The sequence below is a fragment of the Cavia porcellus genome, unplaced genomic scaffold (genome assembly GCF_034190915.1).
Source record: "Cavia porcellus strain 051 isolate PalLab524CR breed Dunkin Hartley unplaced genomic scaffold, mCavPor4.1 scaffold_1, whole genome shotgun sequence".
Classification (NCBI taxonomy): Eukaryota; Metazoa; Chordata; class Mammalia; order Rodentia; family Caviidae; genus Cavia; species Cavia porcellus.
Window position 1 is genome coordinate 234,868,096 of NW_026947484.1, and position 143,525 is coordinate 235,011,620.

At 40.8% G+C, this 143,525-nt stretch overlaps 1 protein-coding gene and 2 long non-coding RNA genes across 5 annotated transcripts; 1 reads left to right on the plus strand and 2 right to left on the minus strand.

Annotated features, from left to right (window-relative positions):
• Positions 1–4,428: 4,428 nt before the first annotated feature.
• Rab10 (RAB10, member RAS oncogene family) lies at positions 4,429–88,889 on the minus strand. 2 transcript variants are annotated; one of them, XM_063231308.1, is made up of 6 exons: positions 88,262–88,882; positions 36,391–36,451; positions 25,858–25,996; positions 14,682–14,771; positions 13,627–13,728; positions 4,429–6,883 (listed from the first exon to the last, which is right to left on the minus strand). In XM_063231308.1, the coding sequence occupies exons 1-6, from the start codon at positions 88,386–88,388 to the stop codon at positions 6,800–6,802; spliced, it is 603 nt and encodes a 200-aa protein (XP_063087378.1). In that variant the 5' UTR covers positions 88,389–88,882; the 3' UTR covers positions 4,429–6,799. The 2 variants fall into 2 exon arrangements, with proteins under 2 accessions (XP_063087378.1, XP_063087387.1); XM_063231317.1 differs by lacking the exon at positions 13,627–13,728 and having other exon boundaries at positions 88,262–88,889.
• An 18,753-nt stretch (positions 88,890–107,642) lies between these two features.
• LOC106028373 (uncharacterized) lies at positions 107,643–110,415 on the plus strand. The gene is made up of 2 exons (XR_002792008.2): positions 107,643–107,809; positions 107,906–110,415. It is a non-coding gene; the product is annotated as an uncharacterized LOC106028373 (long non-coding RNA).
• LOC134471688 (uncharacterized) lies at positions 107,870–116,168 on the minus strand. Of its 2 annotated transcripts, none has more exons than XR_010041280.1 (3): positions 114,746–116,168; positions 113,976–114,257; positions 107,870–108,002 (listed from the first exon to the last, which is right to left on the minus strand). It is a non-coding gene; the product is annotated as an uncharacterized LOC134471688 (long non-coding RNA). The 2 variants fall into 2 exon arrangements; XR_010041279.1 differs by lacking the exon at positions 107,870–108,002 and adding an exon at positions 113,634–113,790 and having other exon boundaries at positions 114,746–115,874.
• Between the last annotated feature and the right edge of the window lie 27,357 nt (positions 116,169–143,525).

The following is a 143,525-nucleotide window of genomic DNA, read 5'->3' on the forward strand; positions in this document are numbered from 1 at the left end:
AAAAAAAAAAAGACAGTCTCACTAAACTGCACTGGCTGGCTTCAAATTTGCCTCAGCCTCTGGGATAGCTAGGATTACAGGTGCACGCTGCTATGCTGGGTTTCTAAATCTCCTTTTAAGGGCTCACCACTTAATTATATCATCTCAGGGATCAGGTCCCCACACACACTTTGGGAGCCAGTACTGACAGTAGCAATTTCCTATCTTCTTTATCTGGGCTCCACTTAATCAAATTTTGGCCTTTGGATTAGCTCTCTACATTTCCTACCATTCCCCCTTTTCTTTTTTTTAAATAATTTTTTGTTTGCTTTGCTTTTTTGAGATAGGGTCTCATATGCAGATCAGGCTGGCCTTGAACTCACTGCGCAGTCCAGACTGGCTTGGAACTTTTAGTGCTCCTCCTGCCTCAGCCTCCTGAATGTTGGGCTCACAGGTGTGGACCACCACTCGGCGTCTCCCTTCTTTGTGGCTTTACTTTCTCAGAGATTCCCTTGACTTTGATGCTCTAATTCTATAATTATTTACTCAAACTGACAATTTTTGAGTCCTTTTTTCTCATTCTTCCTTTTTAAAATAATATCCTTTATGGATTCAATATATCTCCTATCCAAGAATACTAATCAAAGTGAGTTTGGTTTTTTCTTTTAGTTTTCTGCAGTTTCTTTTCTGCCTTACATTTTTTTTTTTCTGTTTGTTAGCTGTTTTACTCATCTTTGTTAACATATAAAAGCCAAGTATCTGGTCATGTGCAAATACCTGTTAAGCTGGTGTCGGGCATGTGATTTGTGTTTAGTTTTTCTGTGTGCTTGTATGAGCTGGCCTCTCGGTGACTGTCCTTGTGACGGGATTTGGAAGGTGGGTCTCTTCCCTTGGGTCAGTCTCTGGAGGACAGTTTCCTTGTCTTCTGTCCGGGAACTCGCAGAACTCTGCAACTGGGGAAGGGAGGGGAGGAAGGCGCTGAGGAGCCTGGTGTTCTATACACAAATTTTTTCTGCCTGTCACCTTGACTGGCCGCTTCAAGTCTGAGCTCTTAAAGGACCATTATGCACATAAGCTCAAGGAGGGTGGCATTGAGGCCAGTTAGGGGTCCATGATGTCCTGCACAGGCTTCTGTCAACTCTCTCATAGCACACTGAAGAAATGCAGTTTCCAGGAATGGCCACAAGTTGGCGCAGTGACTCTACAGCTCTTTTATAGTTTTTTTCCCTACAGTAGTGACAGTCAACAGTTGAGTTGAAATGACTGAATTAATCCAGCAAGGGGGCCACAGAATCTCAGAACATCTCCACTACACAGGGTCTTGTAGGGCTTTCCATCCACTCCGTAGTGACAAGGAACTGGGGCCCCACAGCAGAGGCTGTTATCCAGTATCTGGTTGTAGTTGGTAGAAACTCCCTGGGTTTGTATTTTGGATTATTTTAGAAACTTGGAATAGGCCAGGTAGAGTGGTGCATGCTTGTAATGCCCATACTCCTGGGGGCTGAGGTAGGAGGACTGCAAGTTTGAGCCCAGCCTAGGCAAGAGGGGAGCAGAGTTGAGGATTTCGCTCAGCACCCTTGGTTTTAATCCTAAACAGTGTGGGGGTGTGTGTGTGTGGGGGGGGGGGCTTCATAATTGAAGTTGCCTTTAAATTGGAATATGAGCCAGGCACAGTAGCATATGCCTGTAGTTTCAGATACTTGGAGATGCTGAACAGATCCCATTAAGCCCAGGAATTCCAGGCCAGCCTGGGCAACAGAGACCCTATCACACACACACACACACACACACACACACAAAGCCATTGACACAGCACCCAGGTTGAGGCAAAAGTATCCCAAGTTAGAGGCTAGTCTGCCAAATTCAGCAAGACCCTGTCTCAATATAAAATAAATAAAAAATAAAGGACTAGGGATGTAGCTCATTGCTTCTTAGATTCATTCCCCAGTACTGAAAAAAATATATAAACTATAAATTAGCGATATATATATATTTTTAATGTGAATGCATATTCAGGCATGGTGAAGCACTCCTGTAAATCCCAGAATTCTTGGGAAGACGGCAGAGGCCATCTCCCTGCTGAGGCAGGAGGCAGCGGGTTGACCTTTGAGGGACACTGCAGCTGGCCCTACTTCATTTATAATGTAAGCAGGAGTCTCCAAGTTCACGTGTGAGAGAGAGAGAGAGAGAGAGACACACACACACAGACAGACTGGGGGTTGAACCCAGGATTCTCAGTGAACTGCATCCTCAATTCTCGGTTTTTTTGAGACAGGTTCTACACCACTGAGTTCCCGAGGTTAGACTCAAACTTGCCTCAGCTTCCCAGGGTGCTCAGATTACAGCAGCGCATCACCTTCCCTGGCCACCAAGCACTTTTTTACATTCTTGTTTGAGACAGGGTCCTGCTGTACAGTCCAGGCCAGCCTTCAACTATGTGGCCCAGGCTGAGCTCTGCCTCCCAAATGCTGGGATTACAAGATTGTGTACCACGCCCAGCTTTCATACCCTAATAAATGTCCTCCACCGATGAAATCAGCCAGAGTTGGTTTTCACGGCTTACAGTGTTACTTTAGCCAAAGGACCGTAAAAGATAGTGGGTCAAGCGGGAAACCAGCCGTGTAGTACCAAACTGGAGTAGGGACAACCTCAGGAGGCCCTGAGCTGCTGCAAGAAAACTCAGCAGGCCGCAGTGGCTGAGGAAAAAGACCCATCAGCTGGGGAGGTCTTTGGGCTGAGCGCTCAGAAAATACAAATCACATGCAGGCTAGAACTTAAACTTGGAAAGATGGTCCTTATCCTGAGAGTCAATCTGTCAGCAATTCTCATTGGTGGTCTCTTCTAGGGCACACTTCAGTGGTGTGAGGATGGGGCTGCAGCAGGAGGGCTCGCAGCCAGTTAGCCACTTGTGCACCAGGTCTCCCTGGAGACAGCCTGTCACCTGACTCACCCCACCATAAAGGGGCCACAGTGGACACTGCAGGCCCTGCACAGTGCACAGGTGGAATGGCCTCTCCTGGGAGTCCCACCATTTCCCAGGCATGATCACCCTGCTCCCTGCACCTCTAGTGTCTAAAGTGAATGACCTCCTATGTTAACACTAAAACCCTCCACCTTAAACACTAACAACCACTCAGCAGCTCATCCAAAGACCAAGTGAGATGCTTTCAGTCTGGATTTTTTTTTTGGGGGGGTGGGTGTCTTTTTATCAGTACCAGGGATTGAACACACATTTGCAAGGCAGGCACTTATGCCACTGAGCTAAACCCCCAGCTCTGAGATAAGGCTTATCACTCTTTGATTTACTTTCCTTACTTTCCTGTTCTAATTACTCGCAACAGGAAGGCATGGCCTCCCTTCGCCGTGGTGCTAGGAATCTGCACCGCTGGGTCCCCACACTACTTTGCTTGCAGTCGTCAGGCTCCTGCACCAGTCATGTATTACAGATTATCTTGTCGGCCAAGAAGGCTGCCACATCCTCAGCAGCCCCCCCATCTCTACCCTACTGTTTTAATCACTGGTGCTCACTGTTTTAAAGTCCACCTGGACCACAGCTCCAGAAAACCAAAACGGGACCTGTGACCAACCACAGGCTTGTTAACGTCCAGCCAAAGGATGGTCTGAGCAAGAATGCATAGGATTACCAAGTGGTGAAAGGTAATGCACATCTTCAAGTGAGAGACTGTGTCTCATGCAGTTTTAGGCAGGCCTTAACTCCCAATGGTCCTCCACCTCCGCCTGGAGTGCTGGATGACAAGGGTGCACTACCACGCCTAGGGAATTACTTTTGCTGAACAGGTCACAAATTCAAGGTCAGAACTTACCTGTTTTTCTCTGCCAATCTCAAAGGTGGAATTACAGGCCTCACCCTAGACACACAACAGACAGGTGGGGTGAGGAAGGGGGACGTGACAATATTAAAAATACTTCAGGTGATTCTCACAAACACGGCAGTCTCCTAAGCGCTGTCCTTCTAGCAGAGATAATCTTACCAACAAATATTTGTCTTTGTTAAATGGTGAGACCTTAAGATAGTTATTAAACCTTTGCCAATGGCCAAAACTGTTGTTATGGTTCCCCCAGCAGTAGGAAATCCTTTACACTTTGAAGAAATCAGCCACTGCCAAAATAAGCACCCACCCTCTGGTCTGGCCAGTCTACTCTACCCTGTACCTCAGCTGCAACCGCCCTGTGGCACATCAGTGTTAGGTGGAGGCGGCTGACTTCTATTTTTATATCAGGTGGCTCTGCTTTAGAGTTCTCGCAATCCTGTTTATTTGTACAGTCCCTTACTAAACACAGTTCTTGAAATTGCCTTGTTGGCCTCCATAGGCTGAAAAAAATTAATTCCTTCTATTTTTAAACTTTTAAAATAAAAATATTGTCTGCTACTATACAATTTTCAGAAGAAATCCAACTCCATGAATAAATGAAAACCAAGCCACACAGTTGGAAATCAAGTTTTGTTTTTATATGAATAGAAGTAGACCATCTAGAAATATTTCCGTTTATTTAAATTGTTAAGGATATATGAAACCGAATTCGTAGCTAGTACCAGAGAATGGACTCAAACTGTTTGGTGTTTAATGAGAACAGCGTCTACATAGGATCCCGAGACTTACAGAAACGGGGCAAAGCCCTACTATTAAGCAAATAAAATTCATGTTTTAAACAGATGATACAAAAATTGATTTATACTCCATTTCCCTTTTTTGATATTTAGAAAGTGCAGATTTAACAAAAGGTAGCCATATCCTTTCTATGTACAATGCCGATTATAATTATGCAAACAAGAAAACTGTCAGTCTGTTACCTAAAAATCCCAGTGTTTAGCTCTCAAACCTTAAGTCACTGAATTGAATAAGGATTAAAGAGGGTTAAAAGTTAAAAAAAGAGATACTGCCATATTCCAGATAAAGGGTAGCAACAAATACATTAACCACAGTAGATTTAACCTAAAACTTAACAAAAAGCTTTCATTTTTTTAGTGGAAAATTAGCAATTATTTGGCAATGCTGCTTTTTACTAGTAAACAATGATAAAGTCAAGTGAAGGAAAGACCTAAGAACAACAACCACCAGTGAGGCATATAAAATTTTTAGGGCACTATCTGAAAAATTCGTGGATTTTCATACCACATATGTCCCTGTGGTGTTTATGTGAGCCAAGAGGTCATTAAAATGTGTGTCACAACACAGAGAGACTTTTCAATGGAAGCTGCTGTCCTAAACTCAGCCTCTGCTCGAAATGAATCATGCTATTCACAATTATTTCAACAAAGGTATCATCTTAGGATGCTAGCAGCATAGCAAACTTAACCTACCCTATCCTAGTGATAAGCAATGAAGCAAAACTAGAAAGACGAAGCGAAGGACAGGGCTAGAAACAGCTAGAGATCTTTCTTGTCCTTCTAAATCCATGGTAATACAAGTTTCCCAAGAGGATGTCAAGATAGTACTTAAAATTAGTAATATTTTGAAGTATCTCTAAATCTTAAGGTAAAGACAACACTGAAAAAGTGTTCTTCAGAGGCCAAATCTCACTACATTTGGCAAACATGTTAACAAAATCCAATCCTCCTTCCTGTTTTGTTTTTAAATTTAAACAGTCTTCACTGGGCTACCTGACTGACAGAGGAGTTGCCAAAATGGAGACTACTCAAATTTAGGGTAAGAGACTTATTCTAGGAAAGTGAAGAGGATACACACCTAATTAGAAAGACAAACCACAATACCCTCCGAACACTAGTGCATGCAATTAGCTCTTCCATTTCATAAACTCGATGGATAGATAGCAAGAGAACAAAGGGAAGAACACAGAGTCAAAACAGAATAAAGGATCAGGGCACAGGTTTTTGGAAGAGAGTAATGAGGGAAGACATCAATTAACTGACGTGGACAGCAGGTAGTTAGAATCTGTCTTTTAGTTTACTTAAGCAAGTTACATCAGTGCTTTATGTTAAACCTGACAAACCTACTAGTTTGCCCCTTTCATTTCTAAATAACTCACACCGCAAGGTGGTGGGAAGGAGAAGCAAATAAAGGGGCATGCAGGAGATGAGCCACGCGGAGAAAGCGGCCACGGAGAACTGGCGGGCGAACAGTCGGAAGTGTCAAGGCCACTGAACACAAGAGTCAGCAAACCAAAGCTATCATGTCTGCATTACGCTTTGTCCTCAGTTAACGACTATGAAAATTACAGCCAAGCAAACCACAAATATTTTAACGGGTTATGTTTGGATGATATGTCTCCTGCACATGCTTCCACCAAAACGAAAAAGGAAAAACCAAGTAAGTTCCTTTCCACATAAGGCACAGGACAAAATTAACCCCATTTACATATTCGAGGCGAAAATGAGTGTTTTCCTGGCTTCTGTTTGTTTCTTTTGCTATCACATCTATAGATTAGAGACTCAAGCACATTATCCATGACAGAAAATTCCACTGTTGTACAAAATAAAATTGTTAATTCTAACTTTTATTCTTATACAATTTGCAGAATAGAATTAAAATGATTGCTATACGTTTTAATGTTGATAAGAACTGGACTATAATACAACTGAAATGCAGTGGTGAGCTGAGCAAGTACATTTAAAATGAGTCACAGACATGATTTCTCTATACATTTTTTTGTTTGAAGAAAAATTATAATAATAAAGTCAGCAAGCAGTCACAGATGAAAGAACAAATAGAATAGGAGGACGGGATAGTTAGGATGAGGAACAAAAGTATCTGTTTAGAGTTAAAAATGGACAGAGTGGTTTATTTGCAGCGAAAAGAGAAACAGGTGGTGGATGGCAACGGATGGAACAGGAGAACGCTCAGCAACATTTGCTCTTCCAGCCCGTGACGCCGCCTCCACTGCTGATATCTACATTTTCACTGTTGGGCTCTTTTACGGGGGTCTGGAATAAACACATAAGCAAAGTAACTCATGAAAAACACATTGCCACTGTAAGTCAAGATTCAACAGCAACATTCTTATTAAGGTCAAAGTACACAAAAGGAGGAGCTACCGTCACCTGAGTTAGGCCTTACCCCACGCAGGCAGACTTGGAAGCCGCTTCTGATCTTCATTTAGCCTGCTTTCTCCAAGCTGTGACGTGTTACACACACTTCCTGGCAGCCCTTACTAAAGCTTCTGAAACCACGTCTGTGCCTAATCTCAGTAGATTTTTTCATCACTTAAGTTTTGACCACTGAATACGCTTAGTATTACCAAAAAACAAAACAAAACAAAAAAACCCCCAAACCATTATCAAGCAAGTTGTAGTATAAAAGCTAATGTAGGGTCCTATCTTTTTTTTTTCCCGTGGCACTGGAGATTGAACTCAAGGCCTTACACATGCAAGGCAAGTGCTCTACCACAAGCCACATTCCCAGCCCTAACTTTATTTTTTAATCCTTATTTTTTATTAGTACATGTTGGCCATACCTGATGATCACAATCATCACAGGAAATTTGTGTCAGTATATAATATACCTTATTTCTTTTTTTTTCTCATTCCCTTTTCTCCCTCTTCCTCCATTTAGAAAATCTCTGCTGCCAATTTTTCCCTTTCCACTCTCGTAATTTAAAATCCTTCCCTTCCCGTCTCTCCTGTTCCTCTTCCTATTTGAACAAGTTTTGTTTTTTTTAATCTTCCTAATGTCTATCTTTCTCCATTTGGCTCCTTATTTATACTGGGTTTCTTACACAAGAGAAAGAATGCAACATTTAAACGTGGGTGTCTGACTTAAGATTACAACTTAAAATCAAGTTCTCCTAAGTAATTAGTCCAAATTATATTAAAGGCTCTTTGGAAATTTATGTAAATTTTGCTGGATTTAAATACTATAATAAATTTAAGGCCTTAAGGGAAATTCTATTTTTAAATTTATAATCTTAATAAGTGAAAATTTGAAATTTAAGCCCAAATTAATGAAAATTATTTCTGTACACAAAAACTGCCCTTTGACATTAAATAAATCTCAAATAGGATTAAAATAATAAAGCGGATGGCCAAGGATAAAACTCAGTGGCAGAAGTGACTGCCTGGTAAGGGCAAGGTCCTGAGTTCAATTCCTACTACAAAAAAGAAAAAAAAAGATTATAGAGATGCATCCGTTTACTTAGAAATATCTCAATTCTATCCTTCATGGCAAAGTAGTACTCCACTGTTATATACAAACATCACATTTACACATATTTTTAATCCATTCACCTGTTATGCCTTGATCCTAGCCCCGAGAACAGTGACTGAGAACAGAAAGCCTGTTTTTCTTGGTTTTGTTTTTTGGGGTTTTTTTTTTTTTTTGGTTGTTGTTGTTTTGTTTTGTCATTTTCATTTTTATCGGTACCAGGGATCGAACTCACGACCGCCTGCTTGCAAGGCAGGTGCTTATGCCGCTGAGCTAAACCCCCAGCCCCTGGTTTTTTTTGTACCAGAAATTTAACTCAGGACCTTGCGCTTGCCAGGTAGGCACTTATGTGCTGAGCTATATCCCTGGCCCTTTGTTTATCTGTTGATGAACATATGATCTGTTTCTAAAATTGAGCTATTATAAATTGTGCTGCTATATCACTGTAGAATGTGTTAACTATTTTGGGAAGATACTAGATGGTCAGATGGATAAAACTAATTTCAGTTTTTCGAGGAGTTTCCATACTGATTTCCACAATGGTTATACCAGTTTATATTTCCACCAACAATGAAGAAGGGATTTATTTGTTATTGATTTCTTGAGGACAGCCATTCTTTCTGGAGTAAGATGGAATTTCAGTGTTGTTCTAATTTGTATTTCTTAAATAACTAGAAAGGGTACTTTAAAGAACTAAAATCTTTTCTTTGTTTATAGTTACTTGCCTTTCTAGGCTAAAGCTTGTATACTGCAATATTGCTTTAAAAAGGCAAACAACTACATTTAAATGAAAAAGAATGAGCAAAATGCAAAATTACATAACGGGAAATAGATATAGAAAAATATCTTCAAGTCAGAATTACTTACTTTACTATTAAAATCGGAAAAATTATGCTATTTCAAATCAGTAGCCCTGCACTATATTATGAAAAAACTCTCTGCATACTAATTTACATGCAGAAAAGTACACAAATCTGACGTGTATAGCCTAATGAGTTTTTAGCATACATACTCTGTGAAATCACCAGATAAGGATGTGGGACATAATACCACCACAAAGGCCTTCCCTGTCCTTTCCAGCGTCTTAAAGCCAAGTCCTGATTTCAACTATCACAGGAAAGCTTTTTCTACCCTTTCCCTTTATATACCCGGAACTCAATTTAACATCTTCGCCATTTGACCTCTTTTACTAAGTATTACTTATGAGATTTATCCAGTACATCATTATAAATGGAATTTAAAAGGCTATGATTTACCCAACAACTTATTCTATCATGAATACAATATAAAGTCTTGGGTGGGCCAAGGGGGGAATTAAAATATTCTAAAAAGTCCAAAGGTCCCAGAGAAGTCCACCTTTACAAACTTCAACTTGCCCCTAGAGCTTGGCCTACTCACTGCCTCATGGTACGGGCTTTTCCTCCTCTTAAATCTTAAGGCAACCTAATTACACACTAAAAAGACCCTTGTGAGCTTTCCTGAACAAGTGATTTTGCTATTAATACAAACCTGAGAAAAATATAATAGTGAAGAGGTAGCTTGGCATCCAGTGAAGAGCAAGAACAGCTGCACAGGAACCTCACTTTCTCTGGGAACTTTCAGGGATGGGTCAGACAAAAGATACATAGATACTGACAACCAGGAAGGCCCCCTACATGTACTGACTCTTAGCACCTTGCTTGTTACTTTTTTTTTTTAATGGTACCGGGGATCGAACTCACGACCGCGCGCTTGCAAGGCAGGCGCTTATGCGGCTGAGCTAAATCCTCAGCCCCCAAGCATTTTGCAATCTATCATTTTACAAGTTAAATGATATCTTTGAAATACATTTCCAAAAAAAAAAAAAAAAAAAAAGACATTTAAAATCTGATTTAAGCTTATTAAATACATTTTTAGGCTGGCTTCTAGCTAGAAAAAGACAAGCCTAACAGGTGGGGAAAGGAATAAAAAAAATATATAGAAAACAATGCAAAGTGATTCTTAGCAAGGTCCTTGATTCAACTGCCTACACCAGGAATAAAAACATGTTACTCATGAAAAGGCAGGGAGAATAAGAATATTTACTTGGGGGCTGGGGATTTAGCTCAGTGGCATAAGCACCGGCCTTGCAAGCAGGCAGTTGTGAGTTCGAGCCTTGGTACTAATAAAAATGACAAAGACCAAAAAAAAAAAAAAAAAAGGAATGTATATTTATATCTACTCATAGCAATAATTAAGACATCCCTTACACTGATCACTATGGGACAGGGACGAGAAAACAACAGCTGCAGCATTAAGGCAGTGACATGCAAAACTTCCTTTTACCTTACTTTTTCCATTGTAAATGTTTGAATCATGAAAGTGAATCACCTAACCAAATAAGTCTAAAAAAGTCTTAAATTCCTTTCACTCTGAAGTTAATTCTTTTTTTTTTTTAATTGGTCTTTTTCCTTTTTATCGGTACCGGGGATCGAACTCACAACTGTCTGGTGCAAAGCAGGCGCTTATGCAGCTGAGCTAAATCCCCAGGCCCATTCTGAAGTTAATTCTAATATGAAACAAGTTTATGTTTAATATCACATTGAAATGTAAGACATATTAAAAAACACACTACAGGGGCTGGGAATTCAGCTCAGTGGCATAAGCACCTGTCGTGCAAGCAAGGCAGTCGTGAGTTCGATCCCCGGTACCAATAAAAATGAAAAAAGACAAAAAACAAAAAACAAAAAACCACACACACTACACTACAGTCTCCTTCGTGGGCCTGCTGACCTGGGGAAGACTTCAGAATGAAACTGTTACTCACTGGCACATCCGTACTTTAATCTCAAAGGAGCCCTGCCTCAATGACTAATAATACTACTTACAAATGACTAATGACACTGTTAAAAAAAAAGGTCAACACTGGAAGATCAAATCATACAGTGTAAGTAGAAAGCAGAAGCTGTACCCAGAGAGGCTGAGACAGGAGAAATGAGTTCAAGGCCAGCCTGGGCTGCACAGTGAGTTCAAGGCCAGTCTGAATTACATAGCAAGGCTGTCTCTTTTTGTTTTGTTTGACAAAAAAACCTAAACAGTAAGGGTTTCATTAACTTTTGTATTGGCTCTTGTGGGTCATATCCTGGCCTGGTCTTTAATTAGACTGTGAGTCTGGCATACTTTTTCATCCTGATTCATCAATCTCTGAATTTTATCTTTACCCCCTTGAGGGTTTTTTTTTTTTTTTTTTTTGGCGGCGGGGGTGGGTGGGGGGGTGGGTGGTGGTGGTGGTGTCCAGGGTCTCACTATTCAGGTCAGGCTGACCTTGAGCTCACTTTGTAGCCCAGGCTGGTCTTGAACACCCAACAATCCTCCTGTCTCAGTCTCCTGAGTGCTGGGATTACAGACGTGCATCACCACGGCAGGCAACTACTTATTAAATAACATTTTTAAATTTTCAAAGTTGATTTTTATAATTAAAAAAATGCAAAAACATTAAAATTTCAAAGCAAAGCTATCTATAAAGGACAGAGTCTGTGAGTGAGTCTGTTCCATGGCTCCTGAGTTATCATTTGTCACTCACTTGACGTACTCTCTATTCAGTTTAGATCCTTCCAGTTTTGTTTGCTGAACATAACCAAAGGTGTGTGTGTTGTGTGCGTGCACACATGCTCCATCAGTATCACACACTTAAAAATGAAGTATTGTGGGGCTGGGGATTTAGCTCAGCGGCATAAGCGCCTGCCTTGTAAGCAGGTGGTCGTGAGTTCGATCCCTGGTACCGATAAAAAGGAAAAAGACCAAAAAAAAAAAAAAAAAAAGAGGTATTGTATCTTACCTTGCTTTTTAATCACTCAATGTACTATAAATATCCTTTGTATTTTTAACTGGGCGAATGCTCCTGCACTGTCTGAAATCCTTTTGACTGACTGTGGTATGGATTGAAACCATATGCTAGGCAAACTTTCTACTGCTGAACTAACTATACTCTCAGTATCCAAAGCAATTTCTGATCTGACACAAACAATCCTCACAGGAAAACATCTCCTGCTTCAGTCACTTCCCAAGCACGATAATCAGGACATTGAGAGACTTGGAAAGGTCCACTGTAGTCCGTCCCCTTGAATAACAGTGACTGATAACTGTCTTTTTCAGTTTGAATATCCAATTGCAGCTAACAAATATCATCATTTCACTCTAGTAAAGTAAGTTCCTTGGTGTAAATGATCCCTGATAGAAAATTTAATTTACTGAATGTAAACATCTAAGCTCAATTTCTTCTAAGTGATCAGTTATTTCTGGATTTTATTTTGAGAGAGGGCCTTAAAGTCATTCATCAAGTTGTCTAGGCTGGACTTAAATTTGCAGTTCTCCTGCCTCAGGTTCTCAAGAGTGCTGGGATTACAGATTGTGTGCCACCACACCGGCTTTACGGGATTAGTATTTTGTACACTGTCACTATTTTAGGTTATATTTTATAAAGATACCGTTACAGTTGTATTTTTTGTTTTGTTTTGTGGTGTTGAAGACTGCAAGTAGTGTATATTTATGCTAAGCACACACTTTAAACCTCTATGCTACACTCTAGGCCAACAGGCTGGATTAAAGAAATTTTTTTTTCAAATATAAAAACAGAAATATTACTAGAAACAATTACATTTTCTCCTACATAGTATTTGTTTATTTTCTGGGATTTGTGTCAGATTTTGTATTTATTTACTTCCATTTAAAAACTAAAATAGACTGAATAAAGAATTCACAACTCAATACTTCCTGTGCATCGTACCTGGTGATTTAAGGAAAAATATAAAAATCTGCCTTCTCAATGTTCTATGTTACTTATACACGCTAACAACGATTAGGACTCACAACTAAAATCTGAGATCAAGTAAGTTCCTCAAAGCCACGTTTTCAGTACTATTTATTTTTTTTACATCACAGCCATTCTGAAGTGACTAGCTACTGAAATGGAAGTGGGTTTATTCCATTCATTCAGTATACAATGCCCTTTACTGCTCTGAGAAGGGACTATAGAAGGACTGAGACTCTGCAGCAACAGTAAGCAGCTAACAGAATGGATGGACTTCTTATTTTATGTTATGCAAGGGAATGCAAAGCATCTGATAAGAGAAGTTGGTCAGTGAGCGAAAAGACTTGATTAAGGGAGTACAGTCCATGGGAAGAGCACTTGCCTAGCAAAGTGAGGGTTTGAGTCTGATGCAGGGGAAGGGGAGAGAGATTGAAAAGCTGGAAAAAGAAATACGGAACTGGGGACTAGAGAGTAACCTAGAGTTTAGAAAACCACTGCTACCATTGCCTAGACCCTTTGGACTGCTAGATGCCTTCTAGAAATCTAGCTAGAAGTTCCTCACTTCACTTCCGAGGATCAGATAATAGCAGTAAGTAATTTTTTAGGAATGCCGCCATTAGCTGGGGATTTAACTCGGCACCATTTAGTATGAGTTCAATCCCCAATATAAAAAAAGGAACACCACTATCCAAAATTCAGTACTTTAGCAATAAAATATTCTCCTGAGGCACTCCACACAAAGTAAAAACAGGAACTTACTTTTCGAAGGATATCTTCAGCTAGTGTGAGAAACGCCTTTTCAATGTTTATATTTGCTTTTGCACTAGTCTCAAAAAATCTAATACCATGCTCCTTTGCAATCTAGAATAGAAGCAAAATGACACAAAATTATCAAATATGAGTTTGCCAACTACAGACTGTAACATCTTAGAGGAAATATTTAAGTTCATTTCAGAAATTCTAAACCAGGATTTTTATTCAAGGGGCAAACTTAAATGAGCACAATGTGAACTGTATCATTTCTATTTGTCATAGGCTTCTGATTACTGTACTAGGTGATGTGTTTCTTTAAAATCCTAAGATAAAAAAAAAAAAAAAAAAAAAGAGCTGAGTGTGATGGTGCAGGTCCACAATCCCAGCACTGGGTAGGTTTGGCAGAAGAATCAAGAGTCCAAGGCTAGGTGGGCAACATAGCAAGTGCAAGGATGGATGGCGCCAAACAGGCAAGACCTTATCTCAACCTAAACATCAGAAGACTCACTAATTTTTAGTGTCCCTCGCAGCACCTTAAATACAACTAAAAATACCACGGCTGCAGATTTGGTTCTTGTGGCCACTGAGACTGAACTGCGCGCTTCACAAGATGAGAAAGCGTGCTCCTAGGTGTGTCTGAGAGGCTCAGTGAGTCCAGCCTTGGGTAGTATGCAAGGTCCCTTGCCCACTGCTCTCTGGTACTGTTGCTAGCCACCAAGACTAAACCCCATGCTTTACCACACCCTTCTGTCATGATGTTTCTGCCTAGAAGCCAGGTGACCATGGACTGAATTTCTGTAAAATGTGCATCAAATTATACCACTCCTCCTTTAAGTTCAGGTGTTTGGTATCATGTCCAATGACAGAAAAGCTTATACAGTGCTCCCAGGTAAATTGGGTTTACTCTAAGAACATTCACTCAAATGGTAAATTATTGTTTCCAACAGGTATTTTAAAAACTACATGACAATGCCAGTATACTCCAGCACTACTATCAAAACAATGGAACAGCAGTAAATCTCAATAAAAAAGCAGTATAAACTTCCAAAGATTTTTATTACCTGTTCTCCTTTTCCTTTAGGTACAACTCTTTTATCATCCATATCACACTTGTTTCCTAGTAACATTCTTTCCACATCTTCATTGGCATGCTAAAATGGAATAAAATTTTATATATTACCATAAATTATAGCTTGATAGTCTCTAAATATGACTTTCTCAATTTCAGGTCATTTCTACAGCTGAAAAGTTTTAAAGCAATTATCCTAAAACTAGGCTCTCCTTAAAAGTCTACCCAAATTTTTGAACTACCCAGCAAGAGATAAAATTCCCAAGTCAAATTCATACCAGATACATTTTATTTCTCCCCTTAGAAGAAAACTGTCTACTTTTAAGATATATGCTGACCAAAAAAAGAAAATATAGGCAACAGGTCTGAAAATGAAATCCCTTATGCATCTCTAAATCCAAAAAGAATCTGACTTTGCATTTTACAGTATGTACTACCCTACAAAAGCTTAAATTAAAAATTTTATAGCTTTCCGTCTCAAATGCTACACTGCTAAATTACCAAGAGATCCACACAGAAAAATCAGTTCAAAACAAATGGCTTCCCATCATAAACCCAATGACATTTTTGGCTGAGTACAAAGATCGATCCTAAAATTCATAAAGGATTTAACAGGTCCCTCTAAATAGCCAAAAAATAGTAACACAGAATAATTTTTAAAATGTATAAAATTTTCTTTTTGGAGATGAGGTCTTGCTATATAGTTTAGGCTGACTTTGAACTCATTACATAGCCTAGGCTGACCTCAAACGTGTGGCAATCCTTTCAGCCTCCAAAGTGCTGAGATTATAGATGTGTGCCACTATGACTGGTTCCAAAATACAGTTAAGTTAAAAAAAAAAAAAAAAAAATTCCAGGGCTGGGGATCCAGCTTAGTGGTTGAACATATGCTTAGTTTGTGGGAGGCCTTGAATCTGATCACCAGCACAAAAATCAAGACAGAAATTCACAACTGCAAATCAAATTATGGTACTGGCATAATGACAGACCAATGGAATAGAAAGACCAGAAAGAAACCCTCCCATATATATGATCAAGAGCTGTTCAGCAAAGATGTTAACATTCAATTAATGAGGAAAAGACAGTCTTTTTTTAACAAATCACACTGAAAAGAACAGTTGTTTGCATTGACAAAAAAATTTTTAAAAAATGGATCCTTACTTTACCCTATGTACAAAACTTTAAATGGCCTAAAACTATAACACTTTTGAAAATAAATGGGGTAAAAAAAAAAAAAGAAAAGAAATGGGGTGAGGGACAGTTGTTCACAACAATGACTTTGACAACAATGAATATGATACCACAAGGAAGGACAGTAAATAAGTAGGTGTGCTGGTGTATGCCTATAGTTTCACTCAGCACATTGGAGGCTGAGGCAGAAGGATGGTGAGCTCAAGGCCAGCCTGGACTATATATATAGCAAGCTCACAGCTAACCTTGACTACAAAGTGAGATCCTGTTTCAGAAGAAGTAAAGCAAATAAAGGGAAATATTTTAAACTTCATTAAACTTTAAAATGCCTGTGTATCAAAGTATACTATCAATAAAGTAAAAAGGCAACCTATGAAATAAAAACATTTGTAAATCATATATAAGGGATTAACATCTACAATATCTAAAGAACTCCTCAAACTCAAGAAAAAAAATTTAAAATGAGCAAACAGACATTTCTACAATGAACAGTAAACACATGAAAAAATGTTCATAATCTTTAGGGAAATGGAAATCAAAATCACAATGAGATACCACTTTATACTTGTAAGGATGGCCATTAAAAAAAGAAGGGAATAAAAGCAGAAAACACTATTAAAAAGAAGCTACATGTTGGCAGGGATGTAGAAAAATTAAAAATCCATGTGAACCATTGATGGGAACATAAAATGGTACAGTAACTAGGAAAGTCTGGCAGTTCCTCAAAAGCTTAAACACAGAATTAGGAAATGACCCAACAGTTCTACTTCTAGGTACATAATGAGAAGAATTTAAAGCAAGGACTCAAATACATGTACATCAATGTTTACTGCAACATTATTCACCACAGGGTGGAAACAAGACAACTGCCCAAAGATAAATGGGTAACAAAACATGATATATACACAAAATATTATTATTCACCCTTAAAAGGAAGGAGATTCTGACATGTTACAATACAGATGAACCTTGAAGACTTCATGGTAAAGGAAGTAAGTCACAAAAGAACAAACTGTATAAGGCACCTACAGAATAGTCAAAAGATTCACAGAGATGGAAAACGAAATGGGAGTTACCAAGGGCTAAGAGAAAGGGGGAAATAAACAGTTACTGTTTAATGGACACTGAGGTTCAGTTTAGGAAGTTGAGAAAGTTCCAGAGAAGGATGGGGTGATAGTTGTAGTAACAGTAGAATGCACTTAATGTCCCTGGACGGCATACCTAAGGGTTCAAATTACATTATAAAACATGCTCATGACCTAAAATAATGTAGTTACGAAGGAGTGTTGGGGCACACTAATTCCAGGTCTTCCGGAGGCTAAGGTAGAAGGATTATAAAGCCTTTGGGAAATTTAGTGTGGCCCTGTTTCAAAATAAAATTCTCCAAAGTACAAGGGCTGGGCTGCGGATTTAGTTCAGTGGCACAGCACGTACTTGCCAAGTGTGAGGTCCTGAGTTCAATTCCCCAGTCCCCAACCACCCAAAAAAAGTGCTAGAGCTATAGCCCAGTGCATGTTAGCCCATCTGCCTAACATGTACAAGGTGCTGGATTTTATAAACACTACCGTGAAAGATACAAACATCTGAGAGACAGCAGAAATGGCAAGGTAAGGGAGGGTACTTTTTATGTGTGAGCATAAGATAAACCAGCTGAACCACAAGCTTAGAAGAGAAATGATACAAAATATTATAAAGACTCCCTGTCTTAAGGATTGTACAGACCTTTTTGAATTTAGGGCCTCCTAATTTATGTTACTAAGACAAAGAGAACTTGGCAAATATTCAATAATTGTTAGCAATATACCAGGTGCTCCTAATACTACTATGAAATGTGCTAAGAGTCAATGAGAAGCATTCTCGACTTGGAATTTATGGGTGGACTTCAGGGGCTTCAAGAATTGTAAGTAAATCCAGGTGTGGTATGGTGGTGTGCATCTGTAATCCCAGAGCTCTGAGTTGAGGCAGCAGGAATACAAGTTCGAATCCAGCCTGGGCAACTCAGAACATAGGTGACACCCTGTCTTCAAAATAAATAAAACAGGGCTAGGGATGTAGCTCGCAGCTCACTACAAGGCCCTGACTTCAGTCCCTAGTGTAGCCAACAAATAAAACTAGCCTGGTAACATTCTAAATTCTGTAAGGAACCCATGACTCCAAAATAAAAAGTACAGAAGCAGAGATTACAAACAGCAGAGTAGACTGCACCACAACAAGACACTGCTCTCCATGACGTGCAATCAAGACACCTGGGTGAAGAGAAAAAAGCAGATTTCTGGGAATCGGAAGCAGCCGACTAGAAACTAGAAACTACAGAGAAGGCAGAGAAACGGAGCACAGAGCGGAGGAAAGGAGGAAGCAGTGTGGAAAGCTCATCCAGCTCCTGGGGAGGGTCGGCAACTCCAGGGACAAAGATTGGACCACAGTGCTAGCCCCCAGAAAAGCCTGTAGTTACTGTGAACTGCAAAAACAGTATGCGTTTTTTCTTTTTTTATCAATTTATTTTTTATTTTAAAGAAGGCAAAATCAAACACAACAAAACAGAAAATAGGACTTAAGAAAGCAATGTAAAAGATATAAATTTCAAAGCTAGAAGACCCAAGCTCTTCATTATCTATCATATCGTCTCTTGCTTTCTTCCAAATAGTTGTCCACGTCTTCGCATACAAAGAATTCATACAACATAGTATAAAACTGATCAACCAGAATGAGGAAGGCATTTTAGTTCTTCAGAACCAGACAATAAGGAAGTCACTAATGGCTGTCGTAGTCTCTCGTTCTCCTCAAAATAGCTGTCATATATATGAACTTTCATGTACATGAAAGTGAGTAAGTTTCATGTATATGAACTTCAGTTCATCAAAACAAAACTGGCTACAGTAACACCATTAATCAGAACAAAGCAAAACAATGATAAAAGTATATGCCTTCAAAGAGATGATAGAAGGAAATCCTATCTGCTACACTGCCTATGGTCAACCTCTTAGGGGATATCCATCCAGATCACTGGCTCCCACTTGCTAAAGTGGCTCCCACGCGCAGGCAGCCATGGGGGGACTAGGGCGTAGGTGGGTTGCTTGGTTTCCAGGCGCTCCAGATCCCAGCATGGCATGGGTCCCAGTAAATGCCCCACTTTTTTTATTCTCAAAGTGACTACTTCCACACAGCAGGCTAGACTTGAAGAAATACAATAAAGAACCTACTATTTTTGACAGGGTTTAATCACAAGCCATTTGCGAAGGAGTTAATTGTTTAAGATTGAACTACAGAATGACTAGTTGTACTTCAGGGTTTCTGGGATCACCCTATCACAGTGACTGGTAGAAGATGACAAGACACAATCTCAGAGAAGACAAGGCCTATACATAGGACCACCTCTCTCACCTCCCCAAGAAGTTTCAGGTCTCAAAAGACATATGGGCCCTGCCATGGTGAGAAACTTAGCCGGCTGTATGTGGACTGCAGAGTGCTGGCATCAAATCCATCTGTTTACTTGAGCCCCCATCCCACTGCCTACATATATGACAAAATACAGTAGTCTCCTTGTTTTCCCAATCTACCAGCACAAGCAAGATGTACCTCAGCTTGGACTGTGGCCACAGGTTGGGGTACAGAAAGAGGGGCCTCCAGAGGCGGAGGGGCAGCATGCCACACAAACTCGCAAGTTGTAAAGCTAGGTGGGGAAAGCCAGATTTTGGGTGCACAGAGGGACACAGAAACTGGGAGCTGCCACAGTGATGGCACACAACTGGCCAACCACACTCAGCAGGAAAGATGAGACAGAATTCAGCACCTACACACAGAAATGTGAATGTAAAGACAAAACAGATCTTAGTCGCACTGACTCACTCTCCCTCCCTGATAGCTAATGCTGCAGACCCTGAAAAGAAACCACACACCGAAAGCACTGAGGGTTACTTTGGACTCATTACTATCTTTCTTCTTGACTAGTTTATTTGGAGTTTGGGGGTGTTCTGTCCTTTTTCCCTTGCCTATTTTTCATTTTTAATATTTGACTGTTTTTTCTTCAGCTATTTATGTCTAGTTGCATCAGTTTTCCTTCCCCCAGCAGGATCCTTTCTGGTGTACTCACCTTCCCTGTTTACTTTTCAAATTGTACTTCTTTCATTCTCCTGACTCCACCTTCTTCTTCTTCTCTAGTATAACCACTAAGCTTATCTTTAGATATTTACTAACTCTATGCTGTTAATGGTGGTATAGTTGTTGCTTTTAGTAAATACTGTGTCAATATTTGGTTTGTCTTTATGTCTATATTATAATTATAGATCTCTTTTCTGTGGTTAAGGACAATGGTAGCTTTTTCTGTTTTTTTTTTTTTTTTTTTGTTGTTGTTGTTGTTGTTGTTGTTGTTTTGTTTTTCTTCCCGGTACTGAGGATCAAACTCACAACCTTGGGCTCACTAGGCAGGCACTTATACCACTGAGCTAAATCTCTGGCCTTCTTTCTGGTTTTTATGGTATGTCAATATGCAGTCTGTCTTTGACTATTACTGTTGCTAAGATATTCCTTGTTTAATGGCCTACTTGTTTAACAACTGTTTGGACTGATCACCCATTTTTTCTTTTTTCTTTTTCTTTTTCTTTTTTAGAGACAGGGTCTCACTGTGTAGTTTAGGCTGGCCTTGAACTCACAGCAATCCTCTTACCTCAGCCTCCCTAATGCTGGGATTGCAGGCATGTACCACCACAACCAGCTTTTTGTTTGTTTGTTTGTTTGTTTATTTAACAGTTCTGTATCTCATTTATAGAACCTCAATATCTTTATACATCTTGTTTTTATACAGTACTGTAAATTTTGCTAAAATAAACAGGATACCAAACAAGAATGGCCAACTCATTAAAAAAAAAAAAAAAAAATCAGTCAAAGAGAAGGTACCAAACAGAAATTCAGATTAAAGATGCTACTGCAAGTGACTAGACACCTCCCCCAAATCAACACCACAAAAATCATACAAACACATGGAAATTAAACTTTATGCTTTTCAACAATGGGTCAGTGAACAAACTGAGAAGATATTAGCCCCTACATTCAGTAATGCTAGACCCTACTGGATGGACACAATGAAAGCAGTCCTAAGAGGGATGTTTGTAAGAGTAAATGCCCACATCAGATAAAGTGAGCCCAAATAATAACCTAATGATGCATCTCAACTACTTAGGAAAATAAGAACAATCTAAATCCAAAGCTGATACAAGTAAGGAAATTATAAATTTTAGAGTAAAAATAATAAATCTGAGACAAAAAAAAAAAAAAAAAAAAGAATCAAAGAATCAGTTCTTCACTGGCATAAAGCAGACAAACCCTTATCCAATCTTACAAAAAAATGGAAAGACTCAAATTAATGCAATTAGGTAAAATCACAATGGATACTACTGAAATCCAGAACATTAGTAGCTACTTTGGAAACATATTCCAATAAATTGGAGGATCTAGAAGAAAACTAGAAAAATTCTCAGACACATATGAATCACCAAAACTGTACCAAGAAGGAACAAACCAGTAACAGGCATCAAAATAGAGGTAGTAATAAAAACTCCACAAAGAATTGCCCTGAACCCAACAGTTTTACTGCTGAATTCTACCACAGCTTCAGGCAAGTTCTAATGCCAATACTCCTCAAGCTCTAATGAAATTCAAAGAAAAGGAAATATTCCCAAACTCATTCTTGGAAGTTAGCAATACCCTGACTTAAAAACCAGAAAAGACCCCCAAATAAAAAAGAGAACCACTCTTTTATGAACACAGATGCAAAAATCGTTAAGATAATACTGGCAAACAATGCAACAAATCATCAAAACGACTATATACCATAACTTAGTAGGCTTTACCCCGGAAAATACGCTAAGTCAATAAATACAACCTATCACAAAAATCACATAACCACCTCAACAGATACAGAAAAGGCTTTGACAAAAACTCAACCTCCATTCATGATTAAAATCAAATACCTGAAAAAACAGATGTAGAACTTTGTCTCAGCCTTTTACAGTAAACCTACTGCTTGTATCATATTAAATGAAGGAAATGCTCAAAGCTTTTCCTCTAAAATCAAGAACAAGACAACGATGTCTATTATTACCAGAAAGAGCAAATGGGCCAAAGAAAAGAGACATGTACAGGAAAGGAAGAAGTCAAATTATCCTTATCTGCAGATGACACAAAAGACTTCCAGAACTAATAAATGGATGCAACAAGGTAGCATGATATAAAGCCAATATATAAAAATCAATAGTGTTCTATACACCAATAATAAACCCACAAAGAAATGAGGAAATAATGCCATTCATAATAGCAACAAGAAAAATTCAGTTCTTAGGAATTAACCTAATAAATGAAGTAAAGGACCTCTGAAATAAAAAACACACTATTTTGAAAAAGGAGATCAAAGAGGACATCAGAAAACAAATATACCCCCTGTTCCCTAATAGGCAGAACCAGTATTTTCAAAATGGACGTAATGTTCAAAATGCAATTCCAATTGATTAGTTACGTTTCTCTTATTGCTGAGACAAATATCTGACACCCAAAGTTAAAGGATGAAAGGTTTATTTAGCTCACAGTTTGTAAAGGTTTCAGGCCATGATTGGCTGGCTCCAAGGCAGAGGGCACATGGCAGAAGGGTGTCACAGAGAAGAAACAGTTCACTGCATGCGGAAGACAGCAAAAGCAACAAGGAACCTAACAGCTTCTTTCTGTCCCTTTTATTCTATCCAGATAACATAGGGCAGGTAAGAGTCACACTTTTAATCCTAGTGTCCTTGAGTTTAGCACTGCACCATGAATTAATCCCAGTGTCAAATACTCTAGACCCAGCCACCTCTGAAAGTCTCACTCACTGCATGAGGCTTTGAGGGGACAATCTAGACACAAACCGTAAACACCAAAATACCAACGAATTCCTCACAGAACTAGAGAAAACAATTCTAAAATTCATATGAAACAAGAGGCAATGCTGGGCAATAAGAACAAAGCATGAGGCACCACAATTCTGTTTCATGTTACGACTCCCAAATTTCATTCCAAAGCTATGGTGACAAAAACAGTCTGATACTGGCACAAAAACAGCCATATGGATAAGTGTAATGAAACAGAAGATGCAGAAACCAACCCAGGCATGTCCAGTTATTTGGTCTCTGACAAAGGGGCCAAAAACACTACGGGGACAGCCCCCTTAGCAAAGGGGGCGGGAAAAGTGGCTACTCATATGTGAAGCTAGACCTCTGTCCCTCACCATGTACAAAACTAAAATGAAAATGAATCAAAGATCTAAATATTAAAACAGGAACAATCTACTGGAAGATAAAAAGTTAAAAACTCTGAACTTACTTTCAAGGACTTTCTGAGAAGAACCCCAACTGCACAAGAAGTAGTATGAAGAAAAATAACAAAAAGCTTCTGTGCAGAAATGGAAACAATCGCCAGAGTGAAGAGACAACCTACACAAAGGGACAAAAAGTTTTCCAGCTACACCTTGAACAAAGGACTAGTATCTGTTTCTATAGAACTCAAGAAAAATCAGACAACACAAAATGAAAGACCTCATCAAAAAATGGGCTGTTGAAACAAATACACAGTTCTCAGAAGTAAAAAATGTTCAACATTTCTGGCCAATAGAGACATGCAAACTAAACACTGAGATTCCACTTTACTCTACAAAGAATAACTATCATCAAGAAAGCAAATAACAAACCCCAGTGAGACTGTTGTAAAAAAGTAACTTTTCTACATTGCTGGGGGGGGGGGGGGGACTAAAAACTACTACTGTACAACCACTATGGAAATTCTCTAGTATGCAGAGTTCTCAAAAAACTAACACTAGAAATTCCATTTAACTCAGTTAGCCCCCTTCTAGGTATCTTCCCAAATAGTTAAAGATATTATTACAGTGACATATGCACGTCTATAGCAGCACAACTCCTAATAGCTAAATCCTGGAAACTGCTGCTACTTCCATCAAGAGATGAATGAAGTGTGGTATTTAAACATAATAGAGTATACTTTGCCATAGAGGAGGATAAATTTGAGTCATTTATAGGGAAATGGATATACCTTGAGATCATCATGTTAAGTGAAATAAATATACAAGTTTAAATATCTCACTGTCTCTCTTATATGAGAAACCCAAAATATAAAGAACAAGATAAAGACAAATCCAGGAAACAGGGAGATAAATTTTTCACAAAAGCAAAGGGGACCAAGAGATGGGAGGATGCGAGTAAGTGGAGGAGACGAGGGATAAGGGATGAAAACAGAATTAAAATGTGTTGTTTACATGTACCAACTACCCACGATAAGTGCAATCATTATGTACTGCACATGTACAGTAATTAAATTATTAAAAATGAAGCACAAATCACTGTACCCGATAAGAATCAGCCACTAACTGAATAAACCATTCCAGTCACTTGAAACAATCTATAGGAGATCCACGCCATGCTGGAGCTTAGGACTCCTGGAAGCCAAGCCAGCATCTCCCCTCCCTGTAAGTGGAGGCAGGGTGGCAGCCTGCAGCCCTTCTAGGGGGAGAACTAGCAGTGTCTCCTGAGATCCACGCCATGTTGGAACTTAGGACTCTGGGAAGCCAAGACAATACCTCCGGGGGGAAAAAAAAAATTCCATGTAAATTATAAGTAAGTTGCAGTACACCAAAATGTAATCCACTATTCTGTGCAATTTATATGAACTTATAAAATCATTTTCAGATTCTAGAAAATAAAAAAAGAATTAATATGATTGATAGTATCAATCTGGGATTATAGGCAACTACACTGAAGAAGACAAGACCCTACGATATACATTCTGGTTCGATAACTGCCAGTTGTTGAAGTTCTATGCTATATACAAAGTTGTGTTTTTATTAATACTGTTATATAATGATATATTCAGTTATACTATGTCTGATGATATAGCCAGTTCTATTGAAGATAACAAGAGACAACACAGGAACTATGGTAGAAGTCCTTACACAATGGTCTTATATGTCTTTTTTGTTTCATGTGTTTATAGGAATATGTTTTGTTCTGTCTTGCTTTGTTTCGCTTCTACCTCTAATATAGAAAGAACAGAAATACATGCTAAGACTCATGCATGTGTAGAATCTATAAACAGTTTATGAGAGCTGATCTTATGACACATGATGAAATGAACAGATACTTTGAGGAAAAAGAGTCACTAAAGAACCCAGTGCTGACTCTGGTGTGTCATAATGTGAAACCCAGCAATAGTATTATTCTCTGTTCAGAGTGATATTAGCCTGCTTGGGTTTTTTTCTTTCTCAACACAATTGAAGATATGGATAACTGCATGTATGTTTAAATGTATAGGATTGATAACCATATTTCTAAGTTTTTATTGAACAGTTGAACAGAACTGTCTGCAGTCTCGATATTTGAATTCTCACTTTACATGTTCCATTTTTGTATCTTGAATAACTATTTGTAAAATGACAATATGTAAGCATCAACCAGTGATTTCTTACTGTTTATTTTTTCTCTGAATGCATGTATTATTTCTAACTATTTTCTGTTTTGTTTAGTCTTTCTTTAAATAAAATTAAAAAAAAAAAAAAGAAACAATCTATGAATGACCTGATCACACTGCAAGTTGCCAGAGACACTAACCTAAAGTGTAGCACAGAAAGACATACTAGAATACACCTCACCTTCTAAAAAATTGTATCTTCAAATACAATAATATGGCACAATCAGTAAGATTTTTAATTATACTAGTATGGAGTATATGTTTCAAAATCTCTACAAACAATATAACATTTCTATAACTTGAAGACTTTAAAATTGCTACTGAAAATTGATTTAGTCACCCAATAAAAATTCACTGGTAGTTTTCTATTTGGAAGCATTTTATAAGACAGTTTTGTAGTTTTGGGGTAATTGCCCAAGATGGGGTTTTAGAAAGACTTTCCAAAATTTAAAAGGATTCAGGTAATTTCTAGATCTTACCTCATCTATGTTTCTAAGCCATTTGCTGATGTTTTCGAAGCTTTTACCATTGGTGATGTCATATACTAGCATGATACCCATTGCTCCTCTGTAGTAGGAGGTTGTGATGGTGTGAAATCGCTCTTGGCCTGCCGTATCCCTGAAATAATAGCCAATAAACACATTAAGCATTTTAATAATATTAGATTTCAAATACAGGACAAAACAGTGAAATAGATTAAAACCCACTATCTACCACAAAGAAAACAAAACAACTACTTATTTAACGTGTGTGTGTGTGTGTGTGTGGTTTGTGTGCAGTACTAGAGCTTATACTCAAGAGCCTTAATACTGATTCCATCCCCAGCCCTTTTCATTTTTGTCTGGGAAAGGAAAATGGCTAAGTTTCCTACGTTGAGCTCAAACTGCCTCAGTCTCTCAGAGTATCGGAATTACAGGTACGAACCAACACACCTGGCTTTACCTAACTCTTTAATTAGTAATTATAGTTCTTCATTTTTCAGTTGAAAGAAATTAATGACCTACTCATACTGAATGAAAATCTGGGAAGGAAAACAATTCAAAATGACCTATTAAGCTTTTGAAATTCCATTTTATTTCATAATTTAGAGACATTCTTCTTCCTGTTTTAGACAATGTATCACTATGTAGCCCAGGCTGAGCTTGAACTCATAATTCTCAAGGCCCAGCCTTCTAAATGTTACAACTACAAGCATGTACCACCATTCCTGGCTACATTTTTAGAATATTTAAGAGCTATAGCTAGATTCATTTGCAAAAAGTTACAAAGCTAACCTCATTTACAAATAAGACAAATATATGTAAATTGTTTTTTTCTTATTTTTTAATCCCATCAAGTCAAAGATTCAACAAACATTTTGCTCCAGTAATTATATTCTCGTTTTTTAAAATAAATATGTTTTCATTTGCATCACCAATTCATTTGCATCACCTCTTATGAATGATTTTACCAGCTTTTAACATGCTTTAGTGTCTTCTTTCTAAAAAAGCAAAAATAAAAATCTCGATTCTCTACATCCCTCCAACACTTTATGTCTCTGTTCCTCTTCCCAGCTAATACTTTTAAACTTTTATTTCAAAGTAACTATACCACACACCTGTAATTTTAGCACTGGAGAAGGTGAGACAAAAGGATTTTGAATTTAAACCAGCCTGGACTACTTAGTGGTGACCCTGTCTCAAAGTCCTCCCCCTCAAAAAGAGAAAGTTCATACAAAACATAAATATTTACAGCAACATTACTCAGAATAGTCCAACATGGAAACAACACAAATGCATCAACTGATTAATAAATAAAAAGTGCATATCCATCCAATGGAATGAGCACACATGAGATCTTGGTTCTGATTCCCAGTACAGTAAGCAGGCAGACAGGCAAAGGTGAACCTTGATAACATTACACTAAGCGAAAGCAGCTCATCACCAACAAGCATGCTATATACTTTCATATAAAACAAATGCTCAGAATAAGAAAGTCTATAAAGACAAAAACATGTTAGTAGTTACCTAGACATAAGAATTGGGAGGAAAGGTGTGAAAGACATGGGATTTTTTTTAAGAGAAAAAAAAAAAAAAACACAGAAAAATCAAAAAGCAATCAAACAAATAAAGAACAATAACAAAAACCAAGTGACCAAAAAAAGAAGAAGAAAAGAAAAGAGCCACAGGATTTCAAAACAAGAATGAAATATGGGACTTCTTTTTAAAGGTGATTAAAATGTTCTAAAAGTTATGATGGTGGTTGTATAATATTGTGAATATCTTAAAACCACTGTGTATTTTAAATAGGTACATTGTATGGCATGTGAATTATGTGTTAACAAATCTAATATAAAACACAGTAAAATGATGGCAGGCTTAAAAATGAACACAGCACTTGGAAGTTTGGACGCAAGAGGATCACCATGAATTCAAATCCAGCTTGAACTACACAGTGAAATCTTGTCCCAAAACACTCCCTAAAAATCAAATGCAACCAAAATAACCCATAAGCACAAAAAACTTCTATTGGCAACTTGTTATAACCAGAGTCAACCCTAAAATCCTTATCTTTACCTTTATGTTGAGGCTTAAAAGGCCTGATAGGATTTATGCTTTTGCCAGCCCCCTGTAATTCTGACTCCTCTTTTCCCTAACCACTTGGAGCCACGTTTCTTCCACGTACCCCAACACACAAACTTGTCCTCCTACTTTTTTTCAAAGAGACAGAGACTGAGAATGAGTGAATGTGAGTATGTGTGTGTGTGTGAGGGAGAGAAACTGAATCCAGGTCTTCCCACGTACCATACGCTCTATACCAGTGAGCTGTACCCTCGGCCCCACGTGACAGTCTCCTGTACAACCGATTCCCACCACCTATATACATGACTGGATGTTACTCATTTTTCACATTTTAAGTGTAATTTGTTCATATATCATCTGTTATGCATCAATTACCCATCAATTCAAAATTCATTGCATTCTATGTGCTAAGTATTATACAAGGACACACAGAGAAGGTGGATCAGTCAGATTCAAGTTTATCCCCAGTTCTTTCAGCTGGGTGGCTTTGAAGGTACTTCATCTCCTTGGACATTTGCTTTGGTTTTCTAATTTATAAACAATTATGAAATTTACTTTCCATAAAGATATGCAAAAATGCTCAAATCTTAATTCCATGTTTTCAAGACATTTTAACAATGTTCTAACTCAAAATCATCTTTGCAGATGTTCTACTATACTAAGAGCTCTCTTACGTTAAAAAGCCCTGGTTTTGCTTGCAGCCTATTTCTATAATAAAGATAAAATAACATTATATTTTAAATTTAGCTAAGAGAAGAAATAGTTGAACTTAAAGTTCTTTCAATTTTCTTAAAAGAATGTCAGCCTTGATATGCTCATTTCATCTCAAAGTATATGGGTCTGCCCTTTAAAAAAAAAAAAGCTTATTCCACAACCCGTTCATTGAGCAAACAGTGTACCATACAGTTAACACTATTCTAAACAGCTAACAGTAACAACAAACTGTTGCCTTCATGGAGTTTACCTTTTAATTGTGGTAGTACAAATAAAATAAGAATATCAGAGAGTGATTAGTTACTACAATGTAACAAGAAGGCAAGAAAAGAAACAGCCATCTTTGAGGAAAAAAAACACGATACTGTCAGGGATGCAGAAGGGCCCATGGGGACAGAGTGACTTCTGTCTTGGAGGCTTCAGCAGCAGTAACTGGGATAGCGTTGCAGCCCGAACCAAGGAATTCATGGAGCCAAAACATCGCTACTATATTTTGGCTATAGCAATAGTCACCCTGAACAACTCTGCCATAATTACCTACTGGTACTATCTACAAAATCTACAGCTGTTTGAAAGCTGTCCTTCTTCCCCACCTCTGGCAAAGAGATGGAGATATCCAAGTTTCCCTAACCAGGAATTCACCAACTATCCTGCAAACACCTACAGTGAGTCTCCACCAGATGGCCTAGGCTCCAGAACTATGGTTACTACAGTGTTTTTATAGAAGAAATGTAATGTGAATTAATTCAGCCTGTTACACTGAAAGACAAAAAACCAGAGGCTGATGTTGGTTATGAAGCAAAGTGTAAGTTTAAACAGGGGAGTGAGGGAAGATCTCACCGTGAAAGTGAAGGAAGCGAACCATGTAAACAGATGGCACAACAGTGTTTCCAGAAAGAGTTCAAAAGGTCCCAAGAGCTAAGAGAGGAACAATAAAGCCAAAGTGACTGCAGAGAGCAAGGGAGGGAGGAAGGGAGGGAGAAGAGCTCAGAGAGATGTGCCTTTGCAACAGCAAATGTAGATGTGGATCTGCCCAGGCCTGAGGCCCTCCACTCCCGCCCCAGCCCACACCCCCCAGGCAGGAACTCCATCCCAGGCTTTGTGAAAAGAAATGTCTTAATCTGGGACACCATGATGAAAATAAGATGGGGCCCAAGTGTGTATGCAGAAAGCTGAGTTAGTAGATATTACCCCTATCTACCAAAAAAAAAAAAAAAAAAAAAAAAAAAAAACCCTCAAGAAATGCTATCTTCCAGAAAATTAAACATTTCGAAGGACAGCTCTCAATTCTAGGTTTGACTCTTAAACCAAGTTAAACTGCTAAGAAACTATACGTGCACATGCATGCACATACACACCTATATTTGCATGTTTACTGTATTTATATCTTCAAACCACAGTTTTTATCTTCCTTAGCTTTAATGTTTTGTGAACTTATTAATACTCACTATGAGAAGTAGCTTTATGAAAACTTATTCTATTTGTAACCATCTGATTTTGCCCTGTCCATTTCTGAAAAGAACAACGTAATTTACTGTGGACAGAAAAGCATCCCCCACTCTTTTCTTGCCTTGGTTGCCAAGAAGCTTATCCCGACATAGAGGTGCAAGCCTTTAATCCCAGCACTTGGGAGGCTGAGGCAACAGAAGCACTGCAAATTCAAGGCCAGTGTGGGCTACATTGTGAGTTCAAGGCCAACCCAAATTATATAGTAAGATCCTGTCTCAAAAACTGAAGGGGGAGTGTGTGTGAGATTATATATATTTGTGTGTAGTTTTTCTCATTTCCAATTTCCTGTTTTGCATTTATTAATTTTATGTATGGCCTTAAAAATACCTTAAATCAGATGTAATTATAAACATTTCCATTAAAGAACAAAGGCCTGTCTCATCACAGTAAGAATAGCTTGTTTCTTGTCTGATCTAGTAAAAAGAAATACTATAAACTAGCTGGGTACCTTGGCACACATCAGTAATCCCAGCTCTTTCAGAAGGCTGAGGTAACAGAATCACAAGTTCGAGGCCAGTTAGACAAATGAAGGGGAGGGGAGGGAGCTAACCTCTAATTCTACCCCTTTAAAGATGGTTAAGTCTCCCACTGACCATGCAGGCTGGAAATGTGTGTGTTTATCTAACACAGTGTGCAGGACCTGCACTTTTAGCAGTGACTAACAGCTATAGTATAGGAGGCATAAGAAATTTTGATTTCCATTTTGTTCTAAGTAATAACTATTTAGAGAGATCTTACAAATGGGTGACACGTCCAGGAGTTAAGACGGCTTTTCTTCTTAATGTCCCACATGTTGGGTCACAGAAACTGCATTCTCTGGCTTCTGTGTGAGTTATTTTTAGTCTGAGTCCTAACAGCACTAGAACAGGCCAGAGAAAACACCAATCTGCTCTGCAGTGCAGAGACTTTAAATTTCATAACTTTTTTTTTTTTGGTAACATAATGAAAGTTATTCTTTATAAATTGAGGTGTCACGCACTGTATACTGTTTTTTTTTTTAAATCGGTACCGGGGATTGAACTCATGACTGCCTGCTTGCAAGGCAAGTGCTTATGCCACTGAGCTAAATCCCCAGCCCCACTGTATACTATCTTAACAGGACCTGCATTTCTTCAAAGAACTAAAATTTCCCTAATCCCAAAATATAGTAAGTTTAAGTTGGTGTGGTGGCATATGCCTCTAATCTTAGCATTCAGGAGACCGAGACAGGATTGCTGGAGGCCACTGGAGGCCAGCCTGGACTACTTAAGTGAGTTCAAGGCCAGCATGTGTTACATAGAGAAACCCTGTCTCAAAAACGAAAACAAAACTAACAACGACCAAAAAATATAGTTGAGTTTAAATTATGTTTATCTTAGATGGGTATGATAGCACATACTTGTAATTCCTGCACTTTGAAAGGCTGAGGCAAAAAGTATCAAAAACTAGAGCTACAGCTGGAAAGCTTAGTGCAACCTTGACTCAAAATAAAAAATAAAGACTGAGATGGACATCAGTGTGAAGGCCCTAGGGTCACCCCCCAGTTCTAAACTACAAATAAGCTTATCTTCACCCAAAAATGATGTTTTTAAAATAAGGCCTGCCTTCTAAGATCTTAAAACAGTGGAGCAGAAACAGGAAATTATATCACAAATTGTGAATGCTAGCAAGGCAGATGGGGAGAAGTGACAGAAAGCAGGGCAGAAAGACAAAGTAATTTACAGTAATTAGGGAGATCCTCTCCACAGAGGTGATTCTTAAGGTGGGAAGTGAAATGTGAACACAAACCACTCATTAAAGTCATTCAGGCAACACATAATTACTGAGGATCTATCTATATTTGCACGGCTCTGTTCTAGATGGGAAAGATATAAGCATAAAATCATAAAACTGACAGATGGCATTCTCACTGTTCAAAACCTTATATTCTAGTATAAGGGAGAAAGTACTATGGTGACTTCACATACTGAAAACTCTTATGACTAGAGCTAAATGTGACAGTGCTGAGGACTGGGTTTCTTTAATCCTCACACAAGGATTCTCTGAAGATAGCAATGAACTGATATCTGAATGACAGAAAACAGCAAGGCAACGATCTGATGAGCATTCTAAGTAGAAAGAAAAGTAAAAAGTTCAAAGGCTCTGAAATGGAAACATGCTTGGCATGCTGAACAGAACAAAGTGGTAAGAGATGGGGAAATGGAAGATGGTAGCCAAGACCTGAAGCCTCTGAAATGGAATGATAATTTTAAACAGTCTAGCCATGGGGGGATAGGAGGGAGAAACCTGAGGGTTGGGAGGGTCTATAAACCATTTACAAAGGTTCCAATTGATCAGTTGGAACTGCAAGCTATATACAAAAGAAAACAGAGTAAGAGAGGTAGGTAAGATCTTTATTGTAAAAGCCACATGGATCCAAAATTTGTCAAAAGGACAATAAATAGAAAGACAACCATGATCAGATTTATATCTGAAACAGGGTTATTCTGATTCTCATATGAAAAAAAAGCACAGCAAGAAAGCAAAGACAGGACAGACTGGAGAGGATACTGAGAGTCTTCATCAACAGCACAAAGAAGTAATGAAGGCACAGACGAGAGCAGTGACCATGACTCTTTTAGAGACAAGGGTCCAAACGCACCTATTTATCCCAAAGCACCAACAGAACAATCAAAGCTGAATACTGAGGTTTCAGTTTAGAGAAAACTCATTCACTCACATGTTTTGTCTTAAAAACAACACACATGCCACAGGTTCACCCCCCTTGGACTAGGGTGCAACAATGGAGATGGAGAATCAACAAGGCCTCCTAATGAACTGGATGTGTAAGGTAAGACAATAGAAGAATCAAAACTGACTGACCAGTGTCTGGCATCTTACATAAGTAGGCAATTAATTTTTCTGCAAAATCAAAGTACTGGTTTAGGGTGACTGTGCTAAATACAATTCACTGCTGGTACGAAGACACAAACATTGCTAACGGCAGACATTCCTGATCCTCAATCCCCAAAACAAACATACTGAAGTAACTTACTATGGTTGTTTTCTTGGCAGGGCTAACTCTATGAAAAATGTACATAGCAAGATAAATTGTGATGCAAACTTTCTACAGATCCAGGATTTGTTGTTTTTTTTTTTTACTTTTTATCGGTACCAGGGACCAAACTCACGACCGCCTGCTTGCAAGGCAGGTGCTTATGCCGCTGAGCTAAATCCCCAGCCCAAGATCCAGGATTTTAAAAGCCACAGCCCTCAGGCCGGGGATATAGCTCAGTGGCACAAGTGCCTGCCTAGCAAGCATGAGGTCATGAGTTCAATCCCTCTGTACCACAAAAAGAAAAACAAACAAAAAGAACCCCCACAGCTCTAGCCAGTCACGGTGGTGCACACCTCTAATGTCAACATTCTGGGAGTATGAGGCAGGAAGATCACAAATCTGAGCCAAACAATCTAATACGTATGCCCTAGGCGGGGTGCCATACACCTACACCCCTATGCAATATAAAGGCTGAGAAATTCCTAGAAAAGACAGCAGAAAAAAAAAAAAAAAAAAGAAGATCATTCAGAGTTAAGAAAAGACAAAGCTTTAGTACAATCTGCAGAAAGTTTCCAAGGCTATGTTCAATTTTCACACCAAAGTAGGAAAGAAAATGTATCTGAGTTAGAAAATACAAAAATTGTTGTGCTTTTTAATATCAACTGGGAGCAAAGTATTAAAGATGAGGACAAAGTTTTGAATTTCAAGGTATGCTAAGTTATACACAATGGGATTTCCCCTGTAAAGGCATTCTTAAATTACCAGGGCTATCTCTCAAATCTCTTGCTTTGAGCTATGTGGCTTTTCTTCTCGGAATGTTACCGTGCAAGTATTTTCACTGAGAAGTTCAATTTAAAGTATTTAAAAATTAAATAATATCAAAATTAGAAATTTTACCATTTCTATGCTATGTTTTGGTTTTACGGGTAATTTTTTACTCTATTTTCTTTCTTTCTTTCTTTTTTTTTTTTTTTTTTTTGGGTACACTGTAAGACTTACTGTTTCCAAAGAGTGTGTTTTAACAAGGCAGATACTTTTTTTTTTTTGGAGTCAAGGTCTCACTATGTAGCCCAGGCTGGCCTGGAACTCACACACAGTGATCCTCGTGCTTCAGTCGCTGAGTACTAGGACTACAGTCATGTGCTTCCATGCCCAGCTGACACTTTAAAAACTAGTGCTGGGCCAGGGGATTGTCGTAAGTGCCTGCCTGGCAAGCTCGAGGTCATGAGTTCAATCCCTGGTACCAAAAACAAACAACAACAACAACAAAACCAGTGCTTGCTGTTTGTTACTGTTTATTTCTAAAAGCTACAAAAAGAAGCTGGGTGTGATGGTGCACCCCTATCATCCCACTACTTGGGAAGCTGAGGGAGGAGGATCTTGAGTTTGAGGACAGCCTCAATTACATAGTGAGCTCAAACCCAGCTGAACTATATAGTGAGGCCTTACTTCAAAAATGAATGAATGATATAGAAAAACTTAAAGAGTAAAACGGAGGAACCGAGCCACGCATGGGGCCACATGCCTGGATTCCCAGAATACTGGGATGCAGGAGGATTGGAAGTTTGAGCCCACTCTGGGTAACAAATGAGATCCTTTCGCAAACAAACAAAATTAAATTTTTTTCTTTTGGTAATTGGAATTGAGCTCAGGACCTTGCACTTGCCAGGCAGCCATTTATGCCACTGAGCTATATCCCCAGCCAAACAAAATTATTTTAAAAGGGCTAGAGATATAGCAGAGGTAGAAGGTCCTGGGTTCAATTCCCATTACTGCCTCCCCAACCTCCAAACAGAAATCCATAAAACTGTAAGAACAAGGGAAAGAAGAGAAAGTCTGTGGAATAAAGTGAAAGGTTCTTGCCCTAGTGTATATTACTGTACAGTGATGGCGGTGGTCTACCGTGGCGGAGGCCAAAGCGGGAGCGCTTACTGCTTCCTCCTACTCCTCCAGCTGTAACTGCATCTCCCCTTCCTGTTTGTGTGCACAGAGAATTCCGATGGGTTCCTCACACCTCATCAATTCTGCCCCACGCGCCACTTCCGATCAGAGGTCACAGAACCCTCTGCCTGTCTGTATCTGATCAAGGAGGCAGTCTCATCACCTGGGTTGTTTGCTCCTTTCCGGGTCCTCAATAAACCTGTTCTTTTTTTACTTTCCACTTCTCTATAGCACCAGAAAACGTTAACAGAAAGAGTGTAGACAGAGGTACAGGACAAATTTAGTAGGGCAAAGGTTTTATATATAATGTAAAACATGTCTGAAAAATTATTTTGTGACATTTGGTTTCTCTCATACAGACAGTTATGCATGTATTATGTATGTGATGCTGTATGTCCTTAAGAAAATTTAACGGCTTCATCCTTATAACATATACAAAACAAGTAATATTCACTAAAAAGTACGCCATTCTAACTTTGAAGTCCATGACTCACATTTGAATGTAAATTCAAATAACTGTATTATACTTCTCCAGGCAAAACTATATAAATTAATTTAAAAAGTATGTCTGTGTCTTTTTCTTTTTTCAGTGCTAGAGGATTGAACTCAGGACTGCCACAAAGCAAAGCAAACATTCTATCTCTAAGCTACATCGTAAGACCATCTTTTCAAAAATAAAGGTTTAAAGGCAGGCACGGTACCACACACCTGTAATCCTAGCACTTGGGAGGCCGAGGCAGGTAGATTGCTGCGAGTTCGAGACTAGCCTGGGCTACAAAGTGAGCTCAAGGCCAGCCTGAATTACATAATGAGATCTTGTCTCAAGAAAGAAACAGGGAGAAGGGGAGAGGGAAGGGAGGTGAGGTTAAACCATATTAAGGAAAATAAATATTTTAGCTTAAGATTCAAAGCAATGCAAGATTGATATTAACCTTTAGATTAGATGTCTGTGAGCAAAGCACAGTGCCAAAGGCTTTATACAGATTTCATGTGATCCTTATACCAACCCTTTGAGATAGGTGGCATCAGCTCCATTCTACATATGGAGATAGAAAAGCCTAACAGTATGTAACTTGCCCATGTTTACAAAGCAAGTGGAAAAATTAACAGCCAGCTCTTATAGAGCAAAACCAATGGCAAGCACATTTCTGCTTCACTGAGGTTCACCTGGTAGCACAAAAGTCTAACAGAATCTAAACAAGTGACAAGGAATAATTTCACTGCCATATGTGCTATTGTTATATAAAATAAAGTGAATTAGCATCACTTACCAAATCTGTAGCTTGATCTTCTTTCCTTGTAATTCAACTGTTTTGATCTTAAAGTCTATTCCTGTAATACAAGGGGAAAAAAAGAGGTAACTTGTAAATGTAGCTTTGTGCTTTACTGAAGTAAATATGCTGATACATTTTAAACTACAAATCTGAGCAAATAGGTCCACAATCTTAAACCCAAGTAATAGAAGACTCAGGATGGTCAGAGAACTAGCCATATAGATAGTTTTCACAAATTAGTAAAGGAAGTAACATATCTGCTATTACAAGTCAGGTGTGGTGGCCCATGCCTGTAATCCCAGCACTCAGTGGCTGGAGCAGGAGGATCCCCACAAATTCAAGGGTAGTTTGAGCTATGTAGTGAGTTCAAAGCTAGCCTGACTACCTAGTGAGACTGTCTCAAAAATAAAACAAAATAATACATAATAAAATATGTACTATTACTATTGGAGATTTTTAATAGTTTATTTATTTATTTTGGTACTCCACTGATCGAACTCATGATCTCACACCTGCCAGGCAGGTGCTGTGCCGCTGAGCTATATCCCTGGCCCTGATAGTTAATTTTTAAATGTAGAAAGAAAAAGTAATAATATACAATATTTGAATAACACTAACCAAGTTGACCTAATTGATATATAAATCTCCACACACTTAGTTTTGTTGCTGTTGTTTGTTCTGCTTAAAGATTGAACTCAGGGCCCTGCAATGCCAAGCAAGCACTCTATGCTACTGAACTTCATCCCAAGTCCCAGACTTACGTGCACACTTAATGGGCACTAAAATAAAACATAAGGGGAATAAATGAAATTTCAACATGAATACTAAAATCATACGGATAGGAGAATGAGAAAAAAATGAGTTCTGGCTGGGGATTTAGCTAAGTGGCACAAGTGCCTGCCTCCCAAGTACAAAGTCCTGAGTTCAATCCCCAGTATGAAAGGAAGGAAGGAAGGAAAGATTTAAAAAAAGAAAATGTAGGAAAAAAACAAGTTATATTATATATAAACACAAATTCTCTATGATGAATGTGATCATTATATGTATCTAAAATGTACCAACAAAATCTTGATTGGAAAAAAATATATTAATTGCATTAATACAACTCTACCAAAATTCATGCACTGTTTCAGAAAGGGAGGAATATGGAAAGAACAAATTAAGTCTCCTAATCTCAATTTTCTTTTAGAAGTAAACTTCCAGCCCATTTTGATACTATGCAACAAATACAAGAGTTGTTTATCAAAGGCTGAATTAATGAGCATGTCATGAATGAAACTAGCTAAGGGATATAAACAGATCTAAGAATAAACCAAGCTTCAAGAGAAAACATGCCAAAAACCTTTAAAAAGGAAAAGGCTTTCTACATGATTCCAACTGATATACTACTAATTAAAACTGTATTTCAAGATTCCATAACTTTTTCCAGTTTTTTTTTAATCCAAACATTTGAAGGTCCATAAAATGAAGGTGAAAGGAAAATAATTTCTCAAAATCCCAGCCCAGAAAGTCATGGATGGAACTGTGAGGAGGAAGATGTGCTTCACGTGAAAGAAAGCTACGCTAGGGATGTCTTTCACCTTGTCCTGACTATGTTTTCCATTATCAAATCAAAAGGTGCCACCTAACCAACATTAAACTTAGTCCATGTCCACGGTCAATAATTTTGTTTCTCTAAGAATTTTCTTAGAGAATCACCCTACAATTACATAATCTTCAAGATTAATCCCTGAAAGCTAACTATACATGTCATCTTTATTTTTTTTTTTTTTTCTCCTCTCACCTCTCAAATCCTTTTCATGAGGCTTTGTTGCTTTTATTAAACACTCCACCACCAAACTGCTCCCGTGGAGATTAAGATCTCCATGTTCCTGTATTTAGCCTGGGGAGGGGAGCACTGCTGGGGATTGAACCCAGATGACCATGCATGACCATGCATGTTATGCTTGCACTCTACCATGGAGCTACACGCAGGCCCCAAATGTTTTTTTGTTTGTTTGTTTGTTTGTTTGAAATCAGTACCAGGGATTGAACTCACGACTGCCTGCTTGCAAGGCAGGCGCTTATGCTGCTGAGGTAAATCACCAACACCCCCCCCCCAATGTTATTCTAAGCCCTTAAATGAGTTGGCCTAATTGGCAGGAATTAAAGGTGCTCCTCATTCCTTCCTGAACTCTGCCCCTAAGCAGTTAGAAGCTGATTTTCAAAATGGACTGTAGGCTTCTCTTATTCTTCCCAAGAACAGAAAGTCTTCACTGTTCAGTTGAACTCACTGTCACATAGTGGTCCTGGGTGGAGGAAAAGGACCCAACCCTGGTGTAGTCTGTAATAAACCTGTAATACAACCATTCTGAGAGGCTCAGCAGGAGGACTGTAAGTCTGGATACAATTAGCTTGGCTGCTAATCCTCCCTTTTTAACAGTTCTTGTATCTGCAACTTGTCTCTTTTTGCAAATTGTAAGACCAACAAGGGTACAGATTTTTATCTATTTATTTCATTTAAATTCTCAGTACCTAGAACAATTGCATTTTATATATATATATATATATATATATATATATATATATCCACTCAAAAATTGTTGAATAAACATAAATGATACTTCTGGAAAAAGTAAAAAGCCCCACCCCACCCCCCCCAAAAAAAAACCCACAGGTAGCTTCACCGTTACAATGTAACTATTTAGAATCAGCTTTTTAGAGCCTTGGATCAAACATTTCAATGCCATGTCAAAACAATTAAGGAAAACCAAAAAAGAAACAGGTAATACAGTTGAAAAACTAACATTTCTCATTTAAACATAGGATGACTTCTTTAGATTTGAGGGGCCAATGTCAAGCTAACTCAGAAAACTGAAAATTAAATAAAGAAAATATGCGAGCTGGGCACAGTTGTGCACGCCAGTAATCCCAGTACTCTAGGAAGCTGAGGCAAGAGCACAATCCAGCTCAGACTAGGCAATTTAGCAAGACCTTGCCTCAAAAGGGGGGATGGGAGGGCCAGAGATATAGCTCAGCAGCATAGTGCCTGCCTGGCAAATGCGAGGTCATGAGTTTAATTTATAGTACCCCCCCCCAAAAAAGGGGGGGAAAGGGGAGTTAGTGTGAAGGCTCTGGGGTTCAATTCCTAGTATCAGGCCCACTCTCCCCGCCCAAAAAAAGAGAAAATAATACATTCAACAGAAAAATAGTGAGCTCCCCCAAATATGATTAAGTCACAAGAAACGGAACATACAGTATATGACATATAACTTTAAGATCAAATCAGAAGGTCTGACATTTAACCCAAGTCTGAGAAAAAACAGAGAAAATGATACAGATAATAGTCAAAGAAATTATACAAGAAAACAGAACCAAATAAATCCGGTTTTGGACCTGAAGACCACTAAGTGCGTAGCACAATGAATAAAAGCCATACTGTAGGGTCAGGGGATTACAGACTGGGGGCGGGGGGTAGAATAGGGGTTTCATTAGGTCTTCTAATCCTGACTAGGAGTTAAACTTTACTAGAGAAATTTCCCTGGGAAGTAGGTCAAGGACAAGGGTAGAGAAAGCCAAAATCAGACAAAGAAAGGCACCAAATAGCCTTGGGACTTGCACCAAGAGACCCAAAAAGGAAAGAGCAGACAAGCAGAGTACAGAGAGTCAAGTGCACAAAGCCAAGCTGAAATGGCCATCCCTCACCTCCTCTAATACAATACACGGGAGACATAAGTGGAGGTTGGGGGAGTTAACTAACTTTAGGGAAAGGTCTTATACAAGCGTACACTTACACCTATGCACAAACATGCAAATACACACAGGCGTGCACACAGACACACGTATTTATTCTAAGAGCACAACAATTACCATATAATTATAGAGTACAATGGATATCTTCATGCCCCCTTAATAACTTTTAAGATAACCATGAATATGGCACCTCTGTGCCAATCAGCTGCCCACCCTGAAAATAAGGCCCTAAAGTAAATAGAAAGAAACTGCACACTAATCACTGAAAAAATGACATTATAGAGAGGTGCTCAGAAGCCAATCTAGTCACGGCAAGTTCCAGCTGGAGGGAAGGGTCCCTGACAACCCCACCTCCATAAAAGCAGCCATGAACATTGTTCTGGAGCCCCTTACCCTAATTCCTTTTTATCAGGGTAACTATATATTTTCTCCACTCCATACACTTCCTCTTCCTCTTTATTTTACAAATAAAGTGCATTCCTTTTCGTTAAACTTTGTTCCTCAAATTTTTTTACTGGGGCTGAGTTTATGATCTCAGTGGGCTGCTCGGACACCACAGCAGCAGTGCTCCTCCCCTAGTTGAGATAATACCAAGAAATATAACAGTGAGATTTCAGAATACCAGGGGAAAAAAGTTACAAAAACTTGCAGAGAAACAAACTGGGCCACATTAAAGGTTTAAAAATGATAATAACTCTCAACATTTGTCTCACTCGCAGGAGACCCTACCTTAAACCACCAGCAAAAGAGGGGAGGAGTACCAACTCTCAACACATCAATAGCAACACTAAAAATCCAGAAAACAAAAGGACAATGTCTTTGTGAGTATTTTCAAACTATAACCAGCCAGTACCAACTGAAAGACATTTCCAGACATAAAGGATCTCAAAATATTTAGCTCCCATTTATTACTCCAAAATGTGGCACTTTGATATGCTGCGCTGGAGAGTTTGAGAATTTAGGTTTCTTTACCCCTCCCTGGTTTCTGAATGCAAGAGGAGAGAGAAGCCTTCTCTAAAGTGCCCTCACAGAACTGAAAGAACTCTTCTCCAAAAGAAATCCAATTGTCTCAAATCCCCCTTCTACAGAAATCATCAAATATCCAAGGAAGGTAAATCAGGAAAACAAACTAAAAGCCTTACACAGCCCAGAAAGACTTTTACTTTTCATCTATTCTTCTAAGAGCAGCTCCTAAAGATAACTGAGAGATTGTCACTTTCTTGTTGAGACACAATGCACAATACCTAAAACTGAAGGTGGAGAGGTTTATTTTAGCTCAGTTTCCTAAGTTTCAGTTTAGGCAGGCTAAATTGCAGAAACGAACGGCTGGGACGGCCTGGGCAGAAGAAAGCTCCAGTCATGGTGTCAGCAGGGAAACGGAAAGCAAAGGGAGGATCCAAAGAAAAGGATCCAGCAAGGGAAACACACACTTTCTTCAAGGTCATGCTCCCATCACCTTTCAAATACAAGAGGCTTTGCGGGGGAGGGAATATCCCAGATCTAAACAGTAACAGGCTTTCTGTGCAAGGAACCACTGTTTATAGTGAGACTGTAACCCATCTTTCCCCTTGTCACCACCTAACCCACAGAGGAACTTAATTGCAAGGCATATTCTTTTCCAAAACTCATTTACTGCCCCCTCTAAAAGTACCTGCAGGCCATCCCCCATTTCACTCTCCCTTATCAAAAGGGTAAGGAAAGCTTCAACCATTTGATCCTTTGCATTTCACCTTTTGTTTGGCTTCTGTGCACAAGTGCATATTAATCTGTATGTCTTTTTTCCTGTTCATCAACTGTATGTTTTAGCAGTCTTTTACAAAAACTTTCAAAGGAAAGTGTGAACTTCCCTACACATACACCCTTTCTAAGATAGCTAGAGGAGATTGCTTTAGCAAACAACAACAACAACAACAAGAAAAGATGTAAAATTTACCAGGGCAGGCCAAATTGGCTTGAACAACATTAAGAAGAAAGTCCCAGAGAGGCCTCCTAGAATTGGGAGTGGCTTGTGAAGGAAAATAATGCTAACAGAATTTACATGACAAACAAGGGTCTGATGATTCAGTCGGGGATAAAGCAGAAAAAGCTGGCTAGCCCTAGGTGAATGTAACAATGAAAGAACCATAAACTATAGCAAAAACAAAAGGTTGTTCAAGAAAGGAAATACAATTATAGCATGCTATTTGGTTTAGCTGTTAATCAAAACATTTGTTATTGCTCTTAAGGTGAAGAGAGAGGTCTTGTCAGGAATGTCTGGTGGTATAAAAAGAAATTCTCAGGTCTGGAGATTTAGCTCAGTGGCATAAGCGCCTGCCTTGCAAGCTCGTGTCATGAGTTCGATCCTTGGTGCTGATTAAAAAAATAAATAAATTCTCATCTTCTATAACAGAATTTCTAAAATGAGATTGTTTTTAAAATGGGTCTTTAAATCTGGGAGGACTGATTTTTTTTTTTTTAAAGTTCTTTATATGTTCTCGATAGTAAACCTTTGTCTGAGGTACACTTCTCCCACGTTGAGGGTTGTTTCTTCACTCTGTTGGTGGTTTCTCTTGGTATGCAAAAGCTTTTTAATAAAATGAGATCCCAGTTTATTTTGTGATAGTTCCTGTGCAATCAGGCTTTGTTCATGAAGTCTTTGCCTACTCCTATGTCTTCAAGAGTTTTACCTACTCTATACTCCATCCAGTAGATTTACTGCTTGTTTTAATATTTAGATCTTTGATTTTTTCTAATTTTACTTTAGTGCGTGGTGAAAGATATGGGTCATTTTAATCTTCAGCCTGTGGAGAGTCACTTTTTCCAGCACCACTTATTAAAGAGAAGCTAGGAAAGTCTACTGCCCTCTAAGATTCTGTCAGGAAAAAAAAAAAAAAAAATCAGACAGGTTCTCCTGCAACACTTACCACTTGCTGGTTACCAAACCAGAATAAGGGGTAATTCAACCAATGATTTTTTTTTTTTTAAGAGGTCCTGCTTATGTAAAAACACATGTAAGGAATTCATACTTTTTGGGGACTCCTGGAACTCAGATCAATCCAATTTTCAGCTGCTCAAGAGAGAAACACTGTCAGTCAATACCTTTAACTTGATTATGTTACACAAACACCATCCAGTGGCAAGAAGAAAAACTGCAACCTCTAAGCACTATAAAGTTTGCAAAGCTTGACTTCTGATGACCATCAAAACATAGCAATTGGGGCTAGGGATTTAGCTTAGCGGCGTAAGCACCTGCCTTGCAAGCAGGCGATATTGAGTTCGATCCCTGGTACAATAAAAATGAAAAAGACAAAAAAAAAAAAAAAAGAGCAATTAACTCCAGCAAAAACAACCTATATAATAAACTCCAGACAATCAAACTTAACAATTTATAACTAAATCAGCATCTACGGCTTTTACCAAGGGAAAAATCAAGTGCTTCTCCCACACCCAAAGAAGAATTAACAATCCCAACACCTACATCTTTAGAATGTCCTTTAGTGTGAAATTTAAGAGACTAAGCTTAGCTCTCTCAGAAACAGTTCAAATTTCAAAATAGTCATTCCACAATACAGACATGTTTCCTTATCTGTATCACATGTGAAAATGCCTAAGTGAACAGGTTCCCTCTAAAGATCCTCTGGTATAGTAACAGCTAAGTAACAGCTGACACCATTCTAAGCTTTCTGCTTGGATTAATTCATTACATGTACTCAACAATCCTACTCCATTTGATGTGCAAGTATTTCCTTAGTTGTCTTTTCTGTAAGCTCTCTTTTCACCGTCTTCATAAGGTCTTTTGATGCTTGAAGGTTTTCAATTTTAAAGCCTAACAGTCTATTCTTCCTTTTGTTATACACCATATTTAATTAACCTTAGTTTTTTAAGGTGGAAGACATTCTTGGGTACTGATAAATTTCTAACAGTACTAAAGTTAAATTTACCTTTTGCTAACCAAAACTAATACATGTAGAGAGGAACAATACAAGCATTTCCAGTAAAACTGAATACTATGTATGTTCCTAAATAACTTATGTTTTATAAAAATCACATATTAAAAGTAATCAGGCTTAGGAGAAAAACCTAAGGTTGAGATATATAAATGTAACACACTGATCATGCACCATTTTGGACAAAAATCTCTCTATTTCTATAATTAAAAGCCTTGTTCTAAAACCTACTCTACTCCAGGCATGGTGGTGCAAACCTATAATCCCAGGCCTCGGGAGGCTGAGGCAGGAGGACTGCTGCATTTGCTAGTTCAAAGCCAGCCTGAACTGCATAGTGAAACACTGTCTCAAAATGACCAAAAATTAAAATTAAATTTAAAAAAAAAAAAACCTATTCTAAGATCAGGGTGGGGGGTTACTTTTGTTTTTTGTGGTTCTTGGAAGCAAAACTGGGACCTTGTCTATACTAAGACTTGACTATACTACGCTTTTATCACTGAGCTATACCCCTAGCCCTACTTGTCTAATAACATAGACACTATAGACTTTTTGAAATAAGCTTATTAGATATACCTAATTTTTATTAGTGATTACTCTAGGTTCCTAATAAACATCTTTAAGTAGCACTGTCTACCATTAAGCAATCTAACACCACTTTTACATTACACAAAAAACTCAGGCTGAGTAGGATAGAACTTAACTGTAATGTCAGGACTCTGGGAGGCTGAGGCAGAAGAATCACAAGTTCAAGTCTAGCCTAAGAAAACTTAGCAACTTAGGGAGACTGTCTCAAAATAAAAAAGCGTTTTGGATGTAGTGTAAAGGCCCTGGGTTCAATCTCCAACATCCTCCGCTACCCCTCCAAAAAAACCTCAGTATATGCTTGTTTCTTCCATTACTGTTTTCCCTGCTATGTTGTGATTCTACATGTTACTCTCAAGCACTATAATGTCTATACATATTAAAATTTGGGCTTTAAACAATCATCTTTAGAGGCCGGGGATTTAGCTCAGTGGCACAAGCACTTACCTGAGTTGGATCCCTGGTACAAAAAAAAAAAAAAAAAAAAAGATCATCTTTAAAATACATTTTAAAAACTGGGAGAAAAAAAGTATTTCTTTTTTCTTTTTTCTTTTTTTTTTTTTTTTTTTTTTTTTTTTTTTTTACTTTTTTATCGGTACTGGGGATCGAGCTCACGACTGCCTGCTTGCAAGGCAGGTGCTTATGCCGCTGAGCTAAATCCCCAGCCCCCAAAAAATATTTCTATTTCCCTATATATTAACTACTTTCTTTCTCCTTCATTCGTTTGTGTAGAACACCTCAATTTCCATCCTGAAATGATGTGTTCTTTTCAGGCTGAAATTTCCTATAATATCTTTACTAACACCAACAAAAAGATTCAGCTTTTGTCTAGAAAATAGCATTTTTTGTAAGATATTTTAATTAGGGTTGAATTCTAAACTGACAAATTTTTCTCTCAGAATTTTAGAAAAGCTGCAAAAAACAGTTCTATAGTTCACATCTCTTGTTCAGTTTCTAATATTAACATATATATATATATACACACAGTACCTTAATCAGATATTGGAACATAGTATTAGTACAATGCAATTAATTAAACTACAAACCTAATTCACAGTTTTAAACTAATGTCTGTTTCAAGATCCAATTCAAGTTTCTACAGTGCTTGTAGTTAGTTTACTGCAATTTAAGATAGTTCTCCATTCTTTCCTTGTCTTTTATAATTTGGATACATTTAAAGAATAGTGGTCAAGTACTCCATATACTTGTCCTCAATTCTGGTTTTGTCTGGTGTCTTCTCATAATTAGATTAAGGTTTTACATGGCAAGGGGAGAGTGCAGGTGTTCACTGGATCTTGCCAGGAACAATTTTTTTTTTTAATCTTTTTCTTTTTTGGAGACAGGGTCTCACTATGCTGTTCAGGCTGGCTTGGACTCACTATATTGCCTAGATTGGTCCTTGAACTCACTGTGATCTTCCTATCTCAATGCTGGGATTACAGAAATGCACCACCAAGCCCAGCCTACCAGCAACATTTAAGAGTAATATCTTCTTAACAGTGATTTTGTATTTCTCACACTTTTCATGCTTATTAATTAAAACTTTTCTTCTGAGAGTTAACCCTTCTACTCCATTCCTTATATTTTTACCGGTATGGATGAACTCTGCAAGTTACAACTCAATACTATCATTATTTAAAGCTCCTTTAGGGTGGAGTTTTAAGTCATCATTTCCTAAGCATGTCTCTGTTTTTTATCTTCACAATATACTCCAGGGATCATCTTAAATTCCTCCTACACCATCTCTAGAATTAACAAGTTCTTCAGGAAACCTTGGTTCCTTTTTACTGAATAGCTGTATTTGGAATCCAAGATCTGGGCATTGTGTGCTCTTGCTAACCAAATGTCATTGTTTCTATGCCTTCTTAGTAGAGAAAAGAGCTAGAAAAATACATTTATGTGTACTAATATGAACATATAACACAGTCCAAAACTATCATATTCATCAATAGGAAACCCGGCTCATTATCAAAAACTTATTCTAATATACAGTTTTAACTTCTAATCCATACCCCTAAGGGAAATCAGATTTGCTAAGTACAATCAAGTTACTTGTATAAAATGCAAAATACTATTTTCCAAAGTTCCTTTGGTTACTACTGTGATAGTTTATCTTGATTGTCAACTTGACTGGCTTGCAAGACACCCAGAAAACTGACAAAGCACACTTCCAGGTGTTTCTGTGAGGGTGCCACATGTCTGCAAGGGTGTTTCCAGGGAAAACTGCACAAAAGTCAGCAAATGGAGGAAAGACCCACCCTGAATGTGAATGGACTCAAATGCAATTAAAAGGTGGAAAAAGACAAAAGCTCACCCATACAAATGAACTGAATTCTTCTTGATAAGGTATATTTTGTCTGTTGTTGTCTGTGCGTATCAGACTCCAGCTTCTTCAGTCTGAATGTGGACTCACAACATGAACTCTCTAGTAGTACCCATATCGTTAGCCTCAAACTGGCTGCTTCACTGGTCCCTCTTATTCTGAGGCTTCCAGCCGGCTTTCTAGCCTGCAGATACCACTGCAGATAATCTAGTCTTTGATCATACAAACTTTTTATAACTATATATGGCTTCTAATGCCTCTATTCCACTAAAGAACTTTTTTTTTGTCTTTTTCCTTTTTATTGGTACCGGGGATCATCACGACTGCCTGCTTGCAAGGCAGGCGCTTATGCTGCTGAGCTAAATCTCCAGGCCCTTCCACTAGAGAACTTTAATACAATTCAGTATTCTTATGTTAATTATCTATGATACAGTTAGAAAATTCAGTTGGCTTACACTGTTTCTGACAATAAAAAGTCAATAGCTGCTCTTATCTCTGTCCCTCTGAATATATTACCATCCCTTCTGTCTGAAACTGAATTCCAGTGCAAGATTCATGCAGAGAAAGATAGAAATCTGAGTACATGCACTATTATATTGTCTGAAAAGTATTATTTTTAATAATATACTCATGATGTTCTCATTTGAAAATTTAAATTTCACTCATGAAATTTAAGTTTTCTTTAATACCTGTATTTGTAATACACATGTTGCATTTAAAATATCATTTTGCATTTTTCTTTTTCCAGTTTGATAAAAATAAAATTACACTTGTATTTCATAAATTATTTTTAAAAATCAAAGCTCTGAAAAAAATAAACAATTGTCAGGCAGTAATGGTGCATGCCTATAACCCCAGCACTTAGAGGCTAACGTAGAAGGATCACTGCAAATTCAAGATCAACCTGGGCTACAAAGTGAGCTCAAGGCCGCCCTGAAATGCATAGCGAGTCCCTGTCTCAGAAAGACAAATAAAGAAATAAATACACACATTTAAAAAAAAAATGAAACAACTGTACTATGTCTGAATTACTTTCAATTTAAAAAAGTATAGTACAAATTGATGCAACTTTATTTCACAAGTCTTATATTTCACTATCATGTATTTCTAGAGGTAGTTTTAAATTTGGCATACAGTTAATTCCTTTTTATATGCTTTTTGACACTCAGTTATTTTGCGCTTTGAAACTTTTGTGCAAAATAACAAAGTAGATTGTCTTCACTAGGCAAAACTTCGGAGGAGCTAGAGTGGCTGAGAGCTTGAACATACATAACATATGCAAGGTCTCAGCTTCCTCCTGCAAAACAAAACAAAACACCAATAAACAAACCTTTTGGGATGTCTTCAAGAAGGATTTTCTAGAACACAGCACTATTTCAGGTCCTTATTACAAGTATAACATGGCAGTAAATCCACTTTAGAAATTAAGAAAAGTAGTATATAAAGTACAGTGAGTGATATAAGAAGGCTCAGTCAAGTGAGCTCAGGCTCTACATTATAGTTGTGTGACACTGGGTTACACAAATGCAAACCTCTCCAAGCTTCTGTTTTCCTCATCTTGGTCGGAATTATAATTTCCTTTTCTAATATATTGCTAAGATTAAATGTGATTAGCTGGGCATGGTGGTACATGCTTGTAATTCCAGCACTCGGAAGGCTAAGGCAGAAGGATCATCACAAATTGAAGGCCAGCCTGAACTATATAGCAAGACCCTGTTTCAATTCCTCCACCCCTGAAAGGTTAAATGTAACCATGTATAGAAAGTCTAAGATACTTCTTGATACATTAAAAACTTTCAATTAAGCTATTAAATTCTCTTGATTCTGTATAGTACTAGTTATTCAATTTCAGCTTTCTCCCAGTTCAGATCTTTGCCACTTGTGAGTCAAAGCATCTACCTTCTTGGGGCTGGGGATTTAGCTCAGCGGCATAAGCGCCTGCCTTGCAAACAGGCAGTCGTGAGTTCGATCCCTGGTACCGGTAAAAAGGAAAAAGACAAAAAAAAAAAAAAAAAAATTTAAAACATCTACCTTCTTTTGGCCTTTATCTTCTACCTCCCAGATCCAGCCCATCTGCATCCCAGGCAGCAACAAGGCTCTCACGTTAACAACTGTTTTCTTAATTTTCTCAGAATTTGCTAAGTTATGTTTGCTTGCCTTTCACTCCCTCTTTTTTTTTTTTTTTTTTTTGGACCAGGAATTGAACCCGGGATTGTTGCATTTGCCAGGAAGATGCTGTGCAGCTGAGCTATATCCCTAGCCCCACCCTCCCTCCACCTTTTAATTACTTGCACAAATTCATATTTTCTAAATCTTAAAAATGAGTTCAGAATGGGGAATACAGCTCAGTGGTACAGTGTTTGCCTAGCACTATAAAGTCCTCAATTTGATCCCCAGTACTACCAAAGAATAACGGAAGTCAAATACTGCCTATGGAGAGCAGGAAGGCGATCACTGAAGGGCTGTGGGTAGAGCTGGTGCCTGGCATTCCTACTTGGAACTAGAAAGAGGGTAAAGGATTTCCTGCTGCTTGCTGGGAACCCAGCTGAGGATAGAGGGCCAGGAGTGCACCACATGGTCTACCTCCGGCCCAAGGAGAGGTGGCCCTTGGAGCCAGTGTACTGCGCAGCTCTCTTCCTGGCCTCCTCCAGAGCTGCCAATGCGGGGCTGTTGACCGACCAAGCAGGCTAGGTGAGACTTTCGGCCTGAGACTTTTTCTCCTGAGGACCCACTAGAGAAGAGGGAATACAGCAGTCAGACTCTCAAGCCCAGAAGTCAGGCCAAGGGTCGCATCTGTGGTCACTTGCCCTTCACTCAGCCCTCTTGGCTATACAAACAGCAACTTCCCCTGCACTCCTTCCATTTCTTTTAAATATGTTACCAAAGCCCCCAGCTGGGTGGCCCTCCTTGCTCATCCATTCCAGACACCAGTCAAAACACAAAATCATTTTATTCCAAAAGATGTACCACATGGAGATAACGCCTATTAAAAGTTAACAGCTCTACTTTAGGCACTAAAAAAATCTGAAGGACAATGGCTTAAGAATGATGTGTGGGCCAGAGATACAGCTCAGCAGCTTAAGTGTCTGCCCGACAAGCACAAAGTCCTAAGCTCCATTCCCAGTATCCACCTCTGCCAAAAAAAAGATGTGTGGGAAAAGGTCTTATAGTAATAAACTGAATACAAGGTTCTCTAATGCTGCACCAATATCCGACCTTCAAGTAATCTCTCTTGGCATCTTTTTCTTCAGCTTTCTAAGACACCTGTAACTCACAGCACCGTGTAGTTGCTCTAAAATTTAGAAACAGCCCTCTCTCTCAATGGCTCCAAATTAAACTATTTCTACTTCAAACGTATGTGGGAGAGGTATCTCTGGCCTTCTCCCAACTCTGTACTATTTTTATTAATATATATCTATGTAGTGTTTACTGTACACCAAACATGTTTCAAACACTGCATAAGCAGTAACATCACTTAATTCTCCCAGTAGCTCTTAGGGTTTTATAGATGATACTAAGGCCTGGTTAAGTAACTTACCCTAGGACTCTGAGTTGGTAAGTGGCAGGACTGCCATTTTAACTCTAGCTTGATTCCAAATCCCCTGCTCTATGGACGCTACCTTTCCCTTTTTTCAATATTTAAAGCAAACAAACAAACAAAAAACCTCTGTAACTTGCAGAAAGAGCAATCAGTGCTAAAGAAGCAGAGAGAGTCACTGCTAATACCACCACAAGCTTTTACTTTACTATAGCTTCCGAAAGTTCCCTTTCCTTCTAGAGGAAATGCTTTCTCTCCGACATTGCTATTGCTTCACACTCAGAACTACACAAACCATTTCTCACACTGTGATAACAAGGAAATCACGAAGACAGCCTATATAAATCACTTACTACAACTCCTAGCACACAGTGAGTCTCAGTGTTAGAACTTACTATTTTTATTATACACAGAAAACAAAGACCCAGAGATAATATTGTTTGTCTATTGAAAAAGGAAAACTTACGGTTGACAAACCTAGTTTTCTTTCTCCAATCCAAGGTTCTATTACCTACACCAACAAAAGTTTACTACAAAGGAAAACAAAGAGTAACAATCCAATTTTTATCCTTTGGGACTACTTTTTAAAGCTAATGATTTATCTAAACACTCTGCCCTTAATCCCTCTACCTCAACTTTTGGCAATTTACTAACCCCTTCTACAGTTTGTACTACAGAATAATCACGAAATCTGAAAACTAATACCAGTAAAGTTTAAAATTAGTATTGCATGAACAAAGGATTAAGAGATTCCTTAAAGGGGGACAGGTACATACCTCAGTAGCATAGCACTTGCCTGACAAGCAGAAGATCATGAGTTTGATTCCAAGTACCAAAAAGGACAAAAAAGGACTCACTTGAAGAAACATATAAGGTTTTCCAGTATATTTTTAATGACACTCTATATTCACACCATAATGCTGAAGTGAGATTATGTCATATTTGGACAAAATTGTTAGAAAAAGAATGTCAATTCTCTCAAGCTTGAATTTTTTTTTAATTACTGAATACTAACAAAGAGCCTAAATGTTGTCAAACTTGTTTCAAAAGCCTTAATTCTTTTCTCATTAAGTTTTCTGTCTTGTATCGTACAATGCTTTGAAAGTATACTTTTCATCTTTCGTAGGCCTCCAATTCCACAATCATTTGCTTCCAATCCCAACTACATAATTTGATTGAAGATGAACAGTTTTTAAAAACAAATTTTTAAAAAAAAAAACAGGATCTCACTGTGTAACCCAGGCTGGCCTCGAATTTGTGATCCTTCCTCAGCCTCCTAAATTCTGGAATCACAGGTGTGTGTCAACATGTCCAATAAACACTTTAAAACCTTTAAAAGTCTTTTTTCCCCCATCTTCATTCTACCATTCATAATCTAAAAACTCCTCCAGCCCCATTGACCTTTTCATTCATTCAGAATACTTGTTTTACTGTCTCATGCATTGGGCATTGTGCTTGCAAACCTGTAATCCTAGCATTTAGGAGGCTGAGGCAGGAGAACGACTCCCAGTGAGTTTGAGACCAGTCTGGGCTACATAGTGAGACGCTGTCTCAAAAAAAAAGCAGCAAAACAAAACTCCTTTAGGCCATCATCTCAGGTTTGTCTTACCATCGATCTCTGAAGCAGTCTTAACATACCTTGTTTTACCCTGCACTCTCCCACCACTTTTTTTTTTTTTTTTGGGGGGGGGGGGGTCAGGTTCTCGCTATGCAGTAGTTCAGGCCAGCCTGGACCTCACTTTGTAGTCCAGGCTGGTCTCGAACCTGTGACAATCCTCCTGTCTCAACCTCCCAAGTGCTTGTTTTACAGGAGTGTGCCAGCAGGCCCAGCTTCTCCCACCATTCCCATTTTCTTGTAACTATACAGTGATACTTTCCTCATGTCCACCTTGTTCAAACTTCTACAACTTTGCCAGTCATTCGTAGCAATCTTATGGCCTGCATAGTCAACCTGATAACTCATTACTCTCAAAAAATACTATACAGTATAACCTCCTTTACATTTTTATCAATTTTTCCATTTAATATCCCTTTATTCAAACCATGGAAAGTCCCCTCAATTCTCTCTTCCCAATCACAACTGAAGGTTCATAATCTCCTGTTGTTTTTAGTTTTCTCCATGACACTCCACCTCTGACAATTCTCTTCTATACTACCTTCTGCTCCACTTACCGCAGTGTAATGTAGCAACCAGGCCATACTGAAACCTACTAAACCAGTTGCCTCTATGAAGCTCTTAGCACACACTCACTCTTCAGGTTTATAGGCTATACTGACAGCTCTGAAAAACTACTCACTACAGTTCCTGAACTCTTTCAAGCTGGGTTCCAGGTAGGTTCCACCTAAGCAAGGTACCAGCAGGAAGTAAAAAAGTAGAAAACTCATCTGATCCTGGAGGTTGCTACAACAGAATCAACAACTATTTTCAGTTCACAGGCAGCAGTGGCAGAAAGCTACCCCAGTGCAACTATTGGGTGATAGTTGCACTGTCTGTGAGTGCGACAGGGTATTGCGGTCTATTGTGCCCAACCTAGCCTTTATTTTATAAACTCAACTGATTCTCCAGCCTCAACTCCCCAAGTAGCTCCCCAAGTAGCTACAGGTGCATATCACCAACCTGGCTGAAAAGCACTTATCCAAGCAGCAGAAGGGATACCTTCAGTAACTCACCAACAGTATAGGCTCAGAGTATCCAGGCCAGGGAGGAAAAAATTTCTTGATCTCCAGATAACCCTTGCTCCTCCAGTCCTTCTATGACCATTTTATTTTATTTTATGACATTTCATTTCATTTTATTTTATTTTTGGTCCTTCTGAGACAAGGTTTGGCTATACAGTTAAGGCTGGCCTTGAATTCACTTTGTAGCCCACATTGGCCTCAAATTTGCAGCAGCCTCCCAAATGCTGGGATTATAGGCATGTACTATCACACCTGGCCTTTTACTACTTTTGAAGTAATTCTTCTATTAAAGTCTTCTCTCCTTTCAAAATAAAAGACTCCACTGCTAAATCAAACAAGTTTTGTTTGATTTAGTTCTTGTGAATGTCCCATTAAACAGAAACCACATTAGGTGCCATACTTTTGCAATTTAATGTTTCAGTTTAACAGCAGGATTATGGGGCTGGGGATTTAGCTCAGTGGCATAAGGGCCTGCCTTGAAAGCACATGATTGTGAAAAAGTACAATTAATGTACTCAATTTGCTGCAATACACTGTATTTTGGCTTAAGCATATGAGGAATAAAGTAATGAAAATCTAGCTGTGTATAGACATGTAGCTGGGAAAGGAAGTATTTTAAGATCCGATTCAGATAATTCTAAATTATTCTTCTTTGATACTACGAAACTCCACAAATAGTAATTTCTTAAAGAATAATTATAATGTAGAACCTGAAGCCCTATGGGTGAATGTTTTATATTAAAACCCATCAACTGGGGCTGGGGATTTAGCTCAGCAGCATAAGCGCCTGCCTTGCAAGCAGGCAGTCGTGAGTTCGATCCCTGGTACCGATAAAAACAAAAAAAAAGACAAAAAAAATTAAAAATAAATAAAATCCATCAACTACTTTGCACTTTGAATCTTTTTATTCATGCACAATTTTGTTAGTCAATTGTCAGTTGGAATTACTGGTTCACTGAATTACAGAGTTCTTCCAAACACTGACGTATTTTATTATGCAATATGAAAGTCGTATTTAGTATAACCATAAACCTCATGAGGAAAATCTTTAAGTATGTACTGGAAAACCATGCAGAGTCAGACACAAGTTTCCCAAATCTCTAATTTTAAAAACATGAATTGTATTACTGGCAACAAATAATGTTACTTCATTCATTTGACAAAGTATATGCCAAATACCCAGGTCTGAACATTCAGTTTGCCAGTTACTCTTTCAAGGATAAGTGGTATTCCATGGAAAGAAGGCCAATTCAAACAATTTTACAAGGGCTTTTCCATGAAATATCCATATTGGCTCATAAAAAAAAATATGCTCAATGGTCATAATTTAATAGTAATTATTTGTTTCATTAGGGGCTGTTTTCGTCCCTGTGCTTAATAATAAACCCACTCAGGGCCTCAAAAATGCTAGGCAACTGCCCTACCATTAAACCAAAACCATAGCCAGAAATCAACCACATTTTTTAATTAACTCATTTTTTCCTGTGTGTCTACAGTGGTAAATATAATGACAACTAGTTCAGCTTGGTGCCACTGCCTAGATTCATGCAAACAACAGCAATTTACTTGCCTTGGCTTCTGCACCACCACTGCCAACTGTCAACACAGTGTGAAAAGGCAAGTAACTTAGAATTATGAAAAGTTCTGATTTTCTAGACAAAAAGACTCACTCAGATGGGAAACACGCCTGAGGGGATTCACATGTAGGGAACCACTGAGAATTTAATGTCATACAAAGCACTGTTTTTTCTTTTTCTTTCTTTTTTTTTTTTTTTTTTTTTTTTTGCCTCTTTTGAGACAGGGTCTCTCTATGCAGTTCAGGCTGGCCTTGAGTTCACTGTGTAACCCAGGCTGGTACTGAACTTGCAACGATCCTGCTTTAGCCTCTCAAGTGCTGGGATTACAGGTGTGCACCACTATGCCTGGCCTAACCAAGGCTTCTATTTTGTATTTAATTTGCTCTTTAAAATCTTTAAAATGCGAAAAAAAAGGGGGGGGGGCTGGAGGTTTAGCTCAGTGGCATAAGCGCCTGCCTTGCAAGCAGGCAGTCGTGAGTTCGATCCCCCGTACCGATAAAAAGGAAAAAGACAAAAAAAAAAATAAAATAAAATAAAAAAATCTTTAAAATGTTTTTCAGACAGATAAGAAAATTTGGGTGAAGCCAAAAATAAACCTAAACATTTCCAATTCCAAAGCATCACTGTATTTCAGAACTGGCTCTGATACATTTGTGTTATTATGAAAGGTGGGTTAGGAGTTCAAAAGTCACTTTATTAAATGACTGGGAAATTTTACACATCTGCTTTCTTTTTCTTATGTGTATTTGCCTCCCCCCCGCCTTTCTTTTAAACAGTATTTTGCTATATAATGAAGTCTGGCCTCAAACTTCCAACTCATTATCTTGCCTGGGCTAACTTTGAAATTCACAGTCCTCTTTCATTGGCTTCCTCAATGCCAAGATTACAAATGTGTACCACCACGTCTGGCATGTTTACACTTTTTTCCCCCTCTGTGGCACCAGGGATTGAATCCAGGGCCTTGTGCATACTAAACAAACACTGTACCACTGGGCTATATTCTCAACCCTTTTTATTTTAAAATCATCTTACTACATTGTCTTGGGTGGCCTCAAACTCTGATTATCATCCCTTATCTCTGAGTAGGTGAGATCACAGGCACTTGTCACCATACCCACATATGTTTAAATAACAGGTCAAATCAGATAAAACTTGACTAAGTCCTACTTTCCTCAAAACACACAATTTCTTAATTTTTTTCCCCATTTCCTATTGAATTCTTAAGGCCACAGCAAACTCTAATTTCAGAGTTTTTGGTTTGTTTTTTGTTTATTGTTGTTGTTTTCTTTTTGAGACAGGGTCTCACTATGCAGTTCAGGCTGACCTTGAGATCACTTTGTAGCCCAGGCTGATCTCAAACTCTTGTTCTTCCTGCCTCAGCCTCCCAAGTACTGGAATTACAGTTGTGCACCACCACACCGGGCTCAGAACTTCTTAAAAAATGTAAAAGCAAGTTTCCTACCCTTCTCCCCTAGTACTGGAGATTAAAAGCTGGGCCTTTATCCTGAGCTATATCCTCAAGTCTGCATTTTTCTCATTCACTCTTTTTTATTCCTTTTTTTTTTTTTTTAATTTTATTTAAGGTGAAAAAGAAAAAAAAAGGCAGAAAAAACGGTACAAGTTATACAGAATTTCGGAAAAAAAAATAAACAGTAGGAAATCACTAATTAATGAATTACATATTGTCATCTTAGAAATATTTGTTCAAGTTACAAAATTAAGCTTATATAGTGGACATTCAAACAGTGAGACCAAGCACTTCTGTTCAATGATCCAACAAAACTCCGTAATATCATTGTCTATCTTATACACTTAAATATACATGCAGTTATATCGTTTAGAGCACTTTCTTTTCCTCTCTTTTGTACAATGACTATTACACATTTTGGGTTTTATTGCTCCCACAGTTCTTATTACTTTTTTTGGAAGAGAGTAAAACCAAATGTGACATAACAGAACAGAGTCAGTCAAATCAAAAGGGTGGACATAATAGATAATGTAAAAACATAATAGAAGGTGATCAACAATGGTTACCATAATGCCTCCCGCTATCTCTAATAGAATTGCCTATATCATCAGTTATAATAAAATTGAACAAAACAGTAAAGAACGAAACCAACAAAACCAAAACATTGAAGACATTACAGGTCTTCAAAAGTAGGTAATAGTCGGGGCTGGGGATTTAGCTCAGCGGCATAAGCGCCTGCCTTGCAAGCAGGCAGTCGTGAGTTCGATCCCTGGTACCGATAAAAACGAAAAAGACAAAAAAAAAAAACAACAACAACAAAAAAAAAGTAGGTAATAGTCAACCAGAATGGGCGTCATAATGAATCCCACTATCTTCACAGCTATTGCCTATACTTTCGAACCTGGTACTATCAAGCAAAACAGAACAGAGGAACATCAGTCAAAACAAGATGGTGAGAGCAATACAGGGCTTCAAATCAAGTTAACAGTAAATCAAAGTGGGTTACTATAATATATCCTACTATTTTTTTATTTTTCCCTTAATTAAAAGAAAAATAAAAAAGTAAATAATAAAATGGAGATTGAGATAAAAGAGGGCATAACAACAAAACAGAGCAGATCAAAACATAACCATTTAAGCAAAATAGTGTTTCACCACAAGATTATCCCGACATAAAAGTAGTTACCATATTGTCTCTTTCCTTGAAATCTTTGAGTATAACTTCGTATACTGTAGCATCAAATATATCAAAACAATGTAAAACCATTCAAGAGAATGAAAGTATTACAGGGTATTTAGAATCAACTAACAGAAAATGAACAATGGTTTCTGTATAATCTCATTGTCTATAAAAGTTTTTGTTTAAATTATCACATATAATAAAATCCAATAAGATACAACATGCTAAGACCAATGGAGACAGAAGAGCAAAAGTTTGATGAGACTTCAAAACAAGATGATACTAAATCAGCATTACCTATTATGACGTCGCTTTCTCCAAAATAACTGTTCCTATCATCCAATCTTCTCTGCTTCATTTCTGTTGAGCTCTTTTTCTGTCATTAGTTGTCAATTTGTCTTCTTCATTTTGTTTTCTGCTCCATTCATTGTGGCCTCTCTGCCACTATTTCTGGATTCTTCGTATTTTTCTTTTTTAGAATATCCTGCAGTATTCTCTGTAGAGTTGAATTGGTGGTTGCATATTCCCCTAGTTCCTCTTTATCCTGGAAGCACCTTGTTTTTCCATCAATTTCCAGGGATAGATGTGCAGGATATATCAATCTTGGCTGGAGATTATTATCTTTCAAAGCTTGAATTATTTCCCCCCACGCTCTTCGTGATTTGATGGTTTGTGCCGAGAAGTCTGCTATAATTCTGATGGGTGTTCTCTTGTAAGTGATCTGTTTGTCTCTGACGGCTTTTAATATTCTGTTCTTATATTGGATTTCTGGTATTTTGATTATTATATGCCTGAGTGTAGCTCTGTTTGGGTTGTAGGTGGCTGGGGTCCTGAATGCTTCACACATCCTAGTATCTTTACCTTTTGCTAATTTAGGAAAATTCTCCTGGATTATTTCTGCAAGTAGCTTTTGTAGTTCATTTGTTTGTGTCCCTACCTCTTCTTTTATGTTCTTAATTCTTACATTATAGATCCTCTTATCATCTTCTAGTCTTTGTATTATTGCTGTTTGTTTCTTTGTTATTTTTAAGAAGTTTTTCATTTCATGCTCCCATATTACAAATCTGGCCTCCAGTTCAGATAATCTATCCTTAGTTTCTTTCAAGCTGTTATGCCAGCTTTCGATATAGTTTTTAATTTCCTGGTAATCTCTTTGAACCTGCTTCACGTATTCTATGCTTTCTCTATTGTCTCCATCAAACAATTCTCCCCTCTTTTTCTGTTCTTCCATTCCACCATCTGTTTTTTCTTGGGTGGTGCTTAGTATTTCTCTAACTATTCTGCTTATGTCTAGCTTCAGGTCATTAATAACTTTATTCCTGAACTCGTCTATGAGGATCTGGAGATAGCGCTTTATGTCTATTGGCGCAGTGTCTGCTATTGCCTGTTTCTCAGGATTGGGGGCTGAGGGGCCTTTCTTGTTGCTCCCTCTTCCCATATTCTTTGTTCCTTATGTATGCAAGCATATACAGGAGGCCCAGCTTCCTTCCCTGTTGGTCACAGTCTGAATTGCGCCCCACTAGGTGTTCCCGCCCACCGCAGCACACCAGGGAGTTACGGGACAGGGCAGCCTATGTGGGCCCGCCCCTCCAGGTCACCTTCAGGCGCTGGGACCTGGGCTGTGCTAGCCTACTGGGTCTCAGCCAGCAGCATCACGTAGGCTAGGCACTGCTCACCAATCCCGCTTAACAGGGGGATATGTGACTGAAGTCACTGTTCCGGCAAGTCTGCCTGGTCCCAGAATGTCCTCTGTTGGAGCCTCCTAGGCCATGGGAGAGTCTCAGTTTCTCTCACTCGCCGCAGGTCAATGCACGGCTCCCAGCCCGTCCCGCTCTCAATTCCGTTCACCGATTCCCGTTCTCAGAGGTTTCGCGCGTCTCTCTCCCTGCCGAGCCGATTCAGATGCAGCTGTGGTGGCAGGAAACCCAAATCATGGCTTCCAATAGCGTGGGCTCCAACTTTCACACTGAGGCTTTATCTGTTCCTGTTATATAGCACCAGGATTGCATTCCCAGGTGGTTTCTCTCAGCCCAGTTCGTTCTTGGGTCAGCAGGGCATATCTCCTCTCTTGCTTAGGATTCCTCACTCCGCACCATTCCTGGATTCTAAGCTGGTCTTTCAGAGAGCCTCCGGAGCTGCTGCTATCTGTCCGCCATGTTCTCCAAGAAGTCTCCTTTTTTTCTTTTTTTAACTTTTTATTTTGAAATAAGGTCTCACCAGTCAAGCAAGCTGCTAAGTTGCTCAGGATACACTCAAATTTGCAATCCTGCCTCAAATTCTCTACTCTTTGTAAAAATTCTAAGTTGCCAAACCCAAAAAAAAGACAAGATAAAGGCAAAAAAGACCCAATCCAGTGGTAAAGTCAAGGATGCCTAACTTCAAATCTGAGAAGCTTAGAGAAGAGAATGTAGCTATATATCCATAATAACTTAATATAATAGACAACACTAAATAAAATCTGAGACTGACATGCACAAAGGACAGCTCCTACAAACCAATACTATTATCATAAAAATAATCTGGGCAATTAGATATGCTTCAAAAAATGTAAATTATGAAAAGTTAAAATCTGGAAACATCCAAGGAACACTACAAACCAGTATTATTCCTGTGACAGCTGAGATTTTCTTCGTCTTCTTCTTCTTTTTAACTACAGAGTCAGAGACACAGCCAATAGTAGCAGGCCGTTGGTGATGCAACTAGCTCGAGCCTGCTACTGTTGATGAGAACACCAGCCTCAATCATAATTCTATAACTAACCTTTTGGACATAAAAATTCTAAAGCATCTTTGGGGCTGAGAATTTAGCTCAGCGGCATACGCGCCTGCCTTGCAAGCAGGCAGTCGTGAGTTCGATCCCTGGTACGGATAAAAACTAAAAAGACAAAAAAAAAAAAAAAAAAAAATTCTAAAGCATCTTAATGATCTTTAGAGGGAAGAGAGACTTCATTAGACACTAAGAGCAATGTCAACTGAAACACAAAATTACAGATACTTACAATGAATCACATTTTTTTCTTCAAGAGACCAGGTTTTACATATTGTCCAAGCTGTTCTCAAATTCCTGGGTTCAAGAGACTCTCTAGTCCCATAGTAGATTGGATTAAAGGAGCCCATCATTGTGCCTGGTTAGCAGTCTTAAATTCACACAATGTGGTAGTATACATCTGTAATCCCAGCACTCAAGAAACTGACGCATGAGAATTACCATGAATTTAAGGTCAACCTCAAAACCACAGCAAGTCATAGTCTCCAAAAAAGGGGAAGGGGGATTAAAAAAAGAGAGAGAGAGAGAGGTCGTGGGAAGATGGCGGATACATAGATAGCAGGGCAGAGAGCCTCTTTGAGAAAAACAAGTCAAGGTGCTAGAATTTAACACCATAGAGAAGACCAGACAAAAGAAGAGGGATTCTCATGACCCAGGAGGAAACTGAGGGAAAAAAAAGAAGGAAGGAGAAATGTAGACAAAAGGCTAGAACCAGATGCACTCTCACTGGAGCCAGTCCCACGCTGTGCTGGGCACACCTTGGAGTCAGATGACTCTCAGTCACACTGAAGTCGCGGTAGTGCCAAAATCGGGTTGGTGAGCCCAAGGCCCCTGGCAGGAGAATGTGGCGCAACGGAGAGCAGAACTAACATGGAGAACTGCATTAACCTAAGAATTGGGTTGCGCAGAGAGGGTGATGGATGACACATTGAAGTTGGGCAGGACAGGCCTGAACCCCAAACCACAGTGGCGTCAGTCAGCTGCCCCTGGCCCAGAGGACTGATGGGATCTGCTTGGGCTGGGTCATGCCCTTGGTCAGGACACAACAGCCAGGGACGACACTGTTCCAAACTTGTGATGTCCGCTCAGCACAGACTAACATACTGAAGGCACTCACTAGCTGACTAGCTCAGAGGAGAGGGGCTAGTCCACATTGTCCCTGCGTGCACCTCACAGATCAACAGCAAACTGGAGAGGGCAGCAATACCCTAGCCAGCATGCTTCAGAAAAACCATAAGCAATGCAGAAAGGGCCTGAGATTTCCACCATACACCTGTTAGAAAGAAACCAAAAACATGACAAGAGAAAGAAACAAGAAAAAGCCTCCAGCCACTGACCCAGGAAAAATAAGTCCAGGAGGGGTAAATACAGAAGAGACTGAGGTATTGTGAGGACTTTGCAAAAAATAAAAATTAAAAAATTAAAAAAACAAAAGAGATTGAGGGTAGCAATCATGCAATATCAGCCACAGCATCAGTGGACATAAAGGAATATCTTCATGACTTATAAACAAACTTAAAACTGAAATTCTAATTTCAAGCAAGATATAAAAAGATTAATAAAAGAAATGCTAAGCACCTCTCAAGAAGACACAGATGGAAGGATGGAGGAACCAAGAAAAAGGAGAGAAACCTTTGATGAAGAATATAAACAAAATCTAGAATACATAAAACAGATCCAAAGAGATTACCAGGAAATTAAAAACTCCATTGAAAGCTGGCAAAATTCCTTGACAGAAACTAAAGTTAGACTTTCAAAACTTGCAGATAGATTTGCAATGTGTGATCATGAAAGAAAAGATCTCTTAAAAATAACAAGGAACCAGGAAGTAAAATACAAAGGCTAGAAGATGACAAGAGGATCTATAACTTAAGAATAAAAAACATGAGCAAAGAAGCAGGTGTAACCACAAATGAATTACAAAGACTATTCACAGAAATAATTAAGGAAAACTTCCCAAGCATAGGAAAAGGAAATGATATCCAAATAAATGAGGCATACAGAACTCCAGCCAGCTACAACCAAGATCTCTAGCCAGACACAACCAAGATACAATAATCAAGATCCCAGAAATTTATCACAAGAACAGAATATTAAAAGCAGTCAGAGAAAAGAAAAAGATCACCTATAAAAGAAAACCCATCAAAGTCACAACAGATTTCTCAACACAAACTATCAAATCAAGAAGGGCCTGGAGCAAAGAATTCAAGCCCTGAAATAAAATAACCTTCAACCCAGACTGATGTACCCGGCAAAACTGTCTCTCAAAATTAATGGAGAAACAAGATGTTTCCATGACAAAGAGGAACTTTTCGGGAGTTCGTGGGAGTGGGAGTTCGTGATCACCAATCCAACCCTACAAAAAAATACTAGAATGAAGGACATTCTAGAGAGAGAACAAAAAAATCACCAGGATTCCAGCAACAGTGGCAGAGAGGCCTCAATCAATAGGGCAGACAGTGTAATGAAGGAGAAAAGTAGACAACCAACAGCAGATCACTATGTTTAGTTTGATTTTGTTCTGTTCCAGTCTGTCTACTCCTACTAGATTTGAGGGCACAGACAGCTATCCCGAAAATAGCAGGATATACTACAGTAACTAGCCTTAATTTCCTATTAACTTAAACTGAAGCCCTGTATTACTTAAACTGTCTTACTATGACCGATCTTATTTGAATCTGGTTTGTTAGATCACTGTTTTGTCTTGACTGATTTTATTCAAATTTGGTATGCTTGATAGTATCAATTTTAAGAGTAGAGGCAACTACTCTAAAGAAGATATTGACAGCTATTTTGAAGAGAACAAGAGCCATTATGGCAACCATTGTTGACTTCCCCATGCCTGGTCTTGAAGACCTAAAATGCCTTCATCATCCTTTTCTGATCAATTTAGTACTGTTTTGTTTGGTATGAATTTACTGTGTGTGACGATATGGACAACTATCTGGAAGAATACAAGAGACAGTATGATAGACAGTTAAGATCTCAGGTGGTCTTGTGTTGAAATTTGTTTCTTAAATTGTTTTCTTATGATCTGTTTTGTTCTATTTTGCCATGTTTAATTTTACCCTCTTTTTTATTAAAAAAAAGGAGAAGGTGCTGGGGATTTGGCTCAGCAGCATAAGTGTCTGCCTTGCAAGTGTGTGTTCCTGAGTTCAATCCCCAGTAACGATAAAAAAGAAAAAGACCCCTCCCCCCCAAAAAAGGAGAAAAAAGTCCTAAATTCAACTGCCATTAAAATGCAAGGAAATGCATCGTTACACTGCAAATTATATGATGTTGTTGTATTTTTTCTCCTGAATAAAAAAGGAGAATATCCCTGGCACCAATCAAAAAATCAAAATCTATATGAACTGACAACAACTAACCTGCTTTTATTACACACAATAAAGAGAATATATACGAAACAACTATTTGCTCTGACTTCTACGCAATAAGCATGAGGTGTTAAAACTTTCTGAGCTGGTTTTAATTAAGCCTCAGCCACATAGTCTGAGAAAATGACTCAGCCCATACATTAACTAGAATTAAGCAATTAACACAATTAAAGTTAAACACATGTTTTTTAAACATGCCAGATTTACAGATAGAAAGGCTCAGAGGTTTAATGACTTGCTCAATTTCAAAAGCAAATTAACTATAATAAGGACAATACAACCTATCAGAACCTATGGGACATAATGAAAGCAGTTCTAAGACAGAAACTTATAGCAGTAAAATACCCTTTATAGGGAAACAGAGCAAGCACAAATAAACAACTTAATAATGAACCTCAGACTTCTAGAAAAAGAGCAGGCTAAGCCAAAAGCTAGCAAGAGGGAGGAAATTATAGAGAACAGGGTAGAAATTAATGCACTGGAGACTAAAAAAAAATACAATGAATCAAGAGTTGGTTCTTTGAAAGATTAAATATAATCAACAAGCCCTTATCCAACATTATCAAAGAAAGAAAAGGCTCAAATCCACGCAATTAGAAACAAAAAGGATGAAATCACAACAGACCCTGCAGAAATTCAGAAAATCATCTATACTTGCTTTGAAAACTTGTGTTCTAATATGGTGGAAAATCAGAAGAAACGGACAGATTTCTAGGTACATATGAATTACCAAAATTGAGTCAAGAAGATATAAAATTCCTAAATAAACTAGTATCAACCAATGAAGTCGAAGATATAATTAAAAACCTACCAACAAAAAAAGCCCAGGCCCTGAGAGATTCACTGCAACAGACCTATCACCACTACTTCTCAAACTCTTTAATGAAACTGAAAGGGAAACAATACTCCCAAATTCATTCCTGGAAGCAAGCATTACAATGATACCAAAACTGGAGAAGAATCCAACTAAGAAAGAGAATTACAGGCCAATCTCCCTATTAAACATAGATGCAAAAATCCTCAATAAGATAGTGGCAAACAGAATGCATCAAATCATCAAGATTATATACCATAACTAAGTGGGATTCACTCCAGGGATGCAGGGATGATTCAGCATGCGTAAATCAATAAATGTAATATACCGTTATTAACAGAGCCAAGGACAAAAATCATGACCATCTTAATAGATGCAGAAAAGGCTTTTGACAAAGTCCAGCACCCATTCATGATTAAAACACTATAGAAAATTGGAACAGACGCTATTTATCTCAATCTGCTAAAAGCCATCTATGACAAATCAACAGCCAACATCATAGGCTGGGGACTTAGCTAGCAGTTCAAGCACTTGCTTGGTAAGCGGAAGGTTGTTGAGTTCAATCCCTGGTACCTGAAAAGAAAAGAAATCACAATAGCCAACATCATATTAAATGGTCAAAAAACTAAAAAGCTTTCATTCTAAAATCAGGAGTAAGACAAGAATGTTCACTATCACCATTCTGTTTAATACAGTTCTGGAAATATTAGCTAGAGGAATTAGACAAGAGAATGAAATAAAAGGAATAAGGAAAGGAAAGAAGTGAAATTATCATTATTTGTGGATGACATGGTTCTCCACATAGAAGACCCCAAAACTCCACCAAAAAAACATCTAGATTTAATGCCAAATTCCATACCATAGCTAAATACAAATTCAACACTCAAAAATCAGTAGTGTTCCTGTACACTATTAACAAACACACTGCGAGAGAAATTAAACAGAAACATCTTTCACAATAGCATCCAAAAAAACCTGAAATATCTAGGAATCAACCTAACAAAGGATGTAAAAGATTTCTACAGTACTCTGTAGTACTCTGAAAAAGAAGATGGAAGGACATAAAAGACCTCTACATTAAAAACTACAGTACCCTAAAAAAGAAGACTGAAGAGGATACCAGAAAATGGGAACACATCCCCAAAAACTACACCAAAAGACTTCTAGCTTTAACAGACAAATTCAGTACCATAGCTGGATACAAAGTCGACACTTAAAAATCAGTATCATTCCTGTATACAAATGAAAAATTTAGAAAGAAATTAGGGAAACACCTTTCACAATAGCATCAAGAAAGTGAAATAAGGGGCTGGGGATTTAGCTCAGCGGCACAAGCGTCTGCCTTGCAAGCAGGCAGTCGTGAGTTAGATCCCTGGTAGCGATAAAAAAGAAAAAGACAAAAAAAAAAAAAAAAAAAAAAACCCAAGAAACTGAAATACCTAGGAATCAATCTAACAAATAAAGCAAAAGATCTTTACATTGAAAACTACAGTACTCTGAAGAAGGAAATTGAAGAAGGTATCAGAAAATTGAAAGATATCCCTTGTTCTTGGTTAGGAAGAACCAATATAGTAAGAATGCCATATTTCCAACAACTGTTATCCAGATTTAATGCCATATTTCCAACAACTGTTATCCAGATTTAATGCAATTCCAATAGCATATCTTAAGAGATATGAGAAAAAAAATCCTAAAATTCATCTGGAATCAGAAGAGACCTAGAATAGTAAAAGTGATCCTGGGCAACAAAGACAAGACAGGGGGCATCACAATCCCGGGCTTGAAATTAAACTATAAAGCTACTGTGCTAAAACCAGTGCAAAAAGACAGACCCAAAGCTCTATCTGGAACAGATTGGAAGACACAGAAACTCCAGAAATACTTTACACCTTATCTTTGACAGAGATGCCAAACACATTCACCGGAAAAGGACAGCCTCTTTAATAAATGATGCTGGGAAAACTGACTTTCCATATGCTAAAAACTAAAACTGGACTTATGTCTCTCACCATGCACTAAAATAAAGTCAAAATTGATCAAAGATCTACAGGGAAAACAAATATTAAATGTGCCGGAAGATAAGAGTAGGTAAAACTCTTGAAGACACTGGTATAAGCAAAAACTTTATTAAAAAAAAACCCTGATCACAAAGGAACTGTTACAAAGAATTAACAGCTGGCATCTCATCTTTTGGGTTTGTTTTTGTTTTTTGTACCCTGGATGGAACTTGCAACCTCAGTTGCCAGGCAGGCACTTAGGCCACTGAGTTAAAGCCCAGGACTTTCATCTTACTTAAAAAAACTTTTGCACAGCAAGAGAAACCACCAACAGAATGAAGAGATAAACCACAGTGGGGGAAAAATGTTTTCCAGCTGTTTCTCAGACAAAGGACTAATATCAAGAACATCTAACTCAAAAGACACCAGACCTCCCAAATTAAAAAGACTCAATGCAAAAATGGGCATCTGAGATGAACATACGCTCTCAGAGGAAGAAATATGGGCAGCAAATAAACACATGAAAAATGTTCAACATCACTGGTCATTCCAGAGATGCAAATTAAAACACTGAGATTCCATCTCACCCTAGAAAGAATGGCTACTGTCAAGAAGTCAATCAATAGCAAATGGTGGAGGGAATGTGGGTGAAAAGGAACTCTTCTTGGCTATTGGTGAGTGTACAAACTGATGTAACCACTGTGGAAATCAATGTGCAGATTCCTGAAAAAAAGATTGGAGGTCCCATTTTACCCAGCTATTCCCTTCTGTGTATCTTTCCAGAAGAATTAAAAACATCATACCACAGTGATAAATGCATACCCATGTTTATAGCAGCACAATTTGTAATATGTAAATCTTGGAAACAATCTAAATGACCATCAACCAAGGAATGGACTTTAGTATATATGCTCACTTCGGCAGCATATATACTAAAAAAAGATACCGTCTTTTTATACGGTAGAGTACTACTCAGCCATAAAGAATAAACGCAAGACTATACTGATAAATGAAATAAACCAGACATATGTGTAAACATTGCATTGTGTCCCTAGCATGAGAAGCCTTCTGATCTTACTCTATGGTTATGTCTGGCCTCAAACTCCAAATCTTTCAGATTCAGCTTCTCAAGTGCCAAGATTACAAGCATGCACTACCATGCCCATCCTTTAAAACTTGAACCTAACTATGGCACATGGAATCCAAAACCTTAGCATGATTACCCACTCTGCAAGCCTGGTCCCTCCTATTTCTTCAACAATGACCACTACTTGCCTCATTCCTCTCAATTTCAACAAAAGTCACTTTTCAACTCATTAAACTCAATACACTTCTTTACTAAGTATCTTTTCATGAGAATTTCCTCTACCTAGAATGTTCTTTGTCATATCCTAACTTTGGAAAAATACTAACATTTTTCTTCTACAAGAGTTCAAATTCTGAGGTTGAGTGCCATGACAAAATGTTTCCACTAAGCTAAAAACAATCATAGTACAAAAATATATGCGGGATGACTGCAAAACACACATCATGCAGGCAAAAAAGCTACAATATTCTACCAACTGAAAGATACGTTTTAGATGTCATATTGTAGAAATACACATAGTAACTAAAATTTGTGATAATGATGGAGGATGAAAATGATCAAAGTGTATTATGTAAGTGAATGAATCTACAAAAATGAAACTCATTAATCTGAATAATAGAGGTGAAACCAAACATTTGTAACCAACCTGATGATTTATATATATATACAACAAATATGTGAATACCATAATTATATAAATGGCAGCATGTGATTTCTCTTTTACGTATTTTGGGAATGTCTGAGCCTTTAAAGAACTATATATACCAGTTTAAGTGTGTTACAGTAATATTTATTTTTATGAGTCTTCTGAATTTAGCTGCATTTTAAAAAATCAATTAGGGAGCAGAGCGTGGTGGCTCATGCCTGTAATCCCAGCACTTGGGAGGCTAAGGCAAGAGGATCATTTCAAGTTCAAGACCAGCCTAGGCTACAAAGTAAGCTCAAGGTCTGCCCAAACTGCATAGAAAGACTGTCTCAAAAAGACCAAGAAAAAAAAATCAATTAGGAGTATTTAATGAAACTTCAATGATACAAAATTTTAAGAAAAACTTATGTTTTAAGTCCTTTGCAAATTAGTTATTAAAGCAATGCAAATAAGTGCCAAAAGAAACTCAGTAACGTCCAATTTATCAACAATAAAGCACAATCAAGAGGACTGCAAAAAGTTCTATTAAATAAAAACATTCCCTAAGGGCCGAGGATTTAGCTCAACGACATAAGAGCCTGCCTGGCAAGGGCCAGGTTGTGTGTTCAATTCCTGGTACAAAACATACATACATACAAACATACATACATACATACAGTCCTACTAGAAAAAAAACAGTCTTCAGAAAATACAAAGGAAACAGCATTAGAAGCACACCTGAAAAGAACATGGACATGTTTTTGATATTCAGTAACTCTTAAGAAGTTCATCTCAGCCTGGGCTACAAAGTAATGTCAAGATCAGCCTGAACTGCATAGTAAGACCCTATCTCAAAAGACCAAAAAAAAAAGTTCATCTCTAGGACTAGGAATTTAGCCCAGCAGCACAATGACTGCTAGCAAACACGAGATCATCAGTTCAAATCCTGAAAAGGAAGGAAGGAAGAAAGAAAGAAAGAAAGAAGCAAGCAAGCAGAAAGAGAATTTAGTTCATCTCTAAGTAACTATTTTTAAAATATTTATTGAATAGACTAAAAAATTATCTATGAAACATTTCAATAAATTATGCAATTCTTTTTAGCACTCTCTTGTATTGTCCAGAGTACTTCAGTTTGGATGATAAATGACACTTTCACTACAGTCATTAGGCATACTCAGTGTTGTTCATGGTCTCCCTAAGACCTAGTACTGTGTCCATGAATTATCAATATGCTTACCTAGCAACTGAATGGCTAGCTCATCCCTTCATCGACTCTCTTGAATTTTACCCAGAATCTTGTTAATTTGTCTATCTTCCATTAACTCTCATGTTAACAACTGGATACATATTTCTTCATCTTCTTAATCTATACATAAGGAAATAAAAAGTAATACACTATTTTTTTCTTGGCAGGACAGAGATTAAATCCAGGGCCTTCCCAGTATGATATACTATGATGCTCTATATGGTTTGACTATTATCTTTTTTTGAAGTCCTGTAAGGTCTCCAGTGTAGGTTTTATTGGTCTCGTTCTGTACTGTTTTGATCAATTCTATTATACCTGATGATATAGGCAACTCAGTTTCAAAGTAGCAAGAGGCACAATGGTAACCACTTTTGATCACCTGGTATTCTATTTTTGCATCATGTACTATGCCCACCCTTCTGTTCTGACTGTTTTGCTTAGTCACGTTTGGTTTTATTCTTCAAAAAAAGTAATAAGAATTATGGGAGTAATAAAAACCAAAAAGTGTTACTGTAAAAAAGAGAGGAAAGGAAGGTGGTCTAAGGGAATAACCGCAGGTATGTTTGAGTGCATAGGATGGAAAACCGTATTACTGAGCTTTTGTTGGATCAGTTTCCAACATAACTTTATATGCTTTAATTTTATAATTTGGACAACTGTTTCTAGGAAGACAATATGTAACCTATTAACTAGTGATTTCTTACTGTATATTTTTTTTCTTGAAATTTTGAATTACTTGTACCCTTTTACTGCTTTGTTTTTTTATGTCCTTTCTTTTTTCTCTTTAAATTAAGAAAAAAAAAAAATCCAGGGCCTTCCCACTGAACCACATCCCTAGCCCTTTTTTAAAAAATTTTTATTATGAGTTAGGGTCTGAGTTACTAAATTGCCCAAGCAAGCCGCACTCAGACCCTTAGGAATGTTGGAATTACACGTGTGCCACCATGCCCAGATAAAATAGTATACTATACTTTAAACAGTAAAAAAATGTCGTATGTCAAATTTGAAGACACTATTCTACTTCAGAATACCTTAGAAAATGCAAATTCCTTCCCCAAACTTTTCAAGGCCTTTCTGCTCTCTCTTCCAATGTATTTCCTGTCATATCTCCCTGTGATGGGGAGAGTGAAGTATCAACCTGATTGGCTTTGAGATCCACCTAAGGGGACTGGTGGAGCACACTTCTGGGTGTGTCTGGTTGGGTGATTGAGGCATGACTTTGGTATAATATATTGCTCCTGTCTGTCCCTTTCCTGATTGCACTGTTACCCTGCTCTGCTTTCCAGCCACCAGGAATGGAGTATCTTTGCCCTGCCTTGCCCTTTTGTCATGCTGGTTCTGCCTTGGAGCCCGCCTGCTGAACATTACATTCCCTAAGCTGTGAACCAAGTTAAGCGTCATGTTTACTGAGTTGTCTCTATCATGTGTTATAGCCCACTCAGGAGAAAGCCAATACACCCAGCTGTAGCCACTGTGTATTCTCTAAAGCTTCACTCACATGAACCAATGACTTGATTCTTAGCACTTTGTTCTACCTAAAATGCCCTCCAGCCCCCTACCTCAATGTCATGCTTTTAAAAACCCCTTCTATGAAGCCTACAGTTTTAGACCCTTTCTCGTTGCTGAGACACAATACTCAACACCCATAATTTAAAAGATTTATTTTAACTCCATTCCTTTCAGTCTATAGCCAGCTGTCTCCAGGGCAATGAGCATGACAGAAAGGCACAGCAAAGAGAAAACAGAGTGAAGGGAGGAGGCGGGAAAGGAGACGAAATTCTAATCAAACTCCCAGGGACCGGCCTCGAACCACACCCCACCTCTTAAATCACAAATCAGTCATACCACCCCATAATCCAATCACCTCCCAGAAACTACTTTATGATCACACAAGACCTGAGGTGGTACAATGTCTATACAAAAACTGTAACAGCTATACTCTCAAAGTTTACCAGTCCTTCCTGTGTGCTTTCCACAGTATCTTCATGTAGTTTACCAAACTGTTATTTGTTTGGGCGTATCACTAAACTGAACTCTCTGAAAAAGAAAAATTTCGCAATATAAACTATCATGCTGTTCATATGTAACATATATTCAGTAAGTATTTACTGATTAACAAAAAACCTTTAGTGCCACGGCCTTAAAAACCCTCTTTATCATAATTCAGGTTTTCTGTTTTAACAATACTTGCAATTATTTACTATGTTTCAGGTTGGTCCTACTTCTTCCATTAGTCCATTTAATACAGTAATTTAATCTAATTCTTTAAATACACACCTGAACAAGATTAGGGTTAGGGGAAACTAGGCAACCCAACTGGGCAGAGTGTGTCGAAGGTTATAACCCATTACTAACAGACTGAGCAAGATGTTCTTTATAAAACAGAGGAAATGAACAGAAAACAAGACCCAAAATGATTATCAGTCTTGTGGCTCCTGAGCACTGTTCACTAATCAGAAAAGTACTATCTTTTAATCCTTCATTTGAATCTGAATCTGAATTTTTCTTTTTTTTTTTGGTCTTTTTCCTTTTCATCGGTACCAGGGATTGAACTCACGACTGCTTGCTTGCAAGGCAGAGAATCTGAATTTTTCACAGGAAAAAAAAAAATCAGTCATTCATTTACATGTGGGCACAATCAATGAAAACATCCGGTTTCTGGTCTTCCGTGTACATCTGGAGAAAGTTTCCTGGAAAGGGCAATTATTTACATGCTGTATCGGCACGTCAATTCAGGTATTCTGGATACTAAAGGACCCTTCTGCTTTATCCTCAGGGCAGAGAGTACTTATTCCCCACTACCTTCAATAAATACACACTCTCGTTGCTGTTTTGCTGAATTCTTTGTTTGGGACACCAAGACCCTGGACCTCTACTTACCATTCTTTAACATACCTACCACTCTAGCTATGACTTCTTAATTTTCTTACTGGATTTTGTTGCATTGTCTACACCTCAAATGATGCTATTCCTTACAGTTTTAAAGACTTTCCTCATTCACTACTCACTGAAGCCATGATAACTTCAAGTATTTTCATTCCTTAGGACTAGATTCTATTCCTTACCTCCCACATATATAGTACATAAATGCCTACTGGACACAATAACCTAGAAATCTTACAGGTACATGTTGTAATTCAAAAACTTGTTATTAAGCTTCTGAAATCTGTTCCTGCTTGCATATTCCCTAAATTAGTGACAACAATTCATCTACAATATAGTAGTACCAGAAATAAAGGACATACCATAAACTGATGAAGATGTGGTTTTCTTTTATACAATGGAGTACTATGCTACAATACAGGATAAACTTAAGACACTTTTACCTAAATGGATGCACCCTGAGATCACACTCTTAAAAGTGACACAAATCAGACATGCGTGTTTAAATACCACATTTTCTCTGGTGTGAGAAATTGAAAGGGTAAACAAGGACCAAAATGTATATAACGCATATTGGGAAATAGCAAGAGCTCCTTCAAATGGGAAGGGGAACAAAGAAGGGGAGGAGAGGAAAGGATAAAAAGGACAAGAGAAAAAGAATAAAAGGGAAAAAACAGAAACAAAACCTATAAACAAGGAAAGGAAGAGGGGTTGAAGGAAAGGGGAGGGAGGGGAATGCAAAAAGAAGCAGCAAGACATATCATATACAGGTACAAATTCCCTATTATGAATGTTATCATTATGTACATCTAAAATATACCAATAAAATTTTAAAAAAAGAAAGAAGTGGCACAGATCTGAACCTAACCAATCACTACCTGAATCTGTAAGATGAAGTACAATTCTCTTGCCAAATCATGTGCAGTCTTTTACAGCTGGCACCATAGTTTCTCAACAGCCTAGACCCAAATGTTGATAAGAGAACTGGTTGAATATATTGCAATACATCAACTAAGGCAAAGGAGCACTATGGCAGTGGGCGAAAAGAAGAGAAAGAGGAGGAGGAAGAAGAGATAGATAAGGATGAGGAGGATGAGAAGCATGAGAAGGAGGAGACAACCATCCACAATGAATATATTCATAATGCACCACAAACATATACTAATAAAATACAAACACTAAAATTTTTGGAATTTTGAACTCTCTCACTACTTATCCAGTCAAAAAAACAAAACAACCTAGGTTTTTAATGACTCATCGGGGAAAAGAATCACAAAACAGCAAAGAAACGGAGCAAAGTTATATTTCCAGAACAAAATCTCAGAAACTATGTCCAGATGGTAAATTAAAAAAAAAAAAAGAAATTTTCCAGGCCTGGTGGTGTACACCTTTAATTCCAGCACTTAGAAAGCTGAGACGGAAAGATTGCCTTGGGTCCAACGCCAGCCTGGACTACAATGAGACCCTGTTTCCAAAAAATAGATAGACAAAACTTTTTTTAAAAATAAAATTAATCTAAACATGACAAAGATCAAGGAAAACAAAAATATGAAAATACTTTTTAGGTATTATCAGATCCCTAAACTTACAATATTAACTAGTAATGTTTTTACAAATTATTAAAAAAATTTTTTTCTGTACTGGGGATTGAATCCATGCCAGGTAGGCATTCTATCAAGGCCCTATATCTGCAGTTCTTTTTATTTCTTGATTTTGAGTCTGGGTCTTCCTACTCACCTAGGATGGCCTCCAAGTTGTGATCCTCCAGCTTGTTTCAAAAGTAGCTGGGATTACATAGGGGCATGCCATCACTAACTTATTCATACGAATATTTTAAAAGGAAACTACTTGTCTAACAGAAAGTTTTCTCAGTAATTACCATTTATGTAAAGTACTTATTATTTAGTAGTATGGCATTAATTCTAAAACTTTAGTTTTGTACCAAGTCATATAGAGGACTCTATTAAACAAAGTTTCTGACTCAGGAGTCGAAAGACAAAGCTGAAAATTTACATTTTCAAGAATCTTTTCAAGTGCTACTGCTAATAGATTCACTATCTTCTTAGTCACTCCATATTTCAAGAACTAATCATTCTTTACCATCTTTATAGAAAATTAACAAACAACAGACTAAATCATACAATGGGTGAGTAAGGCCAAACACAATATTGCTTAAAAGTCGCATATCCACTGAACAGATCACAACAGTCGGAAGAGAAAATGTAACAGACCAACAGTAAAATGAGCCAAGCTGTAATGGTAATCCATGGAGCATTTCAAAATCTACAGCACAATGATCATGATCATGTAACACGAAACAAGTATACCACAATGTTATCTTCAAGAAAATGTGTTTTATGGGAGAGTTAAATCTGCAGCATCACAAAAAATAATACTATTGAGATCAACAAACAATTTAGCCACTCGTGAAATTAAGTTAGCTTTAATGCTTTCTTTACAATTAACGTTTAAGATCCAGCAATCCAGCCAGGTGAGTGGGGCACACTGGTTATTGAAATACTCTTGGGAACCCGAGGTGGGAGAACTGCCAAATTTGAGCCTAACCTGGGCAACTTAGCAAGTCCTTGCCTCAAAATTGAAAAAAATAAAAAAAGGTTGGAAATGTAGCTCAGGGTGTAGGCCCTTCATTTTTTAGTACAAAAAAAAAGTACGTAGTATTGCCAGGTTAACATTGAAACTACTTTTATTCCCTTAGGCACATACCAATCTTTGGCCACAAAGAGCCCCACAAATTACTGTCCACATGCTGCTTAATTTATAATTACCTATGTTAAATAAGGTTTTACTACTTAATATTTCCATTAGAATATTTTATGTATACAGAAACACAAACTGCCAAACTGTATTTGACGTATGATGTAAAAGACCCCTTTTTCCTCTGAAAGAGGCACTTTAGCACATTAGGAGCACAGCTGACTTACAGGAAGCCCATCTTAAAGGTTAGCTGCAAATTATTTTCACTGAGATACTATTTACAGCTCTGACATTCACACATTGTACAGACCCTTTGTATTCACCACTTAATACAGAAAAATTACTTCATTAAATGTATTAATAAAATCCTTTATCTTCTAACTAGCTCAGTCATACTTGAAAAGGTAAGTCACAATCTTACAACATGAACATCAGTATTACATTAGTTTGTCAAGGCTCATAATTTGTTTGAATTATATTTACCCTAAGGCCTCACTTTTCAACTAATACATGCAAGTTTATTTTTCAATCCTAAGAAACCACTCTTATCTTATAATAAATCATTAATACATCTTATTGAAATATTGAGCCACACAAATTAAACTTTATTATACTTAAAGCACCAAAATTTAGAGGAGTGGTGTTTTATTTTTACTTTATGGTACTGGGGACCAGGCCTCTGTAATGAACTACATCCCGAGTCCTTTTATTTTTTTATTTTGAGACAGGATCTTGCATGTCACTAAAGTGTCCAGGCTGGGTTTGAACTTTCAATCCTCATGATGGCCTTCCAGAGTCAGGATCACAAGTGTAGGCTACCATACCACACGAATATAGTCATTTCTTATTATGTCGACAAAATGTATCACACTTACTTTCTCTTTTTATTGAAGGGGGGTACACAGTAGTGAGACAGGGTCTCAAAATATAGTTCAGGCTGGATTTGAACTCACAGTTAGCCTCCTGAACACTGGAATTACAGGCACATGTCACCACACTCAGCAAACGTTCTTACTTTTACAGAGACTACCGAAAATAAAAGAACTTCTTGCCAGGCATAATGGTGCATATCAGAAATCCCATCACTTGGAGGGCTGAGGCAGGAGGCTCATCTTGAGTTTGAGATCAGCCTGGGCTACATAGTGAGTTCAAAGGTAGCCTAAACTACAATAGCAAGACACTGTCTTAAAAAAAAAAATTCTCACTGATGTAATCATAAATTTACAAAACTTTATGAGACAGCTGTGCAATCTTAATCCTCATTTTAGTTTATGTGTCTCCATAAATTTCTGTATGATATCATTTTCATGGGTTAGACCATATTAGCTAAATAAACAAAAGTCTGCTAACTTTCAATTATTTTGAGCTTAAAAGATTCAAAGTTAAGGTCAGCAAGGCTCCCAGAAGGTACAACAGCGGCTTTAAATTAGGGAGTTTGTGAAAATACAATTTGTATATACTATATTGCAGTCAGAAATAAATAGAAGCTTAAGCTTTAGATAAATATAATATTAATAAATTGGCTGTTTAAAATTCTACATCTTAAAAAAGAAAAAGTTCCACATCTTTATTAAGTATAGCCACTATAACTATGTAAGAAAACAAAATAGGAAAAAGTTATCTTAAAACACACTAAGTTTGCATTTTCTGTAACACAAAATGTTTTTAAAAAGCAAACAAGAGTACCAAGAATCAGATTCTAATTTTATTTATTTATTTATTTGGTCTTTTCCCTTTTTATCGGTACCAGGGATAGAACTCACAACTGCCTGCTTGCAAGGCAGACGCTTATGCCGTTGAGCTAAATCCCCAGCCCCCAGATTCTAACTTTAAATACTGAGAGAACAGTGGTATTTTGATAAACTTTATAGAATTCACCTTTAGACTTACTCTCCACAAGAGGCTGAAACCAAGCCTGAACTGCTCACCACTGTATTCCCTAGTGTTTAGTAGAGGGTGCCTAACACATTGCAAAAATCTCAATTTTTTTTTTCAGTAAGTGACAAATTCAAGAGATCACAGTTTAATTTCCTAGTGTATTAGAAAAAGACTGTCACCTCAAAATAGAGCTCTTTAATCTATTTTGCATCAGACACTCCATTCCATAAAAAATCTGAGATACAAAAGTAAATTTACCAAAATGTTGACAATGGTAAACCTACAGGAAAATCTGAGGAGATTCATTGTAACTAACATCTTAACCTTTATGTAGGTTTGAATCTTTTCAAAGGAAAAAGTTTTAAAAACTTGTAACTCATGCCAACAGTTAACAGTTGAGATGATTTTTATATTTTACTTCCAAAGCACTCTTCCTCATTTATTATGCTGAATATGTATCTCAAAACAAAAATATCTTTTTTTTTTTTTTTGTCTTTTTTCTTTTTATCGGTACTAGGGATCGAACCCACGACTGCCTGCTTGCAAGGCAGGTGCTTATGCCACTGAGCTAAATCCCCAGCCCCCAAAAATATATTTCTTAAAATACAGAAAGATATGACTAAACTTTCAAAAATTCACACCCATTAGTGTCTAAGGAAGGGAAAACATTTTTGCTACACTAAGAATACATAAAGAAAGAATAACTCAGTATTCTTTTATAAGCACAAATATTTACTGGGTCTCAAATCAATAAAAATCAAGAGCTGGAGTTCCTTCAATGACAACTGCTAAAATATGTATAATTACTATAATCTGGACAGATTATGAATTTACTGACTCTTGTTACATATCCTATATGATAGTACACCAATAACATAAGATTGATAATTAAAGAGTAGGATTTAGCGTAGGGGCACAAGTGCCCGCTTGACAAGCAAAAGGTCATGAGTTCAATCCCCAGTACCCAAAAACAAACAAACAAACAAACAAACAGTAAGTCATACTTTGCACCCAAAAACAAAAACAAATAAAAAAGCTAATCTCAAGAGTCAGTCAAGAATTATTCATCTAAATTAAAAATCTCTCCTTAAATGTCACTATTATGGAAGGCAATGGAAAAAACTTGAATACTTTGATTATCCTACATGACAAAAATCTTGTTTTTTGAGGGCAGACTGGATATTTACAAAGTCAGAAGCAAAAAGTCCATCCTTAATTCTACTGAACACTATATGAGTTTTAAAATCGAGTCAAAAATCCAGCAGACCAAATTCAAACTCAGCCTGGACAATGTGTCCTGACACAAAATTAAAGATAAAAATGATCAAGGATGCAGCTCAATGTCAAGACCCTAGGGGTTCAATCCTAGTACCGTAACAAACAAACAAACAAAATCAGAGTAAAAAAATTATCTCAAATTCCAATTGAGATAACAGAGAAAGAGCTTGGCTATACACTTAACAATAAAAAAAAAAAATACAAATAAGTTCTACCTTCATTTCTAGGAGTAGACTTTGCAACTTTAAACAAGAAATATGAAAACTAAGAAGTTTATGATGCCAGGTCACACTGAAGAAGACATTAAGTTGAAACAAGCCAATTCAGATCTCAGAATCCTGGAAGGGTTTTGCAACAGGAGATTATCAAATACCAGTCACAAAGGTAAGTGCGTGATTAAAAGTCTGTGTAAGGACTACCTAAGACACAGTCTGCAATCTCACAAAGCCAGGTATCACCATCCCACTCTCAAGGCCAAGCAACTTTATCTTTCAGACTCTGAATATATAAACAACAGGCTCAATAGTGTGGAGATGGAACTAAAATTATGCAGACTTTAAAAAAAAGACATTAAATACAATGAAACTCAAGCTAACCTCAACCCTATCCACCCAAACGCCTTTTATGTGCTCAGATCAAAAACAAAGGCCACCAGACTTACATGCTCTTGCCGCACTCCAGGCAGGTGATCTGAGGGTCTTTCCTCCAGAGAAAATGCATTATTCTGGAAAGAAGGCCTACAAACGCTAAGGCTTGAGGGGAGGGGCAACCAACCATGCAGCACAGCCAATCCTATGAAAAGCTCTGCCAATGATTACAGAGCTTGCTCAGCATGAAATCATCCATAATTTAAGAAGAGCCTCAAAATTACAGTTTAGAACCAGGGAGGAAAATGGTAAGGATCTTAAAACCTGAAGGAAAGAGAAATCAAAGAAAAAGAAGACAAACTACCTTCCAAGAAAGGAAGATATTCAATAACAAATGCTGGAGGAGCTGAGGGAAAAAAGGAACCCTCCCCTCCACTGTTTGTGGGAATGCAGGCTGGTGGAACTACTATGAAAATAGGTGTGGAGATTCCTCAAAAAACTGGATTGGAGATCCCATTCAAACCAGTTATTCCCCTTCTGGGTATCTTCCCAAAAGAATTTAAAACATCATACTACAGTGATATATGTGCATTCTTGTTTACAGCAGCACATTTTATAATAGCCAGATCTTGGAAACAACCTAAATGCCCACTGATTGAAGGATGAATAAAAAAAGATTTGGTATTTTTTTTTAAAAGTTTAATACAATTCAGCCATAAAGAATAAGTGGAACACTTTTATAGGTAAATGGATGCACCCTGAAAATATACTCAGCAAATTAAGACACACATGTAAACGTAGTTTCATTAATGTGACAAACTGAAAGAACAAAACATGTACATGTGCATGTATATTAAAAAAATAATTAAGCAATATACTACTGATTTCTCTAGGTTCACTGAAGATAAAGATTAGCATTGGTATTGTTTAGACAATTGAAGGCAGATGTCTCATGCTTTAGGTGAATTATTTGGAGATGCAATGTATATATCATTGTTACCCCTGACATGCTTTGAAAAAATAAAGTGGATTTGAAAAACATACATACATAAATAAATAAATAAATAAATAAATGAATGAAATATTGTATGGATGAGGGACAGATTTTTTTTCTCCTTTTTTTGCAGTGCTGAGCATGGAATCCATACTTCACACAAGCTAGGCCAAGTGCTCTACACACTAAAGTATATGACCAATCCATGAACAGAATTTAAGGTATAAACTTTAAGGGACAGACAAGAAAATAAGAAATTTCAAAATGACAACTGAAATAAAAGCTTCAACAAAAATAAAGCTGAGAAACTTTTCTAGGAGATAGAACAAGATGACAAAATTAGAAAACAGAAAATAAGACAATCAATTCAGAAAGTTTAACCTCCAGTTAAAAAGAAAATAAAAAAGTGCCCAGTGTGATGACAGATGCTTTGTAATTCCCACACTCAAGAGGTTGAGGCAGTAGATTTCCAAGTTAAGAGGCTAGCCTGGGCAATTTAGGAAGACTCCAGCTCAAATTTAAAAAAAAACAACAACATCTGCTGATAGTTTAGTATATTCTTTAGTCCTGGCGGTCAATCTCCTGTACCACAACAAAAGAATAAAAGGAAAGCACAGCATAAACTATGGTAAAAAGTGAATCACTAAGTTAATTTTCATTCATATAGAGTACAGATTTTCTGTATTTTTCAAAACATTTGCATCATCTGATTAACCATAAGACTGAAGTGAGGGAAAGCTTACATTTTTCAAGTAGTACTAGAGCAATCAGAAACCTCTTCCATAAGCATTGAGTAAAGCTTAACCTAAATGCCACACCATACAAGAACTCAATGAAGACAGATTTATATGTAAAACAAAATACTATGAAATACTTAGTAAAAAATACATGAAAATCTTCTTCTCTTCTTCTTTTTTTTTTTTTTAACCAGGAACTGAACTCACAATCTCACACTTATCAAGCAGGCACTTGTGCCACTAAGCTAAATCCTGGGCCCTATGAAAATCTTTGACATGTAGTGTACGGAACTTTTTTTTTTTTTTTTAAGCAGAACTCTTTACCCACCAAAAACTTGGTCCATAAAAACAAACTCCTGGGGCTGGAGGTTTAGCTCAGCGGCATAAGCGCCTGCCTTGGAAGCAGGCAGTCGTGAGTTCGATCCCTGGTACCGATAAAAAGGAAAAAGACAAAAAAAAAAACAAAAAACTCCTTGGAGCTGGAGTTTTAGCTCACCAGGCATAAGTGCCTGCCTTGCAAGCGCGTGGTCATGAGTTCAATCCCTAGTACAGATTTTTTTTAAAAATCCTTGCCAGGCATATAGTGGCTCACAACTGTAATCCCAGCACTTTAGGAGGATAAACCCAAAAGATCACAAGTTTGAACTCCAGTCAGGGCAATCTGACAACTCAGTGAGGCTCTGTTTTTGTTGTTGCTGTTGTTTGTTTTTGTTTTAAACAACAACAACAAAAAAGTGCTGAGGTTACAGCTTAGTGTAAAGGTCCTGAGTTCAATTCCTGATACCAATCTCCCAAAAAAGCTAGAGACCAAAAACAAAAAAAGAATCCAAAACCATGACCCATAAACAGGACTTCATTAAAACTTAAAACTGTCATTCTGTGAGGCACACGTGAAGAAAATGGAAAGACAAGTTATAAACTGAATATGGTGGTGCAAACTTGTAATCTCCAGCAATCTGGGAAGCTACCGAGGACTGCAAATTCAAGATCAGACTGGGCAGTTGAGTATAACTTGCCTCAAAATTTTTAAAAAATGTTTTAATTATAAAGGCCAGACAAGTAGCTCAGTGAGAAGGCCCTGGATTCAACCCCCAGTACCACAAAGGTCAAGGAAAAGTATAAACAAAACATTTGCAAACTACATATGAAACACCAGAATTTTCAATGTGTTAAAAAAAAAAAAAAAAAAAAACCCGGGGCTGGGGATTTAGCTCAGCGGCATAAAGCGCCTGCCTTGCAAGCAGGCAGTCATGAGTTCGATCCCTGGTACCAATAAAAAAGAAAAAGACAAAAAAAAATTTTTTAAAAAAACCCTCAAGACTCAATAGTTTAAAAAACACAATTAAAAAAACGGGCAAACGGCTGATCCGATGGCAGTGGGTTATCAGAACTTATTGACATTAGTGTCACTAAAGTTGGTATACCACCCCCCCACTGCTAAATTTGACTGGCTTAAAAAAAAAAAAAAATGGGCAAACATGAACAGCCATTTCACCCAGCAGGGTATACAGGAAGCAAGCAAGTATATAAAAAAAGTTAAGTCTGGTCATCAGGGAAATGCAAATTAAAAGTTCCGGCTGGGGATGTAGCTCTATGGTAGCAGGGGATCTTTATGATGAATAAGGCCCTAGGATCAACCCCCAGCCCTAAAAAAATACATAAAACAAAAACCACAGCAATTATCTCAAAAGCCCATACTCTATTTTCTCTGTATTTCTTTAACAAATCTTTCCATGAGTCTCTAAAACATACACACAGTGAGATTATCGCTACACATTTAACAAAAGACAAAATATCTAAAAAAAAACAAATTAACAGCAGCACCAAATGTTGCTAAGAATGTAGAGAAATTGGATCACTCAAATTTTACTGATAGTAGTGTAAAATATTTAAGATACTCCAGAGACAGTTTGGCAGTTTTCTATAAAACTAAATCCACAATTACTGTGTAACATGGAAATTGTACTCTTGGGCATTTATTCTACCTAGACAAAACCTTTGGTAACACAAGACTACACAAATACTCATGTAACAAATTTATAACTGACAAATTAAAAACAAGTCAGGCACATGGATCACAAGTTCTAAGTCCAGCCTGGCAACTTAGTGAGACACTGTCTCAAATAAAAAGGGGGGCTGGTGTTTCTACTGGGAAGGCTGTGGTTTCCATCCCCAGTGCTAACAAAATTTAAAAAAAAAAATTAAAGATACTTGTTTATTTGTTTTTTGCACTACTGGAGATTAAAGCGTTCCCAGTGAGCTGCACCTCTAGGATTCTATTTTCTTTTTAGATATAGTCTCAGTAAGGTGCCTAGACTGGGCTCAAACCTGCGCTACTCCTGCCTCAGTCTCCTAGTATGCCAGTTTTGACTTCTTTTTAATTTTTTATCAAAACATTAATTTTTAAAAGAATTATACAGTTAAAAAAGACCATACAGGAAGATCTCTTGTGCACTTTGTCCAGTTTCTTTCACTGGTAATATTTTGGTAAAATTACAGTATGTCACAAGCATGATACTGTATTGGTATCTAATACAAGTCATTGGTCTTATAAAAACTTCCCCAGTTTGTTGGTACTGCACTCATTTGAGTGTTATTAGTCAAAACTGTATCATCTTAATGAATTTCTAGATATCTACTTAGAACAAGGAAAGGTTTATTGTGGCCCATGGTTTCAGTCAACCACTGACCCTGCTGTTTTAGGAGACACATTAGGTCATGGCAGGAGCCCTTGCGGCAGGAAGGGGTTCCAATGTCCCCATATTGCAAACATCAGTTGCTATTTTTATCAAAAATACTATTTTTCATCTCTAGAAAGAAAAACAAGCAATCTATTTAGGCTTGCTATCCAAAGTATATGACACTGTCTTCAAAGAAAATTCTCTCGTTTCTGATCTCCCCTCAAGAACAATTAGTGTATACCTTGGGAGGTGGGATGAAACACTTCTCTATAATGCCAGCCCTCAGGAAGCTGAGGAAAGAGAACTACCACTAATTTAAGGCCAGCCTAAACTACATAGCAAGACCCTGTCTCAAAAAAACAAACAAACAAAAAAAAAAAACTGAAAAAGGATTAGCAGATTTGCTTTGGTATTTTGGGGACAGAGCTCATTATGTAGTTTAGGTTGGCCTTGAACTCGCAGTGTAACCCAGGATGGCCTGGAATGCATGGCAGTTCCAGTCTCAGCTACCCAGCTGCTGAGATTACAAGCGCCAGGTTTCTCCAGAATTTTATTCCCGGGCTGGGGATTTAGCTCAGCGGCATAAGCGCCTGCCTTGCAAGCAGGCAGTCGTGAGTTCGATCCCCGGCACCGATAAAAAGGAAAAAGACAAAAAAAAAAAAAAAAAAAAAAACAAAACAGAATTTTATTCCCATCACTTGTTCAAATTCTTCCTCCTCCCACCAGCACTGGGGATTGAACCCAGGGCCTTTTGCACTGAACTGCATCAGTAACTTTTTTGTTTGTTTTGTTTAAAATTTTGAGAGAGTCTTGCCAAACTGTCTACCTTTCAATCTTCCTGCCTCCTGGAGTGCTAGGATTACAAGAATGTGTCACCATGCCCCACATTAGCATCAAATTCTTTTTCTTGGAACTCAAATTTAAAGGTATTCCATTAATCCTCAATTATTCATCTACTTGAAGGAACCTACTCCATAACTGACTTATCAACCTTACAGATTCACATGTTGTCTTAACATCAACATCCTTAGTAGCTTCTTTAACTCCATCTTTATGACTAATCTTCATGAAGTTTTATCATGTACATCTCTTTAGCTAATCACACAATATATGCTTGATAATAGTCTGTTTTTCGTAAATCAACACTCAACAAACCTCCACTTCCATAATCATCACAGCTGTGTGGACAGCACTGCCTGGGCAATCTCATACTGAAACAGACAGTTGAATCTCTATCATTCTTTCCCTTCTACAAACCAAACAAGACTGTCTATAGTTCCTCTGCCACATTTTGTTACTTCATTATACACTGTAATCCTGAAAAAGAACATAATTATTGCTAAAATCAACTCTGCTCTATCATGCTTTAAATTTGCAAAGCACAGATACAGTAATCCAAATATCCCTGATACTTGATCTGAGAGGTACAGGTTCCCTACTCTTAACATATCCCTCTTCAAAAAAAGCAACTCCACTTTACAAACTAAAACCAATGAATATGTGAACTAGCTTATCATCTCTTTTTTTCTTTTGATTTTCTGAGAAACAGCCTTGCCATTAAGTAAGTCCATTAACTCACAACAATCCTACCTCAGCCTCTAAATGCTAGGATTACAGGTGTGAAGCACCACACCCACTGGTATGATTTGTTTTTTAAACAATGAAATTCTCAAAAGGAGTAGGCATGATTCCTTTACTAGTTAACCATACTACCTTTTGGAAGTTCCTTCATCTCTGAAATTTATTGTAGTATTCATTCCATCACTAACATTCTGTGATTCTAACATTCCAAGGAGATCTGAAGATCTGAAGCAGGAAGATCTCAAATTCGAACCCAGCCTGGGCAACTTAGTGAGACCCTATCTCAAAAAAATAAAAAGGGCTGGAGATAGTACCTTGCCAAGAATGGGTAAGACCTTGAGTTCAAGTCACAGTACATCAAGGAACAAGCATAAGAAAAAAAGGAGGTAAAGAGGAAAACATTAAAATAAACTAGCCCCAACTTAAAAACTGAATTGAGGAGCATGAACATCCTATCTGCCTGACTGCATTCCTTATAATCATGCACTTACTAAATGCAGGAACTCTGCATCTCTGACCTTGTGTAACTTATATTCTAGTGTCCATGATTCACTGAGACTGGTTGAGTGTCGAACCCATCAGTAATGTGCTTTTGCAACTGTCTGCAATAAATCTGACCATAAATATCTTATCCTAGTATCGATGAGTGAGAATTTAAAGTATACCGAAAAACTTAGATACAGTTTTCCTCCTGAGCACCAGAAGCAACAAATAGCTATAAAAATTCTTTCTTCAAAAAATCAATATAAACTAAAGAAACCAACAAGAAATTTAAAGGATCATGCCTAAATAATGAGAACCTACCTTCTTATTTTAATACTGGTCCTTCTGGTCACCTGTAAAATAAGCACTTGTACACAAACTTTGGATGTGTGGCAAAAGGCACAATTGTGTGACAGAGCACATGCTCAGTATGGGCCCTAAATTCAATCCCCAGCGCCAAAATAAAATAAGCAGTAACAATTAAATGACAACTTATCATCATTTATATTTAGAAAATGCTGTTAAGTTTAAAAAACAAACAAACAAAAAACCCAGGGCTGTTAGTATAGCTCAATGGCAGGGCATCTGTCTGTATGCCAGGCCTAGAGTTCTTTCCCAAATATCCCTCACCAATACACTCACAAAAATCTTTCAACTGATATATGTTCAAGCCAATCACGTTGACATTCTCCTGTTCCATCATTCAAAAGGCTGAGATAGGAAGACCATGAGTTCAAAGCCAATCTAGACTATTATAGTAGGATTTGTCTCAAAAAAAAAAAAAGTTGAAGCTTATGTATTTGGCTCACATATCCTTCAGAAAGCACTGGTTTAAGATAATATCAATAGTACACTTCTAAATCTGTGAACAGAATATATAAACATGTTTGAACTGGACTCGGAATTTTATTTATCTTACTCAGCTCAGACTAGTCAGCATGTTATAATCAAAATATGGAACATTTTTATACCAAAATATGTAAATGTCAGAGACTACAGTGAAATTGTTTAACAAAGTACCAATTAAAAATTTGGGTGACCACTGTGCGCAGAAGGCATTCCATCTGTAAAATAACATACTCTGTTGCAATTGAGTAGTAGAAAGGTCACATATTCCTATGTGGCTAATACTTCCTCGAAGTGTCTGGCACCGTGTTAAGAGCTTTATTCTCACTGACCCATAAAATCCTCACAACTACCATGTGTAGTACAGACTATTATTAATACTATTTTTAAAAGAAGCTGGAGCAGAAAGAAATTAAGTAAGTCACACAGATAGTTGACCTGTGGAACCAGGATTCCAACCCAACAGGCTTGGTCCAAAACTACCCCTTTTTCCCAGGCAAAAGGATTACAAAAACTGCCACATCTCACAAAATGGGTTTTGGGTATGTGCCCTTTACAAAAAGAATGGTGTACACAGAATTAATGCTTTGTTTCCTATTCTCTATCCCACCCTTCTTGACGGTAGGTTAAAATTAACATTAAATTCTCCCTCTCAGAGGAAGGCAGTAGGTATCCCACCCTTTTGGTCTAAAGCCGGTTTCATCTGCGACAGTTCACTTTAGTCGTCATGACCACGCAAGACTACTGAGTCTCCCCCCAATTCAGACGAGGCCTCCCCGCCTTAATCTTCATTCTAAGCCTTTTCCACACTATTGTGATTGTCCTCACCAGAATGCTCAAGGGGTCTATTGTATCCACCATTTATCCTCAGTGCCTAGCATCAGATGCTCAATAAATATTTGCTGACCGATCTAACTACTTGACCCATCCAGCCAAAGACAGCTAAAAGTGAAATGCTGTATTAAAAGCAAAATTAGTGCTAGAAAGTGCCACCCCACAAGGTGGAGAGTAAGTTCTAAGTTTCACGAAAATTATGACAGTCTAAAAGAAACGAGTATACTCAGGGAATGGTTATGATGATCCTCCCCAACAACACAGCAAGTAAAAGAAAAACTATTTAAAGCAATCATTTATCCAATTTAATTTCATCCATAGTTTGTTTTATGAGAATAAACTGCTGATAATGTCATTAAAGTCCAAACCAACGATTTCAGTAATGCTATAAACTGGCTGAAATCCTTTTTATTTTGACAAGTCCCAGGATTTGAAGTCTGCAGGTGTTTTTCTAAACAGTCTCATTATAAAATTAAGCTGCATTTAAAACGAGTTTTACTGCCCTCCCCCAATGCTGGAGCTGTCCTTAAAAAGTCAACAGGAGAAGAAAAAAGTGGGTTTTACAATTACTTTAATACAATTAATGCTAGCGCCAGAATCAAAAGGAACTTTTTTAGAGTCTTCCTTTTTCGTTTCCTAAGCGACAAAATGATAAAAAATGTCAATCGTTACTGTGTTTCTTCCACACCAAGTAATTTTGAAACGTGGCACAAGCACATTAACAGGTTCTTAGGGATATGACCCGCGGAATACTCTGCTGTAAATTCTAACGCCAAGTAAAATAAGGGAAAACCTGACTTCATTCCGTCAGGCTAAGGACAGAAACTGATCATCTTCCTCAGATTACTGTTTCTGTTGATGTCTTGAAAAGCACAGTGAGCAAACACGCCCGTAGATTCCCACTCCAAGCACGAAGAGCCTCCGATTGTTCCACACATCAATGGATTAGTCAACGCGGACAATTCGCTTTTCCCCTCTAATGTGCTTAATTATTATTCACACAAATCTTCAAGTTTACTGTTATGCGCAAACTGATTCTTCTCTTTGCCCTCAAATATAAACGCAGACCTTTTCCACGTACCTAGTACTGCTTCAATCACAACCACAAAAATATGCCCCTTGGAAATATCATACATCTTAGTAACTCTATGCAAATATGGAAAAAGCCAGTCAAGTTGCGTAAAGAAACAGAATTTTGGAATGTTATTAATGCTGCATATTTTGTGCCTACAGCGGGCACTTTAGAATGAAGAGCTGAAAGTAAAGGCCGGGTGAAAAGGGAAAGACCCCGCCCCAGTGTACTCGATGCCCATTGAAACAGTAACTTGGATCTGTCGTTTGGAATCTGAATCACTGAAACAAAGGCGTAAATTACGGGAAGCAAGATGTCTGGAGGGGAAAAAAAAACGGCTTGCAGCTACAGGGACAGTACATCACCCTCCCACCAGTCTTACCTATGGTGGAAATGAAGGTGGTATTGAAGGCATCATCAGAAAAGCGAAAAAGGACGCAGGTCTTCCCCACTCCCGAGTCCCCGATCAGGAGCAGCTTGAAAAGCAGGTCGTACGTCTTCTTCGCCATTGGGAGGAGCGGCTCAGGCTCTGGCCGCCGGCGGCCCCAAGGGATCGGTCCCTCGCACTACGGCCAACTCCTCACCCGGGCGTTCTCGGGCCGGAGGACCGGGGAAGCGTGGGAAAAAGGAGGGTTCGAGAGGGCGCGGGCGACCTACAAATAGCCTTGTCGAGGAAGCCCAGACAGTGGCAGCCCCTGGTGCCTCCGAGGACGGCGACGGCGGATCCGCAGCCTCTCCCAGCCGCTCCGCCCGGTTCCGGGGAGTCGGTCGGGACAAAATGGCCTCCCCTCCCCCTCAGGGCTGCTCGGCCGGGACGCTCCCACGGGCGAGCAAGCAGGTTCTGCTGTCAAGAGAGAGCGGCGGGCGCGAGGACAGCCTCTACCGAGCAGAAACTCCGCGTCAGGACGCGGCGAGGGCGGCGAAGGAGAACCGCGAGGCGGCGAGCCCAGCTACATAGCCCCAGGAAGCCGAGCCACCCGGGCCAAAGCCACCTTTTTCCCGTGCCCTCTCACGCCGGCGTGCGCGCTGCCTGAGACGCACGCAAGGACGTACGCCCGCCCTTCCCTCGCGCCCTCGCCCTGCGGCCCGCCTCCGCGCACGCGCGCAGGGAAGCAAGGGGGGGGCATGCGTGGTCGGAGAAAGGAGCAAGGCCCTAGTCTGAGACCGGATCGCGAGGGCCGAGGGGTGGGGCCGGAGAGGGCGAGGCCGCAGGCGCGCTCCCTGTGGCTGCCTGATAGGGTGCGCGACGCTGCGTGCACGCCCCGCGGGAGGTGCGGCCCAGTGCCTGCGCAGGCGCAGTGCCGCGGCTCGACCGCGGTTTTTCCCTTGATTTCTGGGGCAGCTGTGCGGACTGTGAGGGAATTTCTGTGCTCCGGGTTTGCCGGGGATGTGACGCTGAGGCTCTTGGCGCAGCGACGGGTGTAGGTGGTCATGTGTTGGTATGTAAGTGTGGCTCGCAGATGCGAGAAAAGCAGCGCACTGAAGCGTTTAGTAATAACCTTTGTTCATAAACGAAAATCCTAGCAGAGTGCCCTTCCTGGTGAATCAGCCGTGACTGGGGAAAACAGCGCCCCATCCGGGCTTCTTTAAGGAGGAAGAACTGGCGTTTGAGAGAGCAAGAATTCGGAATGGAAAAACTGACCACGCTGCCCTGGTTGGGATGATGTAATCGGCCTTCCGGGGCGAGAAGGGACGAACTGACGGGCACTTGAGTGCAAACTGACCTCCTGCACATGGAAGTTTGGCTGCTGTGCCCTGCACGAGGAACCCGGACCTTTGTGGTCCTTGAGGAGCCCGGAGTGCTGAGAGCTCCTTACAGAGGAAGTAGGGCCTGCCTGTGCCCTAAGTCGATCATCTGTTCGAAAATCTAGTGGTGCAACCTGCCCAAACCCGTCCCAGCATCACTCCTGCATGTTGTTTGTTACGCACTTTCTTCTCCCAGTTACACCTCCCTTTCCTCTTCTATCATTCTGTTCCTGAAATATTCATACTCTTGACCTATCTTCTGTCCTCGTGCGCCAATCGCTCCTGCCCATCGTGATGGAGTAGTTGAGCGAGTGAACCAAGTCAGTCTTTGAAAACCGTAGAACTAGAAATTGAGGAACAGGGATGAAGAGAGACGAGAATACTGTTTTTTTTACACACAACCCCTCCATCACCAGAACGTGTATTTGATACGTAGTTAAAATGAGTCTTTGAGGCAGTTCCGGTCATCATGTTTCAGTCTCATGTTCTTTAAAGACTTGTCTTACCTTCTTTCCTAAGCTTTCCAAAAGTTTCCTTACTTAAGATGTTCTTTTCCTCTAATATACCTCCTTCTATTGGATTCTCTGGTTACTGTTCTTAGGCTTAATGCTTAAAACTTAACTACCCTCTAAGGGTAAAATCAATTCTAAAATCAATTCTTAACTACCCTCTAAGGGTAAAATTAGCTGTGCAAATCATACAGAGAGCAATGGCCAATTCTTCATAGATTTGTCAACTGAGAGTTTTTTGTTTTGGTACTGGGCATCATCGAACTCATGACCTGGTGATTGTGAGGCAGGCAATCTTAACCTTGAGTGTCTCAAGAAAATCTTAAGTGTTTGCTTGATTGTTCCAGAACAAATTCAATTAGCATAAGCACCAATGTTGTAAAGTATCTTGAAAGTAGTATGTATATGATAGTAAAAGCTAGGCGTGGTGGCTCACGCCTATAATCCCAGCACTCGGGAGGCTGAGGCAGGAAGATCCTTGCGAGTTGGAGACCAGCAAAGTAATGTATATGTATGCAGAAAGCTTAATTTAGGGAGTCACTACTGTTACATAAATTTGAAGAGTAAGGGCCAGCTAATTTTTTTGTCTATTTAGGAAGAGTTGGAGAATATATTTTTTAAACTTCTTTCTGTGTGATGTTTCCAACCACCTTACCAATTAGAAATTTCACCCATATCTTGGAGACTTTAGGAATTTTCATCTTCTTTTTTTTTTTTTTTTTTTTAACTTTTTTCGGTACCAGGGACCAAACTCACAACCGCCTGCTTGCAAGGCAGGTGCTTATGCCACTGAGCTAAATCTCCAGCCCCTTTCATCTTCTTTTAAGAATAGGAAAAAAAAAAGAATAGAAAAATTTATTGGGGAAAAGAAATGGAGCATAGGAAAAGCTCTAAGAGACAGGAGGGGTCTCAAATAGGTTGGACTCCAAACTTCAGTGGTGAATTACACTAATTATTAAATTTTGTTATTGGGTCAGCATCATAGAGTTTTGAAAGTGAATGTTTGAAATCATAACTGAACTCCTGTACATGGTTCACAGATGAAGAATCTGAGGTTCAAGAGAGGCCAGGACTTGCTGGAGGTTAGTGGAGAGCTGGGGCTATATGGGAATGGGAAGAGGGGAAATCTCCACATAATGTGGCACTGCATGAAGGTAGGAATTGGGTGGGTCAGCGAATACTGAGTGCTTCAATTCCTTAAAGTCAACCAGAACGAGGCTTAACACAGTAGTAGGTACCATTGTGACTCTGGTAGAAGTGGTCGAAGCAAGGAAGACCCCTGACCTCTGACTAGCAAAAAGAGTAAAGTGGGGCTCTACAGGGACCTAAAGATAAACCAAGAATTATGAAATAATATTTGATGAAAATGGAAACCATAAAAACCCAGACCACATCTCTAATCCTGCCATTCAAGAGGCTGAATCAGGAGGATTGTGAGTTTGAGGCTGATCTGGATTACATAGCGAGAGCTTGTCTCAAGAAACAAAGATGAAAAAGTGAAAGAAATTTCAGTCTTCATGGCAGGTCAGAGTTGTAGGTCAGTAACAGAGTGTGTGCTTGGCATGCCCAAGGCCCTGGGTTCCATCTACAGCACTGCAAAAAAACAAAAGGTGGGCACAGTAGCATTTCTGTAATCCCAGCACTCAGGAGATTGAAGCAAATGGATGGTCTGAAATTTGAGCCCATCTTAGGATACCTAGTGAGTTCAAGGCCTGTCCAAACTAATAGCATGAGACTATCTCAGACTATCTCAATAAAAAGAATTTTTAAAAAAAGGATAGAAAACAATTCCAATCTGGTACTCATTTATGGTTTATGGCTTTTACAGAAGTGCTGTATAATGACTCCACTGGGAATATTTGTGAAACTAAAAACATAGGTTTTTAGGTATCATGTGTATAATTTCCTAGAAAAAGCACAGCTGAGCAGCTCATGGTGCTAACCTTCAGCTTACCTGTCTTTCATTACCTGTCTTTATGACTTATAAAAAATTTCTGTCTCAAAAGATAGTGGCAAAAAAAAATATTCTGATTTAGAATCTGCTTCACCATTGTTCCCAAGTATTACTGTTTAGTTACTGTACCAAATTTCTTGCTGTTTTCTCCACTGTGCTCTATGTTGTTCATAGAGCCTTCCCTCGAGGGAGAGGACCCACTGTGCCATCCACCTGCTCGCTGTAAAACTTACCCCCTAGCCCCTGGGACTTTGCCTATTTACGATTGCCCATTTCATGGTGACCACAATCGTCCTGCAGGGACCTTCTGAGGAAGTTAGACTGTTTTTAAATGCCTACTGCCTCAGCTACCGTTGTTCACATCTTTAAAATCTGCAAAAATTCTGCTCTGTGTGTATAACTTGTTTGTTTTGTTTTTGTGATGACCCTCCTGCCTAACCCTCCCGAGTACTAGGATTACAGACGTGTGCCACTTTCCAGTTTCTGCCTGTATGTCTTGATGATTTAGCCCCTGACCCTCTTGGAAAAGTATTGCCCCCTGAGACAGTCATCCCTAGACTTTGTGGGTTCTAATCCAAGCCAGGGATGCACCCACTCTGACATGCCACCTCCTCAGTTGGTAGCTGAGGGCTCCTGGCCAACCTTTGTTACCCTGGCTTCTATACACTTCTCCAAACAAGCTCAGCTTTCTTTCAGACAGTTACTATGTGTCCTTTTTATTTCAAGTCTCTTTGAATGTAGATCTCTGCCTGTGAAATCCACCCTTTCTTCAGGCCACCTGCCCTCCCTTCAGCCTTCAGCTTCAAAGTGACTGGCTTTCCTTGTATTCTTGCTGTAAGTAACCTATTTCTGCTCTGAACTCCGTTAGTACACCTTAAATATCAGTCATATCTCTCCCTTTTCGTTTAACAAGTAATACATATTTCCTTTAGAGACTCAGAAACTGCAGATAAGAAAAACAAATTTATTTATTATTTATTCATTTAGTTATCTGGAATGTCCTAGGGATTGAACCCAGACCCTTTACACTAAACTACATCCCCAGATCTTTTTGGCCCAGGCTGACCTCAGACTTGTAATCCTCCTGCCTCAGTCATCCAGAGTGCTGCAATTATTATTTTTTTTTTTTTTTGTCTTTTTCGTTTTTATCGGTACCGGGGATCGAACTCACGACTGCCTGCTTTCAAGGCAGGCACTTATGCCGCTGAGCTAAATCCCCAGCCCCTAGAGTGCTGCAATTATAGGCATGCACAACCACACCTGGATCTAAAATGTGTAATTATTTTTTAATTTTATTGGTACATTTTAGATATACATAATGGTAACATTAATCATATGGAATTTATTCCTGTATAAAATTTTTATTATTAAAAGTTGCACCTGTAGAGATTAACATTTTGATAAACAGCCATTTATCAAATTGTCTTCTTATATTTTTTTGCTTTGCTCTTAAACCTGGGTTATGACCAGAATTTTACGCTTAATATGACCAAGGTCGTGAGTTATGACCCAAATACTGACTGCTTGTGTGACTGTAAACGAAGACTTGAGATGCCAGAAAAGCTTATGCAAGCCTGCGTAAGCAACAATCTGAGCCCAGATGCTTGTGTTTGTGGACATGATTTCAGGCAATGCTTTACATAATCACTACAATTGCTGCTATCAGAATGGCCCCGAATAAGTTGGAAAAGAAGCTAAGGAAGGAAGCAAAGAGAAAGAAAACAATACAATGGAAAAGAACAGTGTTAAAGAAAAGACAGAAACAGACAACCCTAGACCACTTTTTAGTTCTGAAAAGGTGGGGACCTAAGGAGCCAGAAGCAGGTCCCAGTGGGCCACAGACTCTCCCAAGGAGAGAAAGAGCAGCAGAGAGTCGGATTCCCAAAGTTCTTATGAAAGGGGATCTGCTTCCGAACAATAACCACCTTCCGTGTCATCCTCCCTTCCTGCAAGCCAGAGCTGTCAACCTGAATGGTGAGTACGGTATGAAATTGATGTTTCTGGTAAGCTCGGCACATTTTATAACTTTTAAGTGAATATGCTAGGAAGATTATTGATACTTCTAGTAAATTACACTATACAATGCTTTTTATTATTAAAAGGTTAGTTAAAGGGTGCTTTGGGAGGTTTGGAATGCATTATGAGTATTTCCATGACCTCTTATGGGAAAAATAGTCTTGACTTACAAGCAGCTTGAGTTACAACCAGCCACTGCAAACGAATTGAGTCCATAAGTCAAGAGTCCACTGTAGTAAGAACTTAATTTTCATATCTGCACTATATGAGATACATTTACATTAACTGTCTTATTGAATTTTTTTAAATAAGTGTGGGGTTCTGTACCCTTTGACACATGAGGAAAATAGGTTTAGTGAGGTTAAATGAATCGTGCTCTGTCATAGAACCAGTTACTGGCCAAACTGGTTCTTGAAACTGCATTATCTGACTCCAACGTTAGTTCATTTCATTATATCACGGTTGCTCTATTAGTCTTAACTGTATTTCACGTTTATAAAAACAAACTAGAATAACAAATGTCAAGTAGGAACCTGAAACAGTGTAGAGGCTACATTACAAACATTGTCTATATTATAAGTAGGTATAGCTTGACATGCTGGCACATGCCCATAAGGGCTCTGCATTCATCCCCAGTACTACAAAAAATAAATAAATAGGCTGGGGATTTAGCTCAGTGTGAAAGCTCTTGGTACAGTCAGCTCAATCCTGGAGAAAAAAAGGCATAGACCTCTGGGGGACCAGGCAAGCAAGTGCTGATTTGCAGAGTATACTCCCAGCTCATAACTTCTTCTTTAATGTCTAAAGGAAAATAATCATCTAAGGCAAAGGATGATTGTCTGTGTACCCTAATAACCGACTGTTCAGCTGTTCATTAAAGTAGCACTTGCACCATTCATGCCACATTGAAAACAGAGCACCAAGAAACACATAAACACTCTCTTTCAAACTGAAGCTGTGCATGGTAAACCCCAGGGTGGGTCAACACAGAACATGCCCACGCGGTGCAATTCTGCAGTCTGGGAATCCTCCCCTGTTTGCGATGGCATAAATTTCTTTTATGCCTACTCACTATGTAGCATAGCAATACTTATGCAAATTTTAAAATGCAACAGATTAGTTTAATCACATTTATTTCATCATAGACAACCAAACTTTATGTAATTGCTGTTCTTGAAGCTTGGTGTTCAACTCTCAGCTGACAGCTGTCAGCCGTTCCCCTGTCCTGTCTGGTTCCAGCTCTTTAGACAAAGCATCCAGTTAAGTGCACACTGCCCCACCTCTTTCCTGGAACCAGAAAGAGAAGGTGGATACACAGGATATCAAAATCTCTCACACTGCATGCCAGCTGAGTTAGGCACTGCCAGATAGTATCTGAGAATGGCAATGTCTGTTGTCCTAAAAACCCCCAAAGGGGAACCAGGCCCTCGATTGTGCTTTTGCTTGCAGTGATTCATAACCTGTTGCCCTGACTCTGGATGCTAGTGAACAACATGCCCAGTGTCCTAGACGCCCAAACGGGGATGCTGTTTCTTAGGCTTGCTCATATCAGTGGCATCCCCCTACCCACAGTCACACTCATTCCCTTCTCTGTTGTATACTATCAGATCTTTATACAGCATCAAACCCGTTTCTTTGGCTAGAAAACTCTCTGCCCTAAGTTTCCAGTGTACTGGACCCTCCTGCCTTGATACTCACCTCTCCAGCACTGCCACCTAACACCACCCTCACCACCACAGCTCCTAAGCTGTAGGAGTCACCAGCCCACACAGGGGAGTTGATAGGGGCTCACAGGGACACTGCTGTGAGTTCAAAGTTCAAGGTCTTTAAATGGAACCTTTGATCTGCAGTGTACAGTCACCGTCTGCATGCTTCCACATTCAATTTTACGACTTCCAGGAAGGTGATGGAATGGTGAACAGCAGAGAAACAGCCTCTCTGCAAATTGTTGTTCAAATGTGGGAATACAGCAATGTGACGAACAGAAGAGAGAAGTGGGCTCCACAACTCACAAGGACCTGCAGTGAGAACAGAATCACACGAGGAGAGCAAAGAGAGAGACCTCAGCAAAGGAGGAGATGGCAAGTGGCACTTTCTCCCTGAGCCCTGACTCACTGCCTGGGAGGGGCGGCTCAGACTTGTGGACAGTGACTCCTGGCAACCCCAGGGGCTCCCACAGAGAAACACACCAGTGGGAAAGAGCAGTGGACATAGCAGACTGCTGTGGCTGGTGAGTTATTCAGGCTCAGGCTGAACTCCCTCCCCAAAAGAGGGCAGTTGGCCAGTAGCCACCTTGGAGAGCGGCCAGCTAAACTCAGAACTCTGAGCAGCTGTGGCCTGTCTCCATTGAGTGTCCCCAGTGTCACTCAACAGAACCAAATTCAACCCAGCAAGAGGTACATGCAGTATTGCAGGCTGAACAAATCAGGTTCCAGCCTCAAAGCCGGAAACCAGTCTGAACTTCTGTGAAACTAAAGGTGCAGGCTTGCTGGAATTCCCCACCACCCCACGGTAAACCTACAGATGGCTTGCTGTGTCAGTCAACGCAGGTGTGGGCTCTGCCCCCCTCTGTCTACCAGTCACAGTGAGGCATGTCTTTTTCTTTTTTTTTTCTTGAGTCTGTTTTGATTTCCTTTTATTCCTTGTTTTTATATGTGTGAACTTCTTTCTAGGAGTTTTTCGTTGTTGTTCTGTTCTGTTCCTGTTTTTATTTCTTCCTTCTCTCGTTCCCTTTTGTCTCCTTCACCAGTATCCTAATGTTCACATAATCTTACCTTGTCCTCCAGCCTTGCTTCTAATCTCTTCCTCTTCTCTTTCTCTTTTTCACCTCCAATATCTTTAAAAGTTTCTACCCTGATGGTAAAATCACCCTGTTGAAGGCATCTTTACTGTTTACAATTTTCTGGTTCATTTTAGATTTTGTTATATAACCACAAATCTATTCATATATTTTCCAGTCTGAGTTTGATGCTGTTGTAATTGCTGATTGTACTGCTTTAGACACAGTGACACAATTGTTCTAATCAGCTGTTTTTCCTGGTATTCCAGGAAATTCCTGAGACTGCCTAAGGCTCATAAACAATTCTATAGGTCAGTGGAAAGAACCAGAGACGAGGCCAAATAGGCAGCAAGTTTTCATCCCCAATAAACTGAAGAGGTGTAGTCTTGAAACAGACTCAAAAATCCAAAAGCCAGCTATACCTGAAAGACATTTCTGAGGAGTCATTTCTGAAGGGGTCTCAATACTAGCAGTAAAGCTACCTCTTATAGACAATTTACAAGCATCAACCAAGGAATTGAACTAAAAAAAATTAGAAAATGAGAAGATACTTAAGTAAAATGTAACCTCAGACTTCCCAGCTCACCAAAGGCAAATTCAGGGATGATGATGTGGAACATTGTAAAGTCACCCACTTGGACTCTCTGAAGTAGTAAGAGTTAAGTAGCAAAGCAGAATAATAAGCTTCTAGGGGAAAAAATCAAATCAGAAGTAATTTCTCAGATGACTACAGAGAGGATGATCATAATGAAAGATATGTTTAGTGATTCTAGAGCAGAAACAGATAGATTACAGAAGTTCAGGAAAATGATGGAAACCATGAACCACAGGGAAAAACAGATTCAAATGGATATCCAGGAGTTCAAACATTCCTGAAAATATACAGAGAAAAATGAGCCAATGTGAGGACAGAAAATCGGATCTAGAAGGCGGAATTGTGGTCATCAATCATGAAAAGAAAGATTTCTTAAAAATATCAAGGGTTGGGGCTGGGGATTTAGCTCAGCGGCATAAGAACCTGCCTTGTAAGCAGGCAGTCGTGAGTTCGATCCCTGGTACCGATAAAAAGGAAAAAGAAAAAAAAAAATTAAAAGAAAAATATCAAGGGTCCACAAAAAATCAATCCAATAGCTGCTAGGAGACACAAAGAAGAATAACATAATTACTAATCAGAGTCAATTGAAAAGCAAGAGATACTGTAAACAACATAAAAAACACTGTTCACAGAAGTAATAGTAGAGGGGCTGGGGATTTAGCTCAGCGGCATAAGCGCCTGCCTCAAAAGCAGGCAGTCGTGAGTTTGATCTGGTACCAGTAAAAAACGAAAAAAGCAAAGAAAAAAAAAAAAAGAAGTAATAGTAGAAAACTTCCCACAAATGGAAAAAGAACTTGAGATACAGGTAAGTGATGCATATAGAACTTCAATTAACCATGATTTTTTTAAAAAAAATTTACACCAAGGCATATAATAATCAAGATTCCAGGGCTGGGATTTAGCTCAGTGGCATAAGTGCCTTCCTGGCAAGCACATGGTCATGAGTTCAATCTCTGGTACAAAAAAAAAAAAAAAAAAGATCCCAGAAATTCATAAAAGAATGGAATATTAAAAGATGTGAAAGAAAAGAAACAAATCACCTATAAAGAAAGCCTGTCGGAATCAGGGAACACTTCCCAACACAAACCCTCAACTCAAAGAGAGCTTGCAGTGAAATATTTCAACCCCTGAAAGAAAATAATCTCCAAGCCACATTGATATACTCTACAAAACTATCTTCCAAAATTGTTGGAATAAGATAACTTCCATGTTAAAGAACACCTGAAAGAACTCATGACCACCAAACCAGCCCTCTGAAATGTTCTGAAGGACATGCTAGAAAGAGATACTGAGGACCACAACTCCATGAACTCCAACAAAATTGATCTGCCAGGCAAAGCAAACAGTTAAACAGGGGAGGAGAAAGGAACCAGTAAGAGGAAAATAACATGACAAAGATGTCAGTGCATGTCAGTTACAACCATCAATGTCAGTGGTCTCAATTCACCAATCAAAGGAAACAGACTGGCAGGATGGATCAAGAAGCAAGATCCAACAATATGCTGCAAACAAGAAACACACTTAATTTCTTTTTTAACATACTTAAATTAAAAAGAAGTTCATAGACTAAAAGTCAAAGAATGGAAAACTTTACTCCAGGAGATAGGGACCTGGATTAGAGCAGGAATAAGCTAGTCTATTTGCCTTCAAAGTGAATTTCAAGCCAAGATGATTAAGAGGAACAAAAAAGGTCACTGCATCCTCGTAAAGGGAACAATCCAAGAGAAAGATGTAACAATAATAAATATATGTGCACCAAATGCCAGCACACTTAACTATACAAAACAATTATTAGTAGACATGAGATGGTGTGAACTGGTAGTCCCATCTCCTTGGAAGGCTGAGGCAGGAAGATTGCTTGAGCCTAGGAATTTGATTACCGCCTGGGCAACATAACACCCCAGTTCAAAAAAAGTAGGAGGAAAAAGAGGAAGAAGAGAAGCTAAAGACTTAAACCTAGAGTCTAACAACACAGATAAGGAGTGTACTGGGAAGGGTATGCCAGCCGCACCTGTGCCTCCAGAGTCAGCTGAGATCCCTAAACCAGTGCCAGTCATCAGGGTGCTACAAGCTGAAGTCTCTCGTTGTGGGGACAGTGATGGCCTCACCATTGACCTCATAGACCAGATTCATGTGCTATTTCTGCCTGCTATTTCCTGAGCCTGATTCTCCAGTCTTCTCAGTGATCCGGAGAGCTTCCCCATAGCCTTTCAATAAGTGTAGGTAATACTGGCCGTCAATAGATGAATGGATAAGGTAATGTGAGTTGTTTTTTTTTTGTTTTGTTTTGAGACAGGGTCTCACTATGTATGTAGTTCAGGCTGGCTTTGAGCTCACTATGTAGCCCAGGCTGGCCTCAAACTCCCAGGGATTCTCCTGCCTCAGCCTCTTGAGTGCTAAGATTACAGGCATGGGCCACCATGCCAATCGTAATGTGGGGTTTATATGCAATGGAGTGCTACTCTACTACAAAGCAGGATACACCTGAGTCGTTTGTAGGACACTGGATGCACACTGAGAACATAATGTTGTGAAATAAATCAAACACACAAGTTTAAATATCTCATGAGTTCTTTTTTTTAAGAAACCCAATGTAGAAATGAATTAAAAAACAAAAATAGACAATAGGAAACAGGGAGACAGATCTTTCATAAGTGGGACAGGGATCAAAAGGTGCAGGGCTGGCTGTAAAAAGAATTAAGACATTTTATGTACATGAACTGACTCTCTGTGAGGAATGTAGTCACAAAAAACCAAAGGGGTAAGTTTAAGTTTTGCTTCTCACCGGTCAAGTCAGTTCCGGATACGGCCAGGACTCCACTGCGTGGTAGCAGCAGGTCCACTTGACGTTCCCTCCACATTAGCTTTTCTTGCTCAGCTTCTGCTGACCTTGCCACGTGGCGCCACTGCACCTCTATTCAAACCTGGCTCCTGCCCACCGATCTGTTCCCAGCTCTGCTTCCACTTCCCTGCCTCCTGTGACCCTGCGCCGGGCTCAGGCAGCTGTGCCTGCCCAGAGGTCTCAGCAGGGCCCACTGCTGGAAGGAAGGCAAGTCCTCAGGGTCACCAGGAAAGAAGGACACAGATAGAGAGACCAGAGGTGCCGGAGACTTTGCCTTTTCTTCTTCATCTTTTTTTTTTAAGCAAAGTCTCCCTGTATACACAGGCCTAGTATGCAGTTCAGGCTGGCCTTGAACTCAAAGCAGTCCTGCCTCAGCCTCCTGAGTACCGAGATTACAGGTGTGGGCCACCACACCCAGCTGACTCTTGCCATTTTATATCCTACTTAATAATGAGGTTTTATTGATTGAGTTTCTGCATTATGCTGGCTCCTCAGAGGCATGATCTCATAATAGTACTTTGAGGTAGGGACTATCTAATCCCTGTTTTCAGATGACAGATGGGGTTAAAGGGGGTCCCTTTAGAGCCGGGGATTTAGCTCAGCAGCACAAGTGCCTGCCTGCCAAGTGCAAGGTCCTGAGTTTGATCCCCGGTACCAAAAAAATAAAAAGAAGCTCACATGGATCAAATGAGGTGACGCCTGGCACTGCCTTCAAAGTAATTGGGGAAGGAGAATACATGAATATAGAGAGAACAAGCTTGGCCAGGAGTTGATAATTATTCAAGCCGCATAATGAGTATGTTGGGGTTCATTTTAGTGCTGTGTATAATTTGTATGTATTTGATTCTTTCCACGATTAAAAGTTTTAAACATGAGCAAACTCATATAAATAATAAGTGGGAATGTTAGGTTTTGATCTCAGGCTTTCTTAACTTCAAGGCCTGTTCTCTTAACTCTACGTGAGATTTGTGGCAGTGTCTGAAAAGACCTAAGCAGAAAAGATAATGATTTTCAGAGAATTCAAAAGTGATTCAGAAGCCTCTTGGTTAATTTCTGCTCTTGCTCTCCAGGTCCATCATGCGAAGGATAAACAGAGTAGAGCCAGACATAACACCCTTCACTTGGAGCTTGTTTTAAAGACCCTGTGCTCGCTTTCTCTGTCTGTTTTTCCAAGGAGGCGCAGAAGTAACCCAAGAGAGAGGTTGGCAGCCAAAGTTTTCTAAAAACACCCAGGCTGCAGCTATCCTTGCCTTGTCACCTGACCTCCAGGCCATGAGTCAGCACCACACCCCTCCCTCACCTCCCCTGCAAGCCAGATATGACTTGCCCTTTCCTGGCTGTGCTGAACCAGTTGAGCCAGCCCAGCCCAACTGTCCCAGCATCCTCTTCAGTGACAGCTTCTCACCATCCGACTCTGTCTCACCTGGGGCTCCCACTCTTGTGCTACGTTTGTCATCCAAAGCGATGACCTCATGCCTAGAACTTTTCCTCTAAAGGGAGTTAAAAGCCACTGGCAGCTGGGCCTTGTGGTGCACACCTGTATTCCCACACTCTGCAGGCTGAGGCAGGAGGATCGCTGCAAGTTCAAGGCCCACCTGGGTTATATAATCAGTTCAAGGCCAGCCTGAACTACATAGTGAGACCCTGCCTCAAAAATCAAACAAACGGGGGGGCTGGGAATTTAGCTCAGCGGCATAAGAGCCTGCCTTGCAAGCAGGCAGTCGTGAGTTCGATTCCTGGTACCGATAAAAACAAAAAAAAGACAAAAAAATAAAAAATTTAAAAAAACCGAAAACCAAAAACAAAGCCACCACCAAGTCCTTGGAGACAGAGAGATCTGGAATCTGTCCCTGGATAGAAAGGATGAGTAGGGCACCGGCCTATCCTACCATTTGCCAAAGTCCTCTTTTCTATGTTTTTTGGATTTGCTTTAGGAAAAACAAGCATCATTAAGTATAAACGCAACCCTCTCCATAAGGCAGCTTTCCACTTCGTGGCCGAGTTCCAGAGGAGACCAGGCTGGCCAGTATGGGGACCAAATTCCAGGTCTGGGCTCTGTGGAGAATCTCTCCTTGTCTGCCACCTTCTTCTTGGTCTCACGTGAAGCTATATAGTCACGGATGCTGGCACATTCTCCACACGCCAGAGAAGACTGACCTGGCAGGGTGGCTGCAGGACACAAACCCTGTGCCATCGTCTCCTTCCTGACACCGCTCCTTCCTTGGCCTCCAGGCCACGCGGGTATGAATTCTGGCCCTGCACTCAGGCTTGTGTGACCGTGGGCAGGTAAGACTGTTTATCTTCTACAAAATCCAAATATAACGGCAGGGTTGTCGTGAGGGTCAAAGTATCACCGCAAAGCACTGCGTGGATGCATGGTAAGCACCAGCATCCTGCCCTGCCTTGGGATCCAGTTCAGGCTCCACCCTGCACCTGCCTCTTGATGTGGGGCAGCTGCACCCTGCTTCCCACCGACTCCCACACGCTCGGCTGCCTTCCAGTCCTCTGCTGGCCTCCTGCATGTGCTGACCCCACGATTCTGCACTGTCCATCTGCGCCTGTCCCCGTGGCTACGGCCGCACAGTCACACCAGATCAGGTGTGTCTACGCTTACGAACACATTACCTTTTTTCCCGTTCTTTACCCCAGATGCCGGGATGTGAGTGCTGCAGGGGACCTTCACCATCAGCACCTCGGCCTAAAGACCCCCCACTGTGATACTTTTGCACCCAAATAAGGATTTGTGTAAGTCCTCCAATTTTTCTTTTATTTTTCCCTTATTTTATTGATATATTTTAGACAAACGTAACAATCACAGTCATCATAGGGAGTTTGCATCTGGATGTGACATACCTTCTTTTTTTCCCATCCCCCCTTTCCTTTCACCCCTTTGCCCCATTTATTTACAAAAGCTTCGTTTCCATTTTTTTCTATTCCTTTTTTTCTCTCCCTTCCTTTCCCCCTCACTCCTCCTTTGTCCCCTTTCTCATGTGAACATTTTCTTCCCATTTCCCTACACCTATTACACATTTTGAGGACCTGGGCTTTTTCATTTTATTTTATTTTTTCCTAGGGTTTTTTTTTTTTTAGTTGGTAGTTTTTAAAATTACTTTTTCAATTTCATTGACTGATACTGGATCATTCAGAACTTTTATATCTTCTTGGTTCAGCTCTGATAGTTCATATGTATCTAGGAATCTATCCATTTCTTCTGAATCTTCAATTTTATTAGAGTACAGGTTATCAAAGTAGTTACCAGTGATCTTTCGGATTTTGGCAGAGTATGTTGTGATTTTACCTTTTTCATTTCTAATTGCATGCATCTGGGTCTTTCTTTCCTTATTCTGCTAAAACCTCAGCTCCTCCAGTTTTTCAGTCCCCCTGAAAGTGCAGAAGCCACAAGGTAGCATGTCAGCCCAGGCCTGGCTTGACTTGGAGTAGAAAGGAAACTGTGTTACTCATTATGCTCATGGCTCAGGGTTGTAACTTAAGTGTATATTAGGACTTCATCAACTGTGTCATAGCATTGACTCTTTCAAATTTGTGGCCAGCTAAAAGCCTAGGACGTTTTTCTTGGGCTGTAGTAAAGTCTCCTGCATTGCATGTCATAGCTGACTGTAAGATCTGACGTTAGGGGCTGGGGATTTAGCTCAGCGGCAAAAGCGCCTGTTGTGGTTGTGAGTTCAACCCCTGGTACTGATTAAAAAAAAAAAAAAAAAAGATCTAACTTTAGTGTCTCGTCTGTTTATCCCTAGTTTACCATCATGTTTATTTAAGAAATAAATTACAGGAGAATAAGAGACAACTTACAGAATAAAAGAGGCTTAAATGACATACCAACCCATTGAAATGTGTAGACCTTGCTCAGAAACTCATTAAAACAAACAAACCATTAAAGAAATACTTGCTTTTGTTTGTGTTGAGGCAGGGTCCACCAGGCTGGCCTCAAACCCCTATCCTCTTATCTTCTCAAGTGCCCGAAATACAGGCCTGCACCACTATGCCAGGCAAACAAACAAACAAGCCACAGAAACCTTATTAGTTATGAGACAGTTGGAAATTTTTTTTCTTGTCTTTTTCATTTTTATTGGTACAGGGGCCAGTATGGCGACCAAATTCCAGGTCTGGGCTCTGTGGAGAACCTCTCCTTGTCTGCCACCTTCTTCTTGGTCTCACGTGAAGCTATACCGAACTCACGACCGCCTGCTTGCAAGGCAGGTGCTTACGCTGCTGAGCTAAATCCCCAGCCCCTCCTCCTAAATCCCCAGCCCCGACAGTTGGAAATTTGAACAATAAATATTTGATGGTAGTAAAGAATTACCAAGTTTTAGGAGCTGGGGATTTAGCTAAGCGGCATAAACACCTGCCTTGTAAGCAGGCAGTCATGAGTTCGATCCCAGTACCGATAAAAAGGAAAAAAGAAAAAGACAAAAAAAAAAAGAATTACCAAGTTTCTTTTATAGATATGGAATTCTTATACTAAATTTTTTGTGTTAGAATTTTGTTGTTTGAAAATACAGTGTTTGCAGTTTGCTTCAAAATAAAATGAAGGTGGGCTGGGGATTTAGCTCAGGGACATAAGCGCCTGCCTGGCAAGTGTGCGGCAATCCCCACTTCCAAAAATAAAATAAAATAAAATTGGCCACCAGGTTGCCTAAGGAGGGGGAACCGGCCCAGGTCAGAAACGGAGTAGGTCAAAACTGCCGTGCTGATCAGTAGTGGGATCGCGCCTGTGAATAGCCGCTGCACTCCAGCCTGGGCAATATAGTGAGACCCTGTCTCTAAAAGTAAATAAATAAATAAATTAAATAAAACAAAACAAAGGAGGGTGCATTAGTGGACAAAACAAGACTGTGAGTTGAAAACTGTTCAAGGTAGGTGATTGGTACATCTGTAAGTTCTACTGTTGTGAATATTTAAAAGTATTCAAAATGAAAATTGGAAAAAAGTAGTTTTGGATCTTACTTCTGTCATCCAGAAAGTTCCATGTTTTGGGCCCTGCACCCTCTGACAGTCTAGTGAAGATGATTTCCCTATCTATACTTAAGTAGTCGATAAGCAGGTAAACCAGGGCAGGACTGAGAGCCCATCTCTGTGGCCGGCAACACCCACTACATTGATCTACTAGTCCTGCTTTTTTGGGAAATGGCTCATCAGTTCGCTGAAACTCCATCTATAACTCAATACCCAACTTTGGTTGATGAGGATATCATCAAACTTGTCTAGAAACTTACAAAAGTTGAAATGCAAAGTTTCAAGCTTTTACCTGATGCCACTTTTACAATCTTTCTTACTCCCCCCTCCTCTCCCTCCCTTCCCCTGGCCCTCCCCTCTCCCTTTCCTTCCTGTACTGGGAATTGAAGCTAGGCCCTCTAACTGAGACAGTGAGCTTTTTATTTTTTATTTATTTGAGATAGGCTTTCACTAAGAAGCTAAATAGCCTAGGCCAGCCTCTCACAGTGTGCTGCGATGACAGGTGTGTACGACTTGTAATTTTTATTTTATTTTTACATTTATTTTTCATTTTTATTTTATTTTTACACTTATTAATCATATTTTGGCAGTCCTGGGGAGCTCACATGTGTCCAGGGGCTCACATGTGCCATGAAAGGCCTCTACCACTGAGCTACACCCCTGGCCATTTGTATTTTCTTTTAACTCAGGATCTCACCGGGTTCTCAGACTGACCTCCAGCCTGCAGTCCTAGCTCTTGGAGGCTGAGACAAGAAGATCGGTTGAAGGTCAGCCTACGTATGTCCTAAGTAAATCACTGTTGGTTCCAAGTATACTCACCTTTCTTTTCCAGAACACTCCAGGCTTTTGTTTGTGTTTTTGTTGTACTGGGGATTGAATCCAGAGGCTTTGCTCTGAGCTACAGGCTCGGGGTTTTTTGTTTTGTTTTGATTTGTTTTTTTTTAGCAATCCTCCTGCCTCAGCCTCCCAGAATACTGGAATTACCAGCTTGGGCCACTACACCAAGTTAAGTAACTCATTTTGACATTTATAGCATCAACTCTTAACTAGATATAATTTGTTTCTTACCCTAAGGTCTAGCCCATGAGGGTAAGAAGGGAGGGTATCACATTCCCTTGGCTGTAGACAACTCAGGCCGGGAGAAATTGTTTTAGTTTTTATTTTTATTGGTATATGTTTACAGTACACATGTCTACATTTATCATTTATGGGAGTTGGTACATGTATATACCACACCTTGGGTGTAATAGCAAATGTCTATAATCCCATCTTCAAGCAGCTGAGGCAGGAGGATCAGTGTGAGCTCGAGGCCAGCCTGGGTTATACAGAGAACTCAAGGCCAGCCTAGACTACATTCTGAGATCCTACACCAAAAACCTAACATCTTAATTCATTCGTTTTAGGTCTGTTCTGTCTCCCTAGGCCAAGAGAGTTAAAGTCTAATCCCAGATTTAGACAGAGAAAAACTTTTTACCCTGCTGCACTGGAAGAATACAATCCTGAGGGCAGTAGAGGCCATCTGGTAGCACAGCCAGCACAAAGGGACGGCAAGAGAGGGATGTTCAGACTTCAACATTTGAGCCGCTCAGTTGAGCTCTGGCTAAAGCCAACAGCCCCTTAATTCTCAGGTCTGTGAGCCCAAACATTCTATTCTCTAATTAAACCACTTTGACTAGATTCTATTACTTGAGAAAGAGGTCCTGACTAACAGTGGTCCTCCCCAGAGTCCTGGGATTACAAGATGGGCCACCACTCCCAGCAAAAATACTTTGAATTTTTGTTAAATTTTTCTGTAGTGCTGGTGTTTCTATGCAGCATTTCAACAACATCTTTATTTGATATAATGACTGCCGTAAAAGTCATCCTGCAAGTATACAACCAGGCATAGTGCTGCACCCCTGCAATCCCAGAACATGTGAGGCTGAAGCAGGACAGTCTCCACAAATTCAAGGCCTGGGGTACATAGCAAGACCTGTCTCAAAACAACAACAATGAATATGCAATTCAGTGACTTTTTTTTTGTTTTTTTTTAAGCTAGTCAAAAAACTGCAACAATTAACAGTCAATTTATTTTACAATATGTTCATTGATCTAAAAAAAAAAAAACTAACCATTTGCACCTACCCCCTCTTCACACAGCTGGTAACTGCTGGTCTATTTCTATGCATTGTCTATTCAGGGTATTTCATACAAATGGAAGCATATAATAGGCAGCCTTCTGTGACTGTCTTCTTCCATTTCTATGTTTCTGGGGCCACCCATGTTGGAGCATGAGTCAGTAGTCATTTCTTCTTGTGAATAATAATTCCTGTATATGGACAGTGTGTTTATCTGGTCCACATTATTGTATATTTGACTGTTTCCACCTTTGGGTTATGCTGCTGTGAATACTGTGTTCGGTTTTCAGGGACCCCACCGGTTCAGTTGCCTGGGGTGCATCCCCCCACTGGAACTGCCAAGTGACTTGCTGACTTCATGTTTAACTTTTTGGGGCACCGTCCAACTCCTGTCCAAGGTACCCGCGCCATTCTCAGTTCCTCCCAGCAGTCTTTGAGCATCCCAGTTTCTCTTCATCCTCAAGAACGTTCATGACTGTTTTTTCTGCTTTTAGCCACCCTTGTGGAGGTGAAGACAGCTCACTGTGGGTTCCATTTGCACTTCCTGACGGTCAGTGCTGCTGACCATCTCTTCCTGTGCTTAGCAGCCACCTGTATGTTTTGGAGAAATACATATTCAAATATATTCTCCATTTTGAATTTGTAAGAGTTATGTATGTACGCTGAATGTAAGCCCCTGATCAGACGCGTGATGTGCAAAGATTTTCTCCGTTCTATGGATTATCTTTTCACTTTTTTGGGGGGCGGGAATTTGGGATTGAACAGAGAGCCTCCACACTGAGCTACATCCCCAGCCTTTTAAAAACTGTTATTTTTGTTTTTAAGTTTGAGACAGTGTCTCACTAAGATAAAATGTTGCCAGATAGGGCTCAAATTTGTAATCTTCCTGCCTCAACTTTTCAAAGACTTTTCACTTTCCTGATGCTCTCCCGAGAATCATAAATTTTCAATTGTGGCAGTCCAATTTATCCTGATTTATATATTCTATTTATTTTGGTCACTTGCACTTATCTAAAATCTCATTGCTTAAAACAAAGTAAAAACAAAGGAGGGTTATTCCTGTGTTTTCATCATTTCTTTTCTTTTTTTTGGGGGGAGGGGTCTTTTTGAGACAGGGTCTCCCTAGGCAGTTCAGGCTGGCCTTGAGCTCACTTTGCAGCCCAGGGTGGTATCGAACTCACAACGATCCTCCTGCCTCAGCCTCCCGAGTGCTGAGATTACAGGCATGAGCCACCACACCCAGCTATTCCTATGTTTTCATATGAGAGTTTTATGATTTTAGGCCTGACCTGGTAGTACACACCTGTAATCCCAGCACTGCCAGGCTGAGGCAGACGGATTACTGCAAGTTTAAGGCCAACCTGCGCTGCATAGTGAGTTCAGTGCCAGCCAGAACTACATAATGAAACCCTGTGTCAAAGAAAGAAGGAAAGAAAGAAAGAAAGAAAGAAAGAAAGAAAGAAAGAAAGAAAGAAAGAAAGAGAAAGTTTTATGGTTTTAGTTCCTACATTTAAGTCTTTGGGCCATTTTTAATTACTTTCTTAAAAAATGTGTGAATAAAGGCCCAACTTCACTCTGCATGTGGATACACAGCTGCATCAGAATCATTTGCTGAAACCTTTGTTTTTGTTTTTGTTTTTTTTTTTGGTAATACTGGGTTTAGAGCCTTTGTGCTGAGAGCTGCATTGATGGAATCTTTGTAGCAAGCTGTGTCCCAGGCCTTTTAAAATACTTTATTTTGAGACAGGATCTCACTAAATTGCTAAATTTCCCAGGTGGGCTTGAACTTGTGATTTATGTGCCTCAGCCTCTCAGAATTCTGGGGTTACAGGTGTGTACTGCTACACCTGATTTTCTTTTTCTCTAATGAAATATTCTGTTTTTCCTCTCTCTCTCTCTCTCCTTTCCTTCCTTCCTTCCTTTGTTTTTTTTTTTTTTTTTCTTCCTTTGTTTTTTCCTCTGTTTCTTTCTTCCTTTCTTTTTTTGTAGTTGATTGAACCCGGGGCCTTGTGCATACTATAGGTAAGTGATTACTACTGAGCTACAGCCCCAAACCCAAAACTTTTTTTTGCAGATGTGCTTTGCTCTGAGTGGTGTTAATGGGAGCTCACATTCTCCAAACACACCCCAGCTGCTGTTGTCAGCAGTATTGTGTGCTAGGAAGAGGGTGTTTTCTCTCTAGATAATTAAAGCCTGCTCTAGAGTATGATAGCCATGAGTACAAGGCTCAAAGTTTGGTGCACATCAGTCATTTGGGGAAATTGTTTTAGATGAAGATCCTCATGCCAACTCTCATCTACTACATGAGAGTTTCCCCGCAACACTCTACCTCTTCCCCAGGTAGAACCATAAAATAGTAGAGACAGAAGAGGTCATTCTGAGTTCACTTAATTCATCTCCCAGTTTTAAATCAGTCATAGAGCCAGGAAGTGATTGATCTAAGCTCTCACTCCCTACACCTCAGGGCCAGCCTGAGTACTTTGCTTAAACCTCCTCTATACATCTAAATCAGAAGCAGTGTGAGTAATTATTTTTTTTACTAAAGTTTTCGTGGGAAGATGGAGAAAAGAATTACATCATATTCAATTTAATTAGCTCTCCCTCATCTGACTGGCTGGACCTGTTCTGCTTCTAGAAGTTTTCTCCTTGTTTCCATGGGGCTGCTCGCCCTTTCTCTTTCCCTAACTAACCTTAGAGATTCTCTTTCTTCCACTCAGCCACCGTCCCATTTGTATATCGCACTCACTAAAACAAAAAAGCATAATAGTTACCTAAAAAGTAAAGTACTGCACTCCTGTAATCTCAGCTACTCAGGAGGCTGAGGCAGAAGGGTCTTGAGGGTGAAGTCAGCCTGGGCAATGGAGAGAGACCCTGTCTTAAAACCATAAAATAAAAAAGGCTGGGTGTAGCTCACTAGAAGAGCACAACCCCAGCTGCTGTGAAACCCTGGGCGGGTTCAATATCCTGTACTGCGTAGATAAATAAATACTTAAAAAGCAACCAACTGTTTTTTCCCGAGCGTGCTCCTTGGGAAAGTGAGGAGGTATCTCTCTCACCTCATCCCATGGTAATAGAGTCATTTAATAAATAATAAGTATTTTCTGATTGGTTATTAAGAACCCGATGCTAGGCTAAGCATTTTACAAAATGACTTAATATCGTATAGCTAAGTAGCAACTCTGTTATAGAATTTTAAATATGAATTAAATCTGGGGGTTTTTGTTTGTTTGTTTTCTTTGCTGAGGATGAAACCCAGAGCCTTGAGCTGCTCAGCACGAGGTCTACAACTGAGCCACACCCCCACCCTAAATCACTTTTGAACCTCTGTTCCTTTGTTCCTTTGCTTAGCAGCACTGTGGGGGGCTAGAACAAGAGGGTGTCATTATTTGTTTCTGCAGATGAGAAATCGAGGTACAGTAACAGATGATTCTGGCCTTGATGTATGTGTGGCCTAGGATTGCTTATCTCAAGCAGGATATGTGCAACTGTTACCAAAACCTCCCTGAGAAGTCACAGTGGAAAATGTAACCAGTAAGGGACACTGTGTGATTCTGGACACCGTAACCTGAGGTCAGGCAGCCGGCACTGAGGTGCGGAGGCCGACAAGGAGCTGGAGAGCCGAGTGGGAGCGGACAGGGAGCTGTGTTCTCCCCCGGGGACGGGGAAGCGATGCCAGCCCTGTAAGGCAGGGTCCCCGTGTGGGAAAGCATGACTCACTGGGGTGCCACCGCTTGCCAGCAGTCTCTCCAGCTCTTCCACGTCCCTCAGCCCAACCCTGGATTTACCCAGGGTCACTTGAATCTGGGCTGGGCTTCTAAGTACAACTTCCCACAGACTGAAGAATGTGCTGACAGACACTTCTTCAGACTATTGTGAATTATATTTTACAGAATGAATGAAAAATGCTGCATCTGGGTTCTCCCTCAAGAGTTCAGTTTAGAGTGAGTTCATTCAACAAAAATTTACTGAGTGCCATCTATGTGCCAGGCAGTGGTGGGAGCCCTCATGACATGGTCAGATAAGATCCTTGTTCTCGGAGCATGCACACGCCAAAGAGGGGTGGCACAAAACAAAACAGTGAATAAATCAGTAGGTAATGTTAGCCGGCAATAGTGCCCACCCGGGGTTACTGAATTCCAGCTGTACTCCAGGAGGTGACGCCCTCTCACCTCATCTATACAGGAAAGAAGCTAAGAGAAGCTGTATTGCCAGGCATGGTGGCACAGCACTCAGGAGAATGAGGCAGGAGAATCTCTGTAAATTCAAGGCCATCCTGGGCTACATAGTGGTTCAAGCCCGGACTGGACTACATAGTGAGGCCCTGTCTCAAAACAAAGGAGGAGGAGGAGGAAGAGGAGGGGAAGGAGAAATTTCTAGGAGCAGGAGGATGACACCAATCAGCTGCAGCCATGCTTGCCAGGGGTGATGGCAGGCACCCGCAATCAGTGTCTTAGGAGGCTGAGGCAGGAGGATCACAAGTTCAAGTCTAACTTAGCGAGATCCTACATCAAAAGAAAAAATATGGACTGGAGATGTAAGTCAGTGTGAAGGCCTTGGGTTCAATCCCTAGGGCTAGGGGCAAAAATTGCTGGCAGGGACTGGAGTTGAAGAAGGACAAAACTCCACACTGAAGAAGGTGGCATACAGGGCTAGATGCAGTGTAGTCTGTGTGGAATTCCTCAAAATACTGAAGCTAGAGCTGTCGTTTGATCTGGCCCTACCGTTCTTCAGCACATCCCGGAAAGACTGGGCTGGGGATTTAGCTCAGCGGCATAAGCACCTGCCTTGTAAGCAGGCGGTTGTGAGTTCGATCCCCGGTACCGATAAAAATGAAAAAGACAAAAAAAAAAAAAAAAAAAAAAAAAAAGAACTGCAGTCTGCATACAAGGTAGACACTTACATAACCACACTTACTGCAGCGCAATTTACCGTAGGTAAGGTGGCCATCGACAGATGAAAATACAAAGAAAATATGGTAAATATAAACAATGGAGTGTGATTCAGCCAGGAAGAACAAAACCTTGTCATTTGCAGCAAAAAATGGATGGAACAGGAGGCCATCACATTAAGTAAAATAAGCCAGACTCAGAAAGTCAGATTTCACATTTACTGTCATGTGAGGAATCTGGGGAATTTTTTTTAACAAATGAGAGGCTGTGTGAAAGTAGAAGGGAGACTTAGAGAAGAGGAAGGGAGTCAGGAGAGGGGAGAAAAGAGGAAGGGGCTGGCGGGGGAAGGAGCAGCGTCTGTTACATGCATGTAAGAACATTTCAAAAGGAAACTCACCAGTCTGCACACACTAAAAATGAACAGGAAGAAAGAAGGAGGAAGAGGAGGAGGAGGAGGAAGAGAGAACTCAAGCTCAAGGAATTCAGCACCAAGTGATTCTGCCAGGCCTGGCCTGGCTGGTCCTCAGGAGGCTCCATGTCACCACCGGGCCCCAGCCCCTGCCTCCCTGGCCACCACAGGCCTCACCCAGACCTCGCCCTTGTTTCCCAGGCCTGAGGCTGTGACTTGATCGTCCCATTCCTCCTTCCACTGGACAGGCAGCTCGTGAGCTCCCCGGGGAGCCCAACATCCTGTTGCAGGCTGGGGTTCGCAAACAAGGAAGACAAGGGCCGAGCTCCCCAGCTCGAAGCCTAGGAGAGGGACAGACAGGACCGCCTCTGGGTCCTGCCGGAGACAAGGCTGGCCCTTGAAGAGGGAATATTTAAACTAGGGATTTCTAATAAATACTTTAATTTCTTCCTTTCCTTCTAGGGATGGAGCCTAGGGTCTTTGCACTGAGCTATATCTTTAGCCTTTTATTAATTATCATTTTTTTAATTTTTGAGATAGAATCTCACCAGGTCACTCAACTGTTAGGATGGGGTTGAATCTGAGATCCTCCTACCTCAGCCTCCCAGAGGGCGGGATGACAGGAATGCGTCACCAAGGTGACATGGCTGTTTCTTTACAAAAACGACAGATATTGAAACTTTGGAAACTAGAGAAAACAAAAGGCCTTTATAGCCACCAATAAAGCCACCAGTGATAATACATCCCTTCCAGTATCTTTGCCATTTGAGCTTACTTTTAAGCACAAAGATCTTCCCTGAGAGTGAAGGCAGAGAAGAGAAAATATTTAGCTTTTAAAAGCCAAATATAACAGATGAAGACACAAACATGGATTTGTTTTGGTCACGGAAATGTCACTGGTACCAGTCAGTACGTGACACAAAGTAGTTGCTCAACACGGATTTATTAACTGAAAGGAAAACAAAAGAGGAAGGAGAAAGATGAAGGTGTAAAGGGCTGGGTGTGGTGGCACGCATGTCCTCCGTCTCCTCCGCTCCTGCAGCTCGGGGGGGCTGACTCAGGAGGATCCTGAGTTCCAGACCTTGGCTCATAGAAAGGAAGCAAAAGATGCATTAACAGACGGGTCCCTGCCCTCCGCTTTCCCTGTCCGAGTGGTGCTGGGGATGGAACCCAGGCCCTCCCACAGGCTAGGCATGCACTCTGAATATTAAAGAATATTAAAGTCCAAGGCTGCAACTCCTTCTTGGAGGCTCAGCAAAGACTGACCTGTGTGCTATTCCAGGAGAGAAGGCGGGAGCCCGTGAGTGTGGGGTACAAGACTCAGGGGCGGTTCAGTCTGCAGGAGGCAGCCGGAGCCCAGTGACCCAGCAACCCAGGACAGCAGATCAGGACACCGCTGCCCACCCCTCCCCCAGTGGCTCTCTGGGAAAGTTGCACCGAGACCTGGAGAAGTTCCTGCCATAAGTGGCATTTGAGAGGGCGAGGGAAGGAGAGATGTGATTTTCTCCCCTCTCGTTTCTGTGCGGGTGACTAGGAGGGGTTTCTTCCCTGGAAAAAGAAAGAGAGGCTGGGGAGGAGGGGCTTCATTTATTTATTTATTTATTTGTCTTTTTGAGACAGGGTCTCACTATGCAGTTCAGCCTGGCCTTGGGCTTACTTTATAGCCCAGGCTGGTCTCGAATATGCAACAATCCACCCACCTCAGCCTCCCGAGTGCTGGGATTACAGGAGTGTGTCACCAAGCCTGGCGAGGGGGTGCTTCTTACCTGGGGTGCCAGGTACAGTGGCTCAGGTTGAGCACAGCACCAGGCCCCCCACACTGCAGGAGGTGACACCCAGGCCTAGATGCACTGCAACCCAAGGAGACTGGAGGCTTCTCGGGCCGTCAGGTCTTTCTCCCTCTGTCCCTCTCACACCCACACTCCTCTCAGGCTCCAGCTTGCACACATCCTCCCATTCGCTCGTGCCCAGCCCCCACTGTGGGTTCCCTAAGCTCTCAGCTTCTGGCACCCACCCTTCCCTCCCTCTCTGTTCACCTGCAGTGGCGGTGAGGATGACATCATGGTGGGCTCGCCGTGACATCTGGCCCGAGGTGGGAGAGAGCAAGGCCAAGTTCGGTGTCGGTGCTAGAGCTCGCAGTGAACCGCCCCAGGGTGCTAGAGACCCGACCCAGGGCCTCAAGAGCCCCCTGCCCAGACCCAACCCCAGGCCCAGCACTGCACCATACAAACTTGATTTAACACAAGTTTCCGGGCAAAGTCCAACAGCCTTGTATCAAGAGGCAGACTGAGCAGAAGTCACTCTATCTGACACACCTCCCAATCCCTATTCCAGCTCTGCTGCTCTAAGGAATGCGGCTCAGGCTGCACTCAGTGTGGAGCCGGGACTTAGGCAGTTTTCAAGTATTGCAGTTACTACCTCATTACACATAGACATCAGGCTGGAAAACAATCTCACTGACGGCCCCAGACACACTCCCTGTCCTGGTTCTCCCCGAAGAGGTCATCTAAAGAGAAGAACATGCCATTCGGGCTCGTGACCGGGTCCTAAACCCAGCCTGGACTCCTGGACACTCCTCTTTAGACATCTGATGGCCTTGGGTCCTTGTTTGGGTTGTTCTCTGGAAAACATAATGTGCTTGTACTTGCAGTGCTTGCTGACTGACTAGCAGGTGGTTATGGGCCTCCTCCAGGAAGCACAATGCTCACGTCTGGCTTCCCTTCCGTGTTTTCAGTGCTAGTGGTCAAAGCCAAGGCCCTGTGCAGCCTGCGCAGGTGCACCCTACCCTGTCCCCCTCATCCTTTCTCCCTTTTTATACCTTCCATGCAAGCATCTAACTTCTGTTGCCTCTCGGGTTCCTAGAAGACAGTTCTAAAGATCAAATTCCCATCTTTCCCCGCTCAGCTACAATAACACTTTGAACAAACAGCATGACAGAGGGCCGGCTGTAACTCAGTGATACTGCACGTGTGCAAAGGCCTGGATTCTATCCCCAGCGGCCTAGTGGGGCATCCCCAGGCCTTTTTATTTTTGGAGACTGAGTCTCTCTAAGGCACTCAGATACGCAGGCTGTGTTCAGACTTGTGATCCTCCTGCCTCAGTTTCCTGGAGAGCTGGGATTTCAGGCATGTGCCATCACACCAGACTAGAACTTTAAAATAAAATGCTAGTAAAGGACCACAAATGTATGCGTGCTGAGGGCGGAGGAGACAAGCAGTTAGCCTACTTGTGGGAATCTTTTTTGCTCCTTCACTGAGGTGTATTTTCATGCAATACAATTCACCAGCTTAAAGTTTATAGTTCAGCATGTTTTGACAAATGTATATAGACGTGTACCCAACACCGCAATCATGGTGTGAGGTCCAGTGGCCTCTCCCCTCCCTCATGGCCTCTAATTAATCAGTCACTCCCCTCCGGTCTCCGTCCCAGGCAACAACTCGTTTGCCCTCCATGTCCGTGATTCTGCCTTTTCTGGAATTTTATATTCGCAGAATGTAATCACACATTATGTGATCTTCTGTGCCTCATTTCTTTTAGCTCACATAACGTTTTTAAGATTCATCCATTTTTTAAAATTATTTTTTATTTAAGATTCATCCGTGTTGTGCATGCGTCAATAGTCTGTTCCTTTTCAACGTTACGTAGAATTCCATTGAATGAGTGTACCTTAGATTGTCCATTCATCAGCTACAGGCACATAATGTTGTTTCTGGGTTTTTGTTTTTTGGGACAGGGTCTTACTATGTACACTGGAGTTATTGACAGCAGGCTGGCATACGAGCAACTTGGGTTATGACCTGAGTTTTAGTTTTAATTTACAGCCAAACTCTTGAGTTATGACCCAAATGCTGGGTGCTTGTGTGTGACAGTAAATAAAGACTCAAGATGCTAGAAAAGCTTATGTGAGCCTACGTAAGCATCAGCCTGATCCCAATGCGTGTGTTTGTGGACATGATTTCAGGCAGTGCTTTATATATCACTGCAATGACTGCTATCAGAATGGCCCCCAAAAAGTTGGGAAAGCAGCTAAGGGAAAGGAAAGAAAGCAACCACACCAGAAAAGAACAGTGTTAAAGACAGAAGCACACGCTTTAGACCAGTTTGTAGACCGAGTGAGCCAGAAGCAGGTCCTAGTGGGCCACAAACTCTCCCAAGGAGAAGAAGGGCGGCAAAGAGCTGGATTTCCAATGCTCTTATGGAAGGGGATCTGCTTGCAAACAATAACCACCTTCCATGTCATCTGCCCTTCCTACAAGCCAGACAAACCTGAATGGTGAGAACAGTATGAAATCATTGTGATAAACAGGGCACATTGTATAACTTTTTGGTGAATACACTAAGAAAATTATTGGTATTTCTGGTAAAATACATTATACAACCCTTTTTATTATGAAAAGGTTAATTAAGGGGTGCTTTGGGAGGTTTGGAATGCCTTATGAGTGTTCCATTATTTCTTATGGAAAAATAGTCTTGATTTACAACCAACTGGATTTACAACCAGCCCATACAAAGAAGTTGAGTCCATAAGTCAAGGGTCCATGCTACTGTGGCTGGTCTGGAATTCGTTATATAGTACAGGCCAGCCTCTGCTTGCAACCATCCACCTGCCTCAGTCTCCCAAGTGCTGCAGTTATAGGCAATGCACCACCATGGCCAGCATATTTTGGGGTTTTAGATATCATGAAAAAGTTCTTTTAAGCCAGGTCTGTTGTTACGTTGTTACAGTACTGTTTATTGAAAAGTCTATCCTTTCTCTGTTTGAATTGCAATTTTTTTTTTTTTGAGGAGGTAGAAGACAAGGTCTTACTATGTAGTCCAGCAAGCCTCAAATTTACAATCTTTCTCCCTCAGCCTCCCAAGCAAAATATTAATTAATCTTTTGACTTAGAATTGTGTGTTTCTGTGGTCTATTCTGTCCTCTGTATATCAGGGGACAGTATACATCCCCTGCTATGTAGTTAGAAGTTTGTTAGAGCACAGGCAGCCACTCTGATCCACACCTACATTGTCTGTGGCTTTTTCTGTGCTGCCCAGACTTGCCTTGAAATCACCTCCCGAGGAGCATCGCCGGGCCTAGCAAGTGGAGTTGATCTTTTTTTAATATCCACTGTCTGTGTTGCTGGTATATAAAAATACACACATGCGAGCTGGGTGTGGTGGCACACACCTGTCATCCAGCACTCAGGAGGCACAGGCAGGAGGATCACTGTGAGTTCAAGGCCAGCCTGGGCTACATAGTTGGGTGCCCTGGTATTTGTTGCATCTATATTTATGATTGTTGTCTCTTCCTCTTGAATTGCTCCCTTTATAAGGATATAGTGACCTTCTTTATCTGTGTTAATCACTCTTTGCTTGAAATTCATTTTGTCTGCAAATAGAATAGTTACCCTTTTTTTTTCTGGGTTCCTGTTCCATGGAGTATTGTTTCCATCATAGACTTTCAGTCTGTGAATCTTTTTCTTTTTTAAATTAAATGTGTTTCGTGTATGCAGCATATTGTTGGATCTTGCTTCTTGATGCATTCTGCCAGTCCATGTCTTTTGACTGGTGAATCAAGACCGTTAACAGTGACAGCTGAAATGTGTCGCCTTATCCTTGTCGTGTTACTTTCCTATTGTTGGTGCTCTCCCTTCTTTCCCCGCTTCCTCTAACCGTTTGCCTTCTCTGGAGGGTTCCTTCTGTTGCAGTTCATGGAGCTGTCGTCCTTATTATCTCTTTCTAGAATGTCCTTCAGAATATTTTGGAGTGATGGTTTGGTGGTCATAAATTTCCTCAGATGGTCTTTGTTTCTCAATAATTTGGAAAGATAGTTTTGTGGGGTACATCAACCTGGGTTGGAAGTTGTTTTCCTTTAGAACTTAGAGTTCTTCACTCCAAGTTTTTTCTGACTTTAGAGTTTGTGCTGGAAATCAGCTATAATTCTTATGTTCTTTATAGGTGATTTGTTTCTTTTCTCTAAAAGCTTTTAGGATTCTATTCTTGTGTTGAATTTCTGGAATCTAGACTCTGATATGTCAGGCTGTAGATTTTTTTTATCATTGCTAATTGGAGTTCTACATGCCTCATTTATCAGGATGTCAATTTTTTTTCTTTCTTTCTTTTTTTTTTTTTTTTAATCAGTACCGGGGATCGAACTCACACGACTGCCTGCTTGCAAGGCAGGTTTTTATGCCGCTGAGCTAAATCCCCAGCCCCCAAATTCTTTTTCTCTAACAGGAAGATTTTCTGTCATGATGTCTGTGAACATTTAAAAAATGTTATTTGTAGGGCCTGGGGATTTAGCTCAGCGGCACAAGCACCTGCCTTGCAAGCAGGCGGTTGTGAGTTCAATTCCCAGGACTGATAAAAAAAGAAAAAGACAAAAAAAAATGTTATTTGTGTTATCTCCTGTTTGTTAACTGACTGCAATTAATGTTAAGTTATTCTTTTTTTTTTTTTTTTTTTTTTTTGGTCTTTTTCCTTTTTATTGGTACCAGGGATCGAACTCACGACTGCCTGTTTGCAAGGCAGGCACTTATGCCGCTGAGCTAAATCCCCAGCCCCAAGTTATTCTTCTTTGTCTCATCTTGAAGCTGCTGGATTGATTTCTCATGGTCCTTTGATATTTTTGAGATATTTTTCTTTTCCTGGTCTCTAACTACAAGCCTGTCTTCAATATCTGAGACCCTGCGATCCTGTCCTCACATTGGCCTAATTTGCTTCAAATACTTTATTTCATTAAAATCCATTTTATTTCAAGGAAAAAAAGAAGAAGAAGATTACAACAAAATTTCAAAACACATCAATCAGAGTGCTTTGAATACTTTCAATGGAGTTTTTATTCTCCTGGATATCTGCTTGAATCTGCTTTATAGATTCCATTTCTTTCTTATGCTGATCTTCTCTAATTTTCTTAAGATGATCTTTTTTGTCTATGTCTGCTCTAATGTCACTGAGCATCGTGTGTATTTTGGTAATCTCTGTAGTTATCTGACAGATTATTTCTGACTTCATGTTTTTCAGAGTCCCATTCAATTGCTTTGTTGTTACTGCTTCAGAGAGACCTGGTGGGGGGCTTGCAGACTGTCCCAGCTCATTGCCCCCTGGATTTGCCTTTGGTGAACTGGTGAGGTTTTTTGGGGTTTTTTGGTACTGAGGATTGAACTCATGACCTTCTGCTTGGCAGGCAGGCGCTTACGCTGCTGAGCTAAATCCCTGACCCTGCCTTGGTGAGCTGGATGTCTGGGGCTGCATATTGATTAAGCATTTTCTCTCTTATTCTAGTTTAATTCCTGGGGTGATGCTTGGAAGTTGCCTATGGTGGGTTGCTTTATTGGTAGTGTGTAGGACCCTTAGGTGACGATTACTTCTCTGGGGTATCTTCCCAAGTATACCTGGTTTTTGGCTTTTGAGTCTGTTGGAAGATCTTCAGTTTGTTGGCAATGAGAAGTTGCTGCTTGTTTGGCCTAGTACCTGGCTCTTTGGCACTGTGCCTCAGTATTTTCTGTGACCCTTAATTAATCTTAGTCAGGGCCAAAGGCTGTGTTAGAAGAATTATGTCACTTTTGTCTGTAGTGGTACCAATAGCATCAAACATAGCCTAGCAAACAACAAACTGAGCTAACCCTTAATTTATAACTTTTAACCTTATTAACTAGATTTATGATTGCATAACAAGATGTAAAACAAACTAGATAACGATATGCAATATATAAGTCCGTAATGTGTCAATTTTGCCCTTGGAGTTAAAATTTAAAACAGATTAAGGAGAGCTGGGCATGGTGGCACATGCCTGTAATCCCAGCACTTGAGAGGCTGAGGCTGGAGGATTGTTGCAAGTTCAAGACCAGCCTGGGTTACAAAGTGAGCTCAAGGCCAGCCTGAACTGCATAGTAAGACCTTGTCACAAAAGACAAACACACACACACACGCACACACACACACACACACACACACGCACACACACATACACACACATTAAGATGTCATCTAAAAAAGAAAAAGACAAAAAAAAAAAAAAAAAAAAAAAAGACTTGTGTTTGGCTGGTCCGATGGCAGTGGGTTACCAGAACTTACTAACATTAGTGTCACTAAAGTTGGTATACCCCGCCCCCCCACACCCCCCCACCCCACCACTGCTAAATTTGACTGGCTAAAAAAAAAAAAAGATGTCATCTAAGAAGTCCCTGAGGCTTTATTTTTTATTTCTTTATTTTTCTCTGTTACACTCTGGGTAATTTTGGTGGCTCTATCTTCAAAATCACTGACTCTTTCCCCACTTACGCCATGTAGCTGTTAATCCAGGGATGAATGAATCTTTCCAAGGCTTTGGGAGGTGGGTCCAGGCTGCCTCCCAGACTGGGCTGGTTTGGCTTGGCCCTTGAGGCCACTTCCTTCCAAGGACGTGGTGACCAGAGTGTCAGGAGGCCTCTCCACGCCTGGCAGCGAGGGGCACGGAGGCTTCCTGCTCGACTGTCCCCTCTCTGGCCACACCCAGTGCCCCTGTGCTTTGGCAGGGGTGTCTCTGTGTCCACCTCGGGTCAGAACCTAAACTGTCAAGGGGACTCCGCCGCAGACTTCCAACTCAAAATCACTGTTGCATATATTTTGTCCAGTTTAAAACTGATTAAGGAAAAGATAAGCCTAGGCCTTATTCATATAACTAAAGCACACGTGACATTGGTATATTGTTTTTTTAAATTGGTACATTTTAGACCCAGAATGACAACACTCATCCTAGGAATTTGAACTCGTACACAGTGTCTGTTACTGCTGCTTTTCCCCAGCTCCCTCCCCATCTCCAATCCCTCCTCCCCATCGTATTTACGAAAGCGAAAGCCTTGTTTCCGTTTCTTCCTTTTCTTTTCTTTCCTTTTGTCCCTTCCTCCTCCCCTCTCGTTGTTCCCCTTCTCAGTTGAGCAGTTTCTTCCCTTTTCCAAACATCTGTTATACATTTGGGTCCTTATTTACACTTCTGGTTTCTCACACCAGAAAAACAATTCAGTGTTTCTACATGTGTGTCCAATTTATTTCCCTTACAGGTATCGTCTCAAGATGCAGCCATTTAGATAGGAATGTCTCACACTTACCCTTCTTTATGGCAGAGTAGTGCTTCTTTGTATTAAAAAAATCCACATCACGGGCCGGGGATTTAGCTCAGTGGCATAAGCACCTGCCTGGCAAGCGCAAGGTCGTGAGTTCAATCCCTGGTACCGCAAAAAAAAAAAAAAAAAAAAATCCATATTTTCTTTATCTATTCATTGGTTAATGGGCATTTGGGTTGTTTCCAAGATTTCACTATTACAAACTGTGCTGCTATAAATACGGGTGTTCATAAATCCCTGTGGTATGATACTTTTAATTCTTTTGGAAATATACCAAGAAGGGAATAACTGGGTCCAGTGGATCCTCCAGTTATACTTTTTGGAAGAATCGTCACATTGATTTCCATAGTGACGGCTCCAGTCTACATCCTGCCAACAGTGGAGAAGGTTTTCTTTTTGCCCACATTCTTGCCAGCATTTGCTATTGGTTAATCTTTCTTTCTTTCTTTCTTTCTGAGACAGGATTTCACTATGCGATTCAGCCTGACTTTGACCAGGTTGGTCTTGAACTCACGAAGACCCTCCTGCCTCAGCGTCGTGAGTGCTGGGATTATAGGTGTGTGCCACCACGCCTGGCTTGATTTCTTTTGTAACAGTCATTCTTTCTGGGGTGAGATGGAATCTCGGCATTGTTTTAATTTTCCTCTCTCAGATGACCAGTGATGATGAACAGTTGTTCATATACTTATTTGTTGCTTCTACTTCTTCATCTGAGAATGTCTTTTCATTTCAGATGCCCATTTTTGGATTGGGTCTTTAAGTTTGAGGGGGCCTAAGGTTTTTTGGGTTCTTTATATATTCTAGATGTTAACCCTTTGTTTAAAGATCAACTGGCAAGGGCTGGGGATTTAGCTCAGCAGCATAAGTGTCTGCCTTGCAAGCAGGCAGTTGTGAGTTCGATCCCCGGTACCGATAAAAAGGCAAAAAGACAAAAAAAAAAAAAAAAAAGATCAACTGGCAAAAATGTTTCCCTTTACTGTGGGTTGTCTTTTTACTCTGTGATCCCAGTTGCTGATTCTTTGTGATATTCTTGTGCAGTTGGGGCTTTGTTCATAAAGTCTTTGCCTACGCCAGTGTCTTCAGGAGTTTTACCTATTCTACCTTCCAGCAGATTTAGTGTTTCTGCTTTAATACTTAGATCCTTGACTCATTTCAATTTTAGTTTAGTGAATGGTGAAGGACATGGGTCTAGTTTTAATCTCCAGCAGGTGCATAGCCAGTTTATCCAGCACCATTTATTAAAGAGGCTGTTCTTCCAGTGATGGTGTTTGGCTCCTTTGTCAAAGATAAGATGGCTTAGTGTGTCTGGAGTTGTGTTTGCATCTTCTAATCTGTTTCATTGATCTTCAGGTCTTTTTTCTACCAGTGCCATGCTGTTTTTATCACTGTAGCTTTACAGTATAATTTCAAGTCAGAGATGATGATGCCCCCTGCCTTGTCTTTGTTACCCAGGACTGCTTTTGCTAGTCTAGGTCCCTTCTGGTTCCAGATGAATTTTAGAAATGTTTTCCCTAACTCTGTGACATATGCTATAAGAATTCTGATTGGGATGGCACTGAAACTGTGTAACAGTTTTGGAAGTATGGCCATTTTCACTGAATTAGTTTTTCCTATCATAGAGCACAGGATACCTCTCCATTTTCTGATATTGTCTTCAACCTCCTTTTTCAGAGTACTGTGGTTTTCAATATAGAGGTCTTTTACAGTCTTCATTAGATTGATTCCTAGGTATTTTATTTTTTTTGGATGTTACTGTAAAAGATACTGTTTCCCTGATTTCTCTCTCAGTGAGTTTTTTTTATCTCAGTGAGTTTGTTATTTGTGTACAAGAAAGCTATTGCTTTTTGAGTACTAACTTTGTAACTATCTACATTGCTGAATTTGCTTATTAAATCTATAAGTCTTTTAGTGGAGTTTTTGGGGTCTTCTGAGTATCATGTCATCTGCAAAGAATGATAGTTTAACTTCTTCCTTTCCTATCTTTATTCCTTTTATTTCGTTCTCTTGTCTAATTGCTCCAGCTAAGGTTTCCAGGACTGTGTTGAATAGGAGTGGAGACAGTGGGCGTCCTTATCTTGTTCCTGATTTTAGGGTGAAAGTTTTCAGTTTTTGTCCATTTAGTATGACATTGGCTGCTGGTTTGTCATAGGTAGCCTTTATCAGATTGAGATAAAGACCATCTATTCTAATTTTCTGCAAGGTTTTTATCATGAATGGATGCTGGACTTTGTCAAAAGCTTTTTCTGCATCTATTTCGATGATTATATGATTTTTGTCCTTGGCTCTGTTAATATGGTACATTACGTTTATGGATTTATGTATGTTGAGCCATCCCTGCATTCCTGGTATGAATCTATCTAGTCTAGTTTAGTCTTATCTAGCCTAGATATCTAGTCTAGAATTGTAATATAGAATTTGATTAGTTTTTCTGATATGGAAATTCACTGCTATAAGTTTCCATTATAGGACTGCTTTCATTGTGTCCCATCAGTTCTGATATGTTTAATTGGCATTATCATTTAATTGTATACATTGTCTAATTTCTTCTTTAATTTCATCTGTGACTAATTGGTTGTTCAGGAGGATACTATTTAATTTCCATGTGTTTATGAAGTATTGTTGGTTTCTTTTGCCATTGATTTCCAGTTTCATTGCACTATGGTCTGATAATATGCAAGGGATTAATTTCAAATCCTTTGCACTTAAGCATGTTTTTTGGGTCGGTATGTGGTCTGTTTTGGAGAACATCCCACATGCAGCTGAGAAGAACGTGTAGTCCATTGCTGTGGGGTAGAAAACTCTGCAGACATCTACTAAGTCCATTTGTTCAAAGGTTTGGTCAGGGACAGGTGTGGTGGTATATGCCTATAATCCCAGCACTCAAGAGGCTGAGGCAGGAGGATTATTGCAGTTTCAAAACCAGCCTGGGCTACACAATGCACTCAAGGCCAGCCTAAACTGCATAGTGAGATCCTGTCCCCCCCCAAAAAAAAGTTGGCTCAGTTCTGATATTTCTTTGTTGATTTTTTGTTTAGCTAATCTATGTAACTGCAATATTGTAGTCTCCCAGTACAACTCTATTGGTGTTTTTTTCATTCCATTAATGTTTGTTTTAAATAGTTTCCTGTGGTGGTATTTGTTACATATATATTTATGATTATTATCATAAATATATATGGATTGTTCTCCTTACGAGGATGTAGTGACCTTCTTTATCTCTTGTGATCAGTCTTGACTTGAAATTCACTTTATCTGCAAATAGAATAGCTACCCTTGCTTTGTTCTGGGTTCCAGTCACATGGGATATTGTTTTCCAACCTTTTTCTCTCGGTCTATGAATTTCTTGTTAAATTAAATGTGTTTCTTGTATGCAGCATATTGTTGGATCTTGCTTCCTGATGCATTCTGTCGGTCTGTGTCTTTTGATTGGTGAACTGAGACTGTTAACATGGATGGTTATAACGATGTGTGTTGCCTTATCCTTGTCATGTTATTTTCCTGTTGTTGGTTTCCTTCCTTTCCCCCTTTGTTTAATTACATGCCTTGCCTTGTGGATCCATTCTTTTGGAGTTCATGGAGTTGTGGTCCTTATCATCTCTTTCTAGCATGTCCTTCAGTGGTTCAGTGGTCATGAGTATATTCAGCTATTTTACTGTTGTATGTGAATGTGTGTGTGTGTGTGTGTGGTGCTGAGAATGGAACGTAGGGCCTTGTCCATGCAAAGCAGTAACTGATCACTGAGCCACATCCTCAGCCCCTCTTCAGGCGTTCTTTGTCATACAAATATCTTATTTCTACAACCATTTAGAGATAGTTTTGTAGGATACATCAATTGGCTTGGAGCTTGTTTTCTTTCAGGACTTGAAATACTTCACTGCAAACTCTCTTTGACTTGAGGATTTGTGTTGAGAATCTTCGATGATTCCGATGGGCTTTCTTCATAGGTTATTTGTTTCTTTTGTCTCATAGGTGTTAACATAATGAATTTCTGGGATCTTGACTATTATATGCCTTATTATAGTTTTTAAAGTTATTATAGCTGGTTGAAGTTCTACATGCATCACTTGTCTGTATCTCAAATTCTTTTTTTTTTTTTTTTTTTTTTGGTGTTTTTCCTTTTTATCGGTACCAGGGATCGAACTCATGACTGCCTGCTTGCAAAGCAGGCGCTTATGCCGCTGAGCTAAACCTCCAGCCCCTGTATCTCAAATTCTTTTTCCATGCTTGGGAATTTTTCTGCCGTTACTTCTGGGAGCAGGTTTTTAATGTTGTTTACATTACCTCCTGCTTCTTCATTGGTCTTGATCCATCTTTTGTTCTTCTTTGTGTCACTTAGCAGCTGTTAGATTGATTTGTCATGGTCCCTTGCTACTTTTAATCTTTCTTTTCATGATTACTGACCACAATCTTGTCTTCTAGATCTGAAATTCTGTCCTGGACAATGGCTCATTTTGCAATATATACTTTCAATGGAATTTTTAAACTCCTGGATATGTGTTTGGAACTGTTTCATGGATGCAGTTCTTTCCTATGTTGAAGCTTCGTGGTTTCCCTCGTTTTCCTAAGCTTCTCTCTGTGTTTATCTGTATCTGCTCTAGAATCACTAACCACGTCTTTCTTTTTGGTCACCATCTCTGTAGTTATCGGAGACACTTTTTCTGGTTTGATTTTCTTCTAGAGCCTCATTCATCTGCTTTGTTTCAGAGCGTCCAGGTGGGTGCTTTCGGATGCACCGCACTGCCCCCTAGGCTTGACTCTGGTGAGCTGTAAGTCTGGGGTTGCATCTTGCTTAAATATCTTCCCTTTTTTCTTTTTAGTTCATTTCTACGATTAATGCTTGTAAATTGCTTGTGGCAGATAGCTTCATTACAGTATTGCGAACCCTTAAAAATGATTCCCCAGGAATGTCTTCAGGTGTACCTAGAGATCGGGTTTTAAGACTGTTACAAGATCTTACCTCTGCAGGTTTGGGGATGAGACGTTGCTGCCCATTTGGACTAGCCCTGCCTCTTTCCGCTGGCCTATAGTATTGTTTATGAGCCTCAGGCAGTCTCAGTCTTGGCCTACCACAAAGATTAGAACACTTGTGTTACCGTGGCTCAGTAGCACAATCAGCAACAACAATAGCATCAAACACAGCCTAGAAAATGACAAATTGTGGTAGTTATTAACTTGCCATCTTTAAATGTATGAACTACATTATATAAAAAATCTAAACCAAATCAGAACATCGTGAACAGTAAATAGCCCTCAATGTGATGAGTTTAACCTCAAGGGAGAAAAGTTTAAAGAGAAGCAGAAGAGGGGGAAGAGATTAGAGCAAGACTGGAGGCCGAAGAAGGTATGCAAAGTTCGGTAAGCTGGTGAAGAAGGCAGGAGAGAAGGAAGAAATAAAGACAAGACCAGTGGCTGGGGATTTAGCTCAGTGACATGAGCACCTGCTTGGCAAGTGTGAGGTCACGAGTTCGATCCCTGGTACCCCCCAAAAGAACAAGAACAGAACAACCACCACAACAACAGCAACAACAAAGTCTAGAAACATTGTTAACATCATATAAAGGCAAGAACAAGCAATCAAGAAAAAACAAAACCACTAAAAAAAAAGTGACAGTTTGTCTCTGCCGGCACTGATAGACAGAGTGGTCAGACAGAGCCCACATCTGTGTTGAGTAGTCCCAGCAAGCCAGCCATGGATTTATGATGGGGTAGTGGATAATTCCCGCAAGTCTGGGTCATTTCTACTGAAGTTCAGGGTGATTTCTGGCTGTGAGGCTGGCGCCTTCTTTGTTCAGCCTGCAACACTCGGGGAGCCTCCTGCCAGTCTGAGCCTGGCTCCTTCACCTCCTGCCCACTGGAGCTTGGTTCTGCCTCACCCTGATACTGGCAAGCTGCTAGACGGAGCTGACCCACAGGTGCTCTGAGTTCCAAGCTCAGCTGGCCTCTCTCCAAGACGGTCACTGGCCATTTGCCCTCCCCTGGGGTGCGTCTGAACCTGAATAACTCACCAGCCTCTGCAGTCTGCTGCATCCACTGCTCTGCTCCACCAGTGTATTTCTCTTTGGAGGCCTCTGGGGTCACCAGTAGTCACCGTGAACCTGCAGGTTGGAGCGTCTTCCCTCCCACAAAGTGAGTGGGGCTCAGGGAGAAAGCACCACCCGCTCCTCTTCCTTCTTGGCTGAGGTCTCTCTCTTGCTCTCCTGTGAACTTCAGTTCTCACTGCTGGACCCTTGCTGGGTCTGGAGGACCTACTTCCTCTTCCTTTTCTTCACCCCAAATCTCAGGGAGGCCCTTTCTCTGATGTTCACCACTCTGCCACCTTTCTCAGAGTCTCTGGTGTATTATTTTAAGTCCTGCCTATGGCTGTGTTGCCTGGACTGGTTTAAACTCCTGGGTTCAAGTGAGTCTCTTGCCTGAGCCTCCAGTAGCTGGTCCTATGGTGAGCACCACTGTGCCTGACCATCTAAGTCATTTTTTTAAATTGAAGCACAGCATAGGCTTATACACATGTACGGATCTTAAGTATATAGTTCAAAATGATCACACTTGTGTGACCACATACTGTATTAACATAGAGAACATTATCAGCAGCCAGAAATGTCACATTGCCTTTTAATAACTACCCACGTCCCAGTGTAACCTGCATACTAATTTCTAATACGATACACTGTACTTGTTTATTATTTAATTTTAGTTTTGAGTTACTTTTTTTTTTTTTTGCAGTGCTAAACCCAGGCCCTCACACGTGCTAAACAAGCCCTCTGCCACTGAGCGACACCTTGACCGTGTAGGCCTTTTTTTTTTAACATGCAGTGTATGTTCTTTCGTATCTGACCTTTTTGGTGTGGTTTGTAAAGCAATAATTATTTTTTAGTGCTGTACTACTAAATTATTCATGCATTCTGTGGTTGACGGACATATAACTTGTTTCTAGAGCAGAGCTGTTGTGAATAATGTTTCTGTAAACACATTTGCCACCTACATGTGTATGTGTACCTAAGCACTGCTGAACTGTAGGGCAGGCATCTTTTCCGCTTTAGTAGATATTGCCAAACAGTTTTCCAAATTAGCCACATAGCGTATTCCCATTAGCAGTGTATGAGGGTTCCAGTTTCTCCATGTCCCCATCAGCAAATGATAACGTTTTCACAACAGTCCTTTGAAAGGATCTAACTTCCCGCGCCTTTTAGAACATCCCACAGGGACTCTCCAATGACCAGCGAGAGGAGCTGGGAGTACCAGTTGGAGATGCCTGTGGGCACAGTGTTTCTTCCCAATAGCTTTGCGTGTTCCCACAAACACTGTTTGTCATGTTGGTGTTCACAGTGTTGGTCAGCTTTCCTCCACTGTGACACAATGCCTGAAACAATCACCTTGTAAGGAGGAAAGATTTGTCTTGGCTCATGGTTTTGGGGTGAAACTGTCATTTGGCCCTGTTGCTTCGGGCCTGTGGCAACACTGCACATCATGGCAGCGTTGTGGTAGAGGCCAAGTCACCACATGTTGGCCAAAAAGCAATGGGGGGGGAAGGAGGAGCTGGGGCCTAATAGCCCTTCCCCTTACTCCTTTTTTTAATTTTGAGAGAGGGTCTTGCTCAATCACTACATTCTACAGGGTAGACTCAAACGTGGGGTCCTCCTGCTTCAGCCTCCCAGAGTGCAGGGATTACAGGCCTGTGCTACCATGCCTGGCAATTTCCCCTGGAAGCGGTTCTCCCCTGATAGTTCCTCCAGCTAAGCCTCACCTCAGCTACTCTACAGTCTCCAGGAGCTCCGTGTGCTGGGGACCGAGCCATCGACACGGGGTTCTTCGGTGGCACCCTGTACCAAACTGTAGCACTCCACCCACATTATCTTTGAACTGCGTTTGGAAGCTGAGTGTTTAAATAGTGGACGGAGTAGAGAGATGGGGGAAGGGCAAGCAGAAGGAGGCCGAAGCAGCCGTGTGTGGGAAGGAAGATAATCTAGAAGGGCTTGGCTTGGCAGTGCCTGGTTCACGTGAGCAGGATCCTGGGGGTGGCATTTACCCAGTGCCCATGGGAACGGCATCGCCTGGAGCTGCGCCTGCACCAGCCGTGAAAAGGGACACCGCAGCCCTGCCTGTCTCAGTCGAGGATGACGAGGACTTTGGTGTGACCAGAAGCCAGGGCGAGTTGGGTACAGCACAGAAGCCATATCCAGTCATGGGGCAATACAACTGACTCAGCCTTTGTCAGAGGATTGCTTTAAAACGGCCCCACCCACACCCCTGCCCGGCTAGATGCGGGATTATACAAGCTTCTTCCTCTTGCAACTTTGCTAGCTCCTGTGCGTCAACAGGCTGCCAGGGAACTGGGGCTAAGGTGAAACGCCAGCCAGGAAGGAGAAATGCTGAGCAGGCTGTGTCCCGGCTTGCTCCACAGCTCTGTTCACAGCGCGTGGAGGAGCCAACACCCTGGCCTTCCTCTCTCGGTTTCCTCTCTTGTCCGCACAGCCTGCTGCCGGGGAAAACTGGGCAAACCTGCACCGGAAGCTGCGCTCCACCTTCTTAATTCCTAGGTTCATCGCCAGGAAGCCTCTGAGGGCAAAGAAAGTAAAAGGAAAACTTCAGAGGTGCCAGGTGGCGCCCCCGAGGCCCGCCACCATGCAGGGGACCTCTCTGCAAGCACCCTTTGGGTGGATTCTGTGGCCCTAAATCCTCACCATATTTTACATGGCTTTTTTTTTTTTAAGTGCTACTGGGGACTGAACGCAGGGCCTTTTATCTGAACTATGTTCCCCAGCCTTTTTCATGTTTGTTTTAAAACAGAGTCTCCCTTTGTAGCCCAGGCAGGCCTTAAACTTGTGATCCTCCTGCCTCAGCCTCCTTCAGTGCTGAGATTACAGACTTACCCACTGAGCCTGGCTCTCAGGTGTGTTTACCCTTGTGAAAGGCTTCTGTGACTGAAGTCAGGGGCCCCCTGTGGGGTGTGAAGGGTCCACTGTCACTCTGAAAAGGCAGGACTCTGGTGGAAGGCAAGAGTGCATTTCAAATTCAGTGGAGCTCCTCCCGCTTCCCTGAACTAGAGGTCCATTCCTCGAAGTGGAGACCCGGACTGGTGGGTGGACTCCACAGTGCAGGCCGGTCTGTCTTGGCTCTGGCTTCAAAAGGAATGGTTTTGGAGAAAAGGGTAGTAAGTTGAGAACTTCAGAAGGAGATTTCTCTCCAGCACAAGGACCAGGGGACAGTGTGTCAGGACTGTGGATCCAGGGTATGCGGATTTCTTTCTCTTTTCTTTCTTTCTTTCTTTTTTTTTTTTTTTTTTTGTCTTTTTTTTTGTCTTTTTTTGGTTTTGTTTTTGTCTTTTTGAGACAGGGTCTCACCCTGCAGTTCAGGCTGGCCTTGAACTCACTTTGAAACCCAGGCTGGTCTCCAATTCTCAGTGATCCTCCTGCCTCTGCCTCCTGAGAGCTAGGATTACAGATGTGTGCCACCATGCCTTGATCAGTATGTATATTTCATGAGACCCAGATGGCAACTGAAAATGTATGAGCCCTATTAACTATGAGACAAGTAGAAAGTTTCCCAACCTAGTTTATTTTCCTGTTGGTTCAAAAGATCACTTTTTGTTTGTTTGCATTTGTTTGGTTGGAGACAGGGTCTCACTATGTAGTCCAAAATGGCCTTGCTCATGCTGGCCTTGAATTTGCAGTGATCCTCCTGCCTCAGCCTTCCAAATGCTGGGATTACCTCTTTTGGATTAGCCAAAAGATCACCTTCAAGTCAAACAATAGGCATGAGCTACACACTTTAAACATGTTCCACGGGCAGAGCCCATGGTCTGGGGGGGTGTGTGGGACCAGGCAGCCAGTGAGACTCATGTCCAGAACCATTGCTGGGGCACTCAGAACAAGAGTGGGGCCAGCACACAGCAAAATACAGTGCAGACTGTTTCCTGGTGACCTGGCCTGGGCCCTCCACCCAGCTGGGTTTGGAGCTGATCTCACCTCAGGAGTTTTCTGAGGTGACATGTGTGCTTTATTTAAGCCACTTTAAAGTTGGTTTCTGTTGTTTTCCGCTCATAGAGTCCTGAGGAATTCAGAAAGCTAAATATATTTAAATGACTGTTTTTTTGTTTTTTTTATCGGTACCAGGGATTGAACTCAGGACTGCCTGCTTACAAGGCAGGCGCTTATGCCACTGAGCTAAATCCCCAGCCCCTAAATGACTGTTTTGGTGGTGGGGTTGAGGCAGGGTCTTGCTATGTAGCCCAGGCTGGTTTCAAACTCACAATGATCACCCTGCCTCAGCCTTCTGAGTGCTGGGATCACAGGTGTGGGATACCATGCCTGACTGACTGAGGGGAGAAACAGTGCTCTTATATTCTCTGTCTCTGTCTCTGTCTCTGTCTCTGTCTCGGTGCCGGAGATCTGAACCCAGGGCCTCGTGCTTACAAGGCAAGCGCTCTACCGCAGAGCCGCATTCCCAGCCTGCCCAGTGCTCTTAGATGAAGTGTGGTACAGGAAGGCAGTGTCCAAGAGGCAGTGCGGGGGACGGGGAGGCCAGCTGGCAGCTGGGGGACTGCAGTAGCAAATAGTCTCAGAAGATTCTTAAACAGCTTAAAACAGGGTTTAAAGAAAATGATGGATACAGGCGTATAGACAGCTCCCACTGCAATGTTTCAACTTAGGATTTTTCGCTTAGGTCAATATGCGTTCAGCAGAAACCACGCTTGCTTTAGAATTTTGGTTTTTCCCAGGCTGCTAGTGATACGCAATGTGACCAAGATGCTGGGTGGAAGCAGCCCTGCCCATCACAAGGGGGAAACAACCCCACGCTGCAATGTGTTGTTTTGTAACCCAGTCTGTTCTGCAGAGCAGGGTCATTAAGTACCTCACCTCTTTGTTGGAGACAGGGTCTCACTACATATCTCTGGTTGGCCTCAAACTTGCAGTGATCCTCCTGCCTCAGCCTCCCAAGTACTGAGATTACAGGCAGGTACCACCATGCCTGGCACCTGCTACATCTTTTATTCTTTTAAGTAGGAATGTCCAAGCTGTGGGTCTGGCGTATCAGTCAGTGGATTGGAAGGAACCAACTCAAGTCGCCAGCTCAAGCTAGTTCAAGGAGGGACCCGGACATTCAGAACCGGGGGCTCCTCCCTCTGGAAGTCCAGGGAAGTGTGTCTCGCTTCTGCTCCTCTCTACATCTGTTTCTTCTGCTTCCTTATGTGGAGGGCAGAGCTGGCAGAAACTGGGGTGCCTGGGGAGTCAAAGCTGCCGAGCAGGGTGCACCAGCTGGGCAGGGTGTCACAAAGGCCCCCGAGGGATGAGCTAAGAGGGGAGGGTCTCCTGTGCCACTTCAGGCCCAATGCAGGCAACGCATGGGATCTGCAGTCCAAGGAAGCAAAAGAAAATGAGCTTGGTTTCAGTTTCAGAAGGAAGCACAGCAGTATAGCGCCTGCCTGGCAAGCGCGAGGTCTAGAGTTCGATCCCCGGTACCAAAAAACCCACACCAAACAAACAAAACCAGAAAGGAAGCAACAAGGTCAAGACCCAAGAAAGACCTTGTTCCATCTGGTGTGAGCACGGCGACCATCTCTGTGGGCTCGGGCAGCCTCAGACAGCCTGCACTGCCTCTCCCGCCCACTCCCCTGCCCAGTGGCCTCCTTCAAAGCTGCCCCTGGTCCCTGGTGCTCTGCCTCCCGCACACAGCCCCAGGCCTGCCCAGAGAACAGACCTCAGCAATTCCCCAAAGTCTCGCTTCCCTGATGGTGCATCCAGACAGCAGCCATCCTTCAGCTCTGAGCTACATTCATTCATTCATTCATTCATTCATTCATTCATTCACAGCAGCTGTTGCCCAGGGGCCAACCACCTGCCAGTGCTGGGACACAATGCCGTGCAAGACCATTGGACACAGGTGCCTGGTAAAGGCAGCCTTCTTCCTCCCAAGCCACAGCACGCTGGCGCAAGCGGCTCCCGGACACCCACACCCGTGTACATAGGTGCGTGTGCCCGCATCTTCTGGTGCCTTCTCCCCAAAGCCTCTGACTCGGGAGCCAGCTGCCAGGCATGCCGTCGATGTGGGACAAGTGGGAACGAGGCCGGGCCATTGCCTAGGAAGCTGGAGAGGAAGAAGGCAGACAGCCGGGACCAGGCGCCAGGGTGTGCTCAGCAGCGGCCGGCCATTTGACAGTGGCCACGGGACTGGCTACAGAGCCGAGGAGTGCAGATCTCCTGCCAGGACGTGCTGCCGGGGTCTTGGGCTCTGGGCTTCAGGGGGAGGCAGTTGGGGGCCCGGCTCCAGCCTTTTCTGAGACAGGCAGCCTAGGCAGGAGCCAACCACCCTGTGCTTCTCCACCGAGCCCTGGCTCTGTGCCTGGAACAAGTCCTAGGGCCACTAACAAACTGCCCCAGAGCAGGGACTCTTCAGACAGGACCTTGGATTCCGGGCCCTGGGCTCTGGCGACATAAGGAGCCAACCTGCCAGGCTCCAAATGGTGGAATGTTCCAGAAAGTTTCTGTCACACAAGTTTCCTTTTCCCTTCTTTCCTAAGGCATTATATAACCTGAGTGAAGCTGGGCGTGGTGGTGCATGCCTGTAGTCCCAGCCCTCAGGAGGCGGAGACACAAGGATCTATAAGCCAGAGGTCAGCCTGGTTACACAGTAAGTTCAAGGACAGCCTGCTCTACATGGTGAGACCCTGTCTCAACAAACAGAAACAGAGGCCGGGGGTTTAGCTCAGCGGCATAAGTGCCCGCCTTGCAAGCGCACAGTCGTGAGTTCAATCCCCAGTACAAAAATAAGAAAATAAATAAATAAACAAATAAAAAGTCTTCACATGAGTGAACACTAGAAAGGAGAAGGAGAAGATGGAAGAGAACAGTTTAAAAAATAAAAGTAAACATACAAACCAACGCACACCCCTATCATGTTATTGTTCTGCTTAAAACCTCTTCTTTGCTTTTTAGATTTTATTTATTTTCTTGTGGTCGTGAGATTGAACCCAGGGAGCTGGGCATGGTGGCACACACCTGTAATTCCAGCACTCAGGAGGCTGAGGCAGGAGGATTGCCCTGAGTGTGAGGCCAACCTGGGCTACATATTGAGTTCAAGGCCGGCCTGAACTACATAGTGAGACCCTGTCTCAAAAAAACAAGAGAGAGAGACAGAGAGAGACATTGAGCTCGGGGCCTACACATGTGAGGCAAATTCTACCACTGAGCCACATTCCCAGACCTTTTTAATTTGGGGGGTTTGGGGAGGAGTTGAGACATCTCCCTCTCTTTTCTGTCAGTCCAGCCATATTTAGGTTCCAGAGCCTGCTAGAATATATTTCCATGGGTCTTGTCAGAGATTGCTTCATGGAGCGGCAGAAAGGGGAGCAGAAGTGGCGCCATCTTGGGCCCATCATAAGGAGCGTGAAACCTACACCAGGGAGGTTTTAGTTCCAGCTCCGTAATCACAGAGCCATGGGAGGACAGGTCTCCTTTTTCTTACCTGTTCAGTGTTCAAGAACAAACCTGGCCCTGCCTCCCTCACTGGGCTATTGTGAGGCTCAGGTGAGATAAGGAACCCAAAAAGCTTTTGTAAGTTATCAAGCGCTATACAAATACTGCAAGAACTGTTCCCAGCCTGAGCCACTACCTGGACAGCCGAGAGGCCTGCCACTTTCATCTCTCAGGGCTGCTCCTCCTAGCCCTGCAGGTCGCTGCAGCCCTCACACTGTTCCAAGTACTTTGACATGTGTTGAACATTTGCTGCAGACGTCATCTCCCCGGGGGTGGCCGGGCAGGGCCGTCCCTCGCTGGGCATCTGAGGCCATGGCTTAGAGGGTGAAGTCACCACGAGGCCCAGGGTCACGGGGCACACTGTGGTCATGCCAGGCCTGAGCTCAGGTTTCCCTGCCCTGCTGCTTCCCACGTCCTCCAGCTGCTGCTCTCTGTAAGATATAAAACTCCAGGAGAGGCAGGCAGACCTCCTGGGGATTAACACCCCCCAGCGAGCTGGTGGCCTTTGAGGAGAGCTGGCTCAGGCGACACCAGAGACCTTGCCAGTGAAAAATGCTTGGGTTTTGAAAACAGACTCCACCAGGGCTCAAGGGAGCTCACCCAGACCTCACTGTCACTCCTGTGACATCAGCCAGCCAACAGCCAGGCCTCTGCTGTTCATTTTAGACCACTGGAACCTCCAGGTTTGATTTTCCTTCTTCTTTTTGGTTTTTGGAAACAGGGTCTCACCATGTAGCCCATAGATCAGCCTCAAACTTGAGATCCTCTTGCCTCAGCCTCCTGAGTGCTGGGATTAAAGGGGTTTTTCCATTAAGAATTTTAAAAAGTAGTATTTTAGAAGCTGGGTATGCTGTCATCTAGCTATAATTCCAGCACTGGGAGACCGAGGCAGGAGATTTGCAAATTCAAGCCCAGCCTAAGCAAATTGGGCAAGTTAGTGACCCGGCAACCAGGCTCGAGGTAAAAAATAAAATAAAGTGCTTGCGATGTAGTTATGTCCAAAGGCCCTGAGTTCAATTTCTAGCACCACAAAACAAACAAGTAAAATTTAGAGACAGGGTCTCTGTTGTGCCCAAGCTGCCTCTAACTCCTGGGTCCGAGGGATCTTGTTGCTTCAGTCTCCCAAGTATCTGAGACTACACGTGTGTGCCATAGCGCCCAGCTTTCCTGCTGGCTTTTTCTTTTTCTTTCCTTTTTTCACACTGAGAATTCATATTTGAGCAACATTCTCCTGCCTTTTTTCTTTTGAGACAAGGTCTCCCTAAATCGCTCTTGCCTAGGCTGAGGCAGGAGGATCCCGAGTTTGCGATCCTCCTGAGTGCTAGGATTTAGAAGTGAGCCACTGCATCCAGTGTTAGGTGTTTTTGATAAGGTCAAATATGCGGGAGACCAGAGTTTGGCTTCAGAGCTGGGGGTATAGCTCAGCGGTGCAGCGCCTGTCTGGCAAGTACAAGCCCTGAGGTGGATTCCTGGTAACCACCAAATAAATAAATAAACAAAATTTGGCTTCAACTAAGCTCTCCCGACCTTCTGTTGCAGCTGCCTCCTCTCGAGTTGGTGATGACTGACATTTGCTATACTCTGAATGTTTATGTCTTCCCACCCCTCCATTCATATGTTGAAATTCCAGCCACAAGCTAATGACATGAAGAAGTCAGCTGGGTGGTGTGGCCTGCATCTGTAGCCCAGCCTTTCCAGAGGCTGAGGCAGGAAAACTGCTTGAGCCCAAGTGCTGGAGGCCAGTCTGCACAACATAATGAAAGCCCCATCTTTAACAAAATGAAACAAACAGAAAAATGAAAACAAAGCTCTTGCTTAGCTTGGGCAAGGCAGAGAACGGGGTAGAGAGACAGAGACAGGCACTGGAGGATGTGGTAAGGTCATCTCAGGAATGGGATGAGTATTTTAAAACAAGAGGAGACAGGAGCTCGGTAGCCACCGGTACGCATCATCCAGGGGTACAGAGAGAAGGTCCAGTCTGTGTCCTGTGCCAGAAGTGAGCCCGCGTTAGACCTGGAACCTGCCAGCACCTTGACTTGGATTCTTGGCCTCCAGATCAGCGAGCCACCAACATCTGCGGTTACCCAGACTGTGGTGCTGTTACAGCAGCCCCACCGGACTGGGAGGACAGGGGCCAGACCCGTGTTCAGACAGATGTGAGGACGGCAGCCGGAGCTGTAATGGCCCCGGCAGGAACCGAGCACGCAGTAAAGTCACACGATGGAGCTGACCGGGCAGTGGTGATGGACCTCAGGGAGGGCAGCATGGGTGCATCTCTCCTTCAGAAGAAATGAGAAGCCCGATGCAGAGGGATGCGCAGGGTGGAGCTTGTTGAGAGAGCTCAAAACAGGCAAAGCGGAAGCGTAATCTTCAGCTGACAAGAGAACAAAGGACAAGCAAACACATGATTATCATAAAAGTCAGGACAGTGGTTCCTTTATGACATTATTATGATTCTTGGTTTCTTGAGGTTGTTTTGTTTGGTTTCTTGGTGTATGCTACTAGAGACTGACACTGAGCAAGTGCTCTACCACTGAACTTTGCCAGCCTTTTTTTTTAATTTTAAGACAGAGTCTCAGTCAGGCCAGGGATGCAGCTCAGCGGCATAGCACCTGCCTGGCGAGTGCGATGTTGTGAGTTTGATTCCCACCAAAGTCCCACTAAATCACCCAGGCTGACTTCAAAATTGAGATCCTCCTGCCTCAGCCTCCACAGTTGCCGAGGTTACAGGCACATGCCCCCATGCCCGGCTATTATTGTTTTTAAAATTTGTGCGTGCTCTGTCACTGAGCTCTATCCCAGTCAACGTGGTCACCTTTGGAACGGGTGGAGCCTACAGAAGGCCCTGTGGATAGCTGCTGGACGTTGGCAGTTCCTTATTCCCAGCCTGGGTGCAGAGTGCGCAGGTGATATAACTTCCTCAAACGGCATATTTATTTATGTTCCACCTATCTTTCTGAGTGTATGTTTTATTCAACTAAACTACGTGATATTGCCACTCTTCTATTTTGTTAACCTACGAAAAAGCAACTCATATGACTCAACCTGATGATTCATAATAAAAAATAATTTGCATCAAGTTGAGAAGCCATTCCAAATGATGGCTGTGAGGGCTGTCAATAGCTCATTCTCCAGTTATTCACTATTTATTCATATTTCCGGGGAGCTTATTAAGGACCAGGCAGATTTCTAGGCACTGGGACACGGAGGGAATCAAACCACAGATAGAGAAATACCTTCCATGTCATGTTGTGAAATGTGCTGCGGAGACCAAAATAAGCAGGGTAAGGACAGAGCGAGGGCAGGCGTTTTAGGAAGTGGAGCCAGAAAACACAGGAGGGGGAGGCGCTTGAAAGTGGGGGGGGGGAGGAGGGAGGGACCTCAAGGGGCAGCAAAAGGCTGGCAGGTGCTGCCGGCCCTGGAAGGAGCCTGGCCACCGACGGGCACTCGGGGCCCTGCGACGGGAGGAGGTACTAGGAGTCAGGAGAAGGGAGGAGCAGGTGGGGATAGGATCGTAAGACTGCTCAGAGCAAGGATTTGGATTTTTCTTCTGAGAGCCAGGATAGTCACTGCAGGGCTGAGAGCAGGCGAGCATGTGATCTGCTGTGTGGTTTAAAAGGAAGTCTCTGGTTATTCTTGGGAGGAAGGTAGACACAGGGACCCCCAAAGAGCTCCTGCAACGTCCCCGTGAGAGACGAAGATGGCACAGACGGACAGCGCACGAATGGCTGTGGCACAAAGTGTTTGGAGTTGAGAACCACAGATTTTGCAGGGAGAACACAGATAGGGTTTGTTGATGGACTGCATGCAGGCTAAGAGGAAGAGGAGTCTATGTGTGTAACACTAAAAAAATAGAAAACAACTCCATACAAGGTGTGGTGAAAACTCTCCTTAAAATGGGCCTATTTTAACAACAAAAAATTTAAGCTGGGCAAAGTTTTTAAAAAATCTTACAAAGTGAGCTCAAGGCCAGCCTGAACTGTATAGTAAGACCCCCCCCCCAATCTTGTTGGGGAAACAATATACCCATAGATGGAAGGATACAAACATTTAAACAAAGCCAGATGATTCAAGATGAGTCACATTGTCGTGGTAGTATATACCTATCATCCCAGCTACTGGAAGAAGGCTGAGGCAAGAGGATCCCCAAGTTCGAGACCAGCCTGGGCAACTCTATCTCAAAATATTAAGAGTTGAGCGTACAGGTCAGTGTAGAGAGAGTTGAGCGTACAGGTCAGTGTAGAGCACCCCTCCCTTCAGTGCCTAGTACTGGAATAAAACATGAAACGAACAAAAGGAAAAAACCAGACGCTACTTGCACATAGTACAAACCACCACTGAAAGCAAAGAGAACACACACCCAGGCATAGCCACGCCCCTGGAAGAGAAGCTGTGTCTTTCCTGAGGAGGCTGGAGTGGGAAGGCTAGGCAGGGGTGGACGGAGAGCAGAGTCTCAGCGCTGAGTCCTGGGCAGTGGGAAAAGTACTACAAATGGAATGGGAGAAATTAGGCTCAGCAGCCACTTAGTGGAGGAGGTAACAGGAAGTTTAGATAAAGTTTCGGTACCCAACTATTAAGTGCTCAATAAATGGTGTGGCAGACTGTGGCCCCTCCAGGGGGAGAACCACTAGTGTCTTGTGACATCCGCGCCATGTTGGAACTTAGGACGCTGGGAAACCAAGCAAGCAGCCTGCCTCCCTGCTAAGCAATAGTGACTCTACTGGTGCACGGCCTAGAGTCAAACCTCCCACTTTCTCTCCCCCGATTCCTCTGTCCCCCCATTAGCAAATGGGAACCAGAAATCTGAGCGTCTCCTGGGAGGTTGACCATAGCTAATAAGGGGGACTTCCTTCTACCATCTCTTTGAAGGCAAATATTTTCATTACTGTTTTGCTCTATTCTGATTAATGGTGCTGCTCTATTCAATATTCTGTTTTGGCAAGTTCAAAAAAAAAAGTGATAATTTGTGAAAAAAGTAAATACACTAATTACCTTCATTTTACACTGTACTTTGTATATGTATTTCCAGTCACCTTATTGTACTTGATAAATATATATAATTTTTGTCAATTACAAAAAAAAATGCAAGAGGAAAATCTACAAGAGCTTCTCAGGTGTCTAAAGAGAAGCAGAACTTAAGAGAACTGAAGACCAAACTCCACCGAGCCAGGTGATGGCACAAACCTGTAATCCCAGAACTTGGGAGGCTGAGGCAGGAGGATCACTTTGAGTTTGAGGCCGGCCTGGGCTCCAAAATGAGTCCAAGGCCAGTCTGAACTGCATAATGAAACCCTGTCTCAAAAAGGAAAAAAATTTTTAAAAAAGCAAGGATACAAAAAAACAAATGTCTGACGGGGAGGAGGCTCCTACACACACACACACACACACACACACACACACACACACACGTGCTCAATAAAGCATAGCTTCTATGAACTGTTGTTTATTTACTATCTAGATTTTCTTCCTGAAATTTCTATTTTTCAAAAAAAAAAAAAAATTTTAGAGCTGAGCATGCTGGTGCATACCTATAATCCCAGCACTGGGAGGCTGGGGCAGGAGGATCACCATGAGTTTGAGGCCAGCCTGGGCTACATGGTGAGCTCAAGGCCAGTATGAACTAACTCCCCCCCAAATATTTTTTTTTTTAGTTGACAAATCTCATTCACTAAACCTTGCAATAAAGACCACAGAAGATAAGCGGTGGGGGAAAGTGGAGTTATCTGACGTCCATTCTTGAGGCGGGGGATGTAGCTTCGTGGTAGGTACCTGGCTAGCTGTGTGAGGCCCTGCGTGCATCCCAGAGCCACAAAAAATAAACACTGTCAAGAGATTTTCTTGGCGTGAACACGGGGGAGTGGAGTCAGATCATCCCACAGTGACCGACAAGCCGGAACCTCGGCGCCGCCCGTGATTTTTGTCACATAGTCTTGTCTCCCTCTGCTGGCCAAGCGATGTTAGCGGGCAAAGCCAGATCCCGAATTTCTGCTTTCCCCTACGGTGTGTTCTGCCTGCTAAGTATGTGGCGCTCTTGGACCACAGTGAAAGATGCTGTGGAGCCCCCTGCAGGAAAGGAACTTTCACTAAAGGAAACGCTCGCTGCAAAGGTGTTTTTTCCACCCACGGAGCTGAGGATGGGTCCATAGCCAGGGCAGCCTCCACTCCAACCAGAGCTGGGAAAAAGCGACGTCCTGCTGGCATCAGGACCTGGGCTGCAGGCTTGGAGCCTCAGGAGCGGGGTCTCCCCTCTGGGCCCTACCTCAATTTGAAGTTTGAGATCCTTCTTGCAAGGTGGGGATATTAATATTTTCTGCTTCCCGGATCAGTGTTAATTTTTTTTTACTTCGAGCTCCAGATGTGGAAAATGAGGAGGTCTTTTTTTTTTTCTTTTTCCTTTTTATCGGTACCAGGGATCAAACCCACAAATGCCTGCTTGCAAGGCAGACGCTTATGCTGCTGAGCTAAATCCCCAGCCCCAAAAGATAAGGTCTTAATACACTGCTAAATTGCTCTGGCTGGGTTTAAACTTGCAGTCCTCCTGCCTCAACTTCCCAGAGTGCTGGGATTACTGGCACATATCACCATGCCCAGCAAGGTAAGCATCCTTATCCTCACTTATCCCGCGGAGAAAACAGCTATTCTGAAAAGTTCAGTAACTTACTCTTATCTGGCAAGCAAGGGCGTTTTAAAACTTCCCTCTACCACAGAAGGATCTGGCCCAGTGCCCTAAATGGTGGTGAAGTCAGCTGGAGAGAACAGTGTGAAGATCCATTTTATCCACCACTCTGGTGGCAGAAGAATTAGCCAAACAGGAAAAGGGCGTTCAAAACCAAAGCCAAATACATCAAGAAAATAATTCAGCGATCAAAAGGCCTAGCCAGAAGTCAGATTGTCCGAGCCAAGAGAGGTTCATTTACAAAGCCAAAATGCTCACCAGGCTATTGGCCCGAAATGTCTCAAGCAGTGACGCTTGATCAGGACGTGAGGGAGGACGGCCAGGAAACTTCAGAAATGGGGAAGCCACCAGCTGAGCCTTAAACCCTAACCTAGTGACATTCAAATCCTGGGGATTTGGAAATGGGCAAGAAGTTAGGGGAGAAGCTTTCTGTGTTGAAAAACTATGAACAGTTCTGCCCCCTAGAGGATAATATGATTGGAAACGTTTTGCGCAAAGACTCTTGAGGCACCTGTGCAAAGGTTTCAGATCCTGGACCCTCCTCCATCTGGGTCTCATGGGCAGGACAGGAAGGACAGCGCCCCCTGGAGAGCAGACCGGGGTAGGACTCTGGCTTGGAGCTTGGGCCTGTGGGACTACTAACATGGAGGGCAGAACCCCAAAGAACATCGTCCACATGCACACTGGCCCATCCGGAGACCCAGGGAAGACGCTCCTTCCAACAATGAAGCCAGGCTCTGAGTGTCCGTATCCAGGGCTTCTCATCAGCACAATACTTCAAGATTCATTCGGGCCTCCCAACTGCTCCTTGGCGTAGATACTGTTTCTCACCCCCTCTCCAGTTTATTTTAAGCATTGGAGGAAATTGAAGCTGGAACAAACTCAGTGGCTACTCAAAGTCGTACGGTGGGTGCAGAATTGGATTTACATAATTCTGTGCCTCTGTCTGCTGTGGGGGGTGGGGACAGGAGAACAGGTCGGGGAAGGTACTCGGACAAGGAAGTTCTTATGCTGTCCAAGTGGCAGGGCAGCGAGCGCAGAAGGATGACCCGATCCTTGGGCAAAGCAACAGCCAGTCAAGGAAAGGAAGCACGGGATCAAGGCTGTGTGCTCCTTGAGGACCACAAAGGTCCAGACGCGTGGGGACCCTGCAACACAGACGCCAGGGGAGGGGAGCAGAGTGAGGCCAGGAGGTCAGAAGAATGGCAGGCCCCCAGAGGATACGGCAGGCTGTGCAGCCCCTGAGAAAACAGGAAGGCCTCCAGGAAATCAGGACAGTAGAGGAAGACACCCAGAAACCTTGCAGAGTCAGGCTTCAGGCAGCCTTGACACCCTGAAGGCAGCCTGGCGACCTGCACCGTGGAGCGGCGAGAGACCCAGGAGGGAGCTGCAGAGGGCGCACGCGTGGGGTGGCGCGACCTCAGCAGCCCCTCGAGGGTTGCACGCAGAGGAGGGCGGGGCTCCGAGGCTGGAGGGCCGGAGCAGGCGTCAGCAACCTGCCGGCCCGGTTAACAAAGGCAGGACTACAACTCCCAGCATGCTCGAGCCCGGTGGGGTGACGGCGGGCGGCGGCGGCGCTGCAGCCGAC

What these genes read in the sequence shown, in the direction of transcription:
- Rab10 (XM_063231308.1), bottom strand. Translation starts at nt 88,388, where the DNA reads ATGGCGAAGAAGACGTACGACCTGCTTTTCAAGCTGCTCCTGATCGGG. An exon ending in AAGATCAAGCTACAGATTTG is followed by an intron (nt 25,997 to 36,390) that starts GTAAGTGATGCT and finishes CTATTATTTCAG; the next exon opens with GGATACGGCAGGCCAAGAGC. An exon ending in CTGAAGATATCCTTCGAAAA is followed by an intron (nt 6,884 to 13,626) that starts GTAAGTTCCTGT and finishes TGTTTATTCCAG; the next exon opens with ACCCCCGTAAAAGAGCCCAA.